General features: G+C 41.3%; 1 protein-coding gene across 4 annotated transcripts; it reads left to right on the top strand.

Annotated features, from left to right (window-relative positions):
* Positions 1-9,990: 9,990 nt before the first annotated feature.
* Positions 9,991-109,602, top strand: GJA5 (gap junction protein alpha 5). 4 transcript variants are annotated; one of them, XM_033940435.1, is made up of 2 exons: positions 9,991-10,050; positions 108,113-109,602. In XM_033940435.1, exon 2 carries the CDS (start codon positions 108,137-108,139, stop codon positions 109,265-109,267), a length of 1,131 nt encoding a protein of 376 aa, XP_033796326.1. In that variant the 5' UTR covers positions 9,991-10,050; positions 108,113-108,136; the 3' UTR covers positions 109,268-109,602. The 4 variants fall into 4 exon arrangements, 3 of the variants coding, with proteins under 3 accessions (XP_033796326.1, XP_033796325.1, XP_033796324.1); XR_004539087.1 differs by lacking the exons at positions 9,991-10,050; positions 108,113-109,602 and adding exons at positions 51,906-51,970; positions 52,092-52,564; XM_033940434.1 differs by lacking the exon at positions 9,991-10,050 and adding an exon at positions 51,907-51,970.
* Positions 109,603-126,135: the final 16,533 nt, after the last annotated feature.

Here is a 126,135-nt window from a genome sequence, read left to right as displayed (position 1 = left end):
TATGCCACACTGAGAGAAGCAGGAGGGAGGGGAGGAGGGGTCCCAATGTGTCAAATATTTGCCAGTTTTAGATGTAAGGAGAGTAAAAAAAATGTGAAGCATAAGGTATGAGAGTTGTGCTTGTTAGTTGAGTTTTGCCAAGATGGTTATGAGAATAAAGCATAGATAAAGGAGAAGTGAGTACACTAACATAATAAAAATGTTAGTAGGTAAAATCCAAAATGGCTCATCCAATCTGCCTAACAAGGCATCTAGGATTGTAAACTCTGCTCCACAGTTTACTCCTACTAGACATTGCCATGTTACCACTGTAATTGCATAATTTAGGCACTAAAAATGCTCTTTGGGGTTGACGAAGAATGCCAAAGTGCATGGTTACTACAGGGTGTTCGTGCAGATAGGGATCAAGTGTGGGAATTAACTTATATGGTATACACGGGTCAAATTGCATTAAAATTAATTGTAATGAGGTCATTAAGTATTTTTCTGCAATGCACAGAAGGAAACTGTGACTTGTAACATATGCACAACATGAGACATTTTTTGGCCAAGTCCACAGCAACATAAAAAGGATGGTTGAGATGATTTAGGAAAAGGAGCACTATTGAAAAACACTGCCATTAAGCTAAGTTGGAATTTTTCCTAATTTATTTGCAATTTGGTGGCTTTCATTAATTTTCTGATGTTATTAGCCAGTTTTTTGACCTGAGAATTGTTTCTTCCATCTGGGAGTTTTTTCTTCTCGGGCCTTTATCTGGCTGAGGGCTGATGAGAATAATAACTCGATCACATGAGAATTTTTCTCTAATAGAGTTAAGATCCTTCTGGACTTTGGGGCCCCTTTATTTAACATTTATAATTTATTTATAAGTTTGGAATAGCCGCTGTAAACGAATTTAAAGTGGGCACATATTATTATTGTGTTACTGAGATGATTTAGTGCCAGTTTGGGGGGTTTAAATGACAGCAACCATTTTGTCTCTTTTCAATGACCAGAACAAGTACCTGTAATTAAGGGCTCCTTTTACTAAGGTGCGCTAGTGGTTTTAGCACACGCTACATTGCCATGTGCACTACACACTAACGCCTCCGTAGAGCTTGCATTAGCATTTTCCGTTTAACGTGGGGTTAGCGCACGTGGCATTGTAACGCATGCTAAAAGGAGCCCTAAATGTGTCCAAGCACTTTCATTTTGTTATGACATGCGTACAATAAGCCATCCTCACTGGAAAACCTTTCGGCAAGTGTGTCTTCCTCCAATTAGTGTGCAGGTTCTGAGCACTTGACATTAGCATCTCATTGGCCTACTAAATCACATGATTGTAGTTGTATAATAAAAGGCATGGGGCTCATAATTGAAACGGGAATATGTCTAAAATCCCACCTAAATCGGCACTTAGACGATCAAAAAGACAGGTTGTCTAAGTGCCAATAATCAAAACGGATTTTAGATGTATCTAAAATCAGCTTAGGCCTTTTCAGTGCCACTGTAAGCCCAGAGCTGAAAGGGGCATTTTAGGAGGAGTGGTGAGAGTGGGATTTGGGCAGGACGAGGGCTGATCTAGACTTAGTCGTACTGCAAGTATAACTGAAAGTTTAACAAGACTGCCTAGACGGAACTTGTACGTAGTGACTTAGGTGATCTAAAAACAGGTCTAAGTGCCCAGGAGCTATCCAAAGTGACCAGTTAACCACTGCAGACATAAAGTACAGAACCCACACACTCCCCCAGTGATCACTGACCCCCCTCCCCCATAATACCATAAAAATCGGAATAAAAATGTGCATACCTGCCTCCAGAACATCAGCACCTAGCATAGGAAAACTTAGTAGAGCTGCACAGAGGTGGCTTAAGTAGTCTGGAGAGTGGGCTAGTAAACCATAGAGAGGAGGACACAAGCCCATAAGCCACTTTAATCACTGCATTCATGGTGAAAAATGTGCACCTTCCAAAACCCTTGAGAAATGGGTATCGACATGGCAAATGAAGTTCAGCGTGGATAAGTGTAAAGTGATGCATGTCAGTAACAAAAATCTCCTGCACGAATACAGGATGTCCGGGGCGGTACTTGAAGAGACCTCCCAGGAAAGAGACTTGGGAGTTCTGATCAACAAGTCGATGAAGCCATCCGCGCAATGCACGGTGGCGGTGAAAACGGCGAACAAAATGCTAGGAATGATTAAGAAGGGGATCACGAACAGATCGGAGAAGGTTATCATGCCGCTGTACCGGGCCATGGTGTGCCCTCACCTGTAGTACTGCGTCCAGCACTGGTCGCCATACATGAAGAAGGACCCGGTAGTACTCGAAAGGGTCCAGAGAAGAGCCACTAAAATGGTTAAGGGACTGGAGGAGTTGCCGTACAGTACGAGATTGGAGAAACGGGGCTTCTCCCTTGAAAAGAGGAGACTGAGAGGGGACATGATCAAAACATTCAAAATACTTAGCGGATAAAGACAGATTGTTCACCCTCTCCAAGGTAGGGAGAACGGGAGGGCACTCTCTAAAGTTGAAAGGGGATAGATTCCATACAAACGTAAGGAAGTTCTTAACCCAGAGTTGTAGAAAATGAAACGCTCTTCCGAAGTCTGTTATAGGGGAAAACACCCTCCAGGGATTCAAGACAAAGTTGGACAAGTTCCTGTTAAACTGAAATATACGCAGGTGAGGCTGGACTCATTTAGAGCACTGGTCTTTGACCTGGGGGCTGCCACGTGAGCGGACTGCTAGGCACGATGGACCACTGGTCTGACCCAGCAGCGGCAATTTATATGTTCTTACTGCCATATAGGTGACACATGCAGCCATAAGGGCTATTGAGGTGGTAGACAGGTGGGCCTAGTAGGTTTTAGGGGTGTTTTGGGAGGCTCATCATGACCTATAAGGGAGTTGTGGTGAGATGTTTATGTGCCATCCTTTTTGTGAAGTTCACAGCAATAGCCTGTAAGATGCCCCACTACTCTGTTGCCATGTTTGGGTATCCAGTCCATCACTTTGCTGACCCCTCCCATGTCCAAAATGTCTTGTTTTAGGCGTTTTTGACTTGGAAGAATTTCTGGCCGAGAATTCGGTATATAAAAATAGATGACTTAGCGGGTTGGATGATTAAACGGCTGGACGTAGAAGTAGATGATTCTCAAAAAAAAGAAATATTTTGGACATATTTTTCAAGAATGGACTTTTGACATGTCCGACTTTAGGCGACTAGCAACTTAAGCCCAAAACGGACTTAGACGTATTTTTTTTATTATGCCCCTCCACGTATTCAGCCATCCATGTACACCTCTACCATGTATCTTTGTCCCATACATTTTTCAATTCTATGTCTATTTTCTGTTTCCATCTTTCCTGGGAGAACAATTTGGGCACTCATTATCCATTCAGTGAAAAAATATTCCTCTCTTCAATATTTCATATAATGATCCCTTCATATAGCTTGCTTTTCATTGGAAAAATTGGATTTGTACATATCATATACTGCATCTTTCATTTAATTTAATTTCCATATTTATATCCTGCTTAACCACAAAGTATCAAGCGGGTTACGATAAAAGATAATGCAATATGGAAAAATGTACAAATTGTTAAGTACATCTTAAAATATAATCATAATATCCACCCTACTTAATCAAAAATATTTCTAAATTAACTATGTTTTTATCACCTTCCTATAAGGCGGTGATTCTAGCCAAAGGGATGCTAGGTTTAGAGATGAGTAACCAGCAGAAGAAGGGAGATATTGATGCCCCCAGTATCGTAGTAAAGGGGGAGTGGGGGTGGGGGGCAGTCTGCCATGGGTGCTGTCTTGGTAGGGGTGCGGCACCCACTCTCCTCTCCACCCCTACCTCCCCCTCACTGCCGCGCACACACTGCTTTCCTTCCCCCATACCTCTGTAAATTTCCTGGCGCGAGCAACCCCCGACCTGTTGTCAGCTCTTCTTCTGACGTCACTTCCTGGACCCGTACCTAGTAAGAGACATCAGAGGGAGAGCCCATGCAGGCACGACAGCAGGTTGGGAGTTGCTGTTCACATCAGGAACGTTACAGAGGTATGGGGGAAGGGAAGCAGCATACACGCATGGCATTGAGGAGGTGGAAGACCTGAATATGTATATTATGGAGGAAAGGAGGGACAGGGGAGATATGATACAGACATTTAAATGCCTGAAAGGTATTAATAAAAACAAAAGAATTACCATACTGAGACAAACCGAAGGTCCATCAAGCCCAGTATCCTGTTTCCAACAGTGGCCAACCCATGTCCCAAATGCCTAGCTAGATCTCAGGTAGTAAAAAAGATTTTATGCTGCTTATCCTAGGAATAAGCAATGGATTTTCCCCAAGCCATCTCAATAATGGCCTATGGACTTCTCTTTTAGGAAATTATCCAAACCTTTTTTAAACCCTGTTAAGCTAACTGATTTCACCACATTCTCCGGCAATGAATTCCAGAGTTTAATTACATGTGTGAAAAAAATTTTCTCTGGTTTGTTTTAAATCTACTACTTAGTAACTTCATCACATGCCCCTAGTCCTAGTATTTTTGGACAAAGTAAACAAGCTATTCACATCTATCATTTCCATTCCACTCAGTATTGTATAAATCTCTATCATAACACGCCTGAGCCATTTCTTTGCCAAGCTGAAGAACCCTAGCCGCTTTATGGTTTGTTTATTTATAATCTGCCTTTTACAAGGCGAAATACAATACACACATAATAATACTTCATAAACAGTTCAGACATCTTACAAAAAAAAAATAAATAGAAATATACATCATATTCAGCATAAAATTAAAATAAAATACTACCCTGACAAAATTAACATCTCATACTGTGTATATCATACAACAAAACAGATATCTTTTCAACAATTTCTTAAAGGCATCCACATTTTTTTGATGTTTAATGTAAAACGGGAGTCTATTCCACTCTTCTTTAGCCTTTCTTCATAGGGAAGACATCCCATTCCTTTTATCATTTTCTTTGTCCTTTTCTGTATCTTTTCTACTTCTGCTATATCTTTTTTGAAATACGGCGACCAGAATTGCACAAGTATTTGACTTGCGGCCATACCATAGAGCGATAAGGGCATTATAACATTTTCATCTTTGTTTTCCATCCTTTTTTGATAATTCCTAATATTCTATTTACAGTCTTAGCAGCCACCACATATTGAGCTGAGGGTTTTAACGTATTCTCAACAATGACACCTAGATCCTTTTCCTGGGTAGTGACTCATAATGCTACATCAAATAGCTTTAATTCGGGTTCCTCTTTCCCACATGCATCATGTTGCACTTGCTCACATTAAACGTCATCTGCCATTTTGATGCTCAGTCTTCCAAGTCTCACAAGGCCTTCTTGCAATTTTTCACAATTCTCTTGCGACTTAACAACTTTGTGTCATCAGCAAATTTACTTATCTCACTAGTTATTCCCATCTCTAGATCATTGATAAAAATGTTTAAAAGCAGCAGTCCTAGCATAGATTCCTAGGGAACCCCACTATTTATCCTTCTCCATTCAGAATATTGACCATTTAAACCCACTCTCTGTTTCTGTCTTTCAACCAGTTCTTAATCCATAACAGGACATTACCCCCTACCCCATTATTTTCTAATATCCTCAGAAGTCTTTCATGAGGTAGTTTGTCAAACGCCTTATGAAAATCCAAATACACAATATCAACCAGCTCACCTTTATCCACATGTTCATTTACCCCTTCAAAGAAATGCAGTAGATTGGTTAGGCAAAATTTCCCATGACTAAATCTATGTTAGTTTTCTCTCATCGATCCATGTTTATGTATATGTTCTGTCATTTTGTTCTTTATAATAGTTTCTACTATTTTGCCTGGCACTTACATCAGACTCACCGGTCTATTATTTCCTGGATCACCTCTGGAACCCTTTTAAAAAATTGACATCACGTTGGCTTCCCTCTAGTCTTCCGTTATTATGATGGATTTTAAAAAAAATTACAATTTACTAACAATAGCTCTGCAAGATCATTTTTCAATTCTATCAACACTCTGGGATGTATACCATCCAACCCAGGCAATTTGCTACTGTTCAGTTTGTGAAATTGACCCATTACATCTTCCAGTGTAAGATTTGTATGAGTTTCTCTGATTCATCAGAACTGAATACCATTTCTTACACTGGTAATTCCTCCACTTCTTCCTTGGTGAAGACCAAAGCACAGAATTCATTTAATCTTTCTGCTATGGTCTTGTCTTCCCCAAGAACCTCTTTTATCCCTCAGTCATCTAGTGGTCCAACTAATTCTCTTCCCAGCTTCTTGCTTTTAATACTGTATACCTAAAAGGTTTTAAAGTTCAAACAATTTTTATTGATGATAGAAAAGAACAACCATAAAAGCAGGTAAAAATACACAGCAGAAACAAGAACAATAACTGAAACCTCAAATGACAAAAGTCACATCATCACATTTTTCACAATACAACTACCACAATAGATCCTGCCCTCCCAAAACAAAGAAAATCCCCCAACCTCTCTCACCCCTCTCCCCTATGACAATTATACAACAAGGCTACAACAATGAAGAATTAGCCAAGGCCCTGGTACCTGACCAGTGCTCCCTCTAAGCGGGCGGGTGGTGTGAGCAAAATTTTTTCCCCGTGCGCTAAAAATATCGGGCGCCAGCGCCAACTCGCCCGATTCCCCTCTCGCCGCGGCCTGCCATCTCCGTACGCCGTGCGCTGTGACGTGACATTGTGTGCTGCGAGGCAATATTTTGTGCGCCAGCGCAGCTTAGAGGGAACACTGTACCTGACCCAACTTCCAAACAAAATTAAACTATAAAAAATTAATTAAACTAAACTATGGAAATTGACATGTGTGTGATGGTGTTTTGTCCTATATACAGAAATGCATTGCTAATATTAGGATCAAAAATTGTTGGTTTTTAGAACTTGCTGCTCACACACACAAACACAAAAAAAAACATTTTCATGTACCTGGCCACTCCTTGAAAGGAGCATTGCTTACAGGGAAAGCCTTTCCAGTTCTCAAGCTGCCAATTTTTCTGCCATCCCTAAAGTCCCTAATAATAAACTTAGAAACTTTGATTGGCCAGCTCTTTTTAACATCTTTGTGAGTGATATTGCAGAAGGACTGTCTGGCAAAGTTTGTCTTTTTGCAGATGATACCAAACTGTCTAATAGGGTAGACACCCTGGAGGTTATGGATAACATAAGGCAGGATCTAGCGAAGCTTGAAGAATGGTCTGGTAATTGGTGACTACAATTTAATGCTAAGAAATGCAGGGTCATGCACTTGGGCTGCAAAAATCCAGGAGAACAGTATAGTATAGGAGGAGAAGTACATCTGTGTACAAAAGAAGAGCGGGACTTGGAGGTCATTGTGTATGATGGTGGTCAAAGACAGGAAGACGCTTGGGTGCGTAAGGAGAGGAATGGGCAATAGGAAAAGGGAGGTGATAATGCAGTTGTATAAGTCTCTGGTGAGGCCCCATTTGGAATACTGTGTGCAATTTTGGAGATCGCGCTTTCAAAAAGATATAAATAGAATGGAGTCGATCCAGAGGGCTGCTACTAAATTGGATAGTAGTCTTTATCATATGTAGATATAGTTAGAGACCTTAATATGTATATTCTGGAAGAAAGACAGGAGAAAAGGGATATGATAGAGACGTTTAAATATCTCCATGGCATTAATATAGTTTCCAAGTTTATTTACAGTTTGATATACTGACCATCAAACAAATATCTGGACGGCTTACAATTGCTAAAATTGGAGATTAAAAATAAGAAACAAAAAGTGAAAAAGGGCTATATAAGGACAGGACAAGGATGAAGACATGGACAAAGTTGATACAGAAGGTATTGGGGAAGGGGAAGATTCAAAATTACATCGAAGCCATAAATAAAAATAAAAGGGAGATAAGAAAGGGAGGGGAAAGAACAAATAGGAAAGGGGAGGCTGCTTCTTAAAAATGGTTCAGGAGTTGAGTCTCTTTCATATGAAGGAAAACTCTGGAAGGAGAAGGCATAGGATGAAGTTAAGAGGTGATAGTCTCAGGAGTAATCTAAGGAAATACTTCTTTACAGAAAGGGTGGTAGATGTGTGGAAAAGTCTCCTGGTACAGGTGGTAGAGACAAAGACTGTATCTGAATTCAAGATAGCATGGGACAAACATGTAGAGTCTCTTAGGGAGAGGAAGAGATAGTGGATGCTGTGGAGGAGCAGACCGGATGGCCCATCAAGCCATCTACCACACTCTACATGCAAAGGCTGAGTGGCAGTGGTCTCAAACTGGCAACTCGGGGGCCACATGCGACCCGCCAGGTACTATTTTGAGGTCCTTGGTATTATAAAGAATTATTTTTTATGGAAAACTTGTGTCTTAAGTGTCCTGCTGTCGTGTCCGACGGTCGCGTTTTGGAACATTGCCCACCTCACTGCTGTAACCTCATGCAAGCGCTTTCCTGCATCTGTACGCAATTGTCCTCTCCACTCCACCTCACAATCACGTACAGACACGGGAAAGCACTTGTGTGAGGTTACAGCAGTGAGGCGGGCAACATTCCAGAACGTAAGGTAACCATTGGAGGCAGTGCAGCTTGTGCGTGTGCCCAGTGCTGGAGGAGTTGAGAGCTGAAGGCGATTGCAGACGCGACCACCGGACACTTAAGGCACAAGTTTTCCATAAAGAATCATTCTTTATAATGCCGAGGGCCTCAAAATAGTTGGTCCAAAATCTTGTCTCTTGCAGTTGATACTTTGATAGTTTTTCACTTACTGCCTGTTGCATTACTTTCAGCTGTGTATACCTGAAATTATCAGAAGCAATTAAGGAAAGATTTATAAACTATTATAGTCTATAAATCTTTCCATAATTGTTTCTGATTATTTCAGATAATCCACATTTTGGATTTGTAGGTACTTACCTCATGCAAAGTTGCCATTTCTTTAATAAGACATTATTTTTTTATGCAGCCCTCTAAGTATCTACAAATCCAAAATGTGGCCCTGCACAGAGAAGTTCCCTACCTACCCCTCATTAATGTCAGGTGGTGTTAAGTGCAAGTTGTACATTTGACAGCACATGGCATTTAATATGCACTAACTGCAATGTGCAGTCCATGCCCCTTCAGTTTCTGCCCACTCTAACCCAAGCTTAGCAATTAGTGTTGTAGCACATGGTAACTATCAGTGCACCAAAACCCATGCTATCTGCATAGAAACCCTTATACAGAAGCCTGCTAAAGTTCAATTTGTATTATTTTGTACATTATTAATAGAGGCTGGCTTTTCAACATTCTTTAGTGACCTTTCTCCCATTGTGCCTTATGCCATCCTTTGAGCTTTCCCTGCTGTCATTTATTTTTAAAAATTATATGTCACTTTTCTAGCCAAAGTGGCTTATAGTGCTACAAAAGAGTAGTAAATCAGTTAGAACAACTCTCAAAAAGCAAGAGAATAAAAATAACATATTAAAAAAAAAAATCTCACCCTCTACCATCTTTCATCCCTATACATTGGGGAAAAAAAACCTCAAAAAGGTTTTCAATATATTTTTCAATATCTTCATCAGTTTTCTGAATTATGTAGTCTTTTCCACTGACAAATAGCGTGATCAAGAGCTCTAGTTCTTGATGAGACCTGGCTAGGGCATGTGTGGTTTCCTCTGCCTACTGTCTCTCCTGTCCCAAACATTCTCTGGGACTCAGAGTGAGGAGATTACAAAGTATGGCATTTTATCACAGCCTCTAGCAGGCGAGAGAAGATGTGATATAGAGGTGTTAAAAGTCAAGGAGGTGCCAGTGATGAACTGGCTGCAGAGTCTAATGCTAGACAGGACGCATTTCCACCACTGCTGACAACAGCATCTGTCTCCAAGGTAAGGAGGGATCTTATGCTTTCTTTTCCCTTTGCCATGCCTCTGTGTTTATTCAGCACAAGATATAATAATGAACCTATTCTGTTTTATATCTGCAATTAGGAAGAAGTGAGAAACTGGACTTCCTTCTGCCAATGATGTCTTAACAGCAGCATTCTAGGGGTTAGTTTTAAATCAATCTATTTGGCTAGGTAGAAATTTGGGTTTGGATTTTATCACTCTTTTCCAAATCTCACTCTAAAGCAAGTTACATGCATGCAGGTGAAGAAATTATTTCCAAGAGGACCAAATTTTTGGCATATACAATAGATCTGAGACTCATTCTCTCAATGGATTTTATATTTATTTATTCACTGTTTTACAAAACTGACCTCAAGGTGAGTTACAAAAGGTATAGAAGTTATCTCCATGCCAAGTGGGCATACTGTCTAAATTGTACCTAATGCAATGGAAGGTTAATGACTTGTCAAAAGGCATGAGATCATCAGTAGGAAGAGCAAAATCTAAACTCTAGTTTCTATGCTTCTTTTAGTCTCCTGTTGTAACCTTAGTCTGAATGCTGCTTCACTCTATTGGAGTGAAAATCGCCTTATACAGAGTAGCTAAAATTGCCCTCTGCACAGAGTAACTAAAATAAATCAATTTTACAAAAGGAAACAGGTTTGAAATGGGAAAGTAAACTACACGTGTGTATTTCAAATAAGAGTATGGAAAATTTTTTTTTTTTTTTTTTTTTTTAATACTCCAGTTGTAGATTTAATCAGAGCAGGATTAAACATAGGCAAAATAGACCTAAGCCTAGGGCCCAAATATTTAGGAAGTTCCCTCTCAGACATGCTAATTCAATAGACTGAGTTGCAGATTTTTGCCTGTAAGTCAGCTACTGGCAGAAAGGGGGGGAGGGGGCAGCACCGTACCAAGTCAGAAATGCACCCCCTATGACCTGCCCCCTCCCCTCCTCTCTAGAGCTCTTAACCTGCCCATTGCATCGCAGCCATGCAGGGAAAGCAATGGACAGGACACGATTTTGGGCCCTCTGACTTCCGTGCGCCCTCGCACGCTCGCTACAGCTCTGGGGCAGGAGACCAGAGCCCCCTCTGCCTGCAAAGGTCTGTCTCTCGTCCCTTGTGCATTGTTCTCCAGTCTGCAGCAGGAGTTAGCAAGCAGGGAGTCTAATCTACTGCTTCTTCTACTGCCAGTTTTTTATCTGCATTCAAAATCATGCCAAGTCCTGTTTGTTCAAGTTTTAATGTATAATGTATTATACTACAAAGGAAGGGGGATCGGGGTGGGGGTGGGGGGCTCAAAGGACTTGTTTGCCTAGAGTCCATCAAAGGGTTTAACATTTTCTGGATTTAACTAGGCCAAGTATGTGGATACTTTTGTACCCACCCAACGTAAAGCAAATTCTCATACGAAAACTACCCAGATAATATAAAGATATCCATATATCTTGTCACTGACAGCTTAATGAAAATTAACCTCTTTCATGTTCTTGTGTCTTAGTTCTAATCCCAGGCCTACCACTAACTTTCTCGTAGTTGTGGGACAAGACACTTTATGACAGCTTAAATAATAATACAGTACTAACATTATCCCTCTAATAATACAGTACTAACATTATCCCTCTATTCAGGGGGAATTATTAAAGAAAGAAGACACAAACTAAAATCCAGATTCTGTCTTCACATGTGTCTGCAGCTATGTTAGGGATAGCATAATTGTAATGTACATCTGTTTCAGTGAATGATGTGACATAAATTTAAGGGGTCCTTTTACTAAGCTGCTGCAAACTCTAATGCGTACTTACCACAGCTAAAAATGCCTTACCGCAAAGCACACTTAGGCGTCCTGCTGCGTTAATTTTGGGATCGATGCTTGCTATGTGTAGGACGACACTGCAGGTAGCCCAAAATGCTGCTGCTTGAATTTTTGGAAGTAATAGGTCAAGACATGTGACCACCCTTTTGCGACAATTACACTGGCTTCTGTTAAATGTAGAATTTTGATTAAAGTTTTAGGCCTAGATTCACTAACCTGCCTGATACTGTCCACTGCGTGGACGATCCAAGGAAGGCCGATGGATTCACAAATGGGGGCAATGCAAATGAGGGCAATCGTAGGCATGCCCCCCACTGACTACATGGATCGCTCTCCAGCGATCCTAAGGCATGCGCAGACCATCTAATTTGCCTGTAGATGGTCTGCGCATGCGTTTGATGTCTGTGGTTTTTATTTTTTATTTTACTTTTTTACTCACGAGCCTGTGGTTTTAACCCACAGGTTTAAAGTTGGTTAAAACCACGGGTTTGCGCTGCAGGGAAGGGTGGAGAATCAGGACAGAGAAGAGTTGGGGAGGCCAGCAAGAATCAGGGCAGAGAGCATGAGGCGGCAGAGAGCTTTTGCAGGAGAACAAGAGAGCATGGAGCAGAGAACTTTTGCAGGAGAATCACGGCAGAGAGCAGGGCTGATGAAGTTGGCTGGGATTTCAGGGTGGCAATGGAGCAGGAGAGTCGGCAGTATGTGACTAGTCCTCAGCAGTCGCTTGTTTTCCTCTTTTTTTTTTAGTGAATTGTTGCCTGCCTACATTTGCATGCTGTTCCTCCTTATTTGCATACGCGAATCGGATCGACTGCAGGAGGAAGGTTAGTTAATCAGGTCAGGGTCGCAAAGTGATTGCAAAGTGGTCGAGACACGATCGATGTCCTTAGTGAATCTAGCCCTTAATGTTAATTTTTTAGGCAGTGCGTAATGAAATACCTTGGTATTATCGCAAGTTATGATGTTGTATTACCTACATAAGAACATAAGAATTGCCACTGCTGGGTCAGACCAGTGGTCCATTGTGCCCAGCAGTCCACTCACGTGGCGGCCCTTAGGTCAAAGACCAGAGCCCTGAGTCTAGCCTTACCTGCGTACATTCTAGTTCAGCAGGAACTTGTCTAACTTTGTCTTGAATCCCTGGAGGGTGTTTTCCCCTATAACTGTCTCCAGAAGAGCATTCCAGTTTTCTACCACTCTCTGGTGAAGAACTTCCTTACGTTTGTACGGAATCTATCCCCTTTTAACTTTAGTGAGTGCCCTCTCGTTCTCTCCACCTTGGAGAGGATGAACAACCTGTCTTTATCTACTAAGTCTATTCCCTTCATTATCTTGAATGTTTTGATCATGGCCCCTCTCAATCTCCTCTTTTCAAGGGGGAAGAGGCTCAGTTTCTCTAATCTCTCACTGTACGGCAACTCCTCCAGTCCCTTAACCATTTTGGTCGCTCTTCTCTGGACCCTCTTGAGTAGTACCGTATCCTTCTTCATGTATGGTGACTAGTACTGGACGCAGTATTCCAGGTGGGGGCGTACCATGGCCCGGTACAGCGGCATGATAACCTTCTCTGATTTGTTCGTGATCCCCTTCTTAATCATTCCTAGCATTCTGTTCGCCCTTTTCACCGCCGCCACACATTGCACAGACGGCTTTATTGACTTGTCGACCAGTACTCCCAAGTCTCTTTCCTAGGGGGTCTTTCCAAGTTCTGCACCAAGACATCCTGTATTCGTGTATAAGATTTTTCTTACCAACCTTACACTTATCCACGTTAAACCTCATTTGCCATGTCGCGGCCCATTTCTCGAGTTTGTTTATGTCACATTGCAGGTCTTCACAATCCTTCTGCGTCCTCACTACTCTGCGTCCTCACTACTCTGCAAATTTAATCACCTCGCTCGTCGTACCAATTTCCAGGTTGTTTATAAATATGTTGAAGAGCATGGGTTCAAGCACCGAACCCTGCGGCACTCCACTCGTGATGCTTTTCCAGTCCGAGTATTGCCCATTTACTCCCACTCTCTGTTTCCTATCCGCCAACAAGTTTTTAATCCATGTGAGTATTTCAAACTTGATTCCATGGCTCACAATTTTTCGAAGTAGTCGTTCATGTCAAACGCCTTCTGAAAATCCAGATATACAATGACAACTGGATCACCCTTGTCTACATTGCCCATTACGATTTGTCACTAGATAGAATGCAGCGAGTGAAATATGCTGAGAGTAGGACGAAGGTGATTTCGACAGCAGGGGTGAAAATGTGGAACAACTTACCCCCTCCCCTTGTAGCACAGTTTTTAGTGGTAACAGCTCCAACGCTCATAGAATTCCTATGAGCGTCAAAGCTGTTACCGCAGTGGTTGGCACTAAAAAACTGTGCTACACTTTTGTAAAAGGGGGAGTTAGTTGGACAGTTAAGGATGATGGACAATATACAAAATTTTAAAAAGCTGCTGAAAACAACCTTATTTGTGGAAGTGTTTTCTTAAACATAGTCAGATTTATATAGCAGAAAATAAGAGAGACAAGCAGCAGAATACAATTTAAAATTTTGTTTGTGCCCACACTCTCTCTGCCCCTTCCATCTACTGTCCACCCTCTCTTTCTTCCATATGGCATCTTCCCTCTTTCTATGTCCCTTCAATTAACTGTATATCTGGGGTCCCTTCTCTCCTTTGCACATGATTCATTTCAGCTTCACTCCCTCTCCATTTTTCTGTCTCCATCCCCTCCCCTATGCTTTGGCATCTCTCTCTTTCTCTTCTCTTCTCCTTTCCTTCCTTCCTTCCCACTCCACACCATGGTGTGGTATCTCTATCTCCTTTCCTTCCCTCATGCCATGGCATCTCTTCCTCCCCCTTCCTGGTCTGGTATCTCCTTTCAGTGGCGTACCTAGCATATGTGACACCCAGGGCTAATCAATTTTTGGCACCTCCCCTATCTGTACGAAAAACATGATTTTTAGTAACAATCCACATGTCACACATGAGTACCTAGGAAAAGGCAGCATCTTACATATGCAGTGAGCAGTACAACATCGATACACCCATTGTAAAACTAAACAAGCCAGACTAGAACAGATCAATCCTACACCGTCAATCCTAACAGAAAACCATGTCTTTCGAACACACAGAACACAGAAAACACCTTTGCCTAGTATGGAATATTTAATCACAAAATAACTCCTCCCCCTTTTACAAAACTGTAGTGTGGATTTTAGCCACAGTGGTAACAGCTCTGATGCTCATAGAATTCTGGGCATCAGAGCTACTACCACCATGGCTGGTGCTAAAAAAGCTCCATAGTTTTGTAAAAGGGGGGATAAAATAGAAATACATAGGTTAAATTGAACCAGCAAGAAGCTGGACTCTGCATACAATGCAACACCACAGAAACAGTGACACAGAAACAGTGATCCGTGGCTGCGTCGGAAGCCTTCTCTCTGAAGTCAGAGAGAAAGCTTCCGACGCAGCCGTGGATCGCATGAGGAACAGACACCCACGGCTTTCAGCAGGGGAGCCGGCCAGAACTGAGCAATACTGTGAGCACCCGCAGACACCCCTGTTAACTGCCACTGCTGCTGGTTAAGGAAAGGCAGCAGCGGCAGAATAGGGAGGGTGGCTGGCTTTGCACCCCCTTGGGGCATGCACCCGGGGCGGACCGCCACCCCCTTGGTACGCCACTGTGACTTAGGCCATCTAAAACCAGGTCTAAGTCACAAGAAGGTATCCAAAGTGACCAGATAAGCACTGCAGACACAAAGTACAGATCCCCCACACACTGCCCTAGTGATCACTGCCCCCCCCCCCAAAAAAAAATCGTAATAACAGCTTTACATATCTGCCTCCAGATCATCAGCACCTGGCAGCCTGGCACAGGAAAGCCTAGTAGAGCTGCACAGAGGTGGCTTAAGTGATCTTGGGGTGGGTTAGTGAACCATGGAGAGGAGGACCCAGGCCTATAAGCCACTCTAATCACTGCATTCATGGAAAAAAAATGTACACCCCTTAAAAACCCCTAACCCTTTTGTACTGCCATATAAGTGGCTCCTGTAGCCATAAAGGTTATTGGGGTGGTAGATAGGTGGGTCTAGTAGATTCTGGGGATGTTTTGGGGGGCTCATCATGACCTATAAGGGAGCTGTAGTGAGATGTTTATGTGGCATCCTTTTTATTAAGTTCACAGCAGTTCCTTGGTGCCATGTCTGGGTGTCCAGTCCCTCACTTTATTGGCCCCTCCCAAGTACAAAAGTTCTTTTTCTAAGCGTTTTTGACTTGGACAAATTTTTGGTCGAAAATGGGGTATAAAGATGGACGACTTAGCGGTCTGGACGATCAGACGTATGGACGTACAGTTAGATGATTTTCGGAAAAAAAAAATGTTGGATGTGTTTTTCAAAAATGGACTTTTTCCCATGTCCGACTTTGGGTGACTTGCGACTTAGGCCCAAAACGGACTTAGACATTTCTTTCGATTATGCCCCTCCTCGTATTTTAAATAAATAAAAAATAAATTTTTTTTAAGCGCTGGGAGCAGGTCTGGGTCTAGGAGCAGAGAGTGAGTGGGCTCTGTGGTGTCACCTATTTACTGTATTTTTCAGACCATAAGACACACTTTTTCCACCCCTAGTAAGGGGGTGGAAAGAGGGTGTGGCTTATGAACCGAATACACTGCGCACCCCCAGGGTGCCTTTTTTAGTGGCAGTGGTCCAGCGCGGTCTCCTGGATGGCTGCCTTTGTCTTAGAAGAGCGACGCAGGAGCATGACCTTTGCACTTCCTGCCTGGTTGCGCCGCTCTGTGATTGGCTGCAGTCAGTTACTGACTGCAGCCAATCACAGAGCAGTGCAGGACCAGGCAGGAAGTGCAAAGATTGTGCTCCTGCGTTCTGTGTCGCTCTTCTATGACAAAGGCAGCCATCCAGGAGACCGCGCTAGACTACTGCCACTAAAAAAGATACCAAGGAGGCTGCAGGCGGCTGCGGGCTTTGGGCTTCCCAGCACCAGATGCACCAGACACACCTAGGTGTAGAGGAGGAAAAACCAAGAAAAAAAAATATTCTGAACCAAATTTTTTTTCTTGGTTTTCCCTCCTCTACGGATGGGTGCGTCTTATGGTCCGGTGCGTCTTATGGTCTGAAAAATACAGTAATTTGCGAGTCTTTACTACCACAAACTAAATAGAGAGTAGTAGGGATTCGCATGCTAATGGCCACATGTTAACTGGGAAAATAGCACATGGCCATTTTTTACCACAGTTTGGTAAAGAGGCCCCCAAATTATTTTTACTATAATGTTTCTTGAATGGCTGTGGGATTGAGGACAATTTTCAAACCAATTGCCCAGGTGAATTGATCTCTCTAAAAATAACCTTCCTCTTGTTTCTCAGCTTGCTTTTAGCCACATTAAATAGGGACATTCCTTGGGCTTGCTTGGCTTAGGAAAGCCAAATCACATGCATGCGTGACATTTTCAAAAGTGTGTGCTATTTTCCCCCTTTTGGCTGCACATATCAAAGAACAGATAGAAATTATGCGAGTGGCTCTAATGCATGCATTTTCATTGAGTTTTCAAAGGGAAAAGTACAGGACGTATCTTTGATCATTTGAATAGGGCCAATGTATTACGGTAGTTCTAGCTAGCTTCCTTGTAGACAGTTTGAGGCAGGCAGTTTAAGGAAAACAAAGAAATGTACAAGAGAATATACAAATAGAAAACATTTTTTTAAATACATTTAGCTGTTCAAGCTTACTTCGGTTTTAATTAAGAGCTGTAGATTGCAGCATTGTTTTATTGTATTATGTTTTATTGTAACCTGCCTAGTTAATAGGTGGGTAATAAGCAGATAAATCAATCCACTAGCTAACCTGCCACAGAATGCTGCAAGGAAATCATTTGGCTGATTTCACTGGTGCTCTCTTTCTCAGTGAAATTGGAGGGCTAACCTAATGATTAGTGCAGTGGCCTAAGAACCAGGGAAACACCAAGGGAGCCCAGGTTTTGGGAAAGAGGTTGTAGTATATGCCTCCAGCCCCGACCCACTGTACCTCAGGGCTCCACCCCCTGACACACCTCAATCCCACAGCCATTCTAGAAAATACCTTATTTACAGCAGTAACTGCATGAATGGATAAAAGAGAAGTATTTCAATGTATTCCATTACACCCCTGTCTAACATGTATTTCCCCAAGGGGTGAAATAACAAGGGGGCCTTGTCGCTCCACCACCCCCACTTTGGGCCAAAGCTCATCAAAATTGTGGCACTGGTTGAATTACTGGTTGAGATTCTAAAGCCTTGCCAGCCAAAGATGTCCAGTTCTGCCCAAGCCCCCTACTGTGCTGTTTGTGCAATGCAGAATTAAAACGTCAATGCCGGCACTTCTGCGCATGGGTCCCCTTTTACGAAGCTGCATTTGCTGCACTGGGAATTGCTACCATGGCTTTGTAAAAGGGGCCCACGCTCACTTCAGGCACTTGAAAATGGAAAATAAGATGATACCTTATTAGAGCAGCCTAATATATTTTTCAATTAGTTTTCAGAGATCAAAACCTTGGGTTAGGTCAGGACAGTATTCTGCTGTTATGGTATCCTCTCCTGACTTGAGGAAGGAAGAGTTAGTCTCTGAAAGCTACCCAAAAATGTATTTAAAATGAGTATAATAGAAAAGATATCATCTTATTATATACTAGCTGATTATCTGGCGTTGTCTGGATATTTATTTATCCCAATCATCTGTTGTTTTTGATAATTTTTACGTCACCCCCTTCCCACCCCACAGTATTTTCTCTTAGATAGCAAGTCATATGCATACCAAGTTTGGTTGAAATCTGTCCATATGTTTTCGAGTTATGCTGGAACATACTTACACACACACAGATACATCTGATTTTATATATACTGTATATAGATTTTCTATTTTAGTTCTATTTATTAATCTTTATTAATACAGCTTCCACATTTCCATATCTTAAATTAAAAATAAAATTATTTTTTCTACCTTTGTTGTATGGCAGTTTTCTTTTTCTAATTTTGTTGATCCCAGTCCCTAGTTTCTGCTTTCCTTTGTATTATATTAACTCTCTTGCCAGTGTTTCCTGTCCATTTGTCATTTTTTTCTCTCCTTTTTCTTTCAGTTTTTTTCAATTTATTTTTCTTCCTCTGTCCAGATTTAATTCATCCTTACTATCCAGTCTTTAATTTCCCTTTTTACTGCACCTACAGCTTTTCATTTTTCTCTCACCTTGGTTCTCCCTTATGTTCCTTCCTCTAATTCTCCAATCTTTCACTAACCCTGTTCTCTCCCTTCTTGCCATCTAGCATCTATCCTTCCACCCAGCATTCTATCCTTCCATCCCTCATCTACCCTCTCTCACAATTCTTCCATTCAGTGTCTCCCCCTTTCTCCCTTCCTTCATTCAGTGTCTCCCTCTCTACTTGGCCTTCCATCCAGCATCTTCCTTTTTTCTCTCTTCATACTTCCAGCATTTCCCCTTTCTCTCCCAAATCCTACCTTCTCTCCCTTCTTTCTCTTCCATATTTCAAGTGTCTCCCCTTGTTCTCTCCCTCCTTCTATGCAGTATCTCTCCTCTTTCTTTCCATCCTTCTAGTCATATCTCCTCTTTCTTTTCCCATAAGAACTTAAGAGTTGCCAAACTAGGACAGACTGAAAGTCCATAAAGCCCAGTATCCTGTTTCCAAAAGTGGCTAATCCAGGTCACAAGTGCCTGGCAAAATCAATCAACTGTCTCTCCTTTTTCTCTCTCCCTTCTTCCAGCCTGTCTTCTCTCTCCAGCCTTCCAGTCAGTGTCTCCTCCCCCCCCCTCACCCCATTCTTCTAGCCAGCATCCCTCTCCTCCTTTTTCATCCAGGGTGTTCCCTCTTTCTGTCCTCATCTTTTCTCTTCTATCCAGCATCCCTTCTTCTATTCATCATTTCTCTTCCATTCAGCATCTCCCATTTCTCTCTCTCCCCCACTCCCCTCTTCCATCTGGTGTCTTTTCTCTCAACAAGCAGCAGACATGGGGAGAAGCAGCCCATGCTGTTGGCTCCACCAGGTCTCTGACATCAATTCCTGTTCTGGGGCAGAGGACCAGCAGAGCCAACAGCATATACCTAAACACTGGTCCCACACCTGCTTCTTCTTGTTTTGCCACCGCTCACTGGGAGAAGTAGAAGCATTGGTGGTACTATGGTGACAGTAGCACAGTGGGAGAATTTCCTGCTAAGCCACAAAATTCATGATCTGAAAACCCTATTGCTATACTTAGATATGGTTTAGTAATTTTCATGGATGGGACACAAACATACCGGGTTATAAACTTTTTTAGGAAGGACAGAGATGGTTGAAAAGGCAGAGGAGTTCCTCTCTATGTAAAGAACAATATCTAAGTAACTGAATGCAGGGGGCCTGGTGAAAGGAAGAAATAATATGGATCACTTTTTTTTTTTTAGTTCAATATATGTATTGGCTTTATAAGAAACAACGAAGAGAGGCAATGGAGATGTCAAAGTCAACTGATGGTCAAATGTCCTTTAATGAAATTAAAACATGTAGAAAATATATATCAAATAAAGTCTTGACTAGAATCCAAGTTTCAGCGACAAGCATCGCTTTCCTCAGGGGACAATAATGAACTTGAAAATCAAGAAGCAGAAACAATCTCTCCTTATTCCTGCCTCCAGCACCTGCCACCTTGGGATTGTTTCTGCCTCTTGATTTTCAAGTTTATTATTGTCTTCTGAGGAAGGTGACACTTTTTGCTGAAACTTGGATTCTAGTCGGGACTTTATTTGATAAATACTTTCTAGATATTTTAATTTCATTAAAGGACACGGGACCATCAGTTGACTTTGACATCTCCATTGCCTCTCTTTGTTGTTTGTTCTATTGTAGTTCGAGGCTTGGTTCTTTCTTTCCATATTTCCTTGGCTTTATAAGAATTATATAAAAAAAGATAATAACATCAACCATAAGTCATATAAATGAATAATAAAGAAATAAGTCAATTTGGGCTTATAGATTTTTGTTTGATTAAAGAAGTAGCATAGGTATTATTTAATGGTACTCAAAATTCAAGTAACATATCAATTAGTACCTCTTATCAATCAATATCATTTGTCATAATATAAAAGCTACCAGTCAACACCAATGGAAAGAACCTCAAAACTGTTGAAAAACAATCTAATAAACAGGTTCTGCACACAACTGTGAATTGATTTAGACAAGAGGAAAAGACCTCAGAAGCCTGCACCACGTAGAATAAGAAATTCACAATGTGGTTAATAGCAGGACAGGTTCTCTATCATCGGTCTATAAAAACCTCTTGTAGCTGATTAGAAAATTTTTTAAATTGTCAGTGATATTTAAACACTTTAATAATTATAATCAGCAAAAATGCACTTATCTCAAAAGTAGATAAGAGCTCGACGGGACCCGTTTCGCCAAAAAGCTTGGCTTCGTCGGGGGACTTTTTGAACAACTGTGAAACAAAAGAGATAAATGAAAATGTATTTTAACATTAAAAAATATCCAAATAAACAGTTGTTAACAAACTCAATTGAAATAGTACTCACTGCATTCAGTAATAACTCTCCTGCCATAGAGATTTAAAGGGCTTCGGGGCTGTTGCCGTGCGGCAGCCGCTAGCACGGCTTTGTAGAAGAAGGGGTAAGTGTTATGCCTTTGGTCTTCAGTCATATTAAAATCAGTATCCTTATTCCAGTAGAATGATGATACTTGAAATAATTTGTACCAATGAGATGCCTCACACGGGTTTGAAGGTAATTTGTTCACAGATAGTTAGTAATGTTGGTATATCATGAGCAAGTTGGTTGATCTTTGCAGAGCAGCGTTGTTTGCTTTCACATCTGTACTGTTGGAGAAGCAGTTATATAACTGTTTTTGTCTGCATTTGTTTTTTGATACTTTTACATCAAATCGGACCCCTGAGGAAGGTGAGCCCGCAGAAACACAGACCGTGTTGAGTCCAGTCTTATTCAAACATTTAATCTAATCTTTGATTTTTTAATACCGATTCATCCCAACAGGAGGGCTCGACTCGGTTAACAAAATATTAATAAAACTATACAGGAGACTGCTATTTATTATTGAAATTTTTATTTTTTTATCATGGAAATCAACCAATAAATCATCATTAACATAGTACATGACAGCAGCTAAAGACCTGAACTGTCTATCCAGTTTGCCCAATAGTTTCACATATTATAAATTCATGATTAGATTAAATTGTCTTTTTTCTTTAATATTTCTGGGCCCTAGATCATAGAAGTCTGCCTGGTACTGTCCTTAGGTTCCAACTACTGGAGCAGCCATCACAGCTCACTCCAGCCTATCCAAACTATCTTATCATTTGCAGGATACAGACCATAAAAGTCTGCCCAGCACAGCCCTCATGTTCCAAATTAGTGGAATTTCCACCGAAGCCCTCCCCATCCTCTCTTCAACTGAATTGCCATATAAGGGACACAGACCATGCAAATCTGCCCAGTACCAGCCTTAGTTCTTATTTATACCACAACAAAGAAAAATGGGGAGACCCAATGATCCACAGTGAAAACAATCCACTGATGAAAACAAAAACAAAAAACTGTGGATACAGATGTTCTGGAGATAATTTATTATACACCAACATATAAAAACATGAAAATTCAATTTAAAAAGTACAATGATAAAAAATACAGTGATAAAAATCTAACCGGACCCTACATGGTCCGTGTTTCGGCGAACACGCCTTCCTCAGGTGTCCAATGGTTTTCAAACTCACATATATAGAATTGGACTGAAAACAGTCTATTGTCTTTAAACATGTGAGCAAAGAACAACGCAGACAAGCTGAAATAGCAAAAAAAAATGCTATGGAGACGGACTCCCCACTGGGTTCTCTCTATGGTGTTTTTTTGCTACTTCAGACAGAAGCTGTGGGACTTTTCCACTTGCCTGCATCACTCTAAGTTCTGCTGCTCTCGATCCCGCCCCCCCCCCCCCCCTCTGAAGTGACTTCCTGTTTTTGGGGGCAGGATTGAGAGCAGCAGAACTTAGAGTGATGCAGGCAAGTGGAAAAGTCCCGCGGCTTCTGTCTTAGTTTTTACCGTCCATTTTAGAGGTACCGCAGCTGAAGGCAGGGCTGATGGCAGCTAAGAATTACCTCCAGTCTCGCAGCAGCACTGGAACACTCACCATCCCGGGGAAAAGAGGGGAGGTACTGGAATGTGATGTGGGAAGATGGTGGGTTGGCTGGCTCAGGAAAGGGGAGAAAGCTGCTAAATCAGATAAGGAAGAAAAAAAGGAACACAGGAAGATGCTGGACATGGAGGTTGTAGGGTGAAGGAAAAAAAAAACCCAGACATGACGTGAGTAGGAAGACAGATGGGAGATGCTGGACACGGGGTAGATGCAGTAAGAAGAAAAAGGAGGTTCTGGATATTGGAGTAATAGGTAGATAGGGGGCATGCTGACACAGAAGGAGGGAGAAGGAAAAGGGAGAGGAACGAGAGATGCCAAGTATATAGGAGGGAGGGAAAGGAAAGGAGATACCAGACTATGGAGGGGCAGGGAGAGATGCCAGGGCATTGGGGGGGAATGAGACAGATGCTAGACCATGGGAAAGGAAGAAAGGAGGGAGGGAGAGAAAGGAAGGAGAGGAGATGCCAGATAATGGAGAGGGAGGGGGAGTTGCAAAGAGAGGAGAAATATGCCAGGGCACAGGGGGAGAGACAGGAAACAAATGCCAGACCAGAGGGAAAGGAGGGAGAGGAGGTGCCAGAGCATGGAGGGAGAGAGATGCCAGGGCATGGGGAAGGGAAGGGAAGGAGATAGAGATGCCAGACCATGGGGTGGAGTGAGAAGGAAGGAAGGAAAGGAGAAGAGAGAGATTCCAGAGCATAGGGAGACAGAAAAATGGAGAGGGGGTGAAGCTGAAATGAATCATGTACAAAGGAGACAGTTTATGGAAGGAGCATAGAAAGAGGGAAGATACCATATGGAAAAGAGAGAGAGCTGACACTGGATAGAAAGGGCAGAGAATGGAAGGGGCGAGACAGTGGGTGAACAGTAGATGGAAGGGGTATAGAGAGGGGGACAGACACTGAATGGAAGTGTGGAATAGAGGAGGGACAGACGCTGAATGGAAGTGTGGGGGAGAGGAGGGACAGACGCTGAATGGAAGTGTGGGGGAGAGGAAGGACAGACACTGAATGGAAGTGTGGGGGAGAGGAGGGACAGACGCTGAATGGAAGTGTGGGAGAGAGGAAGGACAGACACTGAATGGAAGTGTGGGGGAGAGGAGGGACAGACACTGGAAGTGTGGGGGAGAGGGGCAGGCTGAATGGAAGTGTGGGGGAGGGGGATCAGACGCTGGAAGGAAGTGGGGATGAAAGAAAAAAGGGCACATGCTGGACTGAGGGAAGAGGATAGAGTTAGACACTGAAAGGGGTGAGGGAAAGAGGTGGCAAGCTATAGGTAGACACAATGAAAGAGGGAAATTGAGGACTGAATAGTAAGAAAGAATTTAGACAGAGGCAGAAAATAAATTGAGAAGGAAGAATAGGGAAGAACAGGGGAAGGGAGCGGAGAGAGAGATGCCTGAGCAGGGGGGAAGGGGAGGAGACAGATACCAGACTTGGGAGGAGGAAAAGAGGAAGGAGACAGATATCAGATCTGAGGGGAGAAAAGGAGGAGAGAGAGGAGGAGGGAGGAAGGAAGGTGAGAAAGAGGCAGAGAAAGGGCGTTGTAAGCAGATTAGAAAGACTAGAGAGAGAAATGCCTGGGCCAAAGGGGAATGACAGGAGGCAGATGCAGGACTATAGGAGGTACAGACAGAGGGGGAGAGACCCTGAGGAAGAACAGGGAGATTTAAGATCATAACAGAGAAGGGAGCGAGAGGGAGACCTGGAACAAAGATACAAATGAGAACTGACACTGGATCTGGGGAGGGTAACAGAGGGAAAAGAGAGAGACCTGGACCCAAAGGGGATGGGGCTAGATTGTGAAAGAAATGTTGGATGCGAAAGGAAGAAAGATTGGATGCACAATCAGAAGGAAGTGCAACCAGAGACTCATGAAATCATCAGACAACAAAGGTAGGAAAAATGATTTTATTTAATTTAGTAATCAAAATGTGTCCATTTTGAGAATTTATATCTGCTGTCTATATTTTACACTATATTTGTCTATTTTTCTATAGTTACTGAGGTGACAGTGCATATTTTAAAGTAATCTGCCTTGACATCTTTGAAAAAAAACCTGAAACTCATAAATGATAATTAACATTTTCTCTGCGTACAGTGTGCTTTGTGTTTTTAAAAAATTTTATGTTTACCATAATGAATTAATAAGATATTGTGTGTACATGGAAAAAAAATGAAAGAAATTGGGGGCGGGGCTAGGGCAGGATTTGGGGTGGGCTAGGGCATTTTGATGAAAAAAATAAATAGTCACGTTATGTTTGGTCCACCTTCAATGTTTCAAGTTCAGAAACACTTTTTTCCATGAACAGTATGGTATCTACTTCATTCTCCTATATAATATTGCCAGCTAATACCGGTCCTTCGCCACAATTTTCTTTTGTGATCACAGAAGTATTTGTTTAGTACATTTGCTTTTTCCTTGTCACTCTCCACATAGCAGTTCATAGCTTCTTTCAGCCTCATAGTTCCAATTTTTTATCTTCCTCCTTTCACTAATAGAAACATAGAAACATAGAAATTGACGGCAGATAAGGGCCACGGCCCATCCAGTCTGCCCACCCTAATGACCCTCCCATGCCTTTACTTTGCGAATACCTGAAAAAAAATTTTGGCTGTTGTGCTTTTGCCAGGCATATCTCTCTTGGCTTATTTCAGTTTCAGCCAGTATTCTTTTCTGTACTCTTCTTGAGTTTTTTTGTATTTCACAAATGCCTTTATTTTCTTCGTCACTTGTTTGGATAACTATATCTGTTTTCTTTATTTTCCTCAGATAAAGATTGGTAGCCATTTTCATTGCTCCTTTCCGCTTGGCCCACTGTTTTTCTACTTCTCTTATGTCCTCCCATCCAGTGGCGTACTAAGGGGGGGGCGGGAGGGGAGGTCCGCCCCGGGTGCCAGCCCTGAGGGGGTGCTCCCGGCCTTGCCGTTCAGTCCCCCCCACCCCGAAGGACCTCTCGCCCCACTGACCTTCCTGCACCACCTGTGAAGCAGCCCGCAGCAGGATCGCGACGTCAGCGATCCTCTGACATCAGAGGAGGGGCCGGACCGCGGCGCAGGAAGCAGCGCCTAAACAGCGCAGGGATTGTTGAAGTCGTGATCCTGCTGCGGCTGCTTTATAGGTGGTGCAGGAAGGTCAGTGGAGCGAGCGGTCCTTCGGGGGTCGTGGGGGGGGAACTGAACGGCAAGGCCGGGAGCATAGATAGTGCTGCTTCATAGGTGGTGCGGGGAGGCCAGGGGGGCGAGCGGTCCTTCGGGGTGGGGCGGGCGGGCAGGCAGGCAGGCTTTCAAGGGGGAGGGGGGTGACAGGCAGGCAGGCAGGCCTTCAAGGGGGGGGACAGGCAGGCCTTCAAGGGGGGAGGCAGGCCTTCGGGGGGGTGTGCAGACCTTCAAGGGGGAAAGACAGGCCTTCAAGGGGGGGGCAGGCAGGCCTTCAAGGGGGGCAGGCAGGCCTTCAAGGGGGGGACAGGTCTACAAGGGGGTGGGACAGGCCTACAAGGGGGTGGGACAGGCCTTCAAGGGGGTGCAGGCCTTCAGGGGGGGTGCAGGACTTCGGGGGGGGTGCAGGACTTCAGGGGGAGGTGCAGGCCTTCAAGGGGGGGACATGCATTCAAGGGGGGGACAGGCAGGCAGGCCTTCAAGGGGGGGACAGGCCTACAAGGGGGGGGACAGGCCTACAAGGGGGTGGGACAGGCCTTCAAGGGGGGTGCAAGCCTTCAAGGGGGGGGACAGGCCTTCGGGGGGTGCAGGCCTTCAAGGGGGTGCAGACCTTCAAGGGGGGGGGACAGGCCTTCAAGGGGGGGACAGGCAGGCAGGTCTACAAGGGGGGGGACAGGCCTACAAAAGAGGGCAGGCAGACCTTTAAGGGGGGACAGGCCTTTGGGGGGGGACCCTGGTTTAGAAGTACACGGATGGAAGGGGGTGTTCAAAGAGACGTGCATATGCCAAACTTTGGGGGGGGGAGGAAGAAATAATGGATCTGAAAATAGAGGAGAGGGAGAGAGATGATGGACCATGGGATTTAGGGAGGGAAGGAACAGAAAGGGAGAGAAATTGGACACAAGGGATGGTGTGGAGGAGGGATAGAGTCCTAAGTCTATTGGATTATTGCAATATCCTCTACCTTTCCTGTCCCACCTACCTAATAAAACAATTACAGACAGTGCAGAACACTGCCCTCAGAATGATCTATTCCCTTGGAAAATTTGACCACATCACCAACGCCTTCCTAGACTCACACTGGCTTCCAATACAAGCCCGCATCCAATTCAAACTATACTGCATGTTATTCAAAACATTAAACAGAACGGCACCCACCCACCTAAACAACCGTCTAAACAGGAACCTCTCAACCAGACAGAGGAGAACCCAATCCCCTTTCTCCTACCCCCCTTTTAAAGGAACTAAACGCAAAAAGATGTATGACAACTTACTAGCAACACATGCAGCTAAACTGGATCCCACTATCACCAACCTACTGACAGCTTCAACTGACCTCAAGGCTTTCCGCAAAGAAATCAAGACCCTACTATTCAAGAAATTCACCCAAACGTCCTAATCCCTCCCGTTTCCCCTCTCACCCCCTCTTAGAATCATCTCATCAAAATTGCTTTAGACCTTACGCCTTCAATTGTATTCCTTTACTGGAAAAGTCCAGCTAACTTTTTTGTTGTACTAGGACCAACTTCTTTAATTGTATTTCTCTTCCTGGAAATGTCCAGCTATCTTTCTGATGTAATCCGCTTAGAACTGCAAGGTACAGGCGGAATATAAGCATGTAATGTAATGTAATAGAGATACTGGATAGGAGGGTAATTGGGAAAAGAAAGGGAGAGATGGTGGACTCTGGGGTGGTGGGGAAGGAGGGAGAGATGCCGGATGAAAGGGTAGTTAAGAAAAGGTGGATATGTGGAGGGAGATGAAAAAAAGGAAAGATACCAGACTTCCTGGGGAGGGAAGGGAAATGGAAAGGGAGGACAGAGTTGGCAGATGGATGGTTAGCATGCAGAAAGAAGAAAGAAGGAGACCCTGGCAAGCAAGTTATCAGAAGAAAACCATAGCCTTGGACCAACAAGATTTGAAATATAACCAGACAACAAAAGGTAGAAAAATTAATTTTATTTTCTATTTTGTGATTATAATATGTCAGATTTGAAATGTGTATCCTGCCAGAGCTGGTGTTGGACTGCAAATGTGAGCTAGGATTTAACAGAGAGAGGAAAAGTCCTTTTTGTTTCTTTATTTTAGTTACACCACAGCACCAGTGTGGTTAGGAGAAGCCAAAGGGGGTGAAAAAGCTATAAAACCCACCAGGAGTTTTGAAAAAAATCACCCAACTGGGCAGGAAAATCGAATTGAAAAACCAATTCAATAGGCTGAATCGAATCAAAATTTTTTTTCCTGAATCTGGCAGCATTAGTTTACGCTGCTGTCTTAGACTTTAGGACCTGGGATTGGGGAGAGATGGCATCCTCAGTACTTTATAATGCAAGTGAAACGAGGATTTGGTCAGACTTTTGAAGGGTCTGCAGAAAAAAAATATTGTATAGGCCGGGGACATGAGACAGCAGGAAATGGGAACTTTTCTTCCTTCTATTTTTGTGAATGGAAAGGCTGAGGATGTCAGAGAGTTCAGTTAAAATATGTGCTTTATAAGAAAATATAATAATGTGTTTTATAAAGTTTATAGCATAGCTGGCCTACCTAATGAGGTGTTCCTAGTGGTGATGGTGGCAGCGTGTCAATGTGTTGAGAGGAAGAGGTGGTCTGGGAAATTCTGCTGAGCAAACTCCGGGCCCATTTCCACCCCCCAGTTAGTCCACTCCACTCAACTGGTTCACACACTGACTGGGTCTTTGGGTGTTGTTTTGGGATCTCTTCCAGTGGTTTATCAGTATCTCCTTCTGGTCCAAGGAAAGAAACTTTGTTATCCTTAGCATTGACCTACAGAATATGTTTGTAACAGCGCTGCTTGTGTGGCATTAGGCTATGTAGTGATCGAAAGAAAAAAACAGACCTTTGCACATTTTTGCACTATATGGTGGGTGTATGAGGAGATTCACATTTCCTGCACAGCTAAGTCCATGTGAAGTTACCTTGTGCTGTATTTGACATCTAGCAAGGTCTCTGTTTGAAAGGAAAGATCTAAACTTAAAAATGAAGTGGCCAGAAGTTATGGTAAAAGCAGAAAGTGTAGCTGGTTTTAAGAAAGATTTGGACAAATTCCTGGAGGAAAAGTCCATAATCTGTTATTAAGACATGGGGGAAGTGTCTGCTTGCCCTGGATCGGTAGCATGGAATGTTGCTACTCTTTGGGTTTTGACCAGGTATTAGTGTCCTGGATTGGCTACCATGAGAATGGGCTACTGGGCATGATGGACCATTGGTCTGACCCAGTTAGGCTATTCTTATGTTATGTTCTCATCTATAGGGGCCTTTGTTTTCACTTCTTATTTTAATGTATTTTTTTTTCTGGGAACTTATCAGTGTTTTTTATAATGGGAACAAAAATGGAAGAGAATTAATGTGTGTGGGATGAGGGGGTAACTAATTTCTTCAGCTAAATAATTCAATCCACTTCAAACAGACATAGGAGAACTCATGCACCATTCACACACCCTCCAACCAAAAACGTCAAAAGAAAAAAACTGTTCGACAACCTCCTAGCCATTCGAGCTGCAACACTCGACCCCCAACTCTACAACCAATTGACATCGACCACAGACTGCAAAACCTTCAAAAAGAAATAAAAACCCTTCTATTCAAAAAACACATAAAACCGAACTAACACAATCAGAACTGTCCCAAGCATCTCCTGCAACTACTCCATATGTACTTCTGATGTCATGACAATTCAGACATAATTTATCTTATGTTATGTTTGGAATATAAGAAAATTTTCACTGTATGTTTCTATTCTGACCATTTATTCCGTTTCATGGTCATTACAAAAAATATTTTTTACATGGGGGGGGTGTCAAAAAATGATGGGCCCCGGGTGCCACATACCCTAGCTACGCCACTGCTCCCATCCTATCAGCTCTTCTTTCAGGTACTCTCCCAGTTTACTAAAGTCTGCACATTTGAAATCAATTACTTTGGTTTATATAACAGCTAAAGTGGAGAGCAGCCACACAAAACTCGAACTGTTTGATGATTGCTACCGCCTAGGTGGGCCCCCACTCAGACACTAGAGACACTTTCCCATTTGTGAGCCTCAGATTCAGTACTGCTTTTTCCCTTGTGGGTTCCATCACCATTTGTCTGAGCAGAGCACTTTGAAAGGCATCCACAATCTCTCTACTTCTTTCTGATTCCGCTGATGGAACTTTCCAAGCCACATCTGATATGTTGAAATCACTTAGCAGCAGCACCTCCCCTTTCTTTCCCACCTTTTGGATTTCTGCAACCAGATCTTTATCAAATTGCTGTGATTGTGTTAGAGGCCTGTAGATAACACCCATGTTGTTTATGTATTTTTTGTTAACTCTACATTGCTCCTACATAATTGTAATTCTTCTTTGCTGCAGAGATTGCTCTATAATTGCAAGACTTTACCTCCCCTAGTGTTCTGTTCCTCATTTTTCTGTACATGTTCAGAAGGCATGTACTTTGTCTCGATTCATGCATCTGCATGACAGTTCCTATATGGTCATAATTATCAATTACATTCACATATGTACTTGTATCATGACCTGTTATTTTTTCTTATGTTTGTATGTTTTTTTTAATAAAATCAATGAAAAGTTTTTTAAAAAGAAAAGTAAATAGAAGTTCCATCTTCTCTTTTCAAAGTGATCCATATTTCCCCCAGAATGAGTATTCAGAAATTAAAATGCACTAAACTCTCTGGTGGAGTAAGCTTCCCCAGATTCTACACTTATCATCTGGCATTTCTACTCCGGCAGGGAGCTCATTGGTTAGTAACATCTGATTCTAATCCACCACCACCATGGCTATTAATGGAAGCAAATGGCAGTGACTGCGATATGTAATATTTTCCATTCATGAAAACATCTAAATTAATGGAAAAGTCATTGCCTCCATTGTGCAGGCAGTACATGAAACTGAACAATTTCTACAGCCAATAGAATGGAACTATATACACTCCGATCTGGAATAACCCTCAATTTGTTATACACAGTAATATGATTAATTGGATAACTTGGCAAAGATTGGGCATTTGGAATGTAGGTCATCTTATGTCTGGATCTAAATGGTTGACTTTTGAAGAATTGAAAGAGTTATATAGCATACCAGTAGCCCAATATTTCAGATGGTTACAACTACATCATTGTATCAATGCTGTTCTGGCTGACAACCAACTTGGAAAGAACAGCAAAACAGAAAGACCCAAATACTCCACAGTGGAGTGAAGTCCAAACAGACAAAAACAAAAGGAGACTCTGTCTCAGATTACTACTAAAATTGAAGCTGTAATGCAGCAGATGAATGCCTGGATGCAACAATTTAAAGCTTAAATTAAATTCAGACAAAACTAATTTTTTTGTGGCGTCCTCCAGCAAAGTTCCTTTCGAACCATCCATTAACATAAATTCAATTTTGTATACAATACATTCAACAATTAAAATACTAGGAGTTATTTTAGACCAGCACCTCACTATGAAAACCCAGATAGATGCTGTAGTGCATAAGAGCTATTTTACTCTTTGGAAACTACGAGCTATTAGATTTTATTTTGAATTTGCTGCTTTTAGCCTATTAGTTCAATCGCTTTTACTAAGTCTTCTTGATTATTGTAATATCATTTATCTGATAATTACTAAGAGAACACTGACAAAACTTATATTAGTACAGAACACAGCAGTCAGAATGATCTATGGTTTGAAGAAGTATGATCATGTCACGCCTTTTTACTGTGAGTTGCACTGGCTACCTGTGGAGGCTTGTGTGTTGTTCATGTTGGACTGTTTTTTGTTACAAGGTTCTTTAAGCCACAGCCCCTATTACTTGGTTAACAGATTTTCCTTGGCTTCATACAGATACAGTAGAAGAATCCACTCTTTGTTTAATCCTCCTTCAATCCAGGGTTGTAAAAGCATAAAATTTCTTAATCACACCTTGGCATCCCAGGCGGCCCTTCGTGATAAGGAGTTCCGAGCTTTGTTGCTTGCAGCTCACTCTTATAAAGACTTTAGATCTCAACTGAAAACCTATCTATTTGCTAAATACTTGACCAACTAACTTTCTGCATCCTATTTATTATGATATTAGTAACTTTTTGTAAACCACGATGAACTAATGGTTATGTGGTCAACAAGCACAATGTTATGTTATGTTATTTAATGATGATTTATTGGTTGATTTCCATGATAAAAAATAAAAATTTCAATAATAAATAGTATTCTCCTGTATAATTTTATTAATATTTTGTTAACCGAGTCGAGCCCCTTGGGATGAATCGGTATAAAAAAAAACCCAAAGATTAGATTAGATGTTTGAATGAGACTGGACCCAACAAGGTCCGTGTTTCTGTGGGCTCAACTTCCTCAGGGGTCCAATTTGATGTAAAAGTATCAAAAAACAAATGCAGACAAAAAACTGCTATAACTGCTTCTCCAACAGTACAGATGTGAAAGCAAACAATGCTGCTCCGCAAAAATCATCCAACTTGCTCATGATATACCAACATTACTAATTATCTGTGAACAAATTACCTTCAAACCCATGTGAGGCATCTCACTGGTACAAATTATTTCAAGTATCATCATTCTACTAGACAGAGAGATGTATGGAATAAGGATACTGGCTTGAATATGACTGTCAGATTTTATACTATGTTAGATGATTTGGCAGGTCTGCTGAAGCTCTTTGTGACCCTGGGCAAGTCACTTAATCATCCATTGCCCCAAGTTTAAAATGAAAAAAGACATACAAACAGATTGTGGGTGCATATGTAAACTGTTTTCATTGTGCCAACTCATCCCCTTTCTCTTGAAAATGTTCAGAACATAATTATATGGGGATTAGTCAGCTGTCAAGTTGGTGGAGCAAAATGATTCCTCTGCTTCTGGAATGTATTACTTGGTGGGGGGAGGGGCGGAAAGAAATATCACAGTGTGGTAAAAAAAGTGAGCTTTTACTACCCCTTGATTTACCACAGGAGTCACCAACATGAGGTTTCTTTGTAGTGCAGGTTGCAGACTCCAGTGCCTTTAAGCCACCTTGCATGTAGCATTAGTCCATTGGACTGAGATCATCGGGCTACCAACCTGCAGTTTGATGAAGCCAGGTCACATCTTAAGGATCTGCGGTGCTTCACCCACCACCCCAGATTATGATCTCCAGCCTTTCCTCACACATGCTCCCCCATGATCTCTAGCACCCCTACTCCAGATGGCTTGAATTATTTTAGTTCAGTGAAAGTGTAGAGCAACATGGTGGAGTCAAATTCACAGGGAAATGATTTTAATTAAATGACATGACACGGCCCATGTTTCGGTGAATGCCTGTGTCAGTCTATATAAACATATGCATATATATAAATGCACAAATATTGTAAAAAAAAAAACAACAAACCCAATTGTGATTTTTACAAAATGATAACAAAACATGTTGCACATATCAATACGTAATGTCAGAATAAAAACAAAAAAATGAAGGGGTTAATTTAGTGTTTTAGGGCCATAATATCACTTGCAGTGGGCACCTAATGTTCAATGCAAGTTAAGTTAAAGTATTTATATATTAACTACTGTAGTGTTTAAGCTCATTACATTAACGGGTGCTAGACTGCTAGAGTAGATGTCTGTCTGGTTTTTTTGTTCTTTGTCTCTCTCTCCTTGGACGCTGTCTGTCTATCTGTCATTCTTTCTCTCTGTGTCTCTATCTGGCCCCCTGTATGTCTGTCTTTCTTTCTGTCTCTGTCTCCCTGGCCCACTGCCTGCCTGTATTTCTCTGTTGCGCCATGCCTGCCTGTCTCTCCATGAACCCCTTTCCTTTGTCCATAGTGTCCCATCCTATGGCCTTAGTGCTCTCAGTGCCTCCTTCCTATGTCCTTAGTGCCCCCAATGCCGCTTTCCTATGTCCTTAGTGTCCCATCCTATGGCCTTAGTGCCCTCAGTGCCTCCTTCCTATGTCCTTAGTGCCCTCAGTGCCTCCTATGTCCTTAGTGCCCTCAATGCCCTCAATGCTTCCCATGTCCTTAGTACCCCTTCCTACATCCTTAGTGCCCCCAGTGTCTCCTTCTCATGTCCTTAGTGCCCCCAGTGCCTCCATCCTGTGTCCTTAGTGCCCCCAGTGCCTCCTTCCCATGTCCTTAGTGCCCCCAGTGCCTCTGTCCTGGTCCTTAGTGCCTCCTATGTCCTTAGTGCCTCCTATGTCCTTAGTGCCCTCAGTTCCCCTTCCTATGTCCTTAGTGCCCTCAGTTCCCCTTCCTATGTCCTTAGTGCCCCCAGTGCCTCTTTCCTATGTCCTTAGTGCCCCCTTCCCATGTCCTTAGTACCCCTTCCTACATCCTTAGTGCCCCCAGTGTCTCCTTCTCATGCCCTTAGTGCCCCCAGTGCCTCCATCCTGTGTCCTTAGTGCCCCCAGTGCCTCTGACCTGTGTCCTTAGTGCCTCCTATGTCCTTAGTGCCCTCAGTTCCCCTTCCTATGTCCTTAGTGCCCCCAGTGCCTCCTTCCTATGTCCCCCTCACTGCCTTCCAGACTTTGTCCCACCCCCACCCCCTGAAGCCAGCCTGCCTGCCTCCCTCCTTCCCATCCCCCTGTGCAGTAGAACCCTTGAGTAGCATCTTTCCATTTCTACCCCCCCATCCCCCCATACAGAAGAACCCGGCATTTTTCTATCCCTCCCTCCCATCCCCCTGTGCAGTAGAACCGTTGAGCAGCATGTTTCCATTTCCCCCCCCCCCCCGCCACTACCGCCGCCGTGCAGCAGATCCCACTGGTCCTCCCATCCAACCCTCCCACCGCAAGACGACCTATAAACCTCCTGGATCTAGCAGCATCCGCAGCACTCTAAACACTCTGCTTCGCAGCCTTCTACTGCCCGTGATTTCCTCTGCCGCGTCTCTGTCTTGATGTCATCAGGGACGTGACAGAGGAAATCAGGGCAGTAGAAGGCCGCGAAGCAGCGTGTTTAGAGTACTGTGAACACTGCTGGAGTCGGGAAGTTTGTGGTCGGATGGGAGGGTCAACGGGGGTTCGGGTACACCAAGGAGGGGTGTGCCGGTGGGGGGGGGGGTGACAACGAACTGCCTTATAGTGAGTGCTGCCTTACAGTGAGTGAGGGGGGAGTCGAAATGTGCACTCCTGTTGGCCACGGACCTACGGATCATGGATCACGGATCACGCAGGTAAGAGTGCGCATGTGCGCTTAGCGTTTTATTATAGTAGATGAGCTGCTTTTACATTCATTTGCATGTTTTACATCCCATTACTATGTGCTACGGGATAATTTATTTAGTGCTGTGTTAGGGCAAGAGACCAGTGTTACAACTCTTTAAGTCATGTTAAGGTGTTAATAACATGAGTTATTGACCTAACACAGCTTGATAACTTCCTCTTTGGGCGTGCTGTTTCTCCTTGGCACAGTTGAAGTGGTATCAGAACATCAGGGTTGGACTGTTGGCTTGATCAGAGCACCCCAGGGCTGGCCTGTACGATGGAGCACAGGGGATAGTGGAAGCGGCGACAGGCAGTGAGCTTACACCTTGGACCTGATGGGAAATGATTGCTGCTGCAGAAGTAACTCCTTCTGATTACATCAGGGCATTTCAGGAGTCAGTGGCGAAGGAGGCTTCCTTTATGATAAGGAGAGCAAGGTCAACTAAGGGTGAGAGGAATAAAATGCAAAAGAGAAAGAAAAACAAATTCAGTAAGCAGTGCATTACTAAGTTTCAGCACGTAACATTCTAATGCACAGGGTAATTTTTTTTCTCCCAATGCAATGAACTAATGGCATGCAAATTACCACGATATTAAATTCAGATTCATCCTCACGTGTGTCTGCATTTAAATGTCAGGGAAAGTATAATTGTGATGTGCACTTGTTTCAATGAAAGGTTGTGACTTCTAAATTATTTTCACCAGGGTTGTAGCTAGCTATGTGGCCCTTTTACTAAGGCACGCTAGCTGTTTTAGTGCATGCTAAATGCTAATGCGTCCATTATAGTCTATGGACGCATTAGTGTTTAGAAACATAGAAACATAGAAGATGACGGCAGAAAAGGGCCACGGCTCAACAAGTCTGCCCACTCTAATGACCCCCCTAATTTCTTCCTTGAAGTGATCCTACATGCTTATCCCATTTTCTCTTAAAATCCAGCACGCTGCTGGCCTCAATTACCTGCAGTGGAAGACTATTCCAATGATCAACCACCCTTTTGGTGAAGAAATACTTCCTGGTGTCACTATGATATCTCCCACCCCTGAGTTTCAACGGATGTACTCTTGTCGCCATAGGTCCTTTAAGAAAAAAAATATCCTCTTCTACCTCAATACGGCCCATGACATATCTGAATGTCTCAATCATGTCTTCCCTCTCTCTATGTTCCTCGAATGAGTATAGCTGCAACTTACCCAGCCATTCCTCATATGGGAGATCCTTGAGTCCTGAGACCATCCTGGTGGCCATTCACTGAACCGACTCAATTCTCCGCACATCTTTTTGATAATGTGGTCTCCAGAATTGTACACAATATTCTAGATGAGGTCTTACCATGAATCTGTACAACAGCATTATAACTTTGGGCTTCCGGCTGACGAAACTTCTTCGGATACAACCCATCATTTGTCTAGCCTTGGAGGAAGCTTTCTCCACTTGATTGGTAGTCTTCATGTCTTCACTAATGATCACTCCCAAGTCCCGTTCTGCTGCAGTTCTTGCTAAAGTCTCACCATTTAGGGTGTAAGTTCTGCATGGATTTCTGCTGCCAAGGTGCATGACCTTACACTTTTTGGCATTAAAACTTAGTTGCCAAGTTAAGGACCAATGTTCCAGTAAGAATAGGTCCTGCGTCATACAGTCGGGCACTGTGCTTTTGCCTACTATGTTACATAGTTTGGCGTCATCGGCGAATAATGTAATATTTCCTTGAAGCCCCTGAGCCAGGTCCCTTACAAAGATATTAAATAGGATCGGACTCCACTGATCACTTCCGACATTTCGGAGAGAGTATCGTTCACCACCACCCTCTGAAGTCTACCTTTGAGCGAGTCTTTTACCCATGAAGTTAACGTTTCTCCTAATCCCATCAAACTCATCTTGCTCAATAACCTGCGGTGTGGAACACTATCAAAAGCCTTACTGAAGTCCAAGTACACGTAACATAGTAACATAGTAGATGACGGCAGATAAAGACCTGAATGGTCCATCCAGTCTGCCCAACCTGATTCAATTTAAAATTTTTTATTTTTTATTTTTTCTTCTTAGCTATTTCTGGGCGAGAATCCAAAGCTTTACCCGGTACTATGCTTGGGTTCCAACTGCCGAAATCTCTGTTAAGACTTACTCCAGCCCATCTACACCCTCCCAGCCATTGAAGCCCTCCCCTGCCCATCCTCCTCCAAACGGCCATACACAGACACAGACCGTACAAGTCTGCCCAGTAACTGGCCTAGTTCAATCTTTAATATTATTTTCTGATTCTAAATCTTCTGTGTTCATCCCACGCTTCTTTGAACTCAGTCACAGTTTTACTCTCCACCACCTCTCTCGGGAGCGCATTCCAGGCATCCACCATCCTCTCCGTAAAGTAGAATTTCCTAACATTGCCCCTGAATCTACCACCCCTCAACCTCAAATTATGTCCTCTGGTTTTACCATTTTCCTTTCTCTGGAAAAGATTTTGTTCTACGTTAATACCCTTTAAGTATTTGAACGTCTGAATCATATCTCCCCTGTCTCTCCTTTCCTCTAGGGTATACATATTCAGGGCTTCCAGTCTCTCCTCATATGTCTTCTGGTGCAAGCCTCCTATCATTTTCGTCGCCCTCCTCTGGACCGCCTCAAGTCTTCTTACGTCTTTCGCCAGATACGGTCTCCAAAACTGAACACAATACTCCAAGTGGGGCCTCACCAATGACCTGTACAGGGGCATCAACACCTTCTTTCTTCTACTGACTACGCCTCTCTTTATACAGCCCAGAATCCTTCTGGCAGCAGCCACTGCCTTGTCACACTGTTTTTTCGCCTTTAGATCTTCGGACACTATCACCCCAAGGTCCCTCTCCCCGTCCGTGCATATCAGCTTCTCTCCTCCCAGCATATACGGTTCCTTCCTATTATTAATCCCCAAATGCATTACCACGCATTTCTTTGCATTGAATTTTAGTTGCCAGGCATTAGACCATTCCTCTAACTTTTGCAGATCCTTTTTCATATTTTCCACTCCCTCTTCGGTGTCTACTCTGTTACAAATCTTGGTATCATCTGCAAAAAGGCACACTTTTCCTTCTAACCCTTCAGCAATGTCACTTACATACATATTGAACAGGATTGGCCCCAGGGACTCCCCCATATCCAGCTTTTTCGTTACCCAGTCAAAGACGCTGATCAGATTGGATTGGCAGGACCTTCCCTTTGTAAATGCATGTTGATGGGGATCTCGTAGAGTCTCATCATTCAGGATCATATCTAATTTGTGTTTGATTAGTGTTTCCATAATTTTACTCACTATCGATGTGAGACTCACCGGTCTGTAATTTGCAGCCTCTGTCCTGCATCCCTTTTTGTGGAGTGGAATTACGTTAGCTGTTTTCCAGTCCAATGGAACTCTTCCTGTACTTAGGGAAAGATTGAAGAGCGCGGATAACTGTTCCGCCAGGACATCACTCAACTCCCTAAGCACCCTGGGATGTAGTTTGTCAGGTCCCATGGCTTTGTTCAGTTTGAGCTTTGAAAGTTCATAGTAGACGCTGCTGAACATAAACTCAAAATCTCGAAATGGGTCTTCCGAGCTCTCCCTTGTCTGCAGCTGTGGACCGGATCCCAGTGCCTTGCAGGTAAAGACCGAGCAGAAGTATTTATTTAGTAGTTCGGCTTTATCGGAGTCCGATTCTACATAATTCCCGTCTGGTTTCCTAAGGCGCACTATCCCATCTGTGTTCCTTTTTCTGTAACTAATATACCTGAAGAAGGATTTATCCCCCTTTTAATGTTCTTTGCTAGATTCTCTTCCATCCGGAGTTTGGCCTCTCTGACTGCTGTTTTGACAGCTCTTGACTTGGCCAGATAGTCTTCTTTAATCTCTCGTTTTCCTGATTGTTTGCAGGAGATAAATGCTCTTTTCTTCTTTTTTACGAGGTCTGAGATCTCCGCAGAGAACCACTGAGGTTTATTGCTTTTCCGCCATTTACTTACTGATTTTATATGGAGGTTTGTTGCTTCGTGTAGGGTAGATTTCAGAGCTGACCACATTACCTCTACATTATCTGTTGTGGCCTGGTTTTGCAGCGCCCAATAGACAAAATCTCCCATGCTTTTGAAGTTAGTGCCCTTAAAGTTGAGGACCTTTTTGGATGTGTTTGATCTAGTGAAACCTTTCCTGAGGTGAAACCATACCATGTTGTGGTCACTGGAGACCAACATATCACCTACCGAAACCTCTGTGACACTATCTCCGTTGGTGAGTACTAGGTCTAGTATCGCCTGATCCCTAGTGGGCTCCAATACCATCTGTTTGAGTTGTGCTCCCCTTATGGAGGTTAGTAGCCTTCTGCTGCCGCTGGTTGTAGTGGAGAGTTTGTTCCAATCTGCATCAGGCATATTGAAGTTCCCCAACAGTACCGTGTCTCCACGCAGAGTGATGGTCTCTATATCTTCGATTAGTTCTATATCTATGTTTAGTTCTATATCTATGTTTAGAGCTAACTAAAATGGCTAGCGCGCCTTAGTAAAAGAGGGGGTTAATGCAATCACACGAGTGCAAGGTAGGCAGGGGTGCCAAAAGTGCACCCATCCAATGGCTTCCCATGCTTTGCCTTGAAGCAGTGGTAAAGTACATGTACTTGGCGGCTGTTGTACTGGGCATGTTTCCAGGTCACTGTGCTCTTGATTTTCACTGTCATTGCTACAATGTAATTTTTCTTGGTTAATTTTCTGGGCTGACTGTACAAAAAAAATTAAAAAAATAAAAAACACATTTTTTTCAGATACAATACTCCCCCAAAATTCACGGGGGTTCTGTTCCAGGAGCACCCGTGAATTTTGAAAAACTGCGAATGTGGTTTAGGAGCGGATTGGAGGTGGGAGAGGGCTGCAGAGGCGGCAGCAGGTGCTAAAAAAAACAATATTTAGGCTGGCAGGCAGTTTGGCTATGCAGAAGGTTGACGGGGGGGGGGGGGAAGAGGAGGAGGAATCGACTGTGCAGAAGGCTGATTGGAATCGATGGCAGTGCAGAAGGCTGATTCGCAGACTGAGTCATTCCCTATATTTTCTGACCGGAAGAGGCAGTCAGAAAATACCGCAAATGACTGAGTCCGCGATTCGCGAACCGTGAATTCACGGGGGTCTACTGTATTCCAGAAAGGCTAGATTTTAATAGTATTGTGTAAAACATATTTTTAAATTTTTGAATCCCTGGTTATTTAGTAGCTTCTTATGATTTATAATCTGCATTCAATCATATTAATGAGTAATTGTGAAATATAAAGTATTGAAATGTATTATATTGTTAAAAAGTATGCACCGACCAACAGAGAAAACAATGCACAATTCTGTAGTAATACGGATGATGTTTGCTGCTTCACAAATAAATGTCTCCCTCTTAGCAATATATAAACATGGATTACCATAGCTTGCGAATAGATAAAAAAGGGAAACATAAAAAAAGCAGGTCTATCAAACTTCCCCAACACAACTCTGGATTTTCCAGAATCCCCCTGCAAAAATTCCTTGGTGGGCTTTTGGTGTCTCTATTGTTCCTGTTACCCTGTTGTACCCTTTTAATAAAAATGATTACAAGAAAAAAAAAGGACCATGCCATGCTTCTGAGCACAGGTTCAGATATAAATGATGTATTTTTAAACAATCCTCTACTCAGGAATAATAATCTAACACATCCTCACCACTTCCCAAGTAAAACCCATTCTTCAAACACAACTTTGTCAGAGCTTTTTTTCAGGCCTCAGTACCACCACTCCACCGTTGTCAAAATTTCTTTAGCGGGATGAATTATGTGAAAGATCCTCACTGGCCAGGATTTCTCACGTAATTATTCCTGCTAAAGAAATTTTGACAGGTGGAGTGGTGGTACTGAGGCCTGAAAAAAAGCTCTGACAAAGTTGTGTTTGAAGAACAGGTTATACTTGGGAAGTGGTGAGAATGCTTCTGAGCACTACATATGCATGGAAAACATCTGATTACAGAAAGAAGAGGCACTATTAGTGCAACATTGGAAATCAAGTGCTCATGTAAGCTCAGACTTGCAATTTGTTGTTTTACCGCAAGTGACGTTAGCAAGAGGGTGCTGTCAAAGGCCTTCTCCATATCAAGGCCAGTGATTGCAGAAGTGCCACCGTCACCCCTGCGGTCATGAAGTAACGATAGTGCCTTAAGCAGGTTCATAGAGGCATATGGTTGCGGTAAGAACATATTTAACCGAGCCGCCAAAACTTAACATCTTGGGTCAATAAGGAGATAGGTCGGTAAGAGCTGACCAGGGTAATGCCCTTCCCCGATTTGGGGAGCAAGGTGATATAGGCCAAGTTGCTCCGAGGGCCCATAGGGCTAAGAGGTAAGTAATGGAAATAGGCTCCAGGGGCTGAATTAAGATATCAGACAAAGTTTGTAATACTCTGGGCCATATCCGTCTGGGCCGGGAGATATAGCGAGGTGCAGCTTTTTGATCGCCAGATGAATCTCTTCTGCCGATATAGGCGCATTCAACTGTGCCGCTTGAGACTCTGAGAACCGTAGTAGAGGGAGATCCTGAAAAAAGCAATCCCTCTCCGCCTCAGTGAAGTCCTGCCTCACATAAAGTGACCTATAAAAGTCCACAAATTGATCCCTGATTTGAGACTCCTGAGTTAAACACACTACCTGCTTATTCCGCACCAGTCGGATAAGTAGTTTTTTTCCAGTAGAGACAAACCAAGTTCACAAGAAGCTTGCACACCTTGCTCCCCCATTCATAGAGTCACAATTTCTGATAGTAAATGTTTTGTCGGGCCCGCTGGTCAAGGATATTGTTAATTTGAAGACGAATAGACAAGTTGCTGAAGCTCAGCCGCATCCAAACTTGTGTGATGACGCTGACGCAGGGCGGTTAGTTTCCCAGAGAGGGTCAGGAGCTCCACGTCCTGCTTCTTCCTTTTGGTAGTGACATACTGAATGTTAAGCGCACGCATAACCGCCTTAGAAGCCTCCCGAAAAATTTCAGGGTCCACGTCCAGTTGTGAGAGTCGTACTCGAGCCATTTAGCTCTAAGATAGGTGTGAAAGTCCTTGTCACCATAAAGGGCTGCAGGGAAACGCTATGAGCGCTCCTCTCGCCGGTCTGTAAATCTCAACGCAATAACCACTGCCGAATGGTCCGATAATGACATGTCTTCAATAATGATTCTATCAACCTGAGAAAAAAATCGAAGAAGAAACCAGAAGATAGTCTAGTCGCGAGTACATGTTATGGGGTTAGAGAAAAACGTATAGTCTCAGCCAAACTGATGCACGCATCCACCAACTCCAAATGACCACAGAGAAAGTTCACCCCCCCTTTGATCATGACTGCGAGGCCGTGGCTTGGCAGGGGAGCAATCCAAAGTAGGGTCAGCCGTGATATTAAAGTCCCCACCAACAACCAGCTGATAGGTAGGATATTGTGTTAGTATTCCCAGGAGCCCCGAATAGAATTTGTGACTATAAATGTTAGGGGCGTAAAGATTACAAAAGAGAAAATTGTTCCCCCACAATTCCCCTAAGAGGAGGATATAGCGGCCTTCCTTATCCTGAATAATCTTATGGACATGAACGGGAAGTTGTTTATGGACTAGGATGGCGACCCTCATTGCCTACCATTGTATGCAGAGTAGCCCACTTCACCCACCAATCTCTGCGCAGCTTCTCATGTTCAGATGCAGTGAGGTGGGTTTCTTGGAGGTATGCAATATCAATGTGGTGCTGTTTAAGCCAAGTGAGTATTTTCTTATGTTTCACCGGCGAGTGGATGCCATCCACATTGAAAGTGGCCACATTCAGATTAACCATTGCTACTAACATAAGAATATAAGAACATAAGAAATTGCATCCGCTGGGTCAGACCAGATGTCCATCGTGCCCAGCAGTCCGCACCCGCAGTGGCCCATCAGGCCCATGACCTGTAATGTGATCCTTCTCTAAGCCCTTTGATCCCTTTTATCCTTCTATCCATATTCTGTCTAAAACCTATCTCTATCTCTATCTGTATCCCTCAATCCCCCTATCATTCAGGAATTTATCCAATCCTTCTTTGAATCCCCGTAGTGTATTCTGTCCTATCACAACCTCCGGAAGCGCATTCCAGGTGTCCACCACCCTCTGTGTAAAAAAGAACTTCCTAGCATTGGTTCTAAAATTGTCCCCTTTCAGCTTCTCTGAGTGCCCCCTTGTGCTTGTGGTTCCCAATAATCTGAAGAATCTGTCCATTTCTATTTTCTCTATGCCTTTCATGATCTTGAAAGTCTCTATCATGTCTCCTCTGAGTCTCCTCTTTTCAAGGGAGAAGAGCCCCAGCCTTCCCAACCTATCTGCGTATGAAAGGTTTTCCATACCTTCTATTATTTTCGTCGCTCTTCTCTGGACCCTTTCAAGTATCGCCATGTCCTTCTTGAGGTACGGTGACCAATACTGGACACAGTACTCCAGATGCGGGCGCACCATCGCATGATACAGTGGCATGATGACTTCCTTCGTCCTGGTTGTAATGCCCTTCTTAATAATACCCAACATTCTGTTTGCTTTCTTTGAGGCTGCTGCACATTGTGCCGTTGATTTCATTGTAGTATCTACCAGCACACCCAAGTCTTTTTCAAGGTTTCTATCCCCTAGCACTGATCCCCCCATTTTGTAGCTGAACATCGGGGGTTTTTTTTCCTAAATGCATGACCTTGCATTTCTTATATTAAAGCGCATTTGCCATCTACTTGCCCACTCTTCCAGTTTGTTTAGGTCCCTTTGTAGGTCTTCACATTCTTCCATGGTTCTAACCCTGCTGCAGAGTTTGCAAAAAAAAAAAAAAAAAAAAAAAGCCACCATAGCACCTAAAGGGCAATCCAATCAAAACAAATTGGAACCAGGGCCCCACAGCTAGGCCCAGATCCAGAAGGTAAGATGGAAAAAGCAGAGGTGTATACAGCAGCACCCCTAGTCGCATTCCTGCCCAGAAAACCACTCTCCCTCCCCCTGCCCCACCCCCCCGCACACATATCCCAACACATATCCACACGACACATATACCCCAACCCCCTCTACCCCCCTCCCTCCTCCCACACCATTTCAAGTATCCGGATCTCATCTCACCGCCAGCCTTCCAGATATTCAAAATACCTCTCTCCCCAAAAAGACACACAAACAGCTATGCATACAGCTAGTCATACCAATCATAACATCATCCCCCTTCCTCCCCCCACTGCGACCAGTCACGCAGCACCCCCTCCCCCTCTCAGCACCCAATAATCTGCCTGCCCCATAAGCACAAATTGTGCCAATGCCGCAGATCATGCAGACCCCCTTGGACCCTGTGCTTACACAGAGCTCCGCTCCCCCAAACTGACACTTCATCAGAAAACACTGTCCAGCATGAAAAACAAACCAACCAAATAATAAACCAACTAACCAACCAAGGACCCAGAGCCCGGAAACCAAAGTAAGAAATAAAGAGCTGCACAATAAAATAGTGAACGTGGTCAGCATCCAGAGGGAAAGCGACCCAATGATGTGTCCCACATAATAGTTCCAGGCAGCTAGCTCTCCCGACTGCAGAGCCGACCAAATGAACTTTGCCCCGTGGAGGGTAGCAACCCCACAGCGGAAGTGCATTAGGAGTTCCCCACACCAGAGGTTGGGGCCTGGAAGAAACACCAGCTGCTCAGAACAGTAGAAGAAACAATAAAGCAGAGAACAAAGAGGCAGCTGGGTTCCAGGAATACAGCACGGTTACAGAGAACCTCACTCACAGGCAATAGGCAGGTTTACAAAGCAGTCTATGGAGTCAAGAGGTCCCAACCAAAGGCAGGAAAAAAAGGCAACCCCAAGTTCATAAACTGTAGCATAAAAGGGGCATAGGGCTAAGATCTCCGATCCAGCTCCCCAGGGAGGAACCCCAGAAGCTAGGGACCACGGCCCCACTCCAGTCACTCATTCAGGAGCACCAGTAGCTTGCAGCAAGGAACCCAAGAGACTTCCACGTCTGATCCACTGCAAGCAGTAATCCAGGTCGAGCACGGTAGTTAGGGTAGGTTCATCTTTGCCAGGTATGCCTTGGCTTCCTCTGCGGACTGCAGGAGGGTCATCTTGCTGTCCTGCCAGATCTTCAATTTGGCTGGAAACACCAGAGCAAAAGATACTCCCTTCTGGTGCAGGGTCGTGCAAAAAGGCGCCATTGAGTTTACACTGTGCCGCCACTCTCGCAGAGAAATCATAAAATAGAAGCAGCTTCTGTCCCTCATACTCGACCGGACCTGCCTTGCGATAAGCCCGCAATATCTCCTCCTTCTCCCGCCAGCTACAATAGCGGGCAATAGCCGATCTAGGGTGCTGGGCCCCTGCCTGTTTAGGACCCACGCGGTGCGTGCACTCACAGCCATATTGGGGGCCCTTCCATTAAGGCCCAGCTTTTCAGGCAGCCACTGACTAAAAAACTGGTAAAGAGCAGCATCTGCAACCGACTCAGGCAGGCCCACTACTCTTAAGTTGTTACAGCGGTTGCAATTTTCTTGGTCTTCCACCTGCTCCCTAAGAGCCCAGGTCTCCTGTTGTAAAGTGGCAATCTGGGAGGCCATGCGAGTATTTGTATCTTCCTGAGCCGAGACACGCTGTTCGACCTCCGTTATGCGGTGGTTCTGGGAGTCAAACTTTTTGTTAAGTTCATCCACCGCAGACTGTAACTTATTCAAACTGTTTGCCAACACTGCTGACATGGATCAGGTGATCTCTTGGATCCAATCCTCCGCCGGCACTGTGAAAGAGGTAGGACCTGTCGCCATCTTTGGCAGCTTGTCTCGAGGTCCCCTCAGGGGTTTAGCCAGCATTCCTCGCACATGCCGCACTGAACAGCCCAGGAAAGCGCCAGTTGTATGTTGCCGGGCTCAGGGCTTGTAAAATAGAGGGTAAAGGGTGGACAAAATAGCAGAAAAATCGCTGGTAGTGTCTAGGGAGAGCAGAGCTCCTTCAGCACACGTCCTCCTAGTCAGGTAGCATCACGTGACCCCCAGCATGGCATGTCCTGATAGTTGGATTGAGCAAATGACATATTCAAGAGTTACGATGAACCTTTGCAGGTACCAATGATAGTAGGTCAAAATCTAGATATTAAAGGTTTTCATGATGCAAGATAATAAGTTTATTATTATGTATAGTTTGTAGTTAAGAGTGTCTACAGATCTGTGTGTAAGATATTGAACAGTGTTTTAGAAGTGACAGTTGGACAGTTTCAACTCCTGATGATGCAAAAGTAAAACACTGTGTTGAGCCGGAGCACAAGTGGGGGAAATTTGTCTACATACAGAAATTGGAAGTACTTTAAATGGGACTCTTTATCAAGATAAGAACTTTTTGATTTTAAGATCCACAGAAGAAAAGAGTAAGAATGAAGTGGAATTATGTATTGAATTATGCACTTGTAATATGGTGGTATTTATATAATATTGGTGCAATTTGATATATGTAAAATGTGTTAAAATATGTCTGATGGGGGTAAGAATAGTAGTAAATAGTATGGGCTAGATTCACAAAGCAAACCGATCATATACCGATCAGTTTGTGACCCCTTTGCAACCCCGGCCCTATTCACTTATCTCTCTGCCATCTACCATCCTCCGATCCGTGCATGCAAATGAGGGCAACGGCATGCAAAGTAGGCAGGGATGCGATTCACTAAACAAAACCCTGCAACACTGTCTGGGCTAGCCAATCAAAAAAGCGACTGCTGAGGACCAGTCGCTGAAGCTCTTTCTGACTGCCTTCTGCCGCCCTGCTCTCAGCTCTGTCAGCCCCAATCTCCTGGAGACATGCCGTTCAGAAAACAATAATCCCCTTCCTTTTTATAGAAGACTGTACAAAACCAAATCTGCTGAAGAGACCCAAGTGCCCGGCTGTGTAGCATGAGCGCTGCCACCTCAGACCCAGGAGATTCTTCTGCCCCTGGAAGTGGCAGGTGTATTAGCATCCGGGAGCGGCATCGGAGCTCTGGGCCCTCTCTGAAGCCTATGCTTCTTCAAACACACTTTTTGGACCGAAGATCTGCAGTGGAGAGATCCTCATTTCCTGGCAGCCTGCTCTCTGCAGATATCTGTGGCTTCTCTTCCTACCCACCGGTGTTACCGGGGTCAACTCCAGGGGCTGCTGCTTCCTCAGCCTCCTGCAGCCCTGACTCTCCTGCCTGCCCCGACTCTCCCACCCATCCCCACAGTATAAGCCCCTGGTTTTAACCTGCGGGCTTAAGCGGGTTAAAACCACAGGCTCTAAAAAAAAGAAAAAAAAATTCTGGTCCAGCGCATGCACACGGATCACACAACAGCGATCCGTGCAGGCAGATGCTGCTATATTTAATGAGAGGATACTAAAATTTTAAAAAATATGTAAGCAACCATTTTTTTCCGCAAACACTCTTTCATATTTGGCAGTTAGACTTACTACTATATATTATTTCTAAAGCACTGAAAGGCGTACGCAGCGCTGTACATTTTAACATACAATAGACAGTCCCTATTCAGAAGAGCTTACAATCTAATTTAGACAGGACATTTTAGGGTTGGGGAGGTTATAGTGGGTATAGGTATCTGAAAGCAGTGAGGGGGAGTTGAAAGCAGTTTTAAAAAAGTGGTTCTTTAGCTTGGATTTGAACACTGCCAGTGACGGAGCACGACGCAGTGGCATACCTAGGGGGGCGGGGGGAGGGGCGGTCCGCCCCAGGTGCACGGGCCCAAGGGGGGTGCACTGCTGGCCTGTCACCGGGGAAAGGCTGCCATTGCAATCATCTGAAAGAAGCCGGCGCCAGTTCTCCCTCCCTCCAAATTCGCCCTGCTTCTTTTCCCGCGGGCCGACCAAACTATAGCCGTCCGATGTCAATTCTGACGTCGGAGAGGACGTTCTGGGCCAGCCAATCACTGCCTGGATGGCCCTGAACGTCCTCTCCGACGTTAGAATTGACATCCGACAGCCAGAGTTGGTTGGCCCGCGGGAAACGAAGCAGGGCGATTTCGGCGCTGGCCTGTTTCCAATGGCCAGTGGCAGCCTTTCCCCGGCGATGGTGGCAGCATGGTGATGGTGGCGGCGGTGGCATGGGGGAGGGCAGGAAGAAAGAAAGAAAGAAAGGGGGGGAGACAGGGAGCCAGAAAGAAAGAAAGGGGGGGACAGGGATCCAAAAAGAAAGAAAGGGGGCAGGATGAAAGAAAAAAAAAAAAAATGGGGCATGGGGAGAGAGAGAGAAAGACAGACATAGAGAAAGAAAGGGGGCATGGAGAGAGAAAGAAGGGGCAGGGTGAAACAAAGAAAGAAATGGGACATGAAGAGAGAAAGAGAAAGACAGACATACAGAAAGAAAGGGGGCATGGAGAGAGAAAGAAGGGGCAGGGTGAAATAAAGAAAGAAATGGGACATGAAGAGAGAAAGAGAAAGACAGACATACAGAAAGAAAGGGGGCATGGAGAGAGAAAGAAAGAAGGGGGCAGGATGAAAGAAAGAAAAAGATGGGGGATGGAATGAGGTCTGGAGTAGAGGAAGCATACAGGAGGCTGAAAGAAGGGAAGAAATATTGGCTGCAACCAGAGACTGATGAAATTACCAAACAAAGGTAGGAAAAATGATTTTATTTTCAATTTAGTGATCAAAATGTGTCGGTTTTGAGAATTTATATATGCTGTCTATATTTTGCACTATGGGCCCCTTTTACTAAAATGCAATAGCAGTTTTTAGTGCAGGGAGCCTATGAGCGTCAAGAGCAGCATGTGGCATTCAGCGCAGCTCCCTGTGCTAAAAAACGCTATCGCGGTTTAATAAAAAGGGAGGGAGTATATTTGTCTATTTTTGTATAGTTGTTACTGAGGTGACATTCCATAAAGTCATCTACCTTGACCTCCTTGAAAACCCACGGAATATAAATGATAATTAACATTTTCTCTGCGTACAGTGTGCTTTGTGTTTTAAAAATTTTATTGTTGGTAGATCATTTTGACTTGGCCACGAAGGTAAGGGGGGGGGGAGGGAGGGGAGCTGCTGAAAGACATCTAGTAATCCTTGCAGGCTTGACTGTGCAGGGAATTATTTTTGTAAAATCATGTTTTGTTATGTGACTAGCATTATTTAGACTTTAATTTCTATGAATGAATAGAATGAAAATGATATAAAATTACTTGCTTGTTTTTATGTGCGTGTGTTGAAGGAAAGTGGAGAGAGAGTGGGCTGAGGACGCTGAAGAGAAATGGGGAACAGAAAGTGGGGAAAAGACGCTGATTTATAAATTGACAATTGTACAGAATATTGTTTCTTTTTATACTTTAATATAAACAATTCAAGGCTTGTGTGGATGGAATCAGGTGGTTTGCGGGGATTGGGACCGAGCTTACGGGGATTAGTCCAATAAAATGGTATTTTCTTATTTCTCATTATTTGTTTTATTTTTATTTGTTAATTTGTAAAGTGGTGATTGTTATGTATCAGTTTTTTTCAAATTTACATCTACTGTCTTTATATTTTGCACAGTATTAGAGGACATGTATTACTGTTTTTGTGGTGTTGCATTGTATGCAGAGTCTGGTTTCTTGGCAGTTCAGTTTAACTTTTGTCTACATATTTCTATTTTTAGATTGTGATTATTCCATATTGGGCAAGGGTGTATCTGTCTGTATGTATGAAAGGGACATGGCTTTCTGATAGCATCGACTGTACAGGATCAATTGACTGTGCAGGATCTGGTTTGTTTAGTTTTACAATGTATGTGTTGGTGTTCTAGTGCTCACTGCAGTGTTTAAGATTCTGCCTTTTCCTAGGTACACTCTTGTGCGATATGTAGATTGTTACTAAAAATCATATTTTTCATATAGATGGGGGGTGTGTGTGTCAAAAAATGATGGGCCCCGGGTGTCACATATGCTAGGTACTAAAATAGCTTTCTGATATTCTGAGGCAGCATGAAAATGTGAAACGCTGGCCACCATTGGTGTACCGATCAGCAGGATAAGTGGATTTTATTCCTCTATCTTTTTTGTTTATTGGCATTGTACAGCACAGCATAAGACATGAACATAAAATGAAGGATTTTTGCCAGTGAGGTGACCGCTCGACTGCCTCTTTAAGCCGTTTTGGTGAGGTGGGAGGGCCTTTTCTGAGGCTTTTTCCTTCATGTTGGAGTGATCTGGTCTATGCTGTGTTTGTTTGATTTACTTTAGTGGACTTTACCATGCTCCTTTTGAAAGTGTTTATCCTATTACACATTGAGTTTTCATAGTATCTGGGTTTCTCCGACATATGCTAGGTACGCCACTGGCACGACGTATTGATTCAGGCAACCTGTTCCAGGCATACGGTGCCGCAAGAAAGAAGGGACGGAGTCTTGAGCTGGCAGTGGAAGATAAGAGGGGCTTGCCCGATGAGCGGAAATCACAGGAGGAGCATAGGGGGAGATGAATGAGGAGAGATATTGGGGGGCTTCAGAGCGATATGGGATCCTTTTACTAAGGCGCGCTAGCTGTTTTTATGCACGCTAACCGCTAACGCGTCCATAGATTATAATGGACGTGTTAGCGTTTAGCGTGCACTAAAACAGCTAGCGCGCCTTAGTAAGAGGACCCCAATATTTGGATAATAAAATAAACTTAAAAATGGCCAATTGGGGTATCTCATTTAATTCAGGATGCAAACTGAACATATGCCAATGCTGTATAATTGCTTTGCGAAGTGCTAATGCTTGTTTAGAATAAGGTAAAAATGCTAACCATATTTTGAAACCTGTTGCTTAAACATGCACATCACATGAGCAATAGATTTGAACAACGTGGTTATCCTAGTAACGTCATTAGCAATGCTTTTAAAAGAGTCTACAATGCCAATAGGGATTGGCTTCTTTCACAATCATAGAGGGATAAATCCGGTGATCAAAGTATGGTGTGTGTTTTACCTTATTTTAAATAAGCATTAGCAGTTCGCAAAGCAACTAAACAGCATTGGCATGTGCTCATTTTGCACCCTGAATTAAATGAGATGCCCCGATTTGCATACACAAGAAATAGCAATTTATCCGAACTGTTCTCAAATTACAAACGAGAACAAACACAAGATGTAGAATCTTGGGGACATTTTTGTTGTAATCACTGTGTTTATTTCAGTTATGCGATTGAAACCAATACTGTTATAAATCCTAAAACAGAGAAAATCTTTTATTTGAAGTCATTTTCTAATTGTGAATCAGATCAGGTGATAATATGGAATATCTTGTACTTGTACCAAGTGGTATATTTGTCAAACCAAAAGATTGATTAAATTGGGTATAACTCAACATTTAAGTAATTTGAGAAATAACAGAGATGAGGTTCCATTAGTAGCTCACTGGCATGATAGAGGTCATCAATTAGAGGATTTGACATTTGTGATCCTGATCAAAATTCATTTGGAACGGGGTAGTAATGTATTTGCTGTTTTGCTCAATAAAACCCAACGATTAATTTATCAGTGGGACACTGATGAGCATAGAGGTTTAAAAATAGGGAAATATAATGGAGTGCAATTAAGTTCTAATTAGTTTGGGGCATCAATGATCAAGTTCAATTAACAATCAGTGGTTCCATCAGGTGTAGAAAAATTTAGTATTTAAGTGTGTAGGTTTGTCTTTAAAGCATGTGCATTGATCTGGGTTTGGTAACCCACTTTGCCTGCTGCAGTCTTCATGTGACTTATAATGTATAAGAAACAGGTATGAGATTTTGTTAATTTAAATGTATTCTAGTGACATTTGGTTATATTAAATTTATTCTAAATATATTTAAAGAGAATTGAACTAGATTTGACTGATCAAAGTTAATCTGATGTTATAGGAAGGTTAAGTTTGTTCCTGAGAATCTCCTGTGTGGTTCTCTACTCCTGAAGAGGCTGTTTAACGAAACACAGACTGGTGTTGAGAGAGAATTTGAGAGAGATATTTTCCATGCTCTTGATTCTTGTGAAGACAGTTAATACAACTGATTAACAGAAGAAGATGCATTTTTGTCATCAACCCAACATTAGAGGATTACAAAGCTCTATCCTTACCCCCTCCCTTTTATGTGGTCTTTTATTTAAAAAAATTTGAATATTGTATTTTTTCCCATCCCCCCCCTTATGTTTCTCATCATGATGATTTCCCGTTTATGTATTTCAGTCTGAATTTTTTCCCCACTGTTTTTATTATGTTTCTAAATTTTGTTGTAAACTGCCTAATTGATAAACTTGAAATTATATCTTTTGAACAGGAATTCAAGGCTGTGATAAACCACTTGCATTTGGGATACAGGGTTGTTCTCTGGACATTGGTTGTATATATTTATGAGTAGTAACAATGTAGTATGTTAATTATTTTATAAATATAAGTATATAAAATTTTCAATAAAAAAATGTTGTGTTTATTATAAATTGTTATTGATATTTAACAGACTCTTTTTTTATGAATTATTTCTTCCTAAGAGATCTCGCATGCCTGTCCCATGCTTTCTTGAATTCAGATACAGCACTTGTCCCCACCAGCTCCATCAGGAGGTTGATCCTTGCATCCACCATTCTTTCTTTAAAGAAGTACAGTATTTCCTTTGAGTCTACCCCCTTCAACTTCATCTTATGCCATCTTGTTACAGAGTTTCCTTTCAATAGAAAGAGACTTGCCTCCTGTGTATTTATGCTGTGAAAATATTTAGATGTCTCAATCATTTCTCCTCTCTCATATATCTCTTCCAAGGTATACATTTTGAGGTCGAAAGCTGTTAGACTTCTTTAATGTCTGTTCTCTTCTATAGAAATTCCATTGGGACTTGCAGCACTGATTTCAATGGTCAGAATTAGGTACTACAAATCCCACATTGCTTTGGGATGTAAGTTCAAAACCAGGACTGTCCCAAAATCTATAGCCTAAAATTGAGTTACTTGGCATCTCTGTATCTCATAGACTCAATCTAATGCCTCCAGAAAATGTATAACCTCCTTTATGGAAACAATAAGCTCAAAATAAGAATCCCCCTTTGACAACCTTGGGGTCTTTCTTCATAAGCATACCATTTTCTCACAATCTCATCGCAAAAGTATTTCCTCTTCACAGCTAGGAAGTTAGACCATTAAACTTATTTTTTATCTCAAACATACCAGCTCAAACAGCCTTTATAGGCTCCAGTTTCCCTTGCATGCAAAACCTTGCATGATGCTATTGTCTTGGCATAGTTTAGGCTGAACTCTAATCAGGTTTCCCTATTCCCCATACTCCCTTTTACCAGCAGTTATGGATTCACATGCTGTGCATCGAGATCCTGGTCTGTCTTAAGCTACACTCTAATAATAATAATAACAACAGTTTATATACTGCAGGACCGTGAAGTTCTATGTGGTTTAGAAAGATTAAAAGAAGGTACAAATAGATTGAACTTAACAGGGTGGAAGTTAGTGATTAACAGCTCAAGGGATCAGTTATTGAGGAGAAAGAGTTGTATGGGTCAGCTGCCTAGATATTTCAGGAACAGATATGTTTTTAGGCGTTTCCTGAATTCCCCATAAGTACTAGGCATAAGCAATTGTTCTAGATCTTTACCCCATAATGCTGCCTGATTTGAGAAAAGATATTGATGGTGTCTTTTGAGTTTACATCCTCTAACTGGAGGGGAAATGAAGATCAAATGTGAACTTCTCTTATGTTTGTTGGCTGAGAAGGAGAAAAGGTCAGTTATGTATTTAGGGGCTACTCCATATAGTATTTTAAAGCAGAAACAGGCGAACTTAAACTTTATGTGTGCCTCCATTGGTAGCCAATGCAGCTGTCGGTAGTAAGGTGTCACATGACCAAACTTCTTCAGCCCGAAAATCAGTCTGACCACTGCATTTTGCATTAATTATAATCATCACATATTCTTTTGGGAAATTGCTAAATAGGCTAGGATCCAGGGGCCAGGATCCGGGATGTCACTGCTTGCATTGACAGACTCATCAAGCCCCGAGACCACTTCCCCATGGTTCTAATCCACGTCGGAACCAACGACACTGCAAGGAGCAGCCCGGACAGCATACCTGAAGACTTCAGGGCCCTGGGGGAGAAGCTGAGGAGGATGGATGCGCAGGTAGTCTTCTCCTCGATTCTCCCAGTGAGGGGCAAGGGCAGAGCCAGAGAGGATCGAATACAAAGGGCGAACGACTGGCTGCGAGGATGGTGCAAGGAGATGAACTTCGGGTTTCTGCACCATGGAGAAGCATTGCAAGGACTACAGGGACACGACGGGCTACACCTAACCAGAAGAGGGAAGAATGTCCTTGGACACCGCCTAGCCCGCCTACTCCACAGGGCTTTAAACTAGGTAAGTCGGGGGAGGGTACAGGCACAAACAACATACCAGGCGAACTAAAATGCCAATACATTTATGAGGCTGAGGAAAGTAGACACCGAAATTCTGGGTCAGGGGTGAGTGCACACACTTTTGAGTCGGGAGTAGGGTCACATCATATTTATGGGTCACATTGTAATTCCGGGTCTAGGGGGAGTACACACTGTAGTTCTGGGTATATGGGGAGTACACATTGTGGTTCTGAGCCTCAGGAAAGCACAAATAACACAAACAATGCTAAAGGTGTTCAAATAGCTCAAACAGGAATATCCCCACTGAGACATAACAAAAATATAACATGGAGGGCTATGTACGTCAACGCACACAGTTTAGGAAACAAGATCCTGGAATTGGAAACAGAAATAAGGAATGCCGACCTGGATGTGGTGGCGATATCCGAAACCTGGCTCACAGACTCCCACGGGTGGGACATGGTCATACCGGGTTACAACTTGCTTCGCCAGGACAGAGAGAGTAGGAAGGGAGGGGGTGTAGCATTATATACTAAAGATGACATTAAGGTCACGAGAATCTCAGATGTCCAGTATACTGGGGAATCCCTTTGGGTTAATTTGGCCAGAGGGAAGGACAAATGCTTGTATCTTGGCGTAATTTACAGACCCCCAAGACAACAGGATGACCTGGATATGGAAATAATCGAAGATATAGAAAATATCACCTTGCGTGGGGACACAGTATTGCTAGGTGACTTCAACATGCCTGATGTGGATTGGGTTACACTTACCTCTGCTTCCGGCAGCAGCAGGAGGCTATTAAATTCTATGAAAGGAGCAAGCCTCAGGCAACTGGTGTTGGAACCGACAAGGGATCAGGCAATACTGGACCTGATACTTACCAATGGAGAAAGTGTCACAGAGGTCTCGGTGGGCGACACATTGGCCTCCAGTGACCACAACATGGTATGGTTCAATATCAGGAAAGGTTTCACTAAATCTACTACACTAACCAAAGTCCTCAAATTCAAGGACACAAATTTCAAAGAAATGGGAGACTTCGTTCACCAGGCGCTACAAAGCCAAGAAGAAACCGATAACGTGGAAGACATGTGGTCGACTTTGAAAGCAACCATACTGATCAAGGAGAAGAAAAAAGCATTCATCTCTTACAAACAATCAGGGAAGCAGGACTCTAGAGCAGACTACCTGGCCAAATCAAAAGCCGTCAAAACAGCAGTCAGGGAGGCTAAATTCCTCATGGAGGAGTCTCTAGCAAAGAACATCCAGAAGGGAGATAAATCCTTCTTCAGGTATATCAGTGATAGAAGAAAAAACTCAGGCAGGATTGTACGTCTTAGGAAACCAGACGGAGACTATGTGGAAAAGGATTCGGAAAAAGCCCAACTATTAAATGAATACTTCTGCTCAGTCTTCACCCGAGAAGCGCCAGGGCTCGGCCCTCAGCTACAGACAAGGGTTGGCTCAGTTGACCCGTTTAGTAACTTTGAGTTTACGCCCAGCAGTGTCTACGGTGAGCTGTCAAAGCTCAAGGTTAACAAAGCAATGGGGCCGGACAACCTGCACCCCAGGGTGCTTAGGGAGCTGAGTGATGTCTTGGCGGATCCACTGTCCGCGCTCTTCAACCTCTCCCTTAGTACAGGCAGCGTCCCGTTGGACTGGAGGACGGCAAACGTCATTCCACTCCACAAGAAAGGCTCAAAGATGGAGACAGCAAACTACAGACCAGTGAGTCTAACATCGATAGTGAGCAAACTAATGGAAACTCTAATCAAACACCAATTAGATAAGATCCTGGATGAAGAGAATCTACGGGATCCCCGACAACATGGATTTACTAAGGGGAGATCCTGCCAATCCAACCTGATCAGCTTCTTTGACTGGGTAACGGGGAAGCTGGATATTGGGGAGTCCCTGGACATCGTGTACCTGGACTTTAGCAAAGCATTCGATAGCGTACCACACCGCAGGTTACTGAGCAAGATGAGTTCTATAGGATTAGGTAACACATTGACGAAATGGGTTGGGAGCTGGCTTGAAGGTAGGCTCCAAAGGGTGGTGGTGAACGGCACCCCCTCCGAAATAACGGAAGTGATTAGTGGAGTACCACAGGGCTCAGTCTTGGGCCCAATCCTATTCAACATCTTTATAAGAGACTTGGCAGAAGGGCTTCGAGGTAAAATAACATTATTCGCCGATGACGCCAAACTGAGTAATGTAGTGGGCAAATGCACAACAGACGAAGATTCAGTGCCCGACAACATGATGCACGACCTACTCCTACTGGAGCGATGGTCTAGGACATGGCAACTCAACTTCAATGCCAAAAAATGCAAAGTTATGCACCTGGGCAGCCAGAATCCATGCAAGTCTTATACCCTTAATGGCGAGATCCTAGCAAAAACGGTAGCAGAAAGAGACTTGAGGGTAATCGTCAGTGAGGACATGAAATCTGCCAATCAAGTGGAGCAGGCTTCGTCCAAGGCAAGACAAATCATGGGCTGCATACGAAGGGGTTTCGTCAGTCGTAAGGCGGAAGTCATTATGCCATTGTATAGATCCATGGTGAGGCCCCACCTGGAATACTGTGTGCAATTCTGGAGGCCGCATTATCGCAAGGATGTGCTGAGACTGGAGTCGGTGCAAAGAATGGCCACCCGGATGGTCTCGGGACTCAAGGATCTACCATACGAAAAACGGCTTGACAAATTACAGCTATACTCGCTCGAGGAGCGCAGAGAGAGGGGGGACATGATCGAGACGTTCAAGTATCTTACGGGCCGCATCGAGGCGGAGGAAGATATCTTCTTTTTCAAGGGTCCCACGACAACAAGAGGGCATCCGTTGAAAATCAGGGGCGGGAAACTACGAGGTGACACCAGGAAATTCTTTTTCACTGAAAGAGTGGTTGATCGCTGGAATAGTCTTCCACTACAGGTGATTGAGGCCAGCAGCGTGCCTGATTTTAAGGCCAAATGGGATCGGCACATGGGATCTCTTCACAGGGCAAAGGTAGGGGAGGGACATTAAGGTGGGCAGACTAGATGGGCCGTGGGCCCTTATCTGCCGTCTATTTCTATGTTTCTATGTAATCAAGTTGACTCAGTATGAGGGATTGTACCAGGATTCTAAATGCTGGCATATCAAAATATGCTCTAATGCAGGGGTGCCCAACGCGTCGATCGCGATCGACCAGTAGCTCAGGAAGGCAACGCGAGTCGATCGCGGAGCCTATCCCGGGCTCTGTGATAGACTCGTGTTGCCGTCCTGATCTACGGGCCGATCAGCCTTCCTCTCCAGTTTTCTTTCTCCCTAGGGCCTTTTAGCTGGGCGATCCGCCCAGCTGTCATCTGCCGCTGCTGAACAAAAAAACGGGTCCTGCCTTCACGGAAACAGAAAGTAGGCAGGACCCGGCAGGAAGAAGAACAAATGCTTGTCTCCCGCATTAGCCCGTAGCGAACGCTTGCTTCAGGGCTCTCAACATGTGCGTGCCGGCTTCTCTTCTCTTCCCTCCGAAACCGGAAGTTATGTCCGGGGGGGGGGAGGGGAGAAGGGAAGCCGGCGCGCACATGTTGAGAGCCCTGAAGCAAGCGTTCGCTACGGGCTAATGCGGGAGACAAGCATTTGTTCTTCTTCCTGCCGGGTCCTGCCTACTTTCTGTTTCCGCGAAGGCAGGACCCGGCAGCATTTCCCCTAATAGGTCGATCGCGATCTTGGGCTGATCAGCCTTCCTCTTCCCGATGGCAGAATTGACGTCAGGGAGAGGAATGCTGGTTGGCCGAAGCAGGGAGAGCTTGGGGCCTGTTATTGGTGGCGTTTGGGTCCTGGTCCCCGATGGCAATGGCAGTGGCAGTGGCTTGGGGGAGGGCAGGGAGAAAGAAAGAAAAAGGGCAGGCAGGGAGACAGAAGGAAAGAAGAGAAACAGAAAAAAATGAAAGGGAGGCAGAGAGAAAGAAAGGGCAGGGAAGAGGAAGGAAAAGTTGGGGGGAAGAAATGAGGTCTGGAGGAGAAGAAGCATACAGGCTAAAAGAAGGGAAGAAAGATTGTATGCACAGTCAGAAGAAGAAAGTGCAACCAGAGACTCATGAAATCACCAGACAAGGTAGGGAAAATGATTTTATTTTAAATTTTGTGATCAAAATGTGTCTGAATTTATATCTGCTGTCTATATTTTACACTATGGTCCCCTTTTACTAAACCACAATAGAGGTTTTTAGCGCAGGGAGCCTAGGAGTGTCGAGAGCAGCGCTGGGCATTCAGCGCAGCTCCCTGCACTAAAAACTGCTAACGTGGTTTAGTAAAAAGGGAGGGGGTGGGTATTTGTCTACTTTTGTATGGTTGTTACTGAGGTGACAGTGCATAGAGTCATCTGCTTTGACCTCTTTGAAAACCCTGGAATAGGAATGATGATTAACATTTTCTATGCGTACAGTGTGCGTTGTGTTTTTTAAAATTTTATTGTTGGTAGATCATTGTGACTTGGTCATTTAAAAAGTAGCTCGCAAGCCCAAAAAGTGTGGGCACCCCTGCTCTAATGGATTGAAGTTTACAGAGTGAAAAAACCCTTTCTGATTAAGGAGTCTACCTGGTCCTTCATGGTTAAGCACTGGTCTAGTGTTACACCCAGTACCTTCATAGTAGACTGAATAGGATAACTAAGGTTATTGATGCATAGCGGTGTTTTGGTGTCAAGCGGATGTGGCGAAGCTACAAAAATTTTTGTTTTTTTCTGAATTAAGTTTCAGTTTGAATTCAGTTATCCATTGCTCCATCAAATTTAGTGCTTCTGATGCCTTGGGAGTAATTTCCGAGAGAGAGTTAGTAAATGGAATGATGATCGTAAAGTCATCTGTGTAACTGAATAATTTTATCCCCAGCTGGGTCAATTGCGCACCTAGTGAGGACATGTAGACATTGAAAAGCAATGGGGATAGTGGTGATTCTTGCGGTACGCCAGATGGATTGCTCTAGGTATCGGAGAGATCGTAATTGAAACGTACTTGATAGGTACGGGACATAAGGAAGCCTCGGACCCAGTCCAACACCTCTTCCCTAATGCCAATTGCATCTAGGCATTGTAGCATTTTCCCATGGTCAACTAGGTCAAAGGCAGAGCTCATATCAAATTGCATGATCAGGGCATTAAGGCCCTTACTGAACAAGAGACGCAGATTATCTAAGATAGCCACAATTACTGTCTCAGTACTGAACAAAGGTCTAGAGCCAGATTGATTTTCATGCAAGAGAGAGAATTGATCAAGATATTCCATCAGTTGGGAATGTACCAATCCTTCCATGATTTTTACGATAAATGGAATGGATGCTACTGGTCTATAGTTGGTTACCAGTGCTGATGATTCTTTACTATTTTTTGGAATTGGGGTTATTATTATGTGACCATTATTAGTGAGGAATTTTCAATTTTGGGGGTTATGGGCTAAGTAATTCAGCAGAGATAGTTTAAATTCTAAAGGAGCCGCTTTCATAATTTCTAGGGGACATGTGTCCAGACTGCAGTATGATTTAGAGTATTTGTTATATAGTGTGATATAATTATTCCATTCTAAATCTTGAAAGGAACTCCAGATCATGTCTGCTGGTATTTCATTTCCTTGTATGTTAGCTATTTGATTACCGTTAGTGTCATTTGTCGAACAGTTGTTTCTTAGGTTTTTAATTTTTGAATTGAAATGCTGTGCTAAATCATTTGCTGAAGGTAGTTTAATATTGTGCACGAGTTGAGTGTGGCGTGTGGTGTCAAATAAATTTGTAACCAAGTTGAACAGTTCTTTTGTATTGATTCCTTTTGGACTAATGCTAGATAAGTTGATTTCTGTTGTTTGTAGATTTTTATGTTAGATCTCCAGTTGTTAAGGTCTGACAGTTCTTCTGTTTTTTTCCAAATTCTTTCTAATCGTCTTACTAGTTGTTTCATTTTTAGAAGTTTGGAGTCAAACCATTTGTTATATTTATTTGCGCAGCTTTTGCTATTTAGTTTAGGGGCTATTTTATCTAAAATGGCTGTGCTAGTTTTCATCCAGTGATCCAGAAATCGACTTCTCCTATTTCCGCTTGTAGTACATATTGTGACCAATATTCTTCTGGATTGATGTGACCCCTTGTGTGATGTTCTTTTTTTTTTTTCTTTTTATCCTTGGGTGTGTTTTAGATTTTAAATGAGTCCAGATTAATTTGAAATAATAAGTAAAATGGTCAGACCAGATATCGTGACACCAAGTGCCATTGAGTTTGGTCTAAAATATCCTTTGTGGATATAACTACTACATCTAAGTGATGACCTTTTTCATGTGTTTGTGTGGGTAGAGGGAGATTGTAGTTGAGTAGAGATAGAAAGTTTTTAAAGTCTTTCGTATCTGGATTGTCCTCTTCATCTAGGTGTATGTTTATGTCACCTGCAATGATATTGTAAGAAGGACTAATTTGAGTTATGTAGGACAAATTCGCAAAAGTCCTCTTTGGCTTTTAAGAACATAAGAACATAAGCAGTGCCTCCGCCGGGTCAGACCATAGGTCCATCTTGCCCGGCAGTCCGCTCCCGCGGCGGCCCAAACAGGTCACGACCTGTCTGAATCACCAGAAGGGGCTCCCTTGCCACCTTGGTTTCTCATTGAAGTCCTATCTTCCCATCGTAGTCCTAACCCTCCGGTCTTGCACATGCACGACCTGTTGGGTTTCTATACTTATTACCTGGTTAGCTTTCTATACCTGTGTTACATCCCAGCACCTCTCTCAGTATCCCACGATCCCTTTATCCCTCAGGAATCCGTCCAATCCCTGTTTGAATCCCTGTACCGTACTCTGCCTGATCACTTCCTCCGGTAGCGCATTCCAAGTGTCCACGACCCTTTGGGTGAAAAAAAACTTCCTTGCATTTGTTTTGAACCTATCTCCCTTCAGTTTCTCCGAATGCCCCCTCGTACTTGTTGTCCCCTTCAGTCTGAAGAATCTGTCCCTATCCACCCTCTCTATGCCCCTCATGATCTTGAAGGTCTCTATCATATCTCCCCTGAGCCTCCTTTTTTCCAGAGAGAAGAGCCCCAGCCTATCCAACCTCTCGGCGTATAGGCAGTGTTCCAGCCCTTTTACCAGTTTCGTTGCTCTCCCTTGGATTCTCTCAAGTACCGCCATGTCCTTCTTGAGGTGTGGCGACCAATACTGAACGCAGTATTCCAGATGTGGACGCACCATCGCTCGATACAATGGCATGATGACTTCCCGCGTCCTGGTTGTTATGCCCCTCTTTATGATGCCCAGCATCCTGTTGGCTTTTTTCGAGGCTGCTGCGCACTGTGCAGATGGCTTCAGTGATGCATCCACCAGCACACCCAAGTCTCTCTCAAGTCTGCTGTCTCCCAACAATGCCCCCCCCAATTTGTAGTTGAACAACGGGTTCTTTTTCCCTATATGGCCAGCTTTTCGGTAGGACATAGAATAATATGCAAGATAGGGATTCTTCCATTTCTTTATTGATAATTTTACAGGCTAATATTTCTAACTGATTGGTCATTTTAAAATCTAATAGTTCAAACTCAAATCATCCCCCTTTTTTTCCCTTACGGTTTAGCGTAAGGATTTTAAAATTATCTGGCAGAAGATCAATTATTATGGATCTTCATCAGACAATAGCCATGTTTCAGTTAGAAAAAGATAGGCTATTTGCTTGCTGATGGTCCAATCTTTGATAAGGAAAGCTATATTCCTGACAGATCTAGTATTAAGATAAGCACAGGGAACAGAGTCAGATGTGATGGGCTTGATAGGAATAGTGGTTCTGATAGGTTTTATGTTCCTTATTCTTTTTTTAGGGGTTCGTTGATGTCTTCCTTTATTTGAGATTACGTTAATATGATTTACCCTGTCTTCTCGTGGGTTAATTATGTGCTTGATTGATAGATCAGGGTAGTGGACTGAGTGTAATTGTGGATAGAGTGAGTTAACTTCTTTGATGCTACCGCTTATTAGATAGATCAGTAAAATCAATAGGAAATTCATGTTTGCAGGGTAATATGTCTCTTCCTCAGCATCCTGAGGTTGTGGGTTCAAGCCCTCCACTGCTCATTGTGACCCTGAGCAAGTCACTTAATCCTCCATTTCCTCAGGTATGTTAGATAGATTTTGAGCCCACTGGGACAGATAGGGAAAAATGTTCAAGTACCTGAATGTAAACCGCTTGGACAACCTCCATTGGACAATATGTTAAACTGGTTTGACTTGTAACTGGCCCTTGTGCTACGGACCTGGTTCCTTATTTCTCCCATCCTAATGTGAATATAATATATTATACTGTAGATTGATTGATTGCTAATAGCACCACATGTACTATATAAAACAGCAATGTATAATGTACAAGAAATAAAATTATTATTATTATTATTTAAGGAAATATACTTAGAACATTAAGGAAGGACTAGATTCTTATCTTCACATACAGAGGAGATTTATGTACAATACTGCATAGGTAATACAATATTTGGGCTCTCAGATTAGGGATTTTATACAAGGAAAAATGTGCCACAAGATAAATATTAGAAAATCTGAATGACTAATTATGCTGGATTAGGAGGAATTCACTCTGACTAAGGCCCAGATGTGTTCTTTCTTCTTATTGCTGCTTCTGGTTAGAATGGTGAAGGAGTCCTCCAGCGAAAGTTTAGAGAGAGTAAGGCCCAGTGACAAGTCCCACTTTTATAATTCTTATGAGCAATAGGAGCTGAGGTCTTGTGGTGTGTAGTAGCCCAATCACAATACAGGGATACTGGAGATGGAAGCATGGATTTAATAAGAACATAAGCAGTGCCTCTGCTGGGTCAGACCAGGGGTCCATCATGCCCAGCAGTCTGCTCACGCGGCAGTCCATTAGGTCCAGGACCTGTTAGTAACCCTCTATCTATACCTTTCTATCCCCTTTTCCTTCAGGAAATTGTCCAATCCCTTCTTGAACTCCACGCCATCTGGAAGCGCATTCCAGGTGTCCACCACCCGTTGGGTGAAGAAGAACTTCCTAGCATTGGTTCTGAATTTGTCCGCTTTTAATTTTTCCGAATGCCCTCTCGTTCTTGTAGTTTTCGAAAGGTTGAAGAATCTGTCCCTCTCCACTTTCTCTATGCCCTTCATGATTTTGTAAGTCTATCAAATCCCCTCTAAGTCTCCGCTTCTCCAGGGAAAAGAGCCCCAGTTTCTCCAATCTTCCAGCATAAGAAAGGTTTTCCATACCTTTTATCAAACGTGTCGCTCTCTTCTGAACCCTCTCGAGTATTGCCATATCCTTCTTTAGGTTCGGCGACCAATATTGGACGCAGTACTCCAGATGCAGGCGCACCATCGCCCGATACAGCGGGAGGATAACTTCTTTCGTTCTGGTTGTAATACACTTCTTGATTATACCTAGCATTCTATTCGCTTTCCTAGCGGCCACTGCACACTGTGCCGACGGCTTCATGGTCTTGTCCATTATTACCCCCCAAGTCCCTTTCTTGGGTATTCTCACTCAGTAACAGCCCTCCCATAGTGTAGCTGTACCCCGGGTTTCTGTTCCCTACTTACAAGACTTTACATTTCTCTACATTAAACTTCATCTGCCATCTCGTCGCCCACTCTCCTAGCTTGTTCAGGTCCCTTTGTAAATCTTCGCCGTCCTCTTTAGTCCTAGCCCCATTAAATAGTTTGGTGTCGTCTGCAAATTTTATTACTTTGCACTTCATTCCTGTTTCCAGATCATTTATAAATACATTGAACATCAGCGGTCCAAGCACTGACCCCTGTAGAACACCACTCGTAACCCTCCTCCAGTGATGGGGTACCTTGTCAAAAGCTTTTTGGAAGTCTAAATATACGATGTCTATGGGGTCCCCTTTGTCCATCCGTTTGTTGATTTCTTTGAAGTGCAATAAGTTCGTCAGGCACGATTTTCCCTGGCAGAAGCCATGTTGGCTTGTTATCATAAGTTTATTCCTTTCTAGATGCTCCTCGATGCTTTCTTTTATCAGCGCTTCCGCCATTTTCCCCGGAACCGAGGTCAGACTTACCGGTCTGTAGTTCCCCGGGTCACATCTTGATCCCTTTTTAAAGATGGTCGTAACATTGGCTATCTTCCAATCCTATGGGATCATGCCTGTTTTTAGGGATAGATTACAGACTTGCTGTAGTAGTGCTGCTATCTCCTCCTTCAGTTCTTTCAGTACCCTAAGGTGGATTCCATCTGGGCCTGGTGATTTGTCAGGGTTTAGCTTTTCTATCTGCCTGTGAATATCTTCGAGGCTTACTTCCATGGATGTTAATTTTCTGCTTGGTCTCCTTTGAAGATTTGTTCAGGTTCCGGTACGTTGGATATGTCTTCTTTTGTAAATACAGACGAAAAGAACATGTTTAGTCTCTCCACCACTTCTTTCTCCTCCTTCACCACTCCCTTCCTATCTCCGTCATCCAGCGATCCCACCTCCTCCCTGGCCGGCTGCTTCCCTTTAACATATCTGAAGAACGGTTTGAAATTTTGTGCTTCCCTGGTTAGCCTCTCTTCATATTCTCTTTTTGCTTTTCTAACCAAGAGGTGACATTCTTTTTGATGTTTCCTGTGTTCTTTCCAGTTCTCCTCGGTTTTTCCCTTTTTCCATTTCTTGAAAGAATTTTATCACCTATCGTTTTCTTCACTTCTTTAGTTATCCACGCCGGGTCCTTTGTTCTGTTCTTTTTGCACCCTTTTCTGAATCTGTGGATATACAGATTTACACCTCACTCACCGTGTCCTTGAATAAAGACCAGGCTTGCTTTACAGTCTGCCATTTCTTCGAGCTTCTCCTAAGTTTCTTCCTTACCATTACCCTCATCGCTTCGTAGTTTCCTTTCTTGAAGTTAAAAGTTGTCGCGGTGGTTCTCTTTCCCTTCGGTATGCCTACTTCAACTTTGAACTTGATCATATTCTGATCACTGTTTCCCAACGGTCCCACTACTTCCACTTCCTTTGCAGGTCCTCTTAGTCCATTTAGGATTAGATCCAGGGTGGCATTCCCTCTTGTCGGTTCTCTTACAAGCTGATCCATGAAGCAGTCCTGTATAGCCTCCAGGAATCCGGACTCCCTAGTACATTTTGAGTTTCCAAGACTCCAGTTTATCCTGGGATAGTTGAAGTCTCCCATAATAATCGTGTTTCCGCTTTTGCATTCTTGTTTCATCTCAGCTTCCATTTCTTCATCGGTAGCTTCGGTTTGCCCAGGTAGACGATAGTACAAGCCCATCTTTATCTTGGGCCCTTTCCTTCCCGGTATTTTAACCTATAGCGATTCCAATTTGTTGGTTGTCGCTGCTGTGTCCACTCTGGTCGAGTGTATGCTTTATTTTATGTATAGGGCTATTCCTCCTCCTTTCTGACCTGACCTGTCCTCGCGATAGAGTTTGTACCCCGGCAGTGCTATGTCCCATTTGTTTTCTTCATTCCACCATGTTTTGGAGACCCCAATGATGTCTAGGTTCTCAGTTTTGGCCATGACTTCTAATTCCCCCATTTTGTTCCTTAGGCTCCTTGCATTAGTATATATGCAATTTAAGTCCTGGTATTTTTTTGTCTTCGTTTCCTTTCCCTGTGCTTTGATCTTTATTTTCTTCTCCTGTTCTACAATCCTCCTCTTTATCCTCCTCTTCTGGATCAGTCAACTCCTGTGTTTTGCCTGATGTTTCTTCCCTGCATTTTTCCCACTCAGTATCTTCACAGGATACCATCTTCCGAATCGTCAACACTTGGTCGACTGTGAGCTTTCCCCTTCTTCTTAGTTTAAAGCCTGTTCTATTCCTCTTCTGATGTTGTTTGCTAGAAGTCTAGTTTCTGCCATGTTCAGGTGCAGTCCATCTCTCCTAAAGAGCTTGCTCTTGCCCAAGTTCCTCACGAAATGGAACCCCTCTTCCTCACACCATCTCCTCATCCACACATTTATTGATTGTAGTTCCGTCTGCCTCTTCACATCTGCCCTTGGTACTGGTAGGATCTCTGAAAATGCTATCTTCTGAGTCCTCATCTTCAACTTCCTTCCCAGAATCTTGAATTGTTCTATCAGTGTACTTCTACTGTAGTCCCTCCTTCTGACATCATTTGTCCCAATGTGGATCATTACTGTAGTCTCTTCAGTCTCTGCTCCTTCTAGGATCTTCCCAATTTTGTCCACGATGTCCTTTGTTCTCGCTCCTGGGAAGCAGGTCACTAGTCGATCCTCTCTCCCACCTGCTATGTGGCTATCTACTTGCCTAAGGATTGAGTCTCCCACTAGGATTGCAGACTTCCCCTTCTTCAGTTTTCACTCCGGTCGCAGGTCTATGTCCTCGGTGTGCTTTGCTGCTTCTTCTTCCTGGCATCGACTAGACCATTCCTCCCCTTCCTGCGGGATTCCTCTGTGTGTTTCTTCCTTGGCGTCATCTTCCACTTGATCTCCCTTCCATGTTGGTGTGTCTTCATCTTTCCTCTGATGTTTGTGTTCTTCCACCCTCCTCCTGTAGGCCTCCTCAATGAATTCCTCGAGTTCTCTGACTTCTTCCTCAATGTGTCTCCCTCTCATGAAGTCCTCCGCTGTCTTGAGTGGGTCTTCTGTGATGTAAAGTCCTTCCAGTTCATGTATCCTGTCCTTCAGTTGCCTGACTTTCTTCTTCAAGCTTTTCAGCTCCTGACACCAACCGCATACATATGACTGCCTCCCCGAGAGGAGGCAGTCATACATATGACAGATTGTGCAGAAAACTGGAAAGCTCATCTTCTGGTTTCCCTCTGCTTCCATTGCTATCCGCCTTTTTGGAGTACTCTCTTTTATTTCACTGGTTTCTTTTTGCTTGTGTGAGTGTATGTTCTCTTCTGTGCCTGCTGCTTGCTATTTCCTTATTCCCTAGTTATATGTTTTTCCCTGTATCCACTCCTAATGTGCTGCGTTTGACTAGTGTTGTGGTGTTCTGTGTTGGTTGGTTGGTGTTCCTAAACTTAGGCTGGCAGTTAGAGTGTGTCCTGCTGTTGTTACTTATGTATGTGCCCTCTGTGTCTGCTTTGTTCTTGTTTTTATGTTTTTGTCTGGCTATTTAGCTGTGATATTTGCTGGCTTCCTTACCTTATTGCCCTTTCTTGGTGTCCTTGGGTGTGGTGACTCTGCCCTTCTTGAGGCCCTTCGTAAAGGTGCTCTCGCTAAGGTGCTAAACGGCCGCTTGCCGTGGGCTCCTCCCCTTTAAAGGGGAGCTTCGGGTCTGCTCCGGGTGATGTCAGGGGTGGGCGGAGCTACTTCTCAACACAGCCCCTCACCCTCTGCCTCCTCTCTGCTCCCTTGTGCCTCCTTCGTTGGATTTCTCCTCTCTCCCTCCTCTGCCCGACTTCTCCTGCTTGCCCCAAACTCAGGCAAGCTGGATCGTCTGAAGCTGTGTGGCGTTGGCTCCTCCCCTTTTAAAGGAGAGCTTCGGGTCTACTTTGGGTGATGTCAGGGGGTGGGCGGAGCTACCTCTCAACACAGCCCCTCACCCTCTGCCTCCTCTCTGCTCCCTTGTGCCTCCTTCGTTGGATTTCTCCTCTCTCCCTCCTTTGCCCGACTTCTCTTGCCTGCCCTGAACTCAGGCAAGCTGGATCGTCTGAAGTTGGTTTGGCTGGTTACATGTTTCCTAGTTGACCAGAAACTGAGTACTGAGTCATAAAGAACATAGATTAATGAAAGAAAGCCAAGGGAAATCTTGCCTCACCAATTTACTGCATTTTTTTTTAAGGGGTGAATGAACATGTGGATAAAGGTGAGCCAGTTGATATTGTGTATTTGGATTTTCAAAAGGCATTTAATAAAGTACCTAATGAAAGACTTCTGTGGAAATTAGAGTCTTAGGATAGGAGGTAATGTCCTTGTATGATTGAGAACAGGTTGAAAGACAGAAAACTGAGAGTAGGTTTAAATAATCAATATTCTCAATGGAGAAGGATAAATAGTGGGATTCCCCATGGGTTTGTGCTGGGACTGCTGCTTTCAAACATATTTATTAATGATTTAGAGATGGGAATAGCTAGTGAGATTATTAAATTTGCTGATGACACACAGTGGTTCAAAGTTGTTAAATCACAAAAAGATTGTGAAAAATTGCAAGAGGACCTTGTGAGACTGGGAGACTGGGCATCAGAATGGCAGATGACATATAATGTGAGCAAGTATAAAGTGATGCATGTGGGAAAGAGGAACTCTAGCTAAATGATGTTGGGTTCTGTGTTAGGAGTCACTGCCAGGAAAAGGATCTAGGTGTCATCATTGAAGATACGTTGAAACCCTCAGTTCAATGTGCAGCGGCAGCTAAGAAAGCAAATAGAATGTTAGGAATTATCAGGAAAGGAATGTAAAACAAAGATGAAAAATGTTATGATGCCCTTATATCACTCTATGGTACAGCCGCACCTTGAATACTGTGTGCAATCCTGGTCGCTGAATCTCAAAAAATATATAGGGGAATTAGAAAAAGTACAGAAAAGGACAAAGAAAATGATAAAAGAAAATATTTCTTCACACACGTGTAATTATACTCTGGAATTAGAATGTGGTAAAAATCAGTTAATTTATCAGGGCTTAAAAAAGGTTTGGATAATTTCCTTAAAAAGAAGTCCATAGGCCATTATTGAGTTGGCTTGTGGAAATCCACTGCGTATTCCCAGGATAAGCAGCATAAAATCTGTTTTACTACTTGGTACTTGGGACCTAGGTTGGCCACTGTTAGAAACAGGATACTGGGCTTGATGGACCTTTGGTCTGTCCCAGTATGGCAATTCTTATGTTCTTAAGATTAAGAGGAGTCTCTGGCATTTCTGTTGTTACACTCTGTGGACACTTAGGCCCGGATTCTGTATAGGATGCCCAGTCTCAGAAGCCGCCTAAGCGGCTTTTGAGACTCACACACGGGCGTCCTATACAGAATTGCGCCTAAGCCCACCTAAAAAAGAACCCGATTCTCAAACTGACGTCCATGGAAGGGGCATAGGGAATCTGGCCAATCGGAATCTTAGGCCACTCCACGTGTATCCCAGAATGTACTGGGAGATGGGCCTAACATTCTGGTTGGCCCAGGTGCCTAAGTCTCCTCCTACAGGAGGGGGGTCTTAAGCGCCTGGACCAATCAGGCCCTCCCTGCCCACTTCTTCCCATTCACGGCCCTATGGAATGCCTTCCATTGATGCTGGAGGGGAATTCTAAACCCAACCTTCCTTCTTGGAGAAACCTTCTCTGGTTCTCCTTTTCAGTGACTTAGGGCTTCCAGTCCCTCCCTTTGTCTCCATCAGTTCCCCCTTATCTCAAGGGAACACGTCTTTTAAAGCTCCTCTGTCAGTCAGTGGCAGATGTCAGACAGCAAACAAGAACATAGTTAACTAGGGCAGTTGTGAGCTGCTAGATCAGCCTGCTTTCCCTAGGTTCCTCCCAGCCAAGCTCTGCTGACCTCACAGCCTTATAGACTTGAAGTTTCCACCTCTTAAAGGCAAACCTCCCTTTTCTAGCTTTCTTTTGCGGTACAGTGGAAATTAGTGCCATCGGGTTAGATCAGAGCAGCCAGGATACCCATTCTAGGAAAGAGACTTCTTGACCAGTCCTAGTTTTAAACTTAAATTCCAAAGCAGTGTGGTATTTATAGCCCATGATTCTATCCATTGAAATCGGTGCTGCATAATACACTAGGATGAGGCTGGCAGAAATCCAGGACAGGCCAAAAAGTATCCCTCCTGGAATGGGTAATGTGGCAGCTCTGCTAGACTCTTCTGTGCCACAATAAAGTCTCAGCTGTGTCTAGTCACAAAAACACATAGGTGTGCATTTACATATGTATACTCGTACATCAATGTGCTGTGCCTAGGTGCTATTCTGTAAATATGTGATTATCTTGCCTAGAGTGTATACGCAAGGGGGTGTAGATATGAGTGGAGCATAGGCAGGGCTCCCACTAATGCATTTAACTTGTAACATACTGTAAGTTGTGTGTTGTTCTGCCACATTTAAGTACACACAGTACACCACAGAAATGCTGTAAATGCTAGGCCCTCCCATATCAGGTTATATTAGTATTTTGTAATGGAACCTAGGTGCCTACATTTGGTTATAGAATAGTCTCCTATCACTTGCCTTTGGGCTGCCTAAATATTGGCACCCATTTATAGAATTGTCCCATACTGTTTATTCAGGAATTACAAAAGCAAAGGCAGGGGGAGGAGTGGATAGGTATATAGGATTACTATTATTTAGTGACATAAAAACCAGGACACATGGCCCTGCCATTCCACCCTAGCCCTACCCTATTCCACCTCCAACCCTGCCCCATTCCACCCTATCCTCGCCCCCACAAAATCTTGTTTCTTCTCCAAGCTCCGTGCCACGTCTGTAGGTACATCAAGCATGCACAGATGTGTGACATCATCTGTGCATGCTTAGAGGCCCTCCAGACATGGCTGGAGCGCGGAGCTTTCCAAAATCCAGATAAATTGCTGGGTTTTGGAAAGTCCATCTGGGCATCTGGTAACCCTATGGATACAGAGTAGACTTATTCTAAAATTGTAACCTATCTGTCTGATATTTAAAGTGATTTTAAGTAGACAAGAGAGGCTTCTGTCCACTTAAATCACTTAGGGCTGCCCAACCACTGATTTCAGCAGCACTTTACTGGGCAATACTATTGAATATTGGCTTTGATCAGCCATGGCCAAAGTCAGGGGTGATATAGAGGCAGAGTTAGGATTACCAGATGTCCGGATTTACCTGGACAGGTTCTCTTTTTAGAGGACTATCAGGGTGTCCGGATGATTTCCTGGACTGGAAGGAACTTGTCTAGGTTTTGGACTCAGTCTCTCCAGTACAGCTCCCACCTCGAAGTCGGGGATGGCTCTTTTGAATCTCCCCTGTCCCCCTGTACCTCCTCCAGTGCTGCAATTTCAAAACTTTAGGCAGCTGGCAGTGTTAGGAGTGATCCTGCTGCTGTCGGCCTGCCCCGGAAGCCTTCATTCTGCAGTGCCTGCCTATACAGGAACAGGAAGCCCTGCAGAGCAAAGGCTTCCAGGGCAGGCCGATGCAACAGGATCACTCACTAATGCTACCAGCTGCCCGAAGTTATGAAATAGCAGGGTACATAGGGACAGGGGAGACTCAAAAGGGCCATCCCTGATTCCAGGGTTGCCCAGGTAGGGGGCTAGAGAGAGAGAGAGAGAGAGAGGCTGTGCTGGGAGGATGGGGCAGTTTAGAGGTGAAACTAGGGGGAGACAGGGATGGGGCAGGGCACTGTGGGTGGGCCAGGGATGGGGAATAGGCGAAATATGGGTGGGGCCAGGTATCTTCTTTTTTGACTTACCAAATCTGGTAACCCTAGCCTAGACAGAGTTGAGGAGGAATTGGCAGCTATGCAGGTGTTGGCAATACTGAGTGCCAACACTCGCATAGTTAAGTGGACAAATTTAGGACAGTTCAAAAGCGGTCTTAAATTAGACTGATTAGCTATGTGGATGCTGGCACTGAATATCAGTCTGATCCTATATAACCCTCAATATGGTCCTTTAGCCTTCTGATTCCTCTCAACCCCTGAAACAGTCCCCTCTTTCCAATCCTCCTCTCTCCCCCACACACACCTAAACCTCCTCCCATCCCATTGCCACCGCCCACCCTTTGGACTCAATAGACCCTTTGGGCTCAACATCAGATCCATGTTGGTCCTATGGAGGTGACAAGGGCAGAAGCAAACCCTACTTGCTCCTACCTATAGTGTCTGCATCATCAAAATGGCTGCCTTGACCTCTTGTAGCAGCCTAGAGGATATTTAATGCCGATGTCCAGACATGGCCAGGCATTGAATATCTGGGACTAATATAGCTAGTGATGGTCAGTGTTGAAAAACATTGACCACCACTGGCTGAGTATTGGCCAGTCTATTACTAAGATTAAAAGTTGAACGTCTTCAAATATGATTGTTGCGGTTGTCCGGGTCTCACTGCATCTGGGACAACAGGAACAATAATGACTCCAGCCGCAGAAGCCTACAAGAACATATAACCCAGTTCTTCAACTATGTTAAAATTAAATGCTGCCAAAATTAAATCTTATGTTTATGTCACTATCATAAAGCTTTTCCTAAAACAGTGTGTTTAAATCATGAAGATCCATTGCCAATGAAAGTTCGGCTACAGTGCTAGGTTATTATTTTGGGTTCCTCTCTGACTTTTGAACTTCAGATTAACAACTAATACATAAAAAAGCTGTTTTTTTTAAAATTGAAACAACTAAGGAACATTCACTCTTATTTTCATGAGAATCAGTTTGCTGTATTAGTACTATTATCAATTTTATCTCAACTATAATATTGCAACATACTTTATGCTGGTGTATCTGTTATGCTTTGGAGAAAACTTTAATTTTTTCAGAACACTGATTTTTACATGGAAAAAAGTTTGATCATGCTTCCCTTTACTGGCATCCAACTCAGGTTTGAGTGACCTTCAAGCTAGCTTGCTTTGTTTTCAAAATTTTAAATGGTTTGACTCCTATGTGTCTAATTTGATTCCTCCTTCTCTTGGTAGGTGCATATCTAGATCAAGGGATTGTCATCTTCCAAATTTTACCTCTTTTAAAATGGTGCACTTTATGAAAATACTGATTTGCTCTTTTCTTACCAGACAGTTCAAATATGGAATAATGTACTGTCCTTTATTAAATAATTGCCTACAATACAACATTTAAAAGCTCATTTGTTTCAGAAATATTTATTATAGTTCAAGATAGTGCTTAATGAAGATATTTTTAGATGAAAGAAGAGGAGTTATACACAAGAGAAGGCCTAATGGAGCGGAACCTATGTCTAGAACGCCTAAGTCCGCTTAGGCACTGCTAGGCCTGATTCTATAAATAGCACCATTTCTTTGATTGAGAATCACGCCAAGCGGTGCCTACAATGTATGTGTTTATAGAATCTGGTCCTTTTTGTCTCTACCTCCTCCACTGGGAGGCCGTTCCACACACTCGCCACCTTTTCCATGAAAACGTATTTTTTGAGGTTACTTCTGAATTGATCCCATTTTGTCTTCATCCTATGCCCCCTCATTCTTTTTTTTAATTTTTTAAATTTCTATGCCCCCTCATTCCAGTGTTTATTTTTTGGGGTTTTTTTTTTTTTAACTGAAAGAGACTCACCTCATGTGCATTTATGTCACATAGGTATTTAAGCATCTCTATCATATCTCTCCTCTCCCGTCTTTCCTCCATACATATTGAGCTCTTTAAGTCTGTTCCCATAGGCTTTTTGACAAAGACTATTGACCATTTTAGTATCCTTCCTCTTGATAGACTCCATCCACTCAAGACACTATAAAAATGTAGCATACATCAATATCAATCTATGCTGTTGAAAAGGTCTGTAGAAATAAGTAGGCTTTTAATGCCTTTTTTAATTGCTTAAGCATGATACAGAATCGCAAGTGCCCAGGAAGAGCATGCCACAGACAAGGACCTTTCAGAGAAAAAGCACTATCACTTGTCACAGCACAACCCACAAGTCTTAAATCGGGTACCACCACTTTTCTCTCATTATTGACATGCAGTGACCTCCTAGCATGATAAAGTTGCACAGTCTTTTTAAAATACAGTGGAACAGTACCAAAAAGACTTTGAAAAATCAGGGTTAAGGCCAGTATTGAATTCAATATTTAACTGGCAGACATTATAACATTGGTGACACATGATGAAATTTTCTTGTTAGCTCTGGGAGGGACTGGTATTGGAACTGGTGCCAAGGGGAATGTTAGGAGGGGGATCTGAGCTAGTGCTAGGTGTGTGTGGAGGTTGGGAGGGGTCATGCATACTCCACTGCTGTGGGACCCAGCTAATATTCAGCAAGGACCCAAATAACATAACATAAAAATGCATTTTTATACCGCAAAACTGTTAATTTCTATGCGGTTCACAAAAGATAAAGATCTACAAAATAAATAAAATAAACAAAATATATCTAACTTCCAAGAGATTGAATAAAAAGATAGATTTTTAAAGCATGTCTAAATTGGTGATAAATATTGGAGGACCTGATTAAATGCTTCAAATCTTTGTCTCAAGAAGCTGCTTACTGACCAGGACCCACATAAGAGCTGGCAGCCTGACCTGTCTAATATTCAATACTGGAGCCCAGACACTAGCTTTAAAGAATATAAACACATCTGGGTCTTAGGTTGTCTGTATATATCTTTACAGTTCAATAAAATTTTGGCATGTATGACTTGAAGCTGGATATTCCTTTGTAATGGGACTTGTGCTATTGATCTGAAATTACAGACCACCTCTTTAAAAATTATGAAAGGGCATGGACATGAAATTTCTTCCTTCTGATTTCTCTGGTGAGAATTTTGCTGCAAGTGGAGAATGTGTTTCTCCTAATGTATGCTGAAAGGCTCCCTACAATTCTCTGACTTCTGATGACCTGCCTACTGGGAGTCTCTGCCTGATCCTCTTGTGATGTCATACAGCAACTCATTTCTGTCTTCACTTACATCTCAATATTGTTCTTGTCAGTATTCCAGGCTTCTGCTGGGAACTTGAAGTGGCTGAGGGGAGCAAAAAGGGAGGCAAGAAATTTTAGGAGAAAGACCAACAGCTGCCAGCATTGAAATTTCCATCTACTTTTGGCCATCTGAGACATTGTCGGTTATGCAAGTATTCAGTGGCTAGCTGGCTAAGTCTTAATGGCCAAAGATATACCTCCTTTTTAGGTGGTTGTCTTTGGCCTAGCTGGAGAGCCGCTGAATACTGACAATCCACTAAGCTGGATATTCAGCAAGAGACAGCCAGCTATCCCCTGCAGAATATCAGTAGATAGCTGGCTATGTGCTATTTAAGCCACTTAAATAGTACTAAATATCGGCACCAATAAGTACCTGTATATAATATATAAACCACTTTGTAACTAAAAAAGATGATATATCAGTAATAATAACTTATTTGTATACTGCCCTACTGCAAAGTTCTAGGGCTAGGCGGTTCACATACATTGCTAACATTATACAATCAATGAATAAAAATCCAAAACTCTAAATAGTACAAAATTATACAGTAAAAGAATAAAATACGATTTGCTAAAATACAGTAGAAATCCACAAGAACATTCTGGCTATAAGATCAATGTACAATTTGCCTGTCAATATTCTGGAACATCAGTTTACAAATTTATCAAATAGATACGTTTTTAGTAATTTCCTAAAGGACATATAAGAATAGGCCTGGGAGATAATAGTACTTAGCCATTGGTCCATTTTACCTGCCTGAAAACCGAGCAATTTATCAAAAAATCTCTTGTATTGACAAGGTTTGATGGTTGGAATAACAAATAAATATTACCCTCGAGTAATTCTGTTAGGTTTGTAACGTTCAAAGCATAGAGAAAAGTAGGAGCCATACCAAACAACACTTTGAAACAGGTACAATCAAATTTAAATAATATTCTAGCCTCAAAAGGCAACCAATGCAACTGTCTATAAGATGGAGTAATGTGGTCATACTTTTTCAACCTGAAAATTAGACGGACCGCAGTGTTCTGTATGAGTCTCAATCTCTTTTGGAACTTTTTATGAGATCCCAGATATATTATATTACAATAATCCAGTATGGACAGAACAGATGATTGTACCAGCAATCTAAATGATGCACTATCAAAAAATGTCCTTATTGTCTGAAGTTTCCACAAGGTTATGTAACATTTTTTAACTAGAAAATTTGTGTGATCTTCCAGAGTTAAATGGCAGTCCAGTATAACACCCCAAATTTTTATCGAAGCAAATTTTAAAAAAGTTTGACCATTCAGATGTAATTCTTTTTCTTTTATATTATCTGAAGGACTAGCCAGAAAAAATTTTGATTTTTCCGGATTCAATTTAAGTTTTGCCCTCTTTGTCCATTGTTCAATATGAGTTAATAATGAGGAAATTCGGTTTGTTACCTCCCCTGTAAAAGCCATAAGTGGGATTACTATAGTAATATCATCAGCTTAGATGAAAAATTTGACTCCCAGACTGTGCAGCAATCTTCCCAATGGGGGTAGATAGATATTAAATAGAGTAGGTAATAGCGGAGAGCCCTGGGGTACCCCACAAGAATTGCTCCAGGAAAAAGAATAACTTTCTTTACTAAACACTTGATAGCATCTTGTTCTTAGAAAGCCCTCAAACCAGTTCCAAACTTTCCCTGAAATGCCTATTGAATCTAAACAGTCCAATAATATCTTGTGATCTTGTAATATCCAGTCTGCCCAACCTGATTCAATTTAAATTTTTTAATTTTTTTTTCTTAGCTATTTCTGGGCAAGAATCCAAAGCTCTACCCGGTACTGTGCTTGGGTTCCAACTGCCAAAATCTACGTTAAAACCTACTCCAGCCCATCTACACCCTCCCAGCCACTGAAGTCCTCCCTAGCCCATCCCCCACCAAACGGCCATACACAGACACAGACCGTGCAAGTCTGCCCAGTACTGGCCTTAGTTCAATATTTAATATTATTTTCTGATTCTAGATCCTCTGTGTTCATCCCACGCTTCTTTGAACTCAGTCACAGTTTTACTCTCCACCACCTCTCTCGGGAGCGCATTCCAGGTATCCACCACCCTCTCCATAAAGTAGAACTTCCTAACATTGCCTTTGAATCTACCACTGCTTAGGTCCAGTTGAATGATCATTTTAGGGGGGTTTATGTCCTGATGTTTATCTTGAATTGTCTATAAGTTGTGCTACCCTGGAATCGCGAATAGAAGCCAAAAACACCACAACACCCATGACCTTCCCCATCTCTGGCCATTCCATATATTTTTGCGGCTTCAGGGCAGGATTAATTCTTCGAGGGCCCCTAGGCACCCAAGTACACTGGGTCCTCCTGGCCCTGCCCATGTCCTGCCCCCATTTATCTGTTTTCTTATTTACTTCTTCATTTCCACTTGTATTTCTTTTTTTTTTTTTTTTTTAATTCAAAACACAGATTAGCATACCAGCGCACAGTTTTTCTTCTATGCAACCCCCAAACATCTCTGAACAAATCCCCCTTCCTTCCCTTTCCACCTACTTACCCAGGACTTTAACTCTGAACTCTTTCCATGCATATATAAAAGTGTTCAAATATTTGTAAAGCAGTAATACTATCCGAAATATAAGTCTATATTAATAACCAAGTTTACAACGCCTCTTAACTGCCTCACTCTACGTCAACCAACTGTAACCCATATGTATAAACAACCAAATCTGTAACTCTTCTAGTACATTCCACTCCATGTATGTTAACTTGCAACAAAACAACAAGGTAAGCAGTCCACCAAATAATCCAACATGAAACAAAAGAAGATCGGCAGAAAATAAGGAGATTCAAATCAGGTTAATTCAAGGTGCTCCCAAGAACCATGCCTGATGCATTTCGCCAAACAAGGCTAGTCAATGCTAACAAAAAACCATGTCTTTCATACAAACAAAACACAGAAAACACCTTCGCCTAATATAGAATATGTAATCACAAACTAACCTCTCCCCCTTTTACAAAACTGTAATATGGTTTTTAGCTACGGCCAGCGCTAAAAAATGCTCTACAGTTTTGTAAAAGGGGGGCTAAAATAGAAATACGTAGACAAAGGTTAACTAAAACTACCAAGAAGCTGGACTCTGCATACAATGCAACACCACAGAAACAGTGATGCATGTCCCCTAAAGCAAAAAAATAAATAAATATAATTTTTTTTCTACCTTTGTCTTCTCTGGTTACTGCTCTCCTCTTCTTGTCACTCTCTTACTTTCATCTTCTGTCCTTCAGTGCCTCTTCCAGGAATTGTCTGCTTCTCCCTTCCATCTCTTCTTCCCCCCCATTGGTGTGGCATCCATCATCTTCCCTTCCCTCCTCCAATGGTCTGGCATCTCTCTTCTCTCCTCCCCTTCCCTCTCCTACACCCCCATGGTCGGGTATTTCACTCTCTCCTCTCCCTTCCTCCCACTTCCATCAGCATCTGCCCCCTTTCTCTCCCTCCAACCCAATTCCATCCAGGATTCTTCCACCTTATGTCTCTCTCCCCTTTCTTTGCACCCCAATTCCATCAGCATCTGCCCCATTTTTCTCCCTTCAACCCATTTCCATCCAGTATCCATCCCCTTATATCTCTCCCCTTCCCCTGCACACCAATTCCATCAGCCCCTTTCTCTCCTTCCACCACCCTTCCATACTACCCTGCCCCCTTTCTCTCCCTACACCACCCTTCCATGCTCCTTTCTCTCTCCCCCTCCTAACATTGCAGCTGCCGGCTCTGCCCACTGAGCTCCTTTGCCCAAAAGCAGCATTAGAACAGCTGATGGCAACGGGTTACCCCCATGGCAACGCCCCCCCCGCGGCAACGGCCCCCCCCCTTACAGCAACGGCAATGGTCTCCCCCCGCAGCAATGGCAACGGGTCCCCCCCCCCCGCAGCAACGGCAACGCGGCCGAATCTGTTACAGAAAGGTCCCACGATGACTGCTTCTGCCGGTCCTCCCACTCCGACACCACTTTTTCCGGAGCAAGTGACGTCGGAGGGGGATTGACCGGCAGAAGCAGTCATCGTGTAACAGATCTGGCTGCATTGCCATTGCTGTAGGGGGCAGCCTGTCCATTGTCTTTGCTGCGGGGGTGGAGGGGGGGTATTGCTGTTGATGCTAGGAGGGGGCCGTTGCTGTTTAAAAAAATGGCAAGGTGAATCGTCCTCCTTCAGCGGGCCCCCTCTCACAGTTTCGGGCCCTAGGTACATGCCTATTGGGCCTATTGATTAATCCGGCTCTGTGTGGCTTATATATTTAACCCCAGCCTTTTCTAAAATGGTGCTTTCTACATTTTGGGGGTTTATACATTGAGGTGCCAGGTCATCGATGTTTATTTAATCCCAAACATTATCTCCCCGATATTCCATTACCAGTTATCCTCCCCATTCTTCTTTCTACTGACCCCAATTTTAGCTATATGCAGGAGTTGAACCAGACTAATGACTGCTGCCAAGTCCTGGAAGTGCCTAACTTGGTCTTTAACTGTGCTAGCTGCTCCACTTATATGTATTAAATTTTGACCTGAATATTTTTACACATTTTTTTGAGGTGCAGATAAGTGTATTTTATAAAAGGCTCTGAATTTGCTGAGACTTTTATAAAATACATACCTGACTACTTTGAAATGACCAGCTTTGGACATCCATATTGCCACATAGAGGAATCTCATAAATTGCCCGATCTTGTAAGTAAAAGTCAGATAAGGTGCTTTCATACCCCGAGCAGGAAGCTAATGACTTGTAGTTGTTTTTCTATTGTTTTCCTGAAACAATTTGACTTCCTCTCTAATAGACTTGAAATTCCTTCCTTAAAAATAGCAGAGGAAGGGCTGAGTGCCAGCCAGTCACTGCTCACAATGCCGTCTGCCTGAAGTCACATTTATACCCCAGTATGCAGTGGCTTGTACAAAGATTGCAAACAGTCAGCTGCCCATGCATGTCAGACAGACACTCTGTGGACAAGTCTATGGTCATAGATCCAGTTCTCCTGGGCTTAGAGAATTACGAGCAGGGATAGTGTAAAGCAAGGACTGCAGAGGCTGCTATCCATAGCCCTGCTCGCGTACCCCCTTCAAAAAAAGATCCTGCTTCATACCTGAGACTCCACCATGGCCAGGATTCTATGTCAATAGCTGGAGTGGTGATTTGACAGAAACACCTCCTGGGACCCCATATCTCCAGAGACAGGTAATTTATTCACACATTAATTTCCATTTACTATTTGGTGTTATTCCTTGGCTATTCCATAGCTCCTCAGGCTTTATTTCTTTTAATTCAAGTTTCATGCTTAGCTTTATAATATTTAATTTTAACATAAGAACATAAGAAATGCCTTCACTCGATCAGACCGTGGTCCATCTTGTCCGGCGATCCGCACACGCGGTGGCCCATTTAGGTACTCCTTTTTGGAGACCCGGATTTCCCGTATCCCTCAATATGCTTTGCAAGAAGGTGTGCATCCAACTTGCGCTTGAAACTCGGAACAGTAGTCTCCGCCACAACCTCCTCCGGGAGAGCATTCCAAGCGCCAACCACTCGCTGTGTGAAACAGAACTTCCTAACATTTGTCCTAAACTGCTGCCACTCAGTTTCAAGCTATGACCCCTTGTCCATGTCACCTCCGAAAATGTTAGTAATGCTGTTTCCTGGTCTATTTTATCAAATCCCTTTAATATTTTAAAAGTCTCTATCAGATCCCCTCGCAATCTTCTCTTCTCGAGGGTGAATAGTCCCAGTTTTCTGAGGCGTTCTTCGTAGCTCAAATTTTCCATACCTTTGACTAGTTTCATGGCTCGCCTCTGCACCCTCTCCAACAGAGTTATATCCTTCTTTAGAGGGCCAGAGGTGTAGTATGAGGGGTGCAGGGGAATGGGCAGTCCACCCTGGGCATGGTCTTCCTAAAGGCGCGGCACCCTTCCTCCTCTCCGCCCCCACCCCTTCCCACTCCTCTCCTTGTCACATACCCCTTGCTTTCCCCCAAACCTTTTTTACTTCACCAGTGCAAGGTTGCTGCCTGCATCGGTGCTCTGAAGTCACTTCCGGGGCTTGCGCCTAGGAAGTGATGTCAAAAGGCGAGCCGACACAGATGTGGGCATGCTGCTTATGCTGGAGAAGTTAAAAAGGTATGGGGAAAGGGGTGTGTGGAACAGGAGGGGGGGAAGGGTGGCACTCACCCTTCTTATGCCACTGTAGAGGGCATTTGCTTTTAAGAAGAGGGCCTCTTTTATCAAGCTGCGCTAGAGGTATTTAGCATGAGCCAGTGCGATAAATGCTCCGATGCGCATAGAATTCCTACGAGCGTTGGAGCACTTACCTCACTGGCCCACGCTACAAACCTCTAGCGCAGCTTGAGAGAGGGAGATTTATTGGGCATATGGTTTAATTGGGAAGAGCCAGCATGGATTTCAAAAAGGGGAGATTATGTCAAATTAGTAGAATGTTTTGAAGATGTGAATAAGTGTGTGGAAAGAGTTGAACTGGTTGATATAGTGCGCTAAAGGTTTTTAGCGCAGGCCAGCAAGGTAAACACTCAGATGCTCATAGGAATTCTGTGAGTGTCAGAGCATTTACCTCGCCGGCCCATGCTAAAATCCTCTAGCACCGTTTAGTAAAAGGAGCCCTACAAGAGTAGACCGAAATTGTTAGTTTCCCCAGTGGGAAAAAAAAGCAAGTAGCAAAAGGCATCTGTGATCTATTCTGGGACTGGTGTTTTTATTAAAACTATTATCGATTTGGAAAAGGGAGCAACAAGTATAAAGAAGAATTGGCAGATGACTCAAAAATATGTAAGCTGACTGTGAGGAACTGCAGAATAGTCTTGCCGTAATGGAGACCTGAGTGTCTAAATGGTAAAGTAATTTAATGTGGACAAGGGCAAACTAAACTAAACTAAACTAAACCTTAGGTTTATATACCGCACCATCTCCGTAGATGCAGAGCTCGGCACTGTTTACAGGATTTAGAGATGGATATAGGGGAAAGAGATACACAATGCTGGATTCCATATTAGAATATTGGAGTCATTATGAGGAATACATTGAAATCCTCAGCTTAGGGTATAGTAGCAATCAAAAAACAAATAGAATGCTAAGAATTATTTGCAAAGGGATTTAGAATCAAAGAGGGAATATTAAAATGCCTCTGTACAGATCTGTGGTGTGATAGCACCTTGAATGTTGTGTGCATTTCTGGTCCATCCCATCTCGCAAAAAATATATAGCATAGCAGAAAGTTTAATAAAAGTTTGATATTGTCGCATTATCAAATAATTTCAATGCGATGTACAAAATTAAAATATGAGTAGTACATAAGTAAAACAATTTGTTTAGGGGGGACAAAGGGTTAATATTCTGAAACATTAGGGAAGAGGAAAGAACTACAATAAGAAAGAAATAGGAACAAAAAAGGGAACCAATAGAATAGGTCAAATCTAAAATTAGTGGTCTCATAGTTTATACATCAAACGCATCCTTGAAAAGAAAACTTAAGTTTTCCTTTAAATTTGTCAAGGTTAGCGTTCACTCTTACATATATTGGCAATGAGTTCCATGTTTGAGGTCCTGTTACTGATAAAAATAGAATCCCGACGGGTATTTATGATTCTCAGGGAGGGAACTGATAGAAGATGTTTATCTTCTGATCTTAGTGTTCTCAAGGGCGCATAAGGAGTGAGTTTTCTTTCGAGGAACAGAGGGGCTTTAAACATATTATCTTTAAAGGTTGTTAAGGCTATTTTATACGTAATTCTATGATTTATGGGGAGCTAGTGGGCATTCTTTCAGAGTGGTGTAACTTGGTCAAATGATAAACAGAATGGAACAGCTCCCTTAAAAAGAAAGTCTAAGTAAGTTAAGGCTCTTCGGCTTTGAAAAGAGATGACGAAGAGGGAATGATAGAGGTTATAAAATCATAAGTAGGTTGAAACAGATTAGTTATGTATTCCTTTTAAGAGTTCTGGTACTAGAGAATGCGCCATGAAACTGAAAGGTAGCAGACTTAAAATACATTGGTAAAAGTGTTTTCACTTAACAAAAAACCCATTCTGTAGAATTTCTTACCAAAGGATATGACAAGGGGTCTGTCTGTTCATAAACAATTATTATCCAGGTAATCATGGGAAAGCTACTCCTTATCCTTTGAATGAACAGCAAGGAATATATCTACTATTTAGGACATGCGAGATACTTCCTAGTGACCCAGTTTGATCTTTGTCAGGCAGCATTATGGGGTAAAGATCTGGAACAATTGCTTTTGCTTACTAACACTTTCATGGGGAATTTAGGAGACACCTAAAAACATCTGTTCCTGTACTTAGGCAGCTGATTTGTTTAATCTTGTTACACAATAATTGATCTTTAGGGCTTTCAGTTACTAGTTCTTAATCTTTGTAAGTTTTACTTAATTTGTAGCATTTTTAACTATTGTAAACTGCATAGAACTTTACGGTCCTGCGGTATATAAACTGTTATTATTATTAGTGTCATAGCCAGGATATTCTTATCACATTTATTTTCTGGAATTATGAATAGTACTAATTAGAATACTTTTCATCAGATTTTGGACCTCCAAGAAGTCACTGTAGAAGGAAGCCTTTAATAATCTGATATGTAAATGGGTCCCCTGGACTCTTTACGAGGAACCTATGCTTCCTCATTAAATAGTATTTGGAAGATAGAGAAAACGACAGAGGTAAAGTGGACTGAATAGTTTGATCTGATTCTACTAGTATTACTATTATCATTTCTGTAGTGCTAATAGACATACACAGTGATCTGCCCCCTCTAGCAATGACCAAAGAGGTGAACCTAACAGCATGAGTTAGTGGAGAGAAAGAACAGGAAGTATTTCTTATTTTTTCCCTAGCAGTTGGTGGTTTGGGGTAGGCTGTAGCCTATAGATCAGGCCCCAGGGATCACTGATCTTGGGAGGAAAAGGAACCTGAAGCAGAAGTCACACCAGCGGATGCTCAAACATTGAGGTTGCAATGAAATACATGAGAAATTGTATTATTAAGCAAAAATTAATGAGCACACCTTTGCAAAAGCCCCCCTAAAATATTCCATTAAAATACATTTACATATATAAAACATCTACATATATAAAACAGCTAAATAACCCAATGTGCATCACATTACTCTATACACTTCATATTATGAAAGCATAAATGTGGTTAATACTAGGATCAAAAACAAATCACTTCCACAGATACACCTAGATATCATAAATAAAACTTGATAAATAGAAGTATGAATAAATAAAGACAGATAAAAGGAGATTGCATATCCAAAACAATCAAATAAATAACTTATTTCATATTTAAAAAAAAAAAAATCACTTAGATCGGTAGCATGGAATGTTGCTACTCTTTGGGGTTTTGTCAGGTACTAGTGACTTGGATTGGCCACTGTGAGTACAGGCTACTGGGTGAGATGGACCATTGGTCTGACCCAGTAATGCTGTTCTTACGCTTTTATGTACACATGAATAACTAATCATAGCTCAACAACATAAATATAATTATTCCAGAATAAAATTTAAATGAATCAAGTGTTAAATAAATACCCCCCCCTTTTATGAAGTCACTTTAGCGCTTTATATCGCCAGCCATGATGGTAAAAGTTCCAGAACTCATAGGAATTCTATGAGCATCAAAGCTTTTACCGCCATGATTAGTGATAAAGAAATGCTAACACAGCTTCATAAAAGGGGAGGGGGGGGGGGAAATGCTAAAGGGGTATATTCTTTAAACATTAAATACTAAATAAATATAAATTAAAATCATAAAAACACTGAAAGATCACTTTCCATATTGGGTCCATTTGGTGTCCGAGTTTTGAATGAAAAAAAAAATCAACATTTGTTCTATTCTTAATAGAAGTAAATCGACATTACCTCCTCTCTAAGAAGGACATGGGACCACCAAGGCACAGAGGCCCTCTTTTACTAAGCCATGGTAGAGGTTTCTTCAGCGGCCTGGGGTACTAAATGCTCCGACACTGCTCCAATGTTCATAGGAATTCTATGAGCATCAGAGCATTTAGGGCTCCTTTTACTAAGGTGCGTTAGCATTTTTAGCGCGTGTAGCAGATTAGCGCACGCTGCCCCCCACGCTACGTGTAAAAACTAACGCCAGCTCAATGGTGGCATTAGAGTCTAGCACGTGCGCTAAAGCCCTTAGTGCTCTGGGCCATGATAGAAACCTCTATTGCGGCTTAGTAATAGGATGTGTGTGTGTGTGGGGGGGGTTTTGTTTTTTTGTTTTTTTTTTGGGTGGGAGAAATTTATAATCTTCAAAAATGTGTGCCATCTTGATAGAATGATCCTCTAATCGCTTATCTTTCAGAAATCTTTTGTGGGTGTTGTTATGTTCCAAAATGCATACATTAAATTTCCTCCTGGTCTTTCCATGTGGGCAGACAGCAGCGCACACCACATCTTCTGTTTTGCAATCTGAAAAATGCTTAAGTTTAATTCAAACTTGTCTCCAGTCTTGATATTCACATTGACCATACAGGCTGAGCTTTCCCCATACTGAAAGTGACCTTTTGGAAGATTCCTCCTTGAATTGGTGGTCTGAGGTAAAGCTGATGGCACGAGCATGTCTTTCAGATTTCTTTCTCTTTTATATGCAACAAGTAGATCTTTATTTGAAAAATGTTTCAAACTTTGTGCTACATGCCAATGTTTCTTAAGGATTTTAACTACCAGTATATCATTTGAAACGTATAAAAGACAAAGCACAAACCACCCTATCAACTTTCTTTCTTGTGGCTGTAATAAATGTTTTCCAGATAAATTAGCTGCATTCTGATAACAGTCATTAATTACTTTCTCAGGGTATCCTTTCTCTTTGAACCTATGCCTCATTTCATGCGATCTCTTCCTATATGTATTTGGTTCTGTACGAGCCCCGCTTGAGTCTCAGAAACTGAAAAGGGGAGATTCGTTTTCAATAACTTGCTATGACAGCTACAATAATCAAGCAATTTATTTACATCTGTTTGTTTCCTATAAATATCCATTATATAAGGGCTCCATTAACAATAGTAATCTGAATACCTAGCAATGGGATAGTCACGATGTCATATTGCATTTGAAATTTCAAATTACTATCCAACTGGTTTAGCCAAGATGAAAAATCTCGAAGTTCATCAGCTGTGCTTTTCCAAACTATAAAAATGTCATCTACATAGCGTTTAAGAAAGGTTTGGACAAGTGAAAAAGGCCATAGTCTGTTATTGAGAAAGACAAGGGGGAAGCCACTGCTTGCCCTGTATTGGTAGCATTGAATATTGCTACACCTTGGGTTTTGGCCAGATACTAGTGACCTGGATTGTCCACCGTGACAATGGGCTACTGGGCTTGATGGACCATTGGTCTGACCCAGTAAGGCTATTCTTATGTTCTTATAGTTTTTCAAATTGAGCAACATATAAATTCGCCACTGAGGAGGTCAAAGTAGCCCCCATAGCAGTCTCCTTTATCTATTGGAAAAATCACCATTGAAAGCCAAAAATTGTTTGTGCTATTGTTGCAATCTCAACTATAACTTCTGTTGGAATTCTCAAACAAAAGTCTCTCTGTCTTATAACTTGCATAGCTTCTTGCTGGGGTATATTAATGTATAGGGATTCTACATGAAATGTTGCCAAAATATTAAGAACATAAGAAGTTGCCTCCGCTGAGGCAGACCAGAGGTCCATCTCACCCAGCGGTCCGCTCCCACGGCGGCCCATCAGGCCTATTGCCTGTGCAGTGGTCCCTGACTATTTCTATAACTACCTCTTGCTCCTATCCCTATAACCTACCTCTACTCCTATCTGTACCCCTCAATCCCTTTGTCCTCTAGGAACCTATCCAAACCTTCTTTGAAGCCCTGTAACGTGCTCCTGCCTATCACAGCCTCCGGAAGCGTGTTCCATGTATCCACCACCCTTTGGGTAAAAAAGAACTTCCTAGCGTTTGTTCTAAACCTGTCCCCTTTCAATTTCTCCGAGTGCCCCCTTGTACTTGTGGTTCCCCATAATTTGAAAAATCTGTCCCTGTCTACTTTTTCTATGCCCTTCAGGATCTTGAAGGTTTCTATCATGTCTCCTCTAAGTCTCCGCTTCTCCAGGGAGAACAGCTCCAACTTTTTCAGTCTGTCAGTATATGAGAGGTTTTCCATACCCTTTGCTAGTTTAGTTGCTCTTCTCTGTACTCCCTCAAGTACTGTCATGTCCTTCTTGAGGTGCGGCGACCAGTTCTGGACACAGTACTCCAGATGCGGGCGCACCATTGCACGATACAGTGGCAGGATGACTTCTCTGTACAGTACATATTACTCAGGGTACTGATTATGTCACTAGAATCTCTCATATAAGATAGAATTCTCTGTACATATGGGCTTAAAAAATAATCTGTACATATAGAGAATGTCTTGTACAATAAGGATCCAATGGCTGAGATAAGCAGCCTAAATGGGAACCAGGGATTTATGAGTCTTTGGAAGGACATTTATTGTCAGAGTAACAGGAGATACAACTTAGAGGAAATCAAGTTGTTTATTTGTGAGGAACTGGACCTCTCTTACAACCTGGAGTAATGAGTTTATTTCTTTTTTTTTTTTTTTCTTTTTTTTTTAAGCAGGGGAGTGGGGTCAACTTTCAAGCCTTTCAATCTCAAATATATACTTATCTTTAACCATTATTACCACTGCACCCCCTTTGTCAGTTGGTTTAATAATTATAGAATCATCATTCTGTAGTGCCTTAATTGTTTCTCTTTATTCCTTGTTCTAACTTTCTAACCTAGTGATGTCTCTAGTAACAAGGCTTTCATAAGCATTAATAAGAGGATCTGTCATCCCAGGGGATTGCTATCTACTGTCTCTTTTGACTATCGAGATATCAATATTACTTGCAGTCTGTGTAGAATATTGACCTATAATTTTTGCACAAACTTAAACAGATCTACATGGGTATAGAACATGTAATGGGATATGGACGAAGGAGAGACCTTTCTCAAGTACGCTTTTCTTTATTGTTGTCAATTGTCTTTGAAATATTCCTAAACTCTTGTGCACTTCCTTCTGAGAGAGAACATGGGGACAGCAGAAGGGAGAGAGAGACCTGGATAAGTGGATGAGAGACGCTGGACCCATGGGGGGGGGGGAGAGATGCTTGAATGGGAAGGGGTGAGTGGAGGCAAAAGAAAGGGAGATTTAATTAGGAGGGAGGGGGAGAGATCCTGGACCCATGAAAAGAGAGAGAATCTGAACTGCAGGGTAGGGGGCAGGCGAGAGCAGGAGAGATGCGCTTGTTTTGTGGGTGCGGGAGAAAGGGGAAAAGCAGGACATGAGGAGGAAAAGGTGCACAGAGAGGTAATGCTGCATGGGGATGAGAATGTATATGTATGATGAGGGACATAGGTGGAGGGATGATGACACAGAGGGCACATGCTGAACATGGGGGTATAGGGACAGGAACACAGAGGGGAGTTGTTGGACAGGAAAACTAAGGATGCAGAAGGAATGGATGGTGGACATGAAGAGAAGAAATGCCAAATGGATAAGAGGTTCTAGAAAGAAGATGGATAATAGTTAATGGGAGGGGAAAGGGGGCCAAGGTATTAGATAGATGAAACTAAGGAGCGGGGTGGAGAAGAAGATGGATGGGAAAGTACATGAGTTGCCCTACTGGGACAGACTGAAGGACTATCAAGCCCAGTGTCATGTTTCTAACAATGGTCGAGTCAGGTCACAAATATCTGGCAAGATTCCAATAGAGTAAAACAGATTTCATGCTGCTTATCCTAGAAATAAGCAGTGATTTTTTTCAAGTCAGTAATGGCTTACGGACTTTTCACAAACAATTCAGATGACTGGGTAATTGAGTGTGAGAGTGTTGAGGAATAAAGCAGGGAATTATTGATGGGAGAAACAAAGTGGGAATTTCAAGGGGATAGTGAGGACCTGGCAATTGGTAGGAATGAGTGAGGGTAGACTGATGGGTTGGAAGAACTAGTGAGGGTGTGAAATGGGGGTAAAAAGGGTGAAAGTGAGCACTGGGCATTGACGCCATTTGTGAAAGCTTCAGGTTTGAAAATAATTCTACATGCAAAATGACACCAGCGCAAGGTTTTAAAATTATAACCAGGATTTATTGAATTATTGGTTCTATTTTCCCATTATTAGATCAAAAGAATAGCATAATTGCTTACGTTGCGCTCATGGGAGATCATCATCGTGGCCAAAGGCTGGCCTTCTCACAATGGTCTCGTTTTTCTATCTCATTACAGTCTATTATATAACTTTTGGTTTAGTGACATCATCAAGTTTGACGACCAATAACATTTCTATGGGTGGTCTTAAAGTTTAGACAAAGAAACATTCCTCCATGTTTAAAAGTTAGTCAAAGTTTCAGATGATTTCTGAATTAACATTAACATTCAAAAGAATTCACAATTATTAACATGGTAAATTCTCAGTCCTTCCATGCTGACAAGTTCTGAGCCTTAAAGGAAAAAAACTCCTAAGCTGACAGATTCAAATTGCACAGCCTTACACAGAAATCTTACTCAGGAGAAAAAGGGGGGGGTTAAATCCCCCTCTCCTCTTCCTGAAGCGTGGGCTTTCAATGCCCCCCTTTTCCCTATTCTTGAGACTGACTCTAATCACTTCCAGATGTTGTGCTCAGGATTTTTTCTTAGTGTTGTTGCTTATAAAACATAAACCATTTATATTTCCACAATCATATCACCACATATTACATCCATGGGCCCCAAACATTCATAATTTCATTCATATTTTGGCCATTCATACTTCATACATTTTATATCTCAGTTTGGAATATGGAATCTGATATGCTTTTCCTAACTAGCCTGAGCACATCTGTTTTCAATTAGAACCACGAGGCTAAAGGCGGGAAGCTGAACAAAGAACAGAAACTATTCACTGACACAAGATGCTGACCTAAGACAGGACAGTTATAGTACACACAAAGAACCTAAAATGGATTCCATGTAATCCTGATTTCCACCATGATTTGGCTCAACAGCAAAGTACATACACAGATATTATTATGCTTTCCCTTATATTAATCCTTAGTATATTTTTCTCTGGCCTTAGCTACATTATATTTAAATGTTTTATTCACCTGTTTTTCGTACGCTTCTATTTGGGCGTGGTCCTTAACTGACACAGAATTGTCTCTAACTAGAATTACCCAGAACCATATGAAAAACTGGCCTTTTGTAGAAAAAAACTCCACAAAAAATACTGCACTTATCATGTCCTAACATCCATTGCATCGTACCATAAACAGCACGCTGGCCACGTGCCACGCGCCATGCGCCACGACTCAGTCCCCTCTTGGATATTACTGAATTTATGAAGTAATATTCAGAATTGAGCTCGTGGTCTTATCTGTGGCGCTGGGGTTTACTCAGGGTACGGTTCTTCTTATGGATCAGTGTGTGTCTGTGCAAGTATATTCTTTTAATGCCAATTAGATAGCAAAAGCCAGAAAAATGTACTACCTAGGCCTGCAACGGCAGGTGCCTAGAAGATCTTACCCAAAACTTACTTGAATTCTCTAGTGAGAATGCAAGCAAATCCCATCCACTATTCTAGATAAAACCCATCTAAGTGTACATTTATGTAAGTTGCTGTCTAAACCATATCATATAGGAAACTTACCATTCCAGTGGTAGTCAGACAGTGTCTGTTCTAGGTGCAAGTACAGTCCTAGAGCAGAGACGTCTGTTGTTTTATTCATAGAGGTATTCATGAAACTCCAGTACTTTTGAAGTTAAAAAGTCAGAAATTTAGAGAAAGTATAGCTAAAGAAAAATAGAACCCTAGATTTCCCTAAGATAAAGAGAACCTCAGTATTACCTAATTTAATTAGTCCCTATGCTCAAAAGTGTTATGTTATAAAATTTTGGAATTAAATCAATAAAGTGTAAAATAATGCACAGTGTTAAGAAAACCCAAATATATGCTTAATATGGAAATGTACTCATGTGCAGATAATGCATGCACATCAGATATAAGTTTTTCTTTTTTCTGTGTGTGTTACAGGAACTCATTTCTCAAATTTAAATTAAAATCATTAAAAGGACTGTTGATATCAGCTGTTAAACCCAATTAAACAATATTGTGGCACTGTGTTACAGCTTAGAAGCTGCCACTGTATATGGAAATACAGTCATATGAAATAAAATTTAAAATACAGGATACACAAAATATTTTCTGAGAACAATGCATGAAGACAATGATAAAGAAAATACAGTTATTAATACAATATCAGAATAAGTCTATGAAATTATGCAAAAGCATAATTAAAGTTCAGAAGCCTAATTCAAATGAAGTGATTTAAAGTAACGTGGTTTAAGATAAAGTCTGTTTTTTCGTTCAAAATTTTTTTTTTATATGAGTCCAGAAATGTCTTTTGCAAATAGTTTTAGCAACTTGTAAGGTCGGAGTCTCTAAATTAATTTCAGTGAAATTTAAATCATGGCTTTAAAAAGTTCATGCTGCAACGTTTTCATAATTCAAGCTTGGCTTTTCTGTAACTATGGAACTGCTTTTTTCTTTACACCCGTACTGGTACAACTGAAAGGTAAGCACAGCTCATTAGTTGAAGACAAAGGAACACTGAAATTCCCGCCGAAAATTCAGCATCGGAATTTTTTTCTCTGTGTTCTCCACAGCTCTAGTGGTGGAATGTGGTACTGCTGATCAGTGTAAATCCTGGAAGGAAAGCACATGTTCATTAACAAAAGAACAAAGAAAAGAGAAACACATCCCCTCTGCAAACTGTACTAATTCTTGTATTGCAGAGTCTTCTGTGTAGAATTGTTGAAAAGATTCAAAGAAGGTTCTTAACTGAAACACAAAACATACAGATTAAATAGACTTTTTTCAGGGTCCTGTAGTACCAAAATATGGCTACAGGAAAATTTAAACATGCAGACACATTCTCTACATGGTAAAATTAGACTTTCTTTTTTTCTAACATCAGGGAATTATTCTCAATTCCATATTCTTTATTAGGTTCCTATCCTGAAGAGCTTACTTGTAAAAAGTAAGCAAAATTTCAATTCCGAATTCATCCACTTACATAAAAGTTTATTATAATTGTTCTTTTCCGTTAACCAAGTTAGCAAGCCCTTTGTTTCACATTTATTTCGATTTTCAAAAAAATATAGGTACTTAACCTCTATTTTTGTTAGTCTTTTTATTTTAAACTTCCCAATTTAATTTTAAAATGCATTTAAATTTAATTACTCCCTAATCATACATTTCGGACAATGCACAAGTTTAAAAATACTTTATAAACCATGCAGGGGCACAAAAATTCATATTCAAAATTAATTTGAACCCTGAGATAAAACACAAAGGCAGGGATTTTATTTTTCCCTTATGCACACTTGCCTGCTTTTAAGCCTGGTATCTGTTTTTTGGAATAAATCTTTTTCTTTTCCACAAAATTATCCTTTCATTCCCAAGTCCAGCAGAATTCTTTTCTCTTCTCTCATCTTCCCTATCGAACTTCTCCATATCAGATCCCTTACAATCAGGTCATAATTCATAGCACATCCTTCCTTAACACGTCTCACAAAACTTTCTTCCACATTCTTGTACGTTCGTTCTACAGACTATCTCCCTGCTTTGAAATCGCCAGACATTTAATTTTCTTTTCCTTTTCACTTCACTTTCTCGTTTAAATATCACTTTCCAATTACAGTTCTGTTCTTCCAACATTCTAATAACCTTTTTTTAAAATATAAAGGAACAAGGGAAAAATTCAAGCTACATAACGTCTTTTTTTTTTTTTCTAGAATGCATCTTGTACTGAGCCCTTAGGCTACAAACAGCTTCTGAAACTCTCCCAAAGTACCTCCATTGTTCCTAACACCGCAGATCTACACTACAAAAACAACATACACAAACTTTACGGAACTCTAAACAGCATGCTGGTAAAGTTTTATCAGAGAGAGACCACATTGAATCTTTTTTCTACTACATTGGAAACAAATTTAAGCCACGGATACATAGGATTCTCATGTCTTGCTAAACTACCAGTTCTCAATAAACCCTTTTAATATGCAAAACAGACTTGCTCCGAGATAAGCAAATACCTGTTGGAAATCTGTAGCCCTGAGACAAAGGACTCCATTGCTGCTATTCCCTCCCCCTCTTTCCTCCCCCTTCCCCTCTTCCTGGTAATGAACAAAGGAGAACACGTGATAGCTCTGTAGAAGGCATAGAGGGAGGAAAAAGGTGGGGGTGAAAATCCCCCATTTGCAGCCCGCTCTTTCAAACAAAGGAACAGCATAGAACGATAGGACTTCTTGTAAGATACCATTAACTTTTCTTTTCTTTTTCCAGCGACAAGAGAAACAGTTAGGGCAGAGCACGACAGAGAGAGACAGAACTGGAGTTTAGAAAGACAAAGCTGAGAAACACAATTTCTTTTTTCTTTTCAAAGTAGTTACTTCAGATAGGCACTGAAAATGCACAGAGGGAGACACAGAAGGAGGGGGTGCCCTCAGCCCGTTTTTTCAAACAAAAAGACGGGACAGAGGGAAACTTTTCAAAGTCAGATTAAAACAGACAGTTTTCTTTTTCACAGAGAGAAAGAGTTAGTTCAGAGACAAAGCTTAGACACACAGCCGGAGAATATATATTTTTTCTTCAAACTCAGTAACTTCTGTTATCAGACAAGCAAAAACTTAATTTTTTTCTTCTTTCAGACAGGCACTGCTCAGTTTAAAAGTCAGATGGAAAAATGCCAGCACTGCAAGGTTTTTTCTTTCTTTTCACAACATTCTTTCTGTGTTACTTTTATTTCTAATTTTTTTCTTTTTCTTTTTCCATTAATATTTAATTTCCACTAACTTTATACAATTATGTACAGATATATACAAGCAGCATGCTCATTATTGTTAAATAAAAATTTTTTTTTTTATTATTTTTAATTTTTTTCTTTAAACAGGCGTAATACTCACAATTTTCCAGTTTTCCGGTCCCGTTTTATCTCTAATTTCTGCCATATTCCTGCGCAGCCAGTCAACCTGTGACTACCTTTTGTTACACAACCATGCGAAATCTCTAAAGTTCCTAGAGCTTCTATGAATAACCTATAAGCTTTTTCAAGGCGTCAAATTAGTTCCCGGGTTTCGGCACCAATTGAGCACTGGGCATTGACGCCATTTGTGAAAGCTTCAGGTTTGAAAATAATTCTACATGCAAAATGACACCAGCGCAAGGTTTTAAAATTATAACCAGGATTTATTGAATTATTGGTTCTATTTTCCCATTATTAGATCAAAAGAATAGCATAATTGCTTACGTTGCGCTCATGGGAGATCATCATCGTGGCCAAAGGCTGGCCTTCTCACAATGGTCTCGTTTTTCTATCTCATTACAGTCTATTATATAACTTTTGGTTTAGTGACATCATCAAGTTTGACGACCAATAACATTTCTATGGGTGGTCTTAAAGTTTAGACAAAGAAACATTCCTCCATGTTTAAAAGTTAGTCAAAGTTTCAGATGATTTCTGAATTAACATTAACATTCAAAAGAATTCACAATTATTAACATGGTAAATTCTCAGTCCTTCCATGCTGACAAGTTCTGAGCCTTAAAGGAAAAAAACTCCTAAGCTGACAGATTCAAATTGCACAGCCTTACACAGAAATCTTACTCAGGAGAAAAAGGGGGGGTTAAATCCCCCTCTCCTCTTCCTGAAGCGTGGGCTTTCAATGCCCCCCTTTTCCCTATTCTTGAGACTGACTCTAATCACTTCCAGATGTTGTGCTCAGGATTTTTTCTTAGTGTTGTTGCTTATAAAACATAAACCATTTATATTTCCACAATCATATCACCACATATTACATCCATGGGCCCCAAACATTCATAATTTCATTCATATTTTGGCCATTCATACTTCATACATTTTATATCTCAGTTTGGAATATGGAATCTGATATGCTTTTCCTAACTAGCCTGAGCACATCTGTTTTCAATTAGAACCACGAGGCTAAAGGCGGGAAGCTGAACAAAGAACAGAAACTATTCACTGACACAAGATGCTGACCTAAGACAGGACAGTTATAGTACACACAAAGAACCTAAAATGGATTCCATGTAATCCTGATTTCCACCATGATTTGGCTCAACAGCAAAGTACATACACAGATATTATTATGCTTTCCCTTATATTAATCCTTAGTATATTTTTCTCTGGCCTTAGCTACATTATATTTAAATGTTTTATTCACCTGTTTTTCGTACGCTTCTATTTGGGCGTGGTCCTTAACTGACACAGAATTGTCTCTAACTAGAATTACCCAGAACCATATGAAAAACTGGCCTTTTGTAGAAAAAAACTCCACAAAAAATACTGCACTTATCATGTCCTAACATCCATTGCATCGTACCATAAACAGCACGCTGGCCACGAGCCACGCGCCACGCGCCATGCGCCACGACTCAAAAGGTAAGGGACTTTTCTCTTTTTTGTCTATGTGGTTACAATCAAAATAGTTTACAAATTTATAGACAGGTATTTATTTCTACCTGGGGCAATGAAATATTAAGTGAATTGCCCAGAATCACAAATAACTGTAGTAGGATTTGAACTCACAACCCTCCCCCTCCCTGATACCTACCTTACCTTTTTCCTTAGCACAGCAGGAGGGATGCCTACTTCCTCCTACCTCAGGGCTCGCCTCTTCATAAAGACAACACCCCACCCCTTCCTAGTACATCCTAGATGCTCTGGGAGGGGCCTAACACCATATAAGGTAGCTGCACACCGCAGAGCTTTCTTCCCACATCAATACCAGCAATGAAACAAAAACATGTTTAATCAGAATTGTTGATTATATGGTTCCAGGTTTTGAAGTGTAATTTAGAAATAGGTCCAATGATAGTGTCCTCGTATAACACCTGCTAATATGTTAACTAAAACAGTTCCTATTACAGCGAAGGAGCAATTGCATTTCAAAATGTTTGTCTGTCATTCTGCATCTTTTTGGCATCATAATTTGTCAGTCAATGCTGAAAAGGCTTTCAACAGGCGCACTTGAAGACAAACCCGCATTTTACTTCAAAAACAGTATCTTGATACAAGGAAACGGCGATACACTATTACTTCACAAGAATTGTCATTTAGAAATAGGTTAACAAATGCAGTGAGGACAACAACAAAAAATATTTTCACATATAACTATACAACTTATTGAATAGTCGTGGCCACTGAGAGGCACCCCAATTCAAACCCAGCTTGTACCCCACATACGAGGGAGAAAAAAATGCCTCAGATTACAGTAGCAGTGCAGACACTAAAAGGTACAAGATAAACTGCTTTGAATACTGACACAGGCAAAAAAAACCTCCCTCACAAGCAGCTTAGGTTTAGAATTGAAAACTCCTGCCCAGGAGCACTCTCAAGGACTTAGCTGGAGAGACGACTTAAGCTCCAACGCTGTCGCGTCTCCTCAAACCTTCCAGAAATAGGTCTAATTCAACAGCAACCTCACTTCTGTCATTGCCATCAACATTCTGACTTAGAAAATATGGTATAGCTAGAACTCAAATAAACATAGATACTACAATCAAAACATACATAATAACATAGTAGAAACAGAGTAGATGACGGAAGATAAAGACCCGAATGGTCCATCCAGTCTGCCCAACCTGATTCAATTTAATTTTTTTCTTCTTAGCTATTTCTGGGCAAGAATCCAAAGCTTTACCCGGTACTGTGCTTGGGTTCCAACTGCTGAAATCTCTGTTAAGACTTACTCCAGCCCATCTACACCCTCCCAGCCATTGAAGCCCTCCCCTGCCCATCCTCCACCAAACGGCCATACACAGACACAATCAGCACAGCATAAGATATACAATTAACTTTCCTTAATTTTTACGCTTTAAAAAAAAAATTATATTCTGCTTATCCTACAATGCTATGTAGATTACAAATTATTCAGGTACTCAAGCATTTTTCCCTATTTAATGTACCTGGGGCAATGGGGATTAAGCAACTTGCCCAGGGTCACAAGGAGCAGTGCAGGATTTGAACCCACAACCTCAGGTTGCTGAGGCTGTAGCTCTAACCACTGCACCACACACTCCCACTTTCTGCAACAACTTAAAGCGCCAAAAAACAAAGAGAAAAAAACATCTGCCCACCAGGTATAAAAGATCTACTTATATTCCCTTTCAAACAACATGGTTTTCAAGCTTTTTCTAAATTGTAACACACTGGGAGACTGGTTGATTTCAATTGGTAACAAATTCCATAACGCTGCTCCCTGTACTGACACCATGGATTGACCGAGTCTTACTGATCTCACCAAATTCAGTGAAAGAACTTCAAGATTCATCTGGTTCTCAGAGCGCAAGGCTCTCATTGGCCAATAAAAACAAAACAAAGAATAGAGAACCACATGGCTTTTGTCAATCAACACTTTGAAAATCAAACTTAGAGTTTTGAATTTGACACGCTGAGCAACGGGAAGCCAATGTAAACCAAACAAGATTGGAGTTATATGCTCATATTTGGAGGCTCGAAATATAATTTGTGCTGCCGCATTTTGCGCAATCTGTAATTTACCTACTTAACCCCAAGTTTACCTTTTCTGAAGTCTGAATACCAAAGGTACGTTACTCCAATTAAGTTTTTTTTTTCCCATCAGCAGATCCTCACTTAGCATCACTTTAGGACTAGGTGCAGCTGAGTTCTGGTTAACCTGGCTGTCCAAATGTCTGCTACAACAAGGCTTTTCCCCGTCTCCCACATCAGGTAATGGGTCCTCCAAATCATTTTTATTTCCACTTGTTCCCTCCTCTATATGCACACCGTCCGCATAGAGGAGAAAAGGAAACTAAAAGAAAGTGACAAGAGGACAAAGGGAGATACTTCCTACTATCAGCAAGAATGTCTAGTGGAAAAACAAGAACTGTCTTAGAAAATTGACCTATATCATACATTGAAAACAGAGTATTGGGTAAATGCTGTCACAGGCCATTGAATTGTAATATGTGGCCATACCACTAGTTGTAGTCCCATCCATTTAACTTTAACCCATTCCAGGAAGTCTGAATACAAGTTTATTTCTGTTTTTGATTAATCGCCTATTTCAATTTCTAAGCGATGTACAAGTTATAGTAAAATACAATAAAGAAACTTAATACAATAACAATATTTTCCAATTCTGACTAACATGAGAGAAAGGAAGGCGGGTATAGTTACATTTTTGGGTATGGTGAATAAAATGGAATAAAATGGAAAGAACAAGAGGAGGGGTATAAAATTTTACCAAAGCACACTTCGTAAACATTAATTAAGCATCTATTAGAGATTAAAAGCATCCTTAAATAAGTAAGTTTTTAAAAAGTTTTTAAACGTTGCCATATCATGTTCTGTTCTAATATACTGGGGGAGAGTATTCCACCATTGTGGCCCCGCAACAGTGAACATATCCCTTTGGGACCTGACATAAAGGTTTTTTTCTATAAATGGCAAGCCGACTGATTTTCAGTTTGAAAAAGTTAGAACATAGCACTCCTCTTTTGCGTGAACTGCATTGTTTACTGGCAGAGACACATGTGAAATTTAAGTTTAGTTGTATATGCTTCAAGGTACTATCTGGTCTTATACCTGGATATCTAGTGGATTCGTTTACATTTGTTAATGTAAAACATTCTAGAAGCTCAGACGCTCTCTTCTCTTTCCCATCCGTTAAAGGATGTAAATTCATAAAATATCACCAACATCTTCTATCTTACCAGGCAGCGTCCTGGGATAAGGATTTGAACTCTTTAATTGTGACTGCTAGCACGTATCAAGAGTTTAGGAAACACTTAAAAACATATTTGTTTGCTAGATTTCTAGGTAATTAAAACATTCCTTTTGATTGTCACTTTTTTCTTTTGTAAACCACCGTATAGAAGTAAGTTATTATGTACTATATATAAAATTTATTTATTTATTTAAAACATTTATATACTGCATACAACTATGCGGTTTCCATATCACATACATAAAATCTTGTTTCCCCACAATTATCATATATAACACAGACATGTCTAAACAACATCATTAATCGTCCCTGTTATAAACAAGGATAGAGTGCAAATTCAATCAATTCAGAAATACAAGCAAGCTTTAAGGGCTCCTTTTACTAAGGTGCGCTAGCATTTTTAGTGCACGCACAAGATTAGCGCACGCTAGCTGAAAAAATTACCACCTGCTTAAAAGGAGGCGGTAGTGGGTAGCGTGCACTAAAACCGCTAGCGCGCCTTTGTAAAAGGAGCCCTAAATCATACATTGCTGTCAAAAAAATTCTAAAAGGCGATTACCAACTGAAATATACCTTAGCATAAGAAGGCATTGGAAAATAATTGAGTTTTCAGCATTTTCTTAAAATTCATCCTCCCATACAAAACCGCAGGATACCAGGAAAGGCATTCCATAGTTGTACACCAGCCACAGATATCATTGATGCTCCAATCCTAGCATGCATAGTCAACATTCTAGCCTCCAAACTTAATTTCATCCCATTTACATCTCTAACTCTCTTCTAGATTTATAGATCTCAAAGAATTCTTGTATGATCTTTTGGGAAGCATGATACAATGTCTGGTGTATAATCGCACTAACTATCTCCTATAATCTTCTCATATTACTGTTATTGTGAAGCCATGCACATATTGCGGCATCATGTACAAAGATAAGAGAATACTTCTTTTTTTTTCCTTTTTTTTTTTTAGTTCAATTTGTTTATTGAGAATTTTGAATGAACAAATAACATAACAAAATAAAATGTAGCTGAAACATACATATCCAGGATATTAGGAAGGAAATACAATCATGATGTAGAACCGCATTATCCTGAAAATTCGGTAATGATAGAAAAAAAAGGAAGAAGATAAGGGAAGAAAACGGAGAGAAGAAAGCTGAAAAAGGAAAAGAACATGATCTATATATGCAATTATAGAGCTTTTTATATATCTATTTTTTTTTTTTTGTTTCTTCTTTTCTTTTGTATGGACCTTCAGATAACAACTGGACCATAGATTGTGCAAAGCTATTTCATGTCTTCGTCAGTCCACGTTATTGTTTATTTCTATCAAAACTGTAAAATCAGCCCTTAGCTTCAATAATTCATACTAATGTTATTTTAAACTTCATACGTATTATATTCTTCCTTAATTAAATTCAATTTCATTGTGTTTTATACTTCATTTCATTTTATATTCGTAATTGATTAGCTACTTAGCCCTGAGGTTAGCTCTCAAATTTCATCAATGCCACCTCTCCCGACCCTGAAGAAGATTTCTGTTTGAAACATGCATGTCGGGAGAGGTGGCATTGATGAAATTTGAGAGCTAACCTCAGGGCTAAGTAGCTAATCAATTACGAATAAAAAATGAAATGAAGTAAAAATGAAATGAAGTAAAAAACACAATGAAATTGAATTTAATTAAGGAAGAATATAATACGTATGAAGTTTAAAATAACATTAGTATGAATTATTGAAGCTAAGGACTGATTTTACAGTTTTGATAGAAATAAACAATAAAGTGAACTGACGAAGAAATGAAATAGCTGGGCACAATCTATGGTCCAGTTATTATCTGAAGGTCCATAAAAAAGAAAAGAAGAAACAAACAAACAAAAAAAAAATATATATATATATAAAGTTCTATAATTACATATATAGAAGTATTCTTTTATCTTTGTTTATAATGCCACAATATGTGAGCGAATTATATCATAAATGTCTTACTCGGGTCTCATCAAAGGCAGAGAACCATTCTTTAGTGTTCTTATTCTTAATTGTATGGACCTTCAGACCACAGCCGGGCACAACGCTACCGGTTGTATTACTCTTTGTCGGTCCAATCTTTATTAATTGACCAGTTTTAAACTTTCTTTCTACTTTTTTTATATCTATTATTTTTATATCAACCAAACAGCACTTAGCCTTTATAGTGTGTCCGTCCTTCAGCTCTCCTGACATGTATGTTTCAAAGTGAAACCTTTCTTCAGGGTCGAGAGAAACTAAAATAAAATAAACAATTCACTGTGCCTTCCTTTCTCATATGCACTCAACATGGCTTAATAACAGACTAAGCCTCAACTGTACAATAATCTAAATTATATAATGTGAAGAAACAGAGAAAGAAGCTTACCAAATTGAGGGACAAACTTTTAGCATGGCCGCGGGTTGCAATTAGGGCCAGTATTTTTTCGATATAACGAAGTTTTAATATACTGTTGCTGTCAGTATTTTTTCAATATAACAAAGTTTTAAACTTCGTTATATTGAAAAACTACTGACAGGAACAGTATATTAAGATACCACAGTTTCCACCCAGACCGGTTAAAGAATAGTCTTCTGGTCAGTCAATTTCTTCGCTTACGTCGGCTCTGTTCACAATTCTAAGATTTTAAAACTCAGTCCAAAGAGATGAAGGAGAGATTTCATCAACGTGGATATCCTAAAGGGATTGTACAACAAGTCTATACTCGGGCAAAATTTGCACAACGAGAGCTATTGTTATATCATGAGGATAAGGAGGACATAGGACTAATTTTTGTTCAAAAATACACTCCCCTCTCCCCTAAAATCAACAGAGTGATACTGAAACACTGGCATGTAGCCGCTAGCTGTACCAGACTGCTCAGAGAGACCAACTTGGGGAGTTAGTTAAAAGTAAGAACTTGGGGGGCCCACGCTGTAGGGGCAATCATACTGCCTGTGGTATGTGTCAGTGGTGTATTTTAACTATGACAGGTGAAGGTTGGGTGTATCCAGACACCGGGATCAATTACTACATTTACGCCTGTACCAACTGTGATTCTACTTGTGTGGTATATTTGATCCAATGCCCCTGTAATAAAATATATATTGGGCGCACAATGCGGTCTATTAAAACCCGTCTAAATGAACACAAATCCCGGGTCCGTACTGAACGTGATACCACTCCTATAGTTAGACACAGACAACTGATGGGGCATGTCTGGTCGGACATCAAATGGTGAATAATTGATTCTGTTACAGTAGGGTGGGAGGGAGGTAACATCCAAAAAGCTTTAGTGATTAAAGAACAAAAATGAATATTCAAACTTAAATCCCTAGCCCCAATAGGATTAAATGAGGAAATAAGCGTGGCTATCAATCTTATGAGAGTGTTCCTATTGGTGGTTTTGTCTAATGTGGGCTGTGCCTCACACTGAGATGATGATGTCATACGCTCTGTTGTGTGTGTCGGGCCAGCTGTACTAATGGCCCTAATTGCAACCCCCGGCCATGCTAAAAGTTTGAACAGGCTCCCTCAATTTGGTAAGCTTTTTTCTCTGTTTCTTCACATTATGTAATTTAGATTATTGTAGAGTTGAGGCTTAGTCTGTTGTTAAGCCATGTCGAGTGCATATTAGAAAGGAAGGCACAGTGAATTGTTTATTTTTATTTTAGTTTCCCTCGACCCTGAAGAAAGGTTTCACTTTGAAACATGCATGTCGGGAGAGGTGAAGGACGGACACACTATAAAGGCTAAGTGCTGTTCGGTTGATATAAAAATAATAGATATAAAAAAAGTAGAAAGAAAGTTTAAAACTGGTTAATTAATAAAGATTGGACCGACGAAGAGTAATACAACTGGCAGCGTTGTGCCCAGCTGTGGTCTGAAGGTCCATACAATTAAGAATAAGAACACTAAAGAATGGTTCTCTGCCTTTGATGAGACCTGAGTAAGACATTTATGATATAATTTGATTGAAGATACAACAGTGGCTTCTTTATTGTAGATTGGCAATATGTGAGCGGACATTGTATGGCTTCACAATAACAGTAATATGAGAAGATTATAGAAGATAGTTAGTGTGATATATATATATGCTGAGAACATTACTAACAGTTGGATAATATTTCCAAGTGATGTATAATTGCAACAATCTTAAACTGCACTCTTTGTTGCATAGGTAACCAGTATAGTTTCTTTAACACAGGAGTTATACTCCTAGGTACTCCTATGAACCCCTGTGATTAATCTTGCAGTGGAGTTGATAAGCATTTGCAAAGCCCTCAACTTCCCTTTCACAACTTCTAAGTATAGTGAATTAAAATAATCCACCTTACTCAGGATCAATGTCTGAACCACAGTACGGAAATCATATGCTGGTAATATTGGCTTCAATCTGTAAAGCATTTGAAGTTGCATATATCCCACCCTGATTATTTTTAATATTTGGTTTTCCATTGTTAAACAACTATCTAAGCACACTCCCACTTGTGGAGCAAAATTTAAAACATGCAGGTGTTGTTCTTACATATTGTCACACACCCGGTACTGGCTGGTCAGAATGGCTACCGAGCCGTGCGCAAGACTCCAAAATCCAGACGTGCCTTTCTCAGGTGAAAAGCCCTGCTGGTGTTCCAATATCAGCTAGTCTATAAAGAAAACAAGTTAGCTGAATGTTCAATGAAAAATAGAAGTGCTTTATTTGCCAGTAGCGTGGAAACCAACACTGTAGCTACTGTTCTCAAAGTCCACATTCAAAGAATAGCAAATTCAAAACAAAAAACCACAATACAGCTCAAAGGAAATGGCTAATAAGTCAGCCAAGGTCTGAGCCGCCCTTTTCTTCAGGGAATATCCCTATTAGACTTAATTAGCTCTTAGTCTCAGTCAAGGCAAGCCATAATTGAAAAGGTAAGTCAATTTGCTTCTTTCAGCATACTGAGGTAGCCTGGAATTGTACAGACTTTCCCCTGCCAGTTCAGGTAAGCTGGCGGGGGTGGGGAGTTGCTGAATCCACTTCAAATAAGCTTGCCAGAAAATGGCCCCACAATCCCAACCCAGGATCTTTTGTGGATTCAATCCCCTCAACTCCTATAACCTCAATCAGTAGCAAACATCTTCTTTTCACATGAGGGACAAACAAAATCCTCACATTCAAAAATACAGTTCACAGTCCTTCCCTAATTGAAGAGAGAGTTCTTCTGGAGTGAGCTTTGGAAATGCTCACCCACACACACACAGCCAGCAAAAGTCCCAAAACACAATGCAGAAAAAAACACAAGGAGAAACTTAGCTTTCCTCCATGGGAATTTCCTCAGGCTCCCAGGTAAGGTCCATAGGTTCCTCAGTCTGTAGACCATCAAGAAGACTTGGCAGAGACAGCTCATCCAGGTCTCTCATCTCAATTTCATTTTCAGTTTGGAACCTGGAAGCACCTGGCCATGAGTCTCCTTCCAGAGCTGGATCCAGACTGACTTTACTCAGCTTGCTCTGCTCTATTTGTCCAGCCTTCAGAGAGCCACGCCCTACTCGGTATGGGGGTTGGGCAGCCTGGTTCTGAGCTTTCTGCTGTTTTCCTATTAGCCTAAGCAGATGGGGACTGGGCTAGATAGGAGCTTGTCTCCTATAGGAAGTTTTAACAGGAGCAGCTCTAGGTTTAGAGAACCTTATGCTCTCCTCTGGTTTCCCCTCCTCCCAGGACTTCTGCTCTTGGGCGCCCTTACCAATGACTGAGCTTTGGGAACTGTTTGTAGGAGGGCTGCTGTACTGGTCCGCTCTCCTAACAGTCAGGGGTTTATGTCCCTTCTCTGGCACAAACCTAACTCTGGTGCCAGGTTTGTGACAATATCAAAATGTGTAGGAACAAGAAACGGGAATAATGTGGTTGCAAAAACAATGGCAGATGATTTATGGAAAACACACCAAGACTTTCTTGTTATTTGACGTACAAAATTTTGTTCAGAAGCTATATGATCTGGAGGAACCTGTGAATAGGTATTTTAGTGGAATGGACCATGCAAATTTCTTCCTATTGGCAGCTCAACTGGTTGTGGCTTCCAATTGAAAATATATAATCTACATATAGACAGACTTTTCTCTCCTAACTTTAATCACTTACCTAACCAGTTAATGGTCTGAATATGGCTGCTAACTGGTTAGGTGTCTGCTCCTCCCATGCACCACCAATCACTAAAGAATGTGTACAAAAATGGTCCCCATTAAATCTGATGTGGTGGGAAGAGTTGGATATTAGAAAAATGATGATAGTTCCTAAAATAAATTATGTTCTCGGTATGCTTCCTACACTATAGGGCTCATAATCGAAATGGAAATACATCTAAAAACTGGCCTAAATCGGCACCTGGACGATCAGTAAGACAAGTCATCCAAGTGCTGATAATTGGGTTTTAGAGGTATTTAAAAATGACTTAGGCCTTTTCAGTGCTGCTGTATGCCCAGAGCTAAAAGGGGCATATTAGGAGAAGTGGTGAGGGCGGGATATGGGCCGACCTAGACTTAGTCAAACTACAAGTATAACTGAAAGTTTAACGAGGCTTCCCAGACAGAACTGATACATAGCAACTTAGGTGATTGAAAACCAGGTCTAAGTGGCAAAATAGTATCCAAAGTAACCAGATAACCACTGCAAACACAAAGTACAGTCTCCCACACACTCCCCCAGTGTTCACTGACTACCCCCCCACAACAATCATAAAAAAAACTTTACATATCTGCCTCCAAAACATCAACACTTGGCATAGGAAAGCCTAGTAGAGCAGAACAGAGGTGGCTTAAGTAGTCTGGGGCTATTGGGGTTGTAGACAGGTGGGTCTAGTAGGTTTTGGGGGGCTCACCATGACATATTTGGGAATTGTGGTGAGATGTATATATGGCACCCTTTTTGTGAAGTTCGCAGATGTGCCCTGTAAGGTGCCCCATTACCGTGTTGCCATGTTTAGGTGTACAGTCCATCACTTTTCTGGCCCCTCCCATGTCCAAAAGGTCTTGTTCTATGTGTTTTTGACTTGGACAAATTTCTGGACGAGAATGGGGTATAAAGATAGACGACTTAGCGGTATGGCTGACCAAATGGCAGAACGTATACTTAGACGATTTTCGAAAAAGAAAAATATTTTGGACATATTTTTAAGGAATGGACTTTAGACACTGCCAACTTTGGGTGACTAGTGACTTAGGCCCAAAACGGACTTAAATGTATCTTTTGATTAATCCCCTACACTTGAACAAAATATTTACAAAATCATTGAAAAATTACTTGTTGATTTTATTTGGAAAGGTAAACAGTCTTCAATGGCCTTTAAAAAAGCTTAAATGGAGGAGAAAGTGGCACAATGGTTAAAGCTACAGCCTCAGCACCCTCAGTTTTTTTTTTAATTTGTTTATATAAATTTAATGATTACAATATCAGATGATACCAGGAAAAAAAGGATTCTTACACAAAATTTAAACAATATTTATACATACAAACAAAATTTCTTTCCAAGCCCACAATAATGGGGAGACATGCTACCAATTTTTTTATACAAAAAATAAGAAGAAAACTAAGAATTGGTTCTTGATTCATCCTTATGAATCTTAAACCCTTTCCTACCATTTGGGACTCTTACAACCTCCAATTTCTCAGTTATGAAACACATTAAAGAATAAAACTCATTTCTATTCTCTAGCTAATAAGAATTGTTGCAATTGAATGGGATCCCAAAATACATATTAAATGTCTTATAATTTAACAAGACATTTACATGGAAATTTTAAATAGAATGATGTCTCAAGAATTAACACTCTTGTTTTTAATTTTAAAAATTCTTTCCTTCTTAATTGCGTAGCTCTTGATACATCAGGAAAAATTCTAACCAAATCTCCACAAAATTTTGTCAACCTATTTTTAAAGTAAGTTTTCATTATTAACATTTTATCTATCTCACTCATGCATGTTATTACCAGAGTGGACCTACTCTGGATCACATCTGTCAAATTAATTTCATTAGTAACCAGATGATCCACCTCCTGGGCAGATTGTACTTTCCTTTGAGGAACATAATAATAATTATTTAATGGGAAATTTTCCGCATTGGGTAATTCCAGTATTTCTTTAAAATATTTCCTTAACAAAATTACAGGAGACAATAAATGAGTTACTGGGAAATTAACCAAGCGGAGATTTCTCGCTCTGTAAACATTTTCCATCATTTCCATTTTTGAATGTATCACCGTAGAATCCTTAACAGCAGATACTGAGATAGCTTGAAGTGTATTACTTTGAGTTTCAACCACACTTAATCTTTTATCCAAACAACTCAAATTGGAATCCACATTTTCAAATTTTTAAGACACAGGCTGTGAAAAATCCAATGTTTCTTTAACTGTTTCTCTGAGAATCCCTTCAACTCTAGATATAATCCTTAAGGGTAATATCCTGTGTTTCCACTGTAGGTGGTTGATCCTCTGCTACACTTGAAAATTCAAGTGGTTTAGGTATTTCAGAAAAAACTAATTTACTTGTCTGAGAAGAAGATCCCACATATTCAGTGAAAATAGCGGGAATATCTTTCCCACTATCACCTGATACTGGATGAAGAGGGGGAAAAACGAACGCTAGGGCGATCTATAAAGGCCTTCCGAACCCAAGCCCACAACAACAAAAGAAAAGTAACTATAATCTCTTTTTCTTTTTTTTTTAACTAAAACGGAAAAAGAAAAGAGAACTGACTGAAAAGTCAGAAGCCGCGAGAGCGGGAAGGCAGCGAAACAAAAAATAATTTTTCAACAGTTGTTGAAAACGCAACTTCTTAGCTCCGCGGAAACTAAGAAACTGAGGGACCGAGTGCTCTACGTCGGGCGGGAAGGCACTCACACATGTGCGGTTTGGGCTATCACAAACTTTCTAAACTCTTAAAGTGGCAATGCACTTTTAAAGTGGTCCATACCGGGGCTCTGTCGGTGATGTCACCCATACTTGAGAATATGCTGCCTGCTTATCCTGGGATAATAACTATTATCTAGATAAATTGCTCAGAGAATGGACATCTTAAATAATATTTCATAGTATACGGTATATATTTTGTAAGCATAAATTACTGTCTGGGTAGTGTGATGAAAATAATAATCAGTTAATACATTTAAACTTTTAGTTCTATGTTTTTTTCTTGCAGGGACTGTGATGTCAGTGAGTAGATATGGACAACTGGAGCTTCCTGGGGGATTTCCTTGAAGAAGTGCAGAAACATTCCACCATAGTGGGGAAAGTGTGGCTGACTGTGCTCTTCATTTTCCGGATGCTGGTGCTAGGGACTGCGGCAGAGTCCTCCTGGGGAGATGAGCAGTCTGACTTCCTGTGCGACACCAACCAACCTGGCTGTCCAAATGTCTGCTACGACAAGGCTTTTCCTATCTCTCACATCAGGTATTGGGTCCTCCAAATCATTTTTGTTTCCACTCCTTCCCTCCTCTACATGGGGCACGCCATGCACACCGTCCGCATGGAGGAGAAAAGGAGACTAAAAGAAAGTGAAGAGAGGACAAAGGTAGATACTTCCTACTTTCAGCAAGAATGTCTAGTGGAAAAACAAGAGCTGTCAATTCGAAATGAACTAAATGGGACAATCAAGCTTCAGGGAAATTTGCTTAACACTTACATCTTCAGCATTTTAATCCGCACTGTCATGGAAGTGGGCTTCATTGTTGGCCAGTACATGCTTTATGGGATATTTTTAGATACCCTATATGTCTGCCAGCGGGTGCCATGTCCTCATCCTGTAAACTGCTATGTTTCCCGTCCAACAGAAAAGAATGTTTTCATCTTGTTCATGCTGGCTGTTGCAGTGCTTTCTCTCCTCCTCAGCCTGGCTGAACTTTACCATCTGGCCTGGAAAAAATTCAATCAAAAGTGTTCACGTTCTTGCATGAACAAGACCACCTCTCATACCTCAAAGGCAGCCCATTTGGAGACATCGCCCCATAAGAATCCTTTAACAAGTGAGGAGCATCAAAAAGGACAACCCCAGAGCTATCCTCCACCCCCAGAATTTAATCAGTGTTTGATCAGCCCAAACATGAAGTACAACGGTCCCTTCAATAACAGTCTAGCATCCCAGCAGAACACAGTCAATTTTGCAACTGAGAGAGTCCAAAGACAAGAGAATATTGGAGAAAGTCAATTTATTCACACAAATTTTACAGAAAGACCTCCAATAATCAACAACTGTGTACCCGAGCCTATGCCTAATAGCTACTTTAATGAAAAACGCCGTCTAAGCAAAAATAGCCATGCCAGCAGTAAGGCCAGGTCAGATGATCTGGCAGTATGATGTGCTCCACAACGAGGGGAATTTTTGATAGGATGTCTAAGTCTGAGTTTGGACATTTTGGGAAAGGCATCCAGAAATCCAGTAGAGAAAATGTCCATTTTTAAGACAGCAAGATGTGTATGTGTTTTTTAAAAAAAATGACCTAGCTAGATGCTTTGGCCCTTTATACGTCTATCTTTTTTGGCCATTTTATTTTACAAAGACATCAAAATGAAAACCATACAAAAGCAAACTATTGGGATGTCCAAGCAGCCAGCATTCTTAGCAAACTAGCCATAGACAGCTGAGCAGAGCAGAGCAGAGGGGGTAGTGCTGTGAACGTCAATTTAAAAAGTTCCAGGTAAACATGTCACTATAACCTACTTATATTGTATGGTGAGCCCTCTAAAATCCACTCAAAACTTACTGTACCCACCTGTACAGTAGCTCTTATGCCTACAGGACTCATGTTTATGTAGGTACATTAGGTTTTGTGTGGGTTATGGAGGACTCGCCATACAATATAAGCAGGTTATAGTGATATGTGTACCTAGGACTTTTTATGTGACGTTCACTGCAGTGCCCCTTGAATCTGTTGAGCTGTATCTTTGTGGCCATCTGAAGCAGTAATACAGGCTGGAATGTACTGGGTTTTTTCACATCTTTGGGTGACCACTGGGATAGTAAGGGGGGATAATGCCTTAATCCCTCCAATGGTCACCTTTTTGACCCTTGTTTTAAAAACAGGCTTAACACCAAACGTCTAAATGGTGCCCAGAATGTCTTGGCAAAAAAACTGATTATCCCTGCAGAACGTCCAAGTCCTAAGCCCACCCTAAGCCTGCCTAAAACACGCTTCTAACACACTCCCTTAAGATTTAGATGCATTGGTGGCAAAATAACAAGACATCTAGAAAATCAGTTTCAAAAATGCCCACTTGGACGTTTTGACATCCAAGTGTCAGTTTATGCTGTCGTTTGGACATCTCTCTTTTTTGAAAATGAGCCTCAATATTTTATTAAGCAGCTTTCTTCTAAAGGTATCTCCTTTTACTCTTGCTTTTTCTCTCAACAGCACCATTACCTTTGTGAATACGTTTCTTGGTTAACATTTCTCATCCTTCAGAACCTCTTATTTGTGAACTGTGAAATTTTTAAAGTTGCTCATGGATTCATAACAGAAGCAATGGAATTTGGCACACCTGAGTACAGACTATTAACTTTATTCAGATGTCTCTCTTTGCATAAGGATTGCCTCATTAATTATTTTGTGTCAAAGTGTAATTCCAGTAAATACACAATTAATTTTGTACTACTGGCAAACACTCATTTCTTCATTAACTACAATAGTTAACAATCTTTCATTATAACTAAATATACATACTCTGTTTCAGTTGCTTGTTCCACATAATTGAATCGGTATATAAATTAAAATTGCACAGATGAAACAGTAGGAAATGGAGGGTATAAATGCTTTTGAATATTGGCCAGTTTGTTTTTATGCTTAAAAACATGTATTACCTCTCTATCTCTAAAATGGCATAAATGCTACAAGGATCCAGTGATTATCTGAAATATGATTGCATATGTTAAAAGAGCTACAACACTGCCAAACTAAAAAAAAGGGAATAATATAATATTATACATTTATTCTGAATGCATATGAGCCTAAGAGGTATCAGATGCGGCCATCATCAGCGATAAGCTGGTTTTACTCATAAATTTGTAGTTCTTCTTTCTTTATGAAAAGGATAACTAAATCTGTAAATGCAATGATATAAAAGATAGTCACTTTATAAATAAAATGTTTTTTTATTGAAAATGTACAGGATTAAAAGAACAATCAGTCATGAGACCCCTTAAACAGACTTGGAGGCATGTATATTGATATTAATGCTATAACATTCTGCCTCGATACATCTTTAGCTAAGGGAGCACAACTCAATACAAAACTGACTTTTGACTCATTCTTTTCAATAACTGAGATTCTTTGATGAAGGAAAGGATTAGCTTCAGGGCCCAAGACTTTAATCTAATCTAATTTGGGATTTATGAGCCTATGTCTAAATAGGTTCAAGGTGACTTACAGTACAATTTAAAGAGATACAATTTAGTACAGTACAAGAATGCTACAGGACATACACTGTGAAACAGTTTGAAAGATGGTACAATACAAAAAGAGATAAACATGAACTGTTTAATGAGTGGTGCTATAAGGTAGAAAGTGGAGGTAATTTATAGTCCAAAGTCAAGTGGATGATGATGTGCGTAGAGTCATAGAGGTTACAAGGTATTCTGAGGTAGATATGATATCAAAAAGATAAGTTTTTAGTTTCTTTCGGAATGTGAGGTAGTTCAGTTGAGATCTGATGGTTGTTGGGAGGTTGCTCCATATCTTTGTGCCGACATACATAAACATAGTGTTGAAAATACGTTTGTATCTGAGGCCTTTTGTTGAGGGGTAGTTCATCAGAAGATTACTAAGATTTCTGGTCGAGGTGAATTATGAGGAATTGAATAAGTGTATAAGTGGCATGGTGGAGTTGCCATGTAGGATGTAGAAGATTTTACAGGAGATCTTGAACTTTAATTGAGTAGTGACGGGTAGCCAATGTACCTGCTTGAGATAGGTGGAGATTGGGTCATATTTTTATGCTTGAAAATAAGTCTAATTGCTATGTTTTGGATTAACTGTAGTTTGCGGGTTAGAAATGTGTTGATGCCTGTGTAGAGGGAATTGCAGTAATCAAGTTGAGACAAAATTAGTATTTGTACAAGTATGGTGAAGTGTCGTTCATGGAAGTAGGGTCTTATGAGTCTCAGCTGTCTCATGAAAAAGAAGGTTTATTTGTGATTCAAGGGATAGTCCAGTATAACACCCAGTACTTTGGAGGATTCTTCTATGTTTATTTTAGCTCTGGATAGCAAGTCAATGCTATTGGGAGCTGTTTGTAGTGGTGTATAGAACCAGAGGATTTTGGATTTGGTTATGTTCAGTTTGAGTTTGTTGATTTTGACCCATGATTGTATCTTGTCGATATTATCAGTGATTTTTTTTTTTTGTCGCATCTAGACTTTAGACTGATAATTGTATCATCAAGATACTCCCTGAAGAACTGGTGGTCTAAAAGAAAAGATTTTACTGCAAATAATCCTTATCATAGAAGGAATAATATTATAAAGGTTCTTCCACATGTAGAGGCTTTTTAAATGCAAAAAAAAGCTGTTTATAAAATATTGCCTCCTGGTATATGCAAGTATAATACATGTGTTAGCATTTGGAACAGATGAAAACAATTGTTCAAAGTTGCTAAATCAAAAGCAGATTGTGAGACATTGCAGGACGATCTTGGAAATTTAAACAGCAGATGGAGTTTAATGCGGACAAGTGCAAAGTGATGCACATAGGGAAGAATAACCCAAATTATTATTACACAATGCTGGGTTTCTCATTAGGAGTCATCACTCAGGTAAAGGATCTAGGCATCATAATGGACAATGGCCAAAAAAGCAAAGAGAATGCTGGGAATTTTAAAAGGAATAGAGAATACAACAAATATATTACCTCATTACTGATCTATGCTGTGACCATTCATTGAGTATTATATGCAATTCCGGTTCCTAAATCTTAAAATATATATAGTATATTGGAATTGGAAAAAGTACAGAGAAGGGTAACCAAAATTATAAAAGGGATAGGAAAGGCTACAGAGGTTAGGGCACTAGGAGAAGAGAAGGCTAAGGGGAGATATGATAGAAGTGTATGAAATCCTGAGTAAAGTATTTATTTTAATTTAAGTATTTTTATTCTGACATATCCCATCAAACCCACGGTGGACCACAAAAAGAACATATAATATCATAGAGCTACAGGATGATAAATAATAATTTAATAAATAAAAAAAACCACAAACAGAATAATCAGAAAAAGCAAAATAAAGTATTCTAACATTGTTTCTATAAACTTAAAATAACATCCCTCAATTAATAATAACACCTTCTAGTACCAAGAATCTATTAACTAAAATAATTTTAAGAGATGATCAAACAGCAAGATAACAGAGCATCTTCTTAAGTCTAATGGAGAATTATTCCATTCTAAAGCAGCTTGGTATGCAAAGAGCTTCACAAACATCCCTAATAGAGTGAACGCTTGCAGCATCACGAAATGCTAAAGCAAGTTGATCCGCTAAATGTAAAGACTTATAAAATGGATTAAAAGACAGTAAAGGTAACATATAACCTGGAGCTACACCACTCAGTTTGATAATCAAACATACATAATAAAACAAAGCTGATTCTTGCATTTATAGGCAGTCAACGTAATTCACATAATAGTGGAATAGTGCTAGCATGCTTATGTCTTCTAACTATAAGCTTAGCTGCTGCATTCTGACCTAGTAATTATCTTCATAAAGAATCCTAAATATACAGTAGGATGTTATAATAACCTAAATAAGATTATATCTAAAATATTCTTCCTACATACTAGATCAATAAAATGTAAGTTTTGGGCTTAACATATTATAATGCACAATTTTAACATGTGGTAAGGCCACAACTAACACTACATCAAGATGGGGCATTCTAACTATTTTTTTTATTGCAGGTTGTGCATTAATATTCTGATTAATGTGATTAACCTGCTCCTGGTTAACTTGGAAGCACTTAGCAGGCTGTAAATAGTCTGCACCCTACCAGCATTAGCAACATATGCAACACACTAGCTGGCTAACTCTTCCTTGATTACTCTCTACCTATACTACACACCTCCGATAAGAAAATATTCTGAAAAATGCAGTAACACAAAATGTAATGCATGGAATCAGGGAAATTAATCTAATCTAATTCTTCATTTTATATACATTATTATCCCCACAAAGTGAGGCTCGATGCAGTTTACAAAAAGACTTATAGATAATATAATTATACTGTGTTTCCTTGAAAATAAAACACTGTCTTTTATGAATTTTGGACCCAAAAAAAGCACTAGGTCTTATTTTCGGGGATGTCTTATTTTTTCATGTACAATGATCATCTCTCCCTTCCTCTCCTCCACCCCAATTCTTCCTATTTCCTTTCTCTCCTCAACACCTATCCCCTCTCACCCATCCCCTTGTGCAGTATCTTTTTATTCCTCCCTTCTATCCCTTGTGCAGCAAAACCCTTGCAGCTTCTATCCCTTTCTCCCTCCCATCCCTTGTGCAGCAGAAACCTTGCAGCTTCTATCCCTCCCTCCCATCCCATGCAGCTTCTATCCCTCCCTCCCTCCCATCCCTTGTGCAGCAGAACCCTTGCAGCTTCTATTCCTCCCTTCCTCCCAACCCCTGCCGCCCCATCTCTCCCTCCCATCTGAACCGCAAGACAGAAATAAATACCTTATAACAAACTGGCAGCATCGGCAGCAATCTAGACAGGCTGCTTCGCGGCCTTCTATCGCCCGGCCATTCCTCTGCTTCGTTGCTGATGATGTCATCATTGGTGAGGTAATGGTCAGGCGATAGAAGGCCGCAAAGCAGCCTGTCTAGATTGCTGCCGATACTGCCGGTTTGTTATAAAGTATTTATTTCTGTCTTGCGGTTCGGATGGGAGGGAGAGATGGGCAGGGGGGGAGAGCGCTGCTGCTGCCGGCGACTAGGGCTTATTTTTTGGGAAACACGGTAGATGTTGTTAATCTAAAAAAGCATCAAACAAGATAGTATTAACATTTTTCCAAAAGATTTGATAGGTGAAACTTGGTAGTAGGTAGTTCATTCCAAAAGATTGTAAAAACCAAAGAAAAAGAATGAGAAACTTGACTTCTTAATTGCGCATCTTTAAGAACATAAGAACATAAGAACATAAGAAGCGCCATCTCCGGATCAGACCTTCGGTCCATCAAGTCCGGAGATCCGCACACGCGGAGGCCCTGCTAGGTATACACCTGGCTTATTTTATAGCCAACCATATCTTTATATGCCTCTCTCAAGGAGATATGCATCTAGTTTGCTTTTGAAGCCTAGGACTGTCGATTCCGCAATAATCTCCCCTGGGAGAGTATTCCAGATGTCAACCACTCTCTGTGTGAAGCAGAACTTCCTGATATTAGTCCTGAACTTGCCCCCCCTTAGCTTCATTTCATGTCCTCTTGTCCGTGTCAAATTTGACAATGTAAATAGTTTTTTCTGCTCTATTTTGTCGATTCCTTTCAGTATTTTGAAGGTTTCGATCATATCCCCACGCAGTCTCCTTTTCTCAAGGGAGAACAATCCCAGTGTTTTAAGTCGATCCTCATATTCCAGTTTCTCCATACCCTTCACTAGTTTAGTTGCTCGTCTCTGCACCCTCTCCAGCAGTTTTATATCCTTCTTTAAGTAGGGAGACCAATGTTGGACGCAGTATTCCAAGTGGGGTCTGACCATTGCCCTATAAAGCGGCATTATAACTTTCTCCGATCTACTCGAGATTCCTTTCTTTATCATGCCCAACATTCTATTTGCCTTATTTGCCGCTGCCGCGCATTGTGCCGATGGCTTCAGGGTCCTATCTATCAGTACACCCAGATCCCTTTCTTGTTCACTTTTTCCCAGAGTTGCACCTGACATTCTGTACTCGTATTCCTTATTTTTACTGCCTAAATGCATTACCTTGCATTTCTCCACGTTGAACTTCATCTGCCATTTCTCCGCCCATTTTTCTAACCGACACAAGTCGCTCTGGAGTTCCTCACTGTCCTCCTGCGATCTGATTGCCCGGCAGAGTTTTGTGTCGTCTGCAAACTTGATGATCTCACTGGATGTTCCGTTTTCCAGGTCATTGATATAAATATTAAAAAGGATCGGCCCAAGTACCGAGCCTTGGGGTACACCACTAGTCACTTTCTCCCAGTCGGAGAACTTCCCATTTATGCCCACTCTCTGCTTCCTGTTTTCCAGCCATTTGCCTATCCATCTTTGTATATCTCCCTCTATGCCATGGCTTTGTAGTTTCCTAAGAAGTCTTTTGTGTGGAACTTTGTCAAATGCTTTCTGGAAGTCCAAGTATATTATGTCCACCGGCTTTCCACTATCAATTTGCTTGTTCACGGTCTCAAAGAATTGGAGTAAATTCGTCAAACACGATTTCCCTTTCCTGAATCCATGTTGACTGGGTTTCATCAAGTCATGTGTGTCCAAGTGCTGAACTATGCTATCCTTGATCAGTGATTCAATCATCTTGCCGGGGACAGATGTAAGACTCACAGGTCTATAGTTGCCCGGTTCTCCTCTCGATCCTTTTTTGAAAATTGGCGTGACGTTCGCTTTCCTCCAGTCGTCTGGTATCTGACCAGTTCTGATTGACAGGTTTGCAAGTTTTTGCAGTAACTCTCCGATTTCGACCTTCAATTCCTTCAAGACTCTCGGGTGAATTTCATCCGGTCCAGGGGATTTGTCACTTTTAAGTTTGTCGATCTGGTAGTATATCTGATCTAAGTTCACTTCAACTGTGGTGAGGCTGTCCTTTATTTCTCCTGTAAACAGTTTCTCCACTTCAGGTATTGTTGAGGTGTCCTCCTTCGTAAAGACAGACGCAAAGAAGGAATTTAGTTTGTCTGCGATTTGTTTATCTTCCTTGATGTACCCTTTTCTTCCCATGTCGTCCAAGGGTCCCACTGCCTCTTTTGCAGGTTTTTTCCCTTTCACGTATCTAAAGAAGGGCTTGAAGTTTTTGGCCTCCCGGGCTATTTTTTCCTCATAGTCCTGTTTTGCATCCCTCACCGCCTTGTGACATTTCTTCTGTTCATCTTTATGTTTGTTCCAGGCTTCGGTTGTCTTCGTGCATTAAAAGATGGAATTTAATCCTCCACTGCCCCAGCTACATTAGATAGACTGTGAGCCCACCGGGACAGATAGGGAAAAATGCTTGAAGTAGCTGTATCTAAACCGCTTTGAGTGTGGTTGTAAAACTTCAAAAAGGCAGTATACAAGTCCCAATTTCTCTCTCTCGCTAAATGATCTGCAACAACTTTGTCTAGGTTAGCTCAAAATCAAAGATACAACTGAATGATTTAATTGACCATGAAATTTTTTTTTTTTAAATTCTTTATTCATTTTCAAACTTACAATAAGTGTGACAATATGTCCAAACAAATTAACAATAAATATATCACTTAATAATCATCAATGGTACAAATGATATGCTGTTATCTCCCACCCTTCCCACCCCTTCCTATTATATAGTCAATACCTTATATAGTATGTAATCATATAATTACCCCTCCCCCCCCATAATTGAACCTGTAATTTTAAGAGAAAAATGTCATCTAATCAGTACAATACTTTGTTAATGGCTCCCACACATCTTGAAATTTCCTGAAACATCCCCGCTGTATTGCAATGAATCTCTCCATTTTATAAACATGACATAAGGAATTCCACCAGAAATTATAATTTCATCTACTCCAATTTTTCCAATTATACGTAATTTGTTGAATGGCAACCCCGGTCATTATCCTATATAATAAAACGCTAGCCGCGCATGCGCACTCAGACCTGCGTGATCTGTAATCCCTGATCCGTGATCTGTAGGTCCGTGGCCAGAGTGCGTATGCGGCGGCTACACAAAGCGGGAGAAACAGACTTGAGCGCTGTGTCCGACTCACGATGGGAGGATGCGCCGCAGCAAAGTGCTGCACAGGTACTGGAGGGGGAAAGACATATCTGCTTCTGCACCGGTACAGTTGAGTCCCTCTGCCGCGTCACTGATGACGTCATCAATGACGCGACAGAGATACTCAACGGCAGAAGAAAGCCGAAGCAGCCTGTTTAGCGTGCTGCGGTTGCCAACGCTGGAGGGAGGTTTGATATTAAAGTCATCTTGCTGGGAGGGTCGCAGAGTCAGCGGGGGTTGGGCTGGAAGGGGAGAGAAGCGTCTGCCTCGGGTGCTTCAGGCAGCAGCAGCGTTTACAATTCGCTGCTGTTGCTTCCTTCAGGCCTTCCTCTCTGGCCGGTCCTGCCTACTTCCTGTTTTCATGAAGACAGGACCGTCCAGAGAGAAAGACCTGAAGCCAGCAACAGCAATGAATTGTGAATGCTGCTGCTGACCAATGAAGTAGTTAAATGAGGAAAGGGAGCAGAGGGGGAGAGAATGGCTTGAAGGGAAGGAGGAAGGTATGCCAGACCAAGGGAAAAGGAAGGAGGAGATGGAGAGAGGCCATATGGAACAGAGAGAGAGGGTGGACACTGGATGGAAAGAGAAGAGAGGGCAGTGAATGGAAGGGGCAATATAGAGGGTGAACAGTATTCTAGCACCCGTTAATGTAACGGGCTTAATGACTAGTAAGTAATAATTTGTTATTATTTGTAGAAATCTGACTTTTTGCTCTCATTGCCATACCAAACAGCACAGTATCATATGATAATGCCACTGGATTGTCTAATAAATAATTAATTTGGTCCCAAATTGATTTCCAAAAGGTCATAATAAATGGACAATAGAATAATAAATGATCTAAAGTCCCTGCTTCAAGATGACAGTGCCAACATTTATTAGACTTAGAGCTATCCAATTTTTGTAACCGAACAGGGGTCCATAATGCTTTATGCAATAGAAAAAATCAAGTTTGTCTCATAGTATTCAAAGTAACCCACGGCACGGCACCCAGCTACCTAAACAACCGATTTCACTACTATCTCTTATCCAGAAGAAGGAGAACACAGAACATTTTCACCTACCCTCCTCTCAATGGTACTCGACGTAAGAAACTTTATGACAACCTACTAGGGACACAGGCAGCTAATATTGACTCCGACATCTCAAAATTACTGATCGAAATTACAGACATAAAAGAGTTCCGAAAAGAAATAAAAACACTACTGTTCAAAAAATATCTCCCATCAATCTAAACCGCCATCTAATGAGTTCTCAATCAACTCCTTGGGAAAAGAATCTCTTTACCCAACCCAAACTAAACACCACTACTGTCCATATCAACAACATTAATTAACCAACATCATGCAATCATCAAAACAATAAATACACCCCGCTTATAGGCATATGATGCTACTCAACATCCTAAGAAACTTGACTCAGCTCATGTAACAACTTCTGTAATCTAGAACATATTGTAATTCCTTATTCTCCACCAGTAGTAAATTGACTCAGCTCATGTAACATCTTCTGTAATCTAGAACATATTGTAATTCCTTATTCTCCACCAGTAGTAAATTGACTCAGTTGCTATTAACATCTCCTGCGATATTGAATGTACTATAATTCTTCAATATAAACTGTAATTATCTCTTCCTATAATGTAATTCTACTGGAAACGCCCAGATATTTTCTTTATTGTAATCCGTGGCTATGTTACATCTGCTGCGATATTGAATGTATTGTAACTCTTCACTGTTACTTGTAATCTACTCTTCTCCTGTAATGTAATTCTACTGGAAATGTCCAGATATCATCTTTATTGTAATCCGCCTAGAACCGCAAGGCACAGGCGGAATAGAAATCCCTAATGTAATGTAATGTAATAGATGCCGACACTGTACATCTTATCCTCCAAGTCCAAATTTGTGGCCATTGAGACACAGTAATTTGATGCTTAATCTCAATGCTCCAATGTCTCTCAGACCAGTGTTTGGTTTCTTTTTAATAAATCCAGTCAGCAATTTATACCACTGGGCGGCCTGGTGACCCAAGAAGTCCGCCTGAAAGCATAAGAACTCCATACTATATTGATTATTAATGTTTTTCCAGTCAGGAAACCCCGCCTGAATGGCCTGCTTCAGTTGCAACCATCTAAAACTTTCTGATTTATTAAGGCCATATTTATGTTGCAACTGTGAAAATTCAAGCATTTTACCATTAGAGATAACATCATCTAATAAACATTTTCCTAATATCATCCAGTGCTTCCAGGCGAGCCTTTCTCCGCCAATTTGAATCTTGGAGTTCAACCATATAGATTGATTTGTAGACTTGTGAATTGGAATAGTTGTTAAATTATTTACATAACGCAATGTTTTCCATGTATCAGCTAAAATTCTGTTATCTTTACTGTAACTAGGCATTTTGATACTGAGCACATGGCATAGGCGTAATGGAGACATGAGTTGCCATTCTAGCCACAACCAATCTGGAAGTTTTTCCATGAGCTCTGGGAGGACCCAATACATACCCTGGCGCAAAATATAGGCTTGATGATACCTATAAAAATTGGGAAAATTTACCCCTCCCTCTGAAATTGGCCTTTGTAAAGATACTCTAGGAGTTTTACCCAGACAAATAAATTTTATAAGAATGCTATTTAATTTTTTATAAAAGGACCCTTGAAAATAAACCGGCAACATACCCATCTGATAACAAACCACAGGCAAAATCATCATCTTGATAGTTTGGATTCTCCCCCATCATGTAAGATGTAAAGGATTCCATTGCTCACACATTTCTGTAACCTTCTGTAATAACGATTTTCATTTATTTTCATTGTTTCTTCCATCATATTTTTAATCCAAATGCCTAAATACTTAATTCCATCTTCCCTCCAAAGAAAGGGAAATGAATCAAGCAAACCTTTTGTACACTGGACATTGAGTGGAAGAATTTCTGATTTACTCCAATTTATCTGGTGTCCTGAGAATTTTCCAAATTTCTCAATCAATTCAAGTAAGCAAGGAATGGTTGTCTCGGGATTTCTCAAATAAAGCAGTATATCATCAGACTTTATACTCCTGATCTCTACGAGGAATACTCTGTATCTCCTCTGCTTGCTGAATAGCTAATAACAAGGGTTATAATACAATATCAAAAAGCAGAGGAGATAAGGGACAACCTTGTCTAACCCCTCTTTGCAACCTAAAACCTTCTGAAAAATTATTATTAATATACAGTTTAGCAACAGGGGAGCTATACAACATTTGAATCATTTGTATAAATCCTGAACCTACACCAAACCACTCCAAGGCTTGATACATGAAGGTCCATTCAACTCGATCAAAGGCCTTCTCTGCATCCAGGGATACAGAAAAAGGCGGATCATTTAAGGTTTTTGACAAATTCAACATATGTAACATATGTTAGAAGAATGTCTCTGAGCAACAAATCCTGTTTGATGCATTCCAATAATAAAAGGGAGAGCTTTAGCCAAATGTATAGCCAATGTTTTAGCTAAAAGTTTTCCATCTACATTAATTAAGGAAATAGGCCTGTAGTTTGAAACCAGAGTGGGATCTTTATTTGGCTTTGGTAAAACTATAGTTAATGATTCTGTCATGGTACCATAATACAACCTTTAGATAGTTGAGCCTGATATAAATTTATCAAATATGGTAATAGGGTAATTTGGAATGATTTATAGAACTCTACTGTAAAACCATTTCCACCTGGAGCGGATCCAACTCTAAGGGACTTCAATGCTGTTTGCAATTCTTTTATTGATATTGGCTGTTCTAAGCTTTCTTTTATATGCTCAGGAATTTTCGGCCCCTTAATTAAATTTAAAAATTCCAAGCCATCCTTTTCTTTATCTAAATAAGGCTCAGAATACAGATCTGTATAAAAATGTAAAAATTGTTTAAGATAGGACCAATGTATGAAAAACATTTCCTTTGTCATCTTTTATCACTACTACTTTTGTTTTTCGTTTTTTTGCTTTTAAATAATTTGCCAATAATCTTCCCGCCTTATTTGAGTTTGCATAATACAATGCCTGTTGAGAAAATAAATCTTACCTTATCATTTTAGAATAAATCTCATTATACTTCCCTTTAGCTTTGAAGAGATCTTTTAATGTAGAGCAGTGATTCCCATCCCTGTCCTGGAGGAACACCAGGCCAATCGGGTTTTCAGGCTAGCCCTAATGAATATGCATGAGAGAGATTTGCATATGATGGAAGTGATAGGCATGCAAATTTGCTTCATGCATATTCATTAGGGCTAGCCTGAAAACCCAATTGGCCTGGTGTTCCTCCAGGACAGGGTTGGGAACCACTGATGTAGAGTATTCCCATTTGTCAATCAATTTTGATTCTAATATCTTTATATCTTGTTCCAAACTATAAAATTGTTTTTTAATTTGTTTTTTAATGTATGCCGAAAAAGAAATAATTTGACCTCTTATGGTTGCCTTAAAAGCATCCCATAACATTTCCTTAGAAATATCTTCCACATTATTGATTTGAAAATATTTATTCATTTTCAACTGTATTTCCTCAATAAAACTTGGATCCGCCAGCAATGCATTATCAAATCTCCATACAAGTCTACTATCATCTTGGTCAATTATTCTAATTTTAATCCACATCCAACCATGATCAGACAAAATAATTGGATCAATGGAGGCTTGTGTTATTTGTTGAGCTAATGCATTTGAAACAAATATATAATCTATTCTTGAAAATGATTTGTGTATATGGGAGCAAAATGAAAATTCCCGATCATTAAAATGAAATATACGCCATATATCCTTTAAATCACAATTTTGAACCAAATTATCTAATCCTAATGATTTTATAATTCTGCTAGGTTTTTATCCATTAAAGAATCCATAATCACATTAAAATCCCCTGCCACAACTAATTTAGAAGCAGCCAGCGGTAACAACAATGGTTGTAGAGATTTTAAAAATTCAATCTGATTCGAATTAGGTGCATATACATTGAATAGCGCCATGGTAGTATTTCCCATGCTCATGTCTACATGTATCCATCTTCCTGCAGAGTCAGCAGCAATCATCTTAAACTTAGCACTACATTTGTTACTCGCTAATATTGCTACACCTGCCTTTTTCTTAACAGCTGGGACAAAAAAACAATGTTTCACCCAACCCCCTTCTAGCTTTTTGGACTCTATAGCTGATAAATGAGTCTCCTGGATATAGCATATATCTATATTCTGTTGTTTTAGAAACAAAAGGGGTTTCTTCCTTTTTATTGGATGGAGGATGGATGAGGCCATTAACATTTAAAGAAAAAAATTTAAGCTCCATTAAGATATTTATTCCTATGACACCTGAACTTCAATAAATACTTCATCTTTTTATAATTCCTCTGTATAACACTCTTTTCCCTTAAATTACAATATGAAACATCCCCCTTACCCTTGATTCCTTAAATTTTATATTTCTAAGATTGCAAAATCCCATCCCTTCCTCCTCCCATATCCCTCCACTCCTTAAATTACGATAACATGAAGACATAAGAACAGGCCAGCCAACCCACCCCTCCCCCAAACATCCTACTTCACTATTTCTTTTCACTATAGAAATTTATCAGTCTAAATATTTAAAAACCCTCTTAAGTATTCCTTCAATTGTATCCCAAACCCACTACATAAAAATCTGCATAATTTCAATTCAATTAAGGAATGTATAATTTAAATTACCTTATATTAACAATATCAATCTAAATGTCAAATTACATTTGAATTTCTTTTTCATTTCCTCTTAATAATATTAAATTAATTTTAATCCATAAATGCATTACAATATTACAATACATCAAATCTCATTAAACTAGGAATTTCATTAATATATATACCCAACCATGACGGGAGGGAGGAATGAGAGAGAAAGAGACAGGGAGACCCAACCAGGGAGGTAAGAGGAGAGAGAGGGAGACCAAACCATGGAGGGAGGAGAGAGAAGATCTGCTGGGAGAAAGAGGTGCAGACGGGGGAGATAGGGTGATGTTTGAGAGGGCTAGATTCTGGAAAAAACAAGGGAAATGATGACAGAGGAGGAAAGAAGAGAAATAGGGAGCACAGAGTGGTGGACAGAGGGAGAGAGAGGAGAGAAGATAGGGTACCCAAGGAAAGGAAGGGGAAGGGTAAAGAAGAGACAGAAAAGGAGGAAGAAAAGTTGATTATGAAAGATGGATATAGGACAGAAAGTAAAGAGGAGAAAAAAGAGAGAGTGAATAGATAGAGCACAGGGAAGTAGAATCAGAGATGCGGAACGAGATGATTAGAAAGATAAAATCACCAAAAACAAAGGTAAGATAAATTATTTTTTTAGTTTAGTAAAGGGGGTAATGGGATTTGATATATCACCTTTCTATGGGACAATTGAATTGAAATGTGTCAGTTTTGAGAATTTATATCTGCTTTCATATATTGCACTATGCAGGAGGAAATGTAAGGAGTGCTTAATTGTGTGATTAAAAATTTTAATCGATGTACAGCCCTAGCATTGAGTGAAAAATATTTTCTTCAATTTGTTTCAAATACTCTACTTCATGGAATGTCCCTTGATTTTGTACTTTTGAAAAGAGTAAACAAATGAGTTTATCAGGCCTACTTATTCATTATTTTACACACTTCATATCATATCACTGCTCAGCTGTTTCTTCTTTAAGCTGAACAGCCCAAATTTATTTAGTCATAGATATATAGAAACAGAGAAAGTGACTGTAGATAAATAATGTATGGCCTATCCAGTCAGTCCATCCATACAAACTACTCTGTCATATTTTCTTGGCTGGACTGACTGGATAGACCATACATTATTTATCTACAGTCACTTTCTCTGTTTCTATATTTCTATGACTAAATATATATAGCAGTGATGGCAAACCTTTTAAAGACTATGGTCTGGATTCTGTATAGGACACCCAGGACGGGCATTCTATACAGAATTGGGCCTACACCCACCCAAAATAAACCTGATTCTGTAACCGATGTCCATGTTGCAGATGCCGGTTACAGAACCGGGTTACTATAGATGCGGCCGCTACACTTATCGCAGCAAGGGATCTCCCTGCCGCAATAAGTATAGCGGCTGCTGGTGCCCCCTTTATATTTTATGTAGAAAATTGTGAACTGCTGGATATTAAACTTGGTGAAGCAGTATAGTAAATGTTTAATTAACATAAGATACTATCCAATTGATGTCTCTGGCTAGCTTATTTATTGCATTCATCATTACCCAAGCTGTCCCAAAAGAGTTGAATAAGGCTCATATTGTACTTATTCCCAAACTGGTGAAGGACTCCAAAAGCCGTAATTTTGTAGGATAATTTCTTTGATCAAATTTGATCTCAAGATTCCAGCTAAGATACTGGATAATAGATTGATTTTGGTTCAGGTACAAACCCAAAAAAAAGGAGTAAGGAAGGGACACGGTCAACCAACTTCAGGGACAATCAATTTATTGAAAATATATAAATAGAAAACATATACAACATATACAAGAAATGATACAAGCCTAACAAAGAGTCTTAATCCTTTTTGTACTGATTCAGGTACACCAGACTGGTTTTGTTTGACAGTGTTGACTGGTGAAAAATACGAAACTGATTTTGGCATATTAATTGGGAGTATTTTATCTTTGAAGGGTTTTAGAAATATTTAGGTCCGGAAAGCTATTACTGAGAGCCACTTTGAGCGCTTTAAGTTTTCAAGTTTTATTTTTAAATCTTTATTAATTTTTAAACTTTGTCAGTGCCATACAATTAATTTATATGTCACACTATCACCTATAGTCTTCTCATATTGCTGTTATTATGAAGCTATACAATGTCCGCTCACATATTGCGGCGTTGTATACCAGGATAAGAGAATATCAATTTTATATGTATATAATTTTGTGTTGTTTCTTCTTTTCTTATGCATGGACCTTCGGAAAATAACTGGACCATAAATTGTGCTCAGCTATTTCATGTCTTCATCAGTCCACCTTATTGTTTATTTCTATCAAAATTATAAAATCAGTCCTTAACTTCCATAATTCTTATTAATATCACTCTAAATTTCATGCGTATTGTATTCTTCCTTAATTAATTTCATAATATTTTATACTTGATTTCCTTTTTTACTTCATATTTTTTAAGTTATGAAATTAATTGCTAGAGGTCACTAATTTGCTAGAATAATAATAATAATAATAATAACTTTATTCTTATATACCGCCAACAATCTTGCGACTTCTAGGC

Source organism: Geotrypetes seraphini, chromosome 4, assembly GCF_902459505.1.
Source record: "Geotrypetes seraphini chromosome 4, aGeoSer1.1, whole genome shotgun sequence".
Lineage (NCBI taxonomy): Eukaryota > Metazoa > Chordata > Amphibia > Gymnophiona > Dermophiidae > Geotrypetes > Geotrypetes seraphini.
The sequence above is the reverse complement of the archived record's forward strand: the minus strand, read 5'-3'. Positions and strand labels throughout refer to the sequence as shown.

Bases quoted from the DNA above. Each gene is read 5' to 3' on its own strand.
- GJA5 (XM_033940435.1), top strand. From the start codon at position 108,137: ATGGACAACTGGAGCTTCCTGGGGGATTTCCTTGAAGAAGTGCAGAAA.